This window comes from Salmo salar, chromosome 14, assembly GCF_965601325.2.
Source record: "Salmo salar chromosome 14, fSalSal1, whole genome shotgun sequence".
In the NCBI taxonomy this organism is placed as follows: domain Eukaryota; kingdom Metazoa; phylum Chordata; class Actinopteri; order Salmoniformes; family Salmonidae; genus Salmo; species Salmo salar.
In genome coordinates, this window is record NC_138304.1 from 86,608,630 (window position 1) to 86,752,808 (window position 144,179).

The window sequence follows — 144,179 nt, forward strand, 5'->3', positions numbered from 1 at the left end:
TGTCCCCAGTCCACCTGGCCGTGCTGCTGCTCCAGTTTCAACTGTTCGGTCTGCGGCTATGGAACCCTGACCTGTTCACCGGACGTGCTACCTGTCCCAGACCTGCTGTTTTCAACTCTCTAGAGACAGCAGGAGCGGTAGAGATACTCTCAATGATCGGCTATGAAAAGCCAACTGACATTTACTCTTGAGGTGCTGACTTTTTGCACCCTCGACAACTACTGTGATTATTATTATTTGACCATGCTGGTAATTTATGAACATTTGAACATCTAGGCCATGTGCTGTTATAATCTCCACCCGGCACAGCCAGAAGAGGACTGGCCACCCCTCATAGCCTGGTTCCTCTCTAGGTTTCTTCCTAGGTTTTGGCCTTTCTAGGGAGTTTTTCCTAGCCACCGTGCTTCTACACCTGCATTACTTGCTGTTTGGGGTTTTAGGCTGGGTTTCTGTACAGCACTTTGAGATATCAGCTGATGTAAGAAGGGCTGTATAAATACATTTGATTTGATTTGATTTGATTCCACAAACATGGTCGGTTCCCACAGAATCACACTGCTATTCCTAGTATGTGTTCTCACAGTAGACTCTGGCTCATTGAATGACTAACTGACTGAGCTTCAGGCAGATGCTAAGCTTCTAAGCAAGCTCCAGATGCTTCTAGCTCCTAAGCAACTTTGAATGATTTCGTTTTTGTTGTGTTATTTCTTACATTATTAGCCCAGAACGTTTTTTTTTTCTGTTATTACATACAGCCGGAAATAACTTTTGGATATCAGAGCGGCGGTAACTCACCAGCATTAGAACCAGAAATACCGAATTGGATCCTTTGTTCGCACCCCCAAGAGCAGTTGAACTCATTCCAGAGGCTGCTCCAAGATGCCGCCGGTGGAGAAGAGGTATTCAGAGTGGACTTCTAGTCCGACTCAGGAGGCAGGCACACCATCCTCCGCTTCTGAGTATATTATTCGCTAATGTTCAGTCTCTGGACAATAAAGTAGATGAGCTCAGGGCGAGAATCTCCTTCCAGAAAGACATCAGGGACTGTAACATACTCTGTTTCACGGAATCATGGCTCTCTCTGTATATACTGTCTACGTCCATACAGCCAGCTGAGTTCTCAGTACGTCCCGCAGACAGGAATAAAGAACTCTCCGGGAAGAAGAGAGGTGGTGTATGTTTCAGGACTAACCACTCATGGTGTGATTGTGATAATGTGCAGAAACTCAAGTCCTTTTGTTCAACCGACCTAGAATACCTCACAATCAAATGCTGACCGTATTACCTCCCAAGAGAATTCTATTTTTTAGACGACACAACCATAGTAGGCCTGATTATCAACAATGATGAGACAGCTTACAGGGAGGAGGTGAGGGTCCTGGCGGAGTGATGCCAGGAAAATAACCTCTCCCTCAATGTCAACAAAAACGAAGGAGCTGATCGTGGACTTCAGGAAAAAGCAGAGGGAGCACGCCCCTATCCACATTCACGGGACCGCAGTGGAGAAGGTGGAAAGCTTCAAGTTCCTCAGCATACACATCACTGATGATCTGAAATGTTCCACCCACACAGCCAGTGTGGTGAAAGCGCAATAGCACCTCTTCAACCTTTAGGAGGCTGATGAAATTTGGCTTGGCCCCTTGGCCCCTTAGACCCTCAGAAACTTTTACAGATGCACAATTGAGAGCGTCCTGTCGGGCTGTATCACCGCCTGGTACGGCAACTGCACCACCTGCAACCACTGGGCTCTCCAGAGGGTGGTGTGGTCTGCCCAACGCATCACCAGGGGCACGCTGCCTGCCCTCCAGGACACCTACAGCACCCGATGACACAGAAAGGCCAAGAATATCATCAAGGACATCAACCACTCAAGCCACGGCCTGTTCACCCCGCTATCATCCAGAAGACGAGGTCAGTACAGGTGCATCAAAGCTGGGACCGAGAGACTGAAAAACAGCTTCTATCTCTAGGCCATCAGACTGTTAAATAGCCATTACTAGCACATGGTTACTCAATCCTGTACCATATAGACTGCTGCCCTACATACTGTACATAGACATGGAATCACTGGTCACTTTAATAATGGATCACTAGTCACTTTTGTATTTGTATTTGTATTTGTATTTATTAGGGATCCCCATTAGCTGCTACCAAGGCAGCAACTACTCTTCCTGGGGTTGAAACATATTAAAGCACTTACAATACATATAAAACAAAAGATACAACAATATCACAGTGTATGCGTATGTGTGTGTCTGTGCCTTTGCGTGTGTCTCTTCACAGTCCCCATCTGATTCTACTGCTTGCATATGTTACTTGATGTGGAATAGAGTTCCATGTGGTCATGGCTCTATGTAGATCGGTGCGCCTCCTGTAGTCTGTTCTGGACTTGGGGACTGTGAATAGACCTCTGGTGGCATGTGTTGTGGGGTGTACATGGGTGTCCGAGCTGTGTGCAAGTATTTTAAACAGACAGCTTGGTACATTCAGCTTGTCAACACCTCTTACAAAAACAAGTAGTGATGAAGTCAATCTCTGAGCCATGAGAGATTGACATGCATGTCATTAATGTTAGCTCTCTGTGTACCTTTAAGGGCCAGCTGTGCTGCCCTGTTCTGAGCCAATTGCAATTTTCCTAGTCCCTCTTTGTGGCATCTGACCACACTACTGAACAGTAGTCTAGGTGCGACAAAACTAGGGCCTGTAGGACTTGCTTTTTTGACAGTGTTGTTAAGAAGGCAGAGTAGCGCTCTATTATGGACGAACTTCTCCCCATTTAGCTACTGTTGTATCAATATGTTTTGACCTCAACTTGCTCAATTTCCACATTATTCATTACGAGATGTAGTTGAGGTTTAGGGTTTAGTGAATGATTTGTCCCAAATACAATGCTTTAAGTTTTGGAAATATTTAGGACTAACTTAATTCCTTAGTACCCATTCCGAAAATAACTGCAGCCCAGTCAAAACTGTTCGCTGCTCTGGCACCCCAATGGTGGAACAAGCTCCCTCACGACGCCAGGACAGCGGAGTCAATCACCACCTTCCGTAGACACCTGAAACCACACCTCCTTAAGGAATACCTGGGATAGGATAAAGTAATCCTTCTAACCCCCCCCCCCCCCCAAAAAAAAAATATAGATGTACTATTGTAAAGTGGTTGTTCCACTGGATATCATAAGGTGAATGCACCAATTTGTAAGTCGCTCTGGATAAGAGCGTCTGCTAAATGACGTAAATGTAAATGTCTTATGTGTTGGAGTAATTTCAGTTGCTGTAGTAGCTGACATGTATAATCTTGAGTCATCTGCATACAGGGTTGGGGAGTAACGGACTACATGTAATATGTTACATGTAAGGGATTACAAAAAACTGTAATTCGTTATGTTACCAGCAAAAATATTGTAATCAGATTACAGATACTTTTGAAAAACTAGATGATTACTTTGAGGATTAATTTTAAATATAGAAATGATGTTGGCCAAAAATAACTTCGAGTGTGACCACAAGACAGAGACCACTATGATGACACAACAAATGTGTTTGATGGATTACGGGAAAAGAGCAGGAATAGGCTTTTCTAGGCTAGAGTCCAAGCTATGTCTTCCAATGGTGTGACTGCTGTTGGCATCCAAAGATGATCCAACTTGAATAAATGCTTGAATAAATGGAGGTAACAGCAAATCAAATGACATTTTCTTTGTCAAATGCGCCGAATACAACAGGTGTAGACCTTACAGTGAAATGCTTAATTACAAGCCCTTAACCAACAATGCAGTTTTAAGAAAATACAAAAGTAATAGTCTGGGTAGCCATTTGATTAGCTGTTCAGGAGTCTTATGGCTTGGGGGTAGAAGCTATTTAGGAGCCTCTTGGACCTAGACTTGGCGCTCCGGTATCGCTTTCCGTGCGGTAGCAGAGAGAACAGTCTATTACTAGGGTGGCTGGAGTCTTTGACAATTTTAGGGCCTTCCTCTGACACCGCCTGGTATAGAGGTCCTGGATGAGGCCGAGCAGTTGCCATAACAGGCAACCCGTCAGGATGCTCTCGATGGTGCAGCGTTAAAATCTTTTGAGGATCTGAGGACCTATGCCAAATCTTTTTAGTCTCCTGAAGGGGAATAGGTTTTGTCGTGCCCTCTTCACAACTGTCTTGTTGTGCTTGGACCATGTTAGTTTGTTGGGGATGTGGACGCCAAGGAACTTAAAGCTCTCAACCTGCTCCACTACAGCCCTGTCGATGAGAATGGGGGCATGCTCGGTCCTCCTTTTCCTGTAGTCCACAATCATCACCTTTGTCTTGATCATGTTGAGGGAAAGGTTGTCCTTGCACCACATGGTCAGGTCTCTGACCTCCTCCCTATAGGCTGTCTCATCGTTGTTGGTGATCAGGCCTACCACTGCTGTGTCATCAGCAAACTTAATGATGCTGTTGGAGTCGTGCCTGGCCGTGCAGTCATGAGTGAACAGGGTGTACAGGAGGGGACTGAGCATGCACCCCTGAGGAGCCCCAGTGTTGAGGATCAGCATGGCGGATGTGTTGTTACCTACCCTTACCACCTGGGGGCGGCCCGTCAGGAAGTCCAGACTCAGACAGGGAGAGGTTGAAAATGTCAGTGAAGACACTTGCCAGTTGGTCAGTGCATGCTCGGAGTACACGTCCTGGTAATCCGTCTGGTCCTGCGGCCATGTGAATGTTGCCCTGTTTAACCTCACTAGGGTAGGGGGCAGCATTCGGAATTTTGGATGAAAAGCGTGCCCAAAGTAAACTGCCTGCTACTCAGGTCCAGAAGCTAGGATATGCATGTAATTGGTACATTTGGATAGAAAACACTCTAAAGTTTCCAAAACTGTTAAAATAATGTCTGTGATTTTCCTCAGGCGAAAACCTGAGGAAAATCCATCCAGGAAATGCTATTATTTTGAAATGCCTGTTTTTCCATTGACAGCCTATCCACCATACAAAGACTTATGACGCAGTTCACGATCCCTATGGCTTCCACTACATGTGGCCAGTCTTTAGGCATTGTTTCAGGCTTTTACTCTGAAAAATGAGGGAGAAACACCACTTTCAATGAGAGGACAGTGGTAATTCCCAGACATGATTCCAGCGCGTTACCGGGAGCGCACTTTTCTTGTTTCTCCTTTTCTATTGACAAAGCTATTGTCCGGTTGAAATATGATTGATTATTTATGACAAAAACAACCTGAGGATTGATTATAAACATCGTTTGACATGTATCTACGAACTTTTATGGTAGTTTTTATTTTTCGTCTGTCTGTTGTGACTGCGCTTTGTTCCAATGGATTACTGAACAAAACGCACCAACAAAACTGAGGTTTTTGAATATAAAGAGGGATATTATCGAACACAACGAACATTTATTGTGTAACATGGAGTCTTGGGAGTGCTATCATATGAATACCTTCAAAGGTAAGTGATACATTTTATCGCTATTTCTGACTTTTGCTACTCCTCTTCTTGGCTGCTAACTGTTTGTAATGATTTGTCTGCTGGGCGCTGTTCTCAGATAATCGTATGGTTTGCTTTCGCCGTAAAGCCTTTTTGAAATCTGACACAGCGGTTGGATTAACAAGAAGTTTATCTTTAAGCTGGTGTATAACATTTGTATCTTTTATGTATGTTTATTATGAGAATTTCTGTTTTGTTGAATTTCACGCTTTGCAATTTCACCGGATGTTGTTTGAGACAGTGGATTACTGAACAAAACGCGCTAACAAAACTGAGGTTTTTGGATATAAAGAGGGACTTGATTGAACAAAACAAACATTTATTGGGTAACGGGAAGTTTTGTGAGTGTAACCATATGAAGATCATCAAAGGTAAGTGATTCATTTTATCGCTATTTCTGACTTTTGTTACTCGTCTACTTGGCTGGTTACTGTTTGTAATGATTTGTCTGCTGGGCGCTGTTCTCAGATAATCATGTGGTGTACTCCTCAATGCCATCGGAAGAATCCCGGAACATATTCCAGTCTGTGCTAGCAAAACAGTCCTGTAGTTTAGCATCTGCTTCGTCTGATCACGTTTTTATAGACCGAGTCACTGGAGCTTCCTGCTTTCATTTTCGCTTGTAAGCAGGAATCAGGAGGATAGAATTATGATCAGATTTGCCAAATGGAGGGCGAGGGAGAGCTTTGTATGTGTCTCTGTGTGTGGAGTAAAGGAGGTCTAGAATTATTTTCCCTCTGGTTGCACATTTAACATGTTGTCATGACGTGGCCCTCTTTCGGTATAGCGACTGCCTTCCCCCTCTCTCTCCCTCTTACACCCAGGCTCTGTTATCTCAGGTCATAAATTCCATGAGGAGACTATCTTCCCCCCCGGCCATGCGGTATAGAGAGAGAGGCTTCACAGTAGAACACAGGAACTTCTACCTCACAGAACTTGAGAACTGAACAATATCCATGTTTTGGAGAATGTGTAAAGAGTCAGTGGAGAATCCAGCTGCGACCGGTCCATTTTGTTTAATGTTTGTGACCTCATGAGAGACAATACAGCCACATTACCATAACTCTGTTTATACAAGAGTCTCCGTTATGAGATTTGCATCTAATTATTGTATACAATGAATGAGTAAAGATGAAACTATTTGTGAAATTGTGTAATGTGATTTTAAACTGTTTAATGAAAGAGAATCCAATTCCCTTTAAAGTTTAATTAAGCCCTTGGCCCGCCCCATGAGCACAGACATTGATCTGGCATCATGGGACAGCCTTTTCTGCTGTTCCAAATATAACCCCCACCTGGAGATGTCCACTTCAGACCATGCATACCTCGATTACCGAGAGGCCTAAGGTTTGAGTAGAGACCATGCATTCCTCGGTCATCTGAGGGAGCTAAGGTTGTAACATTTGTTGAATTCCTAACCAAACCACGTGGAGCACTGGCTACACTGATGGAAATGGTTAAAGTCTGAGACTATCGATACCGACAGAATAAGAGCAAATCTTCGAGACTAATTACTAGTCTGCAGCTAGAATTTATGTCGACCTGGAATGAGAAGACCGACAACCGCCGAAACATCTATTCTACAAGAACATTTCTGAATGGGACTCTGAAGTATCCATTCTAACCACAAAAGACTCCAGGGACGCAAAGAGAAGTTCAGAGGAACTTTTCAACAGAAAGACTGACGATTCCAACAGAGATCACGACGACACACTGAGCGTAAATATATATTTTGATTGCAATTATTGAGTGAGCGTTCATGTGCAAAGGATTAGTATTTCTATCAATATAATTATCAACTGTGTAGTGTCTTTTGTCTTTCGCACCCTTCTCAGTCCCTTTGTCTACCAAGCCACCATATCGGTTTAGCCCACTAGGGCACATCCCCTATCATTTCCTTGTAACCATATCTGCTGTTTGTTTGTTATGAATTTCTGTGATTATTTAGTTAGTTAGTAAAGAAATGATTAAGACAATTGATGTATGGATGATTCAATAGTGAAGGCTGGGTTCGTGCAGATAACCAACAATTTACGACGTTTGGAATGAGACTAACGTGAGGTAAAGAATAATTCATTAATTAGAAGACTAATTGATCAGATATTAAAATATCTGAAGAGTTATATTAGGAAAATGATAACTTTGTAATCTGAAGATTTTCCTTGGTGCCCCGACTTCCTAGTTACTTACATTTACATGATTAGTTTAATCACGTAATAATAATTACAGAGAATTGATTTGATAAAATAACAGTCTTTAATGATGCCAAAGACACGACAATGTTGATACAAATTAGGTAAAGCTGATTTAAGTTTCCCTGCATTAAAGTCCCCTGCCACTAGGAGCACCGCCTCTGGATGAGCGTTTTGCTGTTTTCTTATGGCGGTATACAGCTCATTGAGTGCAGTTTCAGTGCCAGCATTGGTCTGTGGTGGTATGTAGACAGCTACGAAAAATTCTGATGAAAACTCTCTAGGTAGATAGTGTGGTCTACAGGTTATCATGAGATACTCTACCTCAGGCGAGCAAAACCTTGAGACTTCCTTAGATATCGTGCACCAGCTGTTGTTTACATAAATACATAGGCCCCCGCCCCGTGTCTTACCAGAGGCTGCTGTTCTGTCCTGCCGATAGAGTGTATAACCCTCCAGCTGTATGTTCTTAATGTCGTCGTTCAACCACGACTCGGTGAAACATAAGATATTACAGTTTTTAATGTCCCGTTTTTCAGTTCGTCCCATTCATTTTCCAGCGATTGAACGTTAGCTAGCAGGACAGAAGGCATGGGCAGATTAGCCACTCGTCGCCTGATCCTCACAAGGCACCCTGATCTCTTTCCACGAAATCTGCGTTTCCTTTTCCAGCGAATAACGGGGATCTGGGCCTGATCGGGTGTCTGTATTATATCCCTCCCGTCCAACTCATTGAAGAAGAACTCTTCGTCCAGTTTGAGGTGAGCAATCGCAGTTCTGATGTCCAGAAGCTCTTTTCGGTCATAAGAGATGGTAGCAGCAACATTATATACAAAACAAGTTATGAACAACGTGAAAAAACAATCAAAATAGCATGGTTGGTTAAGAGCAATGGTGTAGTCTACGGCTATATTTAAAAAAAAAAATTAAACGGAACCAGGCAAGTCAATTAAGAACAAATTCTTATTTACAATGACTTCCTACCAGGGAACAGTGGGTTAACTGCCTTGTTTAAGGGTAGAATGACAGATTTTTACCTTGTTAATTTGGGGATTCAATCCAGCAACCTTTCGGTGACTGGCCAAACGCTCTAACCACTAAGCTACCTGCTGCCCCGATAGGGATATCACTTATTATTTGTATCTACATGGCGCCTTGATGTGACACTGCTGCTCTCTCATTTAGCTATTTGCGGCTTACTGAATGTGGTTGTTGTGGATGGCTGTTCAGAAATCTAAATGTGTATTTGAACCCAATAATGGTTGAATTCAAGAAGTTAAAGCTGCTTATCAATCATTGCTTTTGAAATCAGTGGACAGCCAGTGAAAAATGTGCTCTTGCAACAGCTACATAGTGCGGATCCAAGTCTATGGAATAAAAGTGAAGTTTTTATTGCTCAATGTAATTCATGTTGATAAAAAAACAAAATCGAATGGCCTAATGGACACATGCTCAAACTTGTACACTTTTGATAGACTTAAAGAGGAAATCTGTAGTTGCTACATCCATTTTTGGACTTATAAATAATATATATATATATATATATATATATATATATATATATATATATATATATATATATATATATCCATTGATTCTTGAAGAATATAACTTATAAATGCCTAACTAGCTTAGTTCAACTGTCACACTACAGGAGAACCCAAAATATAAGCTTGTTTTTCTCGAATGTTTGTAAACATTGTAAATGTAAACAAACACTGTATAGCCTCATAACATGGTTAAAACAATGATTTTCATATCATGGATTGTCAGTCCTTGCATCCATAGCTCTGTCTATTAATCTGAGACTGGTTACATTTCTCCAAGCCCATCCCTCAGCTTTTTACCAAAACAGAGGCGGGGCGTCGGTTTTGTTAATGTTTCTTCTGTGGATTTGCCCTTTAAACAGCTGCATATTATCAAGATATCAAAGTGTCACCAACAAAAAGGTCAAAAATAGGCCTGTAGTAAATGCAGCATACGGCATTAATTAATGCTCAGGTAAAACAATTTGGCTAATCTATACTTCCATATTTCCAAGTCCTATTCTTCAAGATCAAGGGGTAGAACATTTATTGGAATGACTGGAATTCTGATAGACTTTGGTTTTAATGTAAAGATATATTTTATTCGTATTATTATATGTAGTAGCGATGGGTTAGATTAGAAGAAGCCTACATAACCAACGCATGAAGTAAAATTTTACATCCATATGGCCAGCTATGTAAACTTTAATGTTGATTTATCATGCAATAGATGTTGTTCAATTGGTAACATACATTTTTGTCTTCTTCTAATGCCTCTTCAGGGGAAAGTAATCTAAAAGTAGCGGAATGTAATCAGATTACATTACTGAGTTTGGGTAATCCAAAAATTATGTTGCCGATTACATTTTTTGACAAGTAACTAGTAACTGTAACGGATTACATTAAGAAAGTAACCTACCCAACCCTGTCTGCATTCATAGACACACTTTACTCAAAGCCAGTGGCATGTCGTTAGTAAAGATAGAAAAAATTAAGGGGCCTAAACAGCTACCCTGGGGAATTCCTGATTCTACCTAGATTATGTTTGAGAGGCTTCCATTAAAGAACACCCTTTGTGTTCTGTTGGACAAGTAACTCTTTATCCACATTATAGCAGAGGGTGTAAAGCCATAACACATACGTTTTTCCAGCAGCAGACTATGATCGATAATAACTTTAATAATGTTCACATACTGCTTTACTCATTTCATATGTATTTACTGTATTCTAATCAACTGTATTTTAGTCAATGCCACTGTGACATTGCTCGTCCTAATATTGATATATTTCTTAATTCTATTATTTTAATTTTAGATTTGTGTGTATTATTGGGAATTTTTAGATATTACTACACTGTTGGAGTTAAGAACACAAGCATTTCGCTACACCCGCAATAACATATGCTAAATATGTGTATGTGACCAATAACATTTGATTTGATTTGATGCCGGAGAATCACGGGACAATAGACACAGATTTACACAGATTTTTTGCAATAAAGATCATGAGGAACCTGTAACCTTGTATTGGGGCACATTGTAGGATGTGCAGCAAACCCCATCACTGTAATGGGATTAGGGTTGCAAAATTCTGGGAACGTTCAATGAATTCCCTTGTTTTCCTGAAATCGCGGTTGGAGGGCTATAAAATCAGAAGGGAATAAGCAGGAAATTCCGAAACCTCCTAACCAGGATTTTGGGAAAACCAGGGAATGTATTGAACGTTTCTGGAATTTTCCAACCCTGAATGGGATATCTCATTCATGTAGTGTCATAACCACATTTTCCTCCTTTATCTTATTTTCACATGAATCACTCAATACAGTCAGTGCAGCTGTGTGACCATATCACTCCCTAACCTAATGTACTGTACCTTCCACATGGATAACCCCATAGAATTGGAAAGATTTTCACAACAACACTTTGGCGTTGCATAACTGTTTCAAAGAGTTGAATGACAAATACTCAAGTCTTGATAGGTCACATACCACTGACATATACACACATTTATCAACAGAAAAAAGCCCAGAAAGAAATCAGTGACTATGATGATTATATTACATTAAATTATTTTTTGTATATGTACTTTACAGCCAAATAATCGTTGAACCTTCTTTGAGTTAATAGTGAGTTTTATTAGGTATTTAAAAATGTAAACCATTAAAAATACTTGTTAATAAAATATACATATAAATGTCATGAAGAGTCAGTTTGGAAGTGGCATACATTGAGGAGACCACCGATTCTGTCAGAACCACAGAGCTACAGTATTATCATGGCATCCATGTTCAACTGATAAAGCGCTGAAGCAAATACCAAACGCTTACTGGGGTCCCACATTTGTGATGTGCATTCATGCTATGTTCAAAAGACATTCTAGTATGGAGCCTAAGTAAGTATGCTAGGCCTACATGGTGAAATCTTTCAAATAAAGCAGATATGTGTAGATCGCCTCATATCATCCAAAAATGTATTTAGGTAAAAATGTTGTTAGGTCATTTTAATCTATTGGGCATTAGTACTGGTAATTCACATTTCCATTTCCCCACAGTACACTTCCATTTTCCCGTCATCACAATACAAAGATAAACGTATTTCAAACCCAGCAGTTGTTTAATAAAGACTGCATGGTCTCACTCTCAAGACAAAACGCTCCTGATACCCATCCTCTTCCATCAAACACAGACATTCTCTCGAACAACAACATCAAACACTCAGCCCACAGAACCATCTTGGCATGGCAGCTTTGAGTGGGTGCCAACCGCTGCAATGCAAGGTGATGGAGTGCAGCACTGCAGCCTACTCTGGTTCTCTTCATCTCTCTCCCCCATCTCTCTGGTCCAGTTGAGGGGCCACACTGTCCAACTGTTCAGGGAGCATTCTCTTTTAGATGGACCTTCTCCGCCATCCGCCGGGCACTGTAGAAGGACACACTGATGCCCACCATGGCCATCGTCATGGCGATCTGGTTGATGAATCCTTTCTGCGGCTGTATCTGGACTTCACCTGAGACCTGTCTCTGCCAGGGGGAAGAAACGAGCGCACACATACACACACACAAGGTTTGGTCAATTTATATTGGCATCAGTTCACACAGCCCCCACTGTTTTCGAACTGTGAAACAATCCTGTTCTATTATTGCCTACTTTCTCACTATGAATATTTGAACAAGGAAATTAGGGATTTGAGTTAACCTGTTGTGGATAGGGGGCAGTATTTTCACGGCCGGGTGAAAATAACGTACATGATTTAATCTGGTTACTACTCTTGCCCAGAAACTAGAATATGCATATAATTAGTAGATTTGGATGGAAAACACTCCAAAGTTTCTAAAACTGTTTGAATGGTGTCTGTGAGTATAACAGAACTCATATGGCAGGCAAAAACCTGAGAAGATTCCAAGCAGGAAGTGGCCTGTCTGACAATTTGTAGTCCTTCTGTTGCATCTCTATCGAAATTACAGTATCTGAGCTGTTACGTGACACTTTCTAAAGCTCTCTAAAGCCTTCAGAAACCGGATTGAGGCGTCTCCTGTCTCTGGGCAGATAACAGCAGCACAGTTTGTCAGTGGACTGCCTGGTGACAGAGAGACTGGAGATGCGCGTTCACGAGACCTCGCCATTTTTTCTTTTCCTCTTTAAATGAATACAACATTGTCCGGTTGGAATATTATCGCTATTTTACGAGAAAAATAGCATAAAAATGTATTTTAAACAGCGTTTGACATGCTTCTAAGTACGGTAATGGAACATTTAGAATTTTTTTTGTCACGAAATGGGCTCGCGCGTTACTCTTTGGATAGTGACCTGAACGCATGAACAAAACTGAGGTATTTGGATATAACTATGGATTATTTGGAACAAAAACAACATTTGTTGTTGAAGTAGAAGTCCTGGGAGTACATTCTGACGAAGAACAGCAAAGGTAATACCATTTTTCTAATAGTAATTCTGAGTTTAGTGATCCCCGAAGTTGGCGGGTGTCTGAATAGCTAGCCTGTGATGGCTGAGCTATGTACTCAGAATATTGCAAAATATGCTTTCGCCGAAAAGCTATTTTAAAATCTGACATAGCGATTGCGTAAAGGAGTTCTGTATTTATAATTCTTAAAATAATTGTTATGTATTTTGTCAACGTTTATGATGAGTAATTTAGTAAATTCACCCGAAGTTTTGGGTGGGAATGCTAGTTCTGAACATCACATGCTAATGTAAAAATATGTTTTTTGATATAAATATGAACTTGATTGAACAAAACATGCATGTATTGTATAACAATGTCCTAGGAGTGTCATCTGATGAAGATCATCAAAGGTTAGTGCTGCATTTAGCTGTGGTTTGGGTTTTTGTGACATATATGCTTGCTTTGAAAATGGCTGTGTGATTATTTTTGGCTGGGTACTTTCCTGACATAATCTAATGTTTTGCTTTCGCTGTAAAGCCTTTTTGAAATTGGACAATGTGGTTGGATTAAGGAGAGTCTTATCTTTCAAATGGTGTAAAATAGTCATATGTTTGAGAAATTGAAGTTATAGCATTTTTAAGGTTTCTGTATTTCGCGCCACGCTCTACCATTGGATATTTGGAACGTCTGTCCTCGGGCACACAGTGCTCTTTCCACACACAGCAATGGCACTGATAATAAAGCCAGTAGGCAGGAAACAGTGTCCCATAGTTTGCACATCTCTCATATTTACAGCTCTCATAGGACAGGTCCACACCATGGTAACAGAGTTCTGTTTCCTGATAGGAATAAGTCTTTGGTGTTCTTTTATTCACATCCGTGAGGCAGGCATGCAAGATAATATGCTAACTTCAAAATGATCCTTTATTTAAGAAAGTACAATTCAGCAAAAGCTTCAAACAATATGAGCTGGTTCTTTCAGTGAGAAAAGCAGTCATAAGGGTTGTATTATATAATCACTTAAGGTCTGCATCTGTAGTTCACTATGAAATGTTAATGTCCACTTTTCACTGTGTTGTTATCCATCACAACTAGCCTACAGTACAATGGATCCCTATGCTAATATAGCAACTCATCAACTTTCCAAATCAACTCTAAAAACAAACAGTGTGTGCAGGAAATAAACTACAAACCAAGGTTTAAAATCATCCCTAGATAGACAAGGACACACACCTGGAGGAGACGGAAGTATCCAGGGGTCAGGCGTCCCAGTCTAATGAACATGTCTTCAACTGTGAGTTCTCAGACTAGTCCAGCATCTGCCAGCAGAGAAAACATAAAATATAAATATAATCACCAGAGTCCTCAATAGATACTGAGGCAAAAACATAGACAACACAATGAAAAATGTAGTTTTAAATACAAGACTCAATAAGCAAGCCCTCTTCCCAAAAGCACAAACACAAAGTCACCTGACTCAGCCTTGGAGGTATACAAGCTATTCAAAAATATGTTCCACTGTTAACATACAGACGAATAAGGACCAGAATGATATTCTGAGACATTTATCAAAGGACAGTACTGTCATGACGTTGGCCTCTTTGAGTACAGGGAGGACAGTTGACCCCCTCCCCCCCTTGCACCATCCCCCAACCTACCTCCCCCCACCCAGGCCCTGTGTGAAAGGGTTGTAAAATTCCAGAGGAGAATCTTACAACCACATGGCCCAGTTGAGACACAGAGGGGTCCCATAGAGAGACACAGGAAATTCTTCCAACTCACAGAATTGGGGAACCGAATGACATTTGTGTTCTGGAGAAGGTATGGAAGATTGGTGAAGAATCCAGCTACGAACTGGTCCGCTTGGTACAATTTTGTGATACTCAGAAGAGACAATATAGCCATATTACCATAAAACGGTTTATATAATAGCCTCAGCCTTGAGACTTGCATCCACATGGTTGTATAGAATGTATTAATAAGGATAAAGCTTTTGTAATACATTGAGATGCTATGTACTGATAATGTGATAGAATTGTATTTCTGTACCAAGTCTAACTCAGTCATCGGCACGCCCCCAGGGACACAGACAGGACCAGGCGTCATTTGACAAGCCTGTTCTACGTTCACTATAAAAAAAAACCTGACTTACTAGTCTAAGAGACCCGGCCTCCACTCCATTGCGAATTGGCCAATAGGTTTGACCATCCAAGTACTCTACTGAAAGTGAACTATACCACGTGGTTAACTTTTAGACTATCGATACCGACAGAATAAGAACAAGTCTTTGATATTAATTATTAGTCTGCAGCTAAGTAAATTATATAATTGAACGCGAAGACCAACGAAACACCCATTCTATGACGACATTAATGAAGGTCGCTTTGAAAGATCCATTCTAACCGAGAGAGAGAGAGAGAGAGAGCGAGAGAGAGAGAGAACTCTCCATCAGAACGACGCTCCAACAAGGATCCCGACGACACACTGAGCGTAAATATATATTGATTGCAATTGTTCTCAAATGAGTGAGCGTTCATGTGCAAAGGATTAGCATGTCAATTGTTAATATTAATGAACTGTGTACCTCCTCAGCTGAACATTTTATGACCCATTGTTAACAAGACACCAGCTATGCCTGTTTTAGCCCACTAGGGCACATTACTCTACCAATTCTTTGTGATGATAATTACTGTTTGTATACTTTATGTGAATTACTTAGTTTAGTAAATAAATGATTTTAAGACAATTGATGTATGGATGACTCTTAGTAAAGACTGGGTTCGTGCAGATACAACAATTTACGACGTTTGGAATGAGACTGGACGCGAGGTAAAATACACCATTTAAACCAGAAGATAATCGGCCTATACTATAATAGAATATAATATATAATGTTATAATATAGGAAAGTTATATTAGGAAAATTATAACTTTGTAATCTGAATATTTTCCTTGGTGCCCCGATCTCCTAGTTAATTACAATTAAACGATTAATCAGTTTAATCGCGTGATAATAATTACAGGGAGTTAATTGATAAACATGTCTTCAGTTTAATGGTACCCCAAAGACACGACAGTACATTCATACCTACACTGAACAAAAATATAAATGTATTTCACATGACTGGGCAGCAGCGCCAGCCATGGGTGGGCCTGGAAGGGTATAGGCCCATCCACTTGGGAGCCAGGCCCAGCCAGTCAGACTGAGTTTTTCCCCAGAAAAGAGATTCATCAGCCGTTCAGATGGCAGGTATCAGACCTTCTTGCAGGTGAAGAAGCCAGATGTGGAGGTCCTGGGCTGACGTGGCTACACGTGGTCTGATGTTGTGAGGCCGGTTGGACGTACCATCAAATTCTCTAAAACGACTTTAGAGGTGGCTTATGATAGAGAAATGTACATTAAATTCTCTGGCAACAGCTCTGGTGGACATTCCTGCATGTCAGCATGCCAATTGCACGCTCCTTCAAAACTTGAGACATCTGTGGCATTGTGTTGTGTGACAAAACTGCACATTTTAGAGTGACCTTTTATTGTCCCCAGCACAAGGTGCACCGGTGTAATGATCATGCTGTTTAATCAGCTTCTTGATATGCCTGTCAGGTGGATGGATTATTTTGCCAAAGGAGAAATGCTCACTAACAAGGATGTAAACAAATTTGTGCACAACATTTGAGAGAAATAAGCTTTTTGTATGTATGGAACATTTCTAGGATCTTTTATTTCAGCTCATGAAACACAGAACCAACACTTTACATGTTGTGTAAAACTTTTTGTTTAGTATACTTGCAGGCCAGGAGAAACAAAGAAAACCCTAATTGGGGGCTATTTGTTGTGGATTCTGTGGGATAAGTTGCTCCCATACAATGTTAAAGGTCCAATGCAAGTCTGGTTCATCCCTGGGAGCAATTTCCAAACGCCTGAAGGTACCACGTTCATCTGTACAAACAATAGCACGTAAGTATAAACACCATGGGACAACGCAGCCATCATACCGCTCAGGAAGAAGACGCGTTCTGTCTACTAGAGATGAACGTACTTCGGTGCGAAAAGTGCAAAACAATCCCAGAACAACAGCAAAGGACCTTGTGAAGATGCTGGAGGAAACAGGTACAAAAGTATCTATATCCACAGTACAAGTTCTATATCGACATAACCTGAAAGGCCGCTCAGCAAGGAAGAAGCCACTGCTCCAAAACCACCATAAAAAAGCCAGACTACGGTTTGCAACTGCACATGGGGACAAAGAACGTACATTTTGGAGAAATGTCCTCTGATCTGATGAAACAAAAATAGAACCGTTTGGCCATAATGACCATTGCTATGTTTGGAGGAAAAAGGGGGAGGCTTGCAAGCCGAAGAACACCATCCCAACCGTGAAGCATCATCATTTTGTGGGGGTGCTTTGCTGCAGGAGGGACTGGTGCACTTCACAAAATAGATGGCATCATGAGGATGGAAAATGATGTGGATATATTGAAGCAACATCTCAAGAAATCAGTCAGGAAGTTAAAGCTTGGTCGCAAATGAGTCTTCCAAATGGACAATGACCCCAAGCATACTTCCAAAGTTGTGGCAAAATGGCTTAAGGACAACAAAGTCAAGGTATTGGAGTGGCCATCACAAAGCCCTGACCTCAATCCTATAGAACATTTGTGGGCAGAACTGAAAAAGCGTGTGCGAGCAAGGAGGCCTACATACCTGACTCAATTACACCAGTTCTGTCAGGAGGAATGGGCCAAAATTCAACCAACTTATTGTGGGAAGCTTGTGGAAGGCTACCCGAAACATTTGACCCAAGTTAAACAATTGAAAGGCAATGCTACCAAATACTTATTGAGTGTATGTAAACTTCTGACCCACTTGGAATGTGATGAAAGCTGAAAGCTGAAATAAATCATTCTCTCTACTATTATTCTGACATTTCACATTCTTAAAATAAAGTGGTGATCCTAACTGACCTAAAACAGGTAATCTTTACTAGGATTTAATTGTCAGGAATTGTGAAAAATTGAGTTGAATTGTACTTGGCTAAGGTGTATGTAAACTTCTGACTTCAACTGTAGAGTGTACGACTCTCTTTATTTCTATAGACATGGGATCTTACCACCACATTATGCTAAAAGGGAACTAAAGTCCTTGGCATCAATACACAGCATAACCTTCTGTAGAATCCAGTTTTAGAATCTCATGTCCATGCAATTTGTTCTGCAACAAGGACTGCATGTTGACAATTAATTCAGGAGTTAACCAGCAGATCACAAAAAAATGCAGCCCAAAGTACACAATAGCTGCCAACGTAGCCTCTTTTATCTAATTTTCCACTGAATGGTGCCCTCAATCTTACATCACAGAGAAACCAATGAGTCCTACATTTGAAACTCAAATTCAACATTTGAGAAAGACATGGTCCATTGGAGCTTTTACAGGCCTAGATTCAAGCAAACTTCAAGTCATGATGACAGCAAAATAACAAAACCAGTGATAACCATGACATGAGACCAATACCACAATTGAGAAATAACTTCAGAAATTCCTTGAATTTTAGGAGAAATGTAAAATATAATCTCACAGGATGGAGTTGGAGAGCCTTGGGCAGAGAGAGAGAGAGCGAGAGAGAGAGAAATTATCCAGGACAGGATCCAAAGGAATCCCGGTAAATCCTCACCTTCACCAAGCCCTGCAGCAGCATCAGAATGCCCAGACACCATCCGAAACACTAGAAAAGTGAAAGCCTGTGATACTGAGGAAGCTCCTATGTGCCCATGGTCTTTGTAAACCCCAGTCCCATCCAATGGGCTCAATAGACTCAAGCTTAACACACAGACACAGTCTCGCAGACAGACAGACAGACAGACACACACACACACATGCATAGACACACTCTCTTGCCCTACTGCATAAAAGCCTCAGCCTGTCAGATATGGTTTTGTCATCCAGTCCAAAAATGGGAGGGAGAGGAGAGGGGAGTGTGCTTCTGTGCAGCATGGTCCACGCTTGAATAAACATGTGTGTTAACACGCTGCAGTGGTGTTATGTAACACTTCGGACTCCTCACCAAAACAGGACCCTATCCAAAAGCATCCACTGCAAGAAGCATTCAATGATCCCAGCAGGAAGTCATTATAATGACTTCTAATTATGAGAACATATCTGACATTTCTGGAAGACTTCTTGCATTGTATATGTTCAAATGATTGTCTGAAGGCTTGGTTCTGATGTTACATACTGACCACACCACTCCGTCACGTGTGAGAGCGTTGCAAAATAAATGTACACATACATGTTTATTCAATCATTGCACCCACACTGCTTGCGAGTGTCAACGAGCATGCGTAGCCAGGTGCTAAAATAGAATTTTGTCATATTTGTGATGCTCGATGCGTTGCAAGTCTGCCTTTCCTATCTCCTCATTGGTTTTTAGGAGCATCTGTAACAGCGTAGGTTCCGTCCCTCTCTTCGCCCCAACCCGGGCTCGAACCAGGGACCCTTGCACACATCAACAACTGACACCCACCGAAGCATCGTTACCCATCGCGCCACAAAAGCCGCGGCCCTTGCAACGCAAGGGGAAACCCTACTTCAAGTCTCAGAGCGAGTGACGTCACTGATTGAAACGCTATTAGCACGCACCACCGCTAACTAACTAGCCATTTCACATCGGTTACACATATACCCATGTGGTATCTCATCATTGGTTTTTAGGAGCATATGCCCACGTGAGTGATTGAAAGATGAAATGAGGTCCACACTCCAGTCCAGTTGGTTGTGGTAATGCACCTTAAAGTTGGTTGCCAACCGCCATATAAAGTCCGAAGAAGCCTGAAGGAGGAGAGATTAGAAATGAACTCGGTTTACTGTTTTATCTGTGGATTAATTTTCGGAGTAGAGGACCTTGTGCATTTCAGGTAAAATAACAACCCAATGTTTATATCCCAGGACAAATTAGCTAGCAACAACAAGCTAGCTGGCTAAATTGCCATAAATGTTTAATGCTTTTCGACCTGTCTCCAAATTAATATAATTGGTTCAGAGTTTGTTTTGATATTTCAACCCGCGTGTCCTGATTGTGTCTGGTGTGGGTGGACAAAATCAACTTGCGCGATGGCACACGCGGTTTGGTCAGCATGTAAGACTTTCCGTTTTTATGATGTCACTATAACATTTTTAAATACGCTTTCTCTTTTATAGCATGACCATTCCCATCAGTACAGACGTCAGTTTAGCTTTGATTTACATTTGGTTGATTTGTCAACTAACGTGAATTCAATGTGAAATCAACAAAACATTTTACCATGTCACTGGATTTAGGTAAAATATTGGGTGAAAAAAAGACGAAATTCCCTTATGTTGATGACTTTTTGCAAATCCAATCAGTTTTCCAAGTTGATTCATCATCATCACATAGATTTTTGGGGGGGGATTAAATTATATGGAAACAACATTGATTCAACAATTTTTGTCCCAGTGGGTTGTAATCGTCAGTTACAACCAATGATGTATATAAACCTTGGATCGCTGATGCAATTTAATTGCCATTGAGAGGCTTTGAAGTCACCGGTCGGGGCATACTGGCACTCCCCAGTAGTAGCAGTCCTCCATAGGAATGAATGAAATTCCATAGTATTTAAATTAAATGTTTCAAGGGCAAAATTACATGTATTTAAGTATTAATAAATGCATTTATATAGCTTCCAAAATATTTTTTTTACAACGGTGGGGGAGTGCGATGGCTTCAATACAGCGCCCCGTTTGACCTCTTTCTGTGTTTGCAAACATTGCTGCAAGTTGGTGGCAGAACAAGGGGGAGTTCTTATAGAACTCCAGCAAAAAAAGGCTCTATTTACATGTTGCTTATGAGTGCATTTCCCAATACTTTTGAATTATAATTGGATTTTAAGGCTTGTATATATGTCATGCTCAATATAACGTTTGTGTCATCATCGCAAATCAACTGCATTATATTAAAAAAACACTTCAACCAGTAAAATGGCTCTTTGGCTTTTGCTACAGCCTATATCAATGAGCGTTAGCATTCTAGCTAACAACTCCTACATCCAAAATAGTTATTTTGCAAAGATCACATCCAAATATAATCCTTGAGACTGTTCAAGCAAGAATCAAAACATTATTGTAAGCGTTTGACAATCCAAAAAGGTAATTTTGTTCAGAAGTAATAAAAACATAATTCTAGGCTTTGTTGAATGGGAGTATGACGGCGAAGGCTTTCTCACTGCCGCCAAAAGTCACGCTCATCTGTGCATGACGTCAGTGTGTCGTGTACTGGAAAGGGGTATTATAACCTTTCATTATGTGATTTTTATTTTATTTATCTTCATCCAACACATCCAGAACTAGTGGCCTGACCACAGCACAACCAAAGACATTTCCTTTATGGAAACAATATTTTCAAACCAAAGGAAAGCAGGAAAGCGCCATCTTCCCCATCTTGACACACTAGTTGCCTTGTTTAGTATGGGTCTTTGTCTATAGTCTGCAGAATACAAACATGTGTAGTCATGTTCAGTTTGGCCACAAAAGGCAGTCAATTCAGAGGGGGAGGGGAAGGTAGACTACAGGATGCTGATTGTGGCCTCCTAAATGACTTCATCCGTCAGTCTGCACACTCAGTAAATTGAAACATTATTGCCAAAAGCAGATGCTGGTAACATACTGGTCTCGATGTAAACTGCTAATCGCATCACAAAATAGTTTAGACCATCACGAAACATGTGAGCACCAAGTAGAATCTTCATCATAAAATGTATCTTTGACATCAAAAATGAAACACCTTGTGCACTGAAGGTCAAAATGAGGCAATGTCCTCACAAATGATTGTGAATTCTGTCGATTGCTACATCAATATTTAAATATTGATAAATTCCACACAAAAAAATAAATCAGTCCTAGGCACAATGACAAAATTCAGTTACAGCACAATTTTAATCATTTCAAATCTGTTTAATCCATCCATTAATATCTGTTCCTAGTAGATACTAGTAGTCTATTTTTGATTGTTCATGCTGGATTGATGAATTCCTGTCTGTATGTTCACTCTCAAGCTAACACACCAAATTGTACATGGAGACAGTAAATAGTGAACCAACACTGAGCAAAGCTATAAGAGGAGGTGGGGTATTTATTTGACTGAAACTGTGTTGAAATACTCTGGGTCCTCAGTGGCAGTGGGGAGTTTCCTCAGGGCTCCACCCTGGATGGGCACCCTCTCCAGGGCCAGCTCTGTATTGGCCAGGGGCCCTCCTGTCAGGTTGGCTGGAGTGCTCTCTACAGTCATCACCCGCCCACAGAATTTCTGAAACAACACACACACACACACACACACACACACACACACACACACACACACACACACACACACACACACACACACACACACACACACACACACACACACACACACACACACACACACACGTTTTAAGGCAGTGGGGAAATCAGAGCAACAGAACAAGCATGGAAACAGGGGGGCATGGTATATGGCCAATATAGCACGGCTAAGGACTGTTCTTAAGGCAAGATGCAATGCGGAGTGTCATTAGCCGTGGTATATTGGCAATATACCACAAACCCCCGAGGTGCCTTATTGCTATTATAAACCAATGTAATCAGAGCAGTAAAAATAAACGTTTTGTCATACCAGTGGCATACCCTTGATATACCATGGCTTTTAGCCAATCAGCATTCAGGGCTTGAAGCACCCAGTTTATAATTACAGTACAATATCTGCATCACAATGACTTACTGTAATTTGTAAGCCATGAATCTGTGTAGGATGGAATATAGCTTCCTTGTACTTTGGTTTAGGTCTGGATGAGTAAATAGTTCTCTCCTGATGCTCTTTTGTCTCCTGAAATAGAAATTGATAAAGTAATCAATCAAAGTCTTCTCTACAAATAGCACTTTCAAAGAAAGATTAATCGCTAGAGGCAGATATAGGATAACCTTTAAAATCTTGTAATTTGATGTCTTTGCCACAAAATGCTCCCAAGACTGGGCTGTAAGCTCCTGCTGTTTCCAGTTGGAACTTATCTGTGATATTAAGAAATAAACAGAATAACTTAGTCAGACCTTAATTATTTTAGAGCCCTTACACACATTGGGGCCATTTGACCCCAGCTGTTATAATGTCATGGGCGCACACACACACACACACACACACACACACACACACACACACACACACACACACACACACACACACACACACACACACACACACACACACACACACACCTCTGTATACATGCGTTTCTCCTCACTGACGTCCTCCTTGTCCCGTTGCTCCAGCATGCTGCTCTGCTGTGTGGTGACTCTCCTGGCTGTGTCCTCTGTCATCTTAGCAATGGTATCCAGGGCCTCTTCGTCAGGGGTGACTGGTCTCACTCCCTCCAGGCTCAACTCTTTGGAGATCTCATCCCACACCTCGCCAACCTATTGAGATAGCTTACCGTTAAAAAAAAACCCGTTTTTCTTCATGATTTGACATGGTTTTCTTTTCTTCTTCTTGTCTTTGTCAGTTTGACACTGTTCTGACTGATACGGATATCATGTCAAGCGTATTTGTGTGTGACTGACCTGTTATAAATGTACATTCTAGGATAGGCTAAGAGAGGACACAAATGTTCACCTTAAAGTCCAGATATCTGGTGACAATGCTTAGGGTGATATAATCTTCAGTTGACAATCCAGGCAGGGCTTCAAAACCTGGAATCAGAAGCATTATTTTACCCAAGGAAACAACTCACAAACACACATCACTGTAAATCAAACATTTGTGATAATTTCGACATTTCAGGGTGTTGGTATGGCAATTGCTCGGCATCGGACCGTAAGGTGCTACAGAGGGTAGTGCGTACGGACCAGTACATCACTGGTGCCAAGCTTCCTGCCATCCAGGACCTATATACTAGGCGGTGTCAGAGGAAAGCTCAAAACATTGTCAGAGACTCTAGTCACCCAAGTCATAGACTGTTTTCTCTGCTACCGCACGGCAAGTGGTACCGGAGTGCCAAGTCTAAGACCAAAAGGGTCCTTAACAGCTTCTACCCCCAAGCCATAAGACTGCTGAACAATTAATCAAATGTCCACCGGACTATTTACATTGACACCCCCCCCTCTCCATTTGTTTTGTACACTGCTGCTACTCACTGTTTATTATCTATGCACAGTTACTTCACCCCCACCTACATGTACAAATTACCTCGACTAACCTGTGCCCCCGCATACTGACTCGGTACCCCCTGTATACAGCCTCATTATTGTTATTTTATTGTGTTACTTTCTATTATTTTTTACTTTAGTTTATTTGGTAAATATTTTCTTAACTCTTCTTGAACTGCACTGTTGGTTAAGGGATTTTAAGTAAGCATTTCACGGTAAGGTCTACACATGTTGTATTCGGCAACCTGTGACAAATAAAGTTTCATTTGATTTAATCCGTCCCTTCAAAATAGTAGTCAATTGTCCTTTACCAAGTTTACAGAAGACAGAGTAGATCTTGGAGCGAAGGTTCTCAGACACATCCATCACTGCAGCACTAGGCCTGTTAGCAGGCAGTGATACCTGGGAATCCTCCTCCTCTTGGTAATAACACAGAATAGGCTTCTTGGGATCTAGCCATAAAATAGAAAAGAAAAGAAAAACCATTTCTAGCTTTAGTAGTAGGATGTTACTGTAACTCCATTATGAAACAGACAGAAACAGAGGCAACATTTACTGTACTAGTCAAAGAGTATTGACCTCACTGCATAGCATTTCACTGTCATTGTGTGATTGTTAACAGCAGTAATCCCACTTAATTTGAGTGATACCATGGACCCACCTGAGATCCTTCCATAGAGGTCTCTGCTCACCCCCAGCTCTGCCTCTTCCTGCCTCCAGAGCTGTAAGAGTAGCCCCGGGGTAGTCAGGCTCTTCTGCCCTCGCCAGGCCAGGATGTGAGACATCGTCTTGGGGTTATCACACAGCTCCAGCAGGGTTCCAAGGACCACGTTCTGCATGTTCCTAGGGCTCGACTGCAGGTAAGATGGGTTCAGAAATTCAACATGGTGCCACAGAAAAAGTACTGCTTGAGCTACACCTAAGGATGCCACACCAAATAGTGTACTTACATGAAGCAAGTCAAGCAGAAGGAAAATGCCTTCTTTTTCCAAAAATACATCTTCTGTGGTGTAGCATCCAACGATACAGGACCTACAGTAAAACAATAGCCCACAAATGAGAACATACAGTACAAGAGTCGCAGATGGAAGAAGTAAACCGATGTATTGGTAAGTGAACTGACCAGACACAATCCACGGTGGAGAGGATGAGTTTGTTGTGTCCCAGCCCACTGTAGAACTTCTCCGTGCTCATCTTGAGGAAATGCACCGTCATCTCAACTCCCTCCGATCCAAACAATTCCTGAGGCATATAATAGCGTGGAGTTATACCCATGTTAGTCTCCATTTAATTTCAATGAAAGCGAAAACATCATAGCGCATTGAGGCTTTTTAACTGCTGTTATGAGGGTGAGTAACATATCATTCTCCAATATCCTCTTTGAAGATGTTGTATTTGTATATATTAGGAATACCCATTTCCTGCTGCCAAGGCAGCAGCTATTCTTCCTGGGGTCCAAACACACTAAGGCACTTACATTACATTTAAACAAAAGATAAAACAGTATATCATATAACATTATTACACCACAACAGATCTATAATACCACCATACAACAATATTAAAATGTATGTGTGTGTAGAGTACGTGTGCTAGCGCTTGTGCATGTATGCGTGTGTCTGTACCTTTCTGTGTGTCTCTTCACAGTCCCCTCTGTAATCAAGGTTCTTGATCTTAGTTTTACCTTTCTGTGTGGATTGTTCTCGCAGAGTGCTGACAGAATCAGCTGAATGTCAGCCTTGATCTCCAAGGTAATAACATCCTCCTCCTCAGGACTCCCCTCCATCTGCATAATGATCACTGGGAAAGTTGTGCTCAATATTATGGAAAAACACAGATCCTTTGTGAGGCTTGCATTTGAAATCAAAATATCCATAATAGCTGTAATATTCCAAAAGGGGAGGTTCCGCCTGTCATTACCAAGCAGCTGGCTGATGGCTCCTTGATCAAAGAGGTCCTGGTTGATTGCTTCGTTGCCTAGGGACGCCATGGATCTCAGCAGCCTCACACAGTAACGCATCTGAGCCTTCTTACTGCCCCTCCCTCCAGTGCCATGGAAACTATGGCCCTGTCCAAAGTAGGCATCTGTTGGGCATAAACAATGATGTGATACAAACAATAGTTGCAGATCAAACCAAGTGACCAATTTCAAGTTACATTAAATTCATAGCCAAGTCATCATAAGTGGCCAAACAAATGTGTGAGGAACCAGTCTCTGAATTACTCCCACCATACAAGCCCAATATATGAAATTAAGAACATTGCTTTGGAGAAGTCCATCTGCAACTAACATTGTCTACACACCACTACTTCTGTTCAACTCCTGTCCAAGTTTGTGGTAAGTTCCCAGTGTGTCCCCTCTCCTCACCTCGCTCAGTGCACCACTCCAGCAGCAGCAGAAGGCAGGTGTTTCCCTGGCAGGTCATGTAGTCATCCAGCATCAGTGGAGCCACGGTGGCCAGAGTGGCCAGAGCCTGCAGCTGCAGCTCCTCCTGCTGGACAGTGTTCCAGTTGCGTGGCCCTGACTGGCCTTCTGGAGGAGCAGCAGTGGGCTTCACTAGGTGGAGCAGGGCCAGGACAACATGGCCCTCTTTGAACAGCTGGTAGACACAAACATCATGTATGAAGTTACAGTTTATAACGCGTCAGAAAGTATTAATAAATTGTATGTACTCTGGAATGTTTTTCAGACTATCAATGGCACACTAACGTTAAATAATGCAGCTAATCGATCGTTCACAATACGGAAGTAAAATACTCATTTACCTGGAGAGCAGATAAGTCTTTTGACATGACAACAACCAGATTTAGTAGCAACCTTTTCATCTCAAAATCTTCATTGTTATAGGATAGCTTGAGGTTGCGGACCAACGGGTTGTGACTCTTGACTTGGATACAAAGAAAAATAATATCAAAATAGTTCATGACCATTCAACTTCATTTGGAAGATAACATGTAACAGATTTACTTTATAATGCATAAATTATCACTACTTACAAACACATCATCATTTATATTTATATATATATATATATATATATATATATATATGAGGCAAAAAGAGGCTTACGTTCTGGAAACGTAACAAAAAGAACGAGCTGCTTGGCAAATAAACTCTCCTGTAAATGAGGACAACCACTGATGAGACAAACAAATATCAATAACATGTGATGCTTGAAGTGTGGTATGATTATTGACAATTGATGACATTCCTGTGATTTACTTCCTGCTTTGATTTAGTAATACAATTTGCTTACAATGAGTGGAGATTTGGGGTTTTCAGCTATGAGAGTTGTGATCACCAGTAGATCATTCCTGAGTTGGAGGTCATAATGTCGAAAGCCATTCAGCAGCTGGTGCAAAAATGCCTCTTTCAGAGCCCTATGTTTGATACAATAATAATCATTAGTACTTCATTTCCCTTCACATATTACACAGTTAATTTGTAATGGTTGTAAACACTTCTTCAATGTGAGAACTGTTTATTGCACTCACTCATGCAGAATGTGAATGAACTCTTAAAAAATGTAGGTAAAAGTCCCATACATAATACAGTCCATGTTGCTGAGTTGAGCTGTAACCTCCTCTTTGCAACCTCTCTCCAGCAAGTTCCATAGGATCTCCGAGGAGCGGAATAGGACTTGCCCTGATGGGTCTGGCTCATTCATATGGAAACAGATCTGCTGTGCCCCCTGTGCCTTTAATATTAGGCTACAGTTCACATCTGTGTACAAAACATACATGTGACTGTAGGAGGTGGAATAAATAGAGAATGACTCCTTGACATTGACAGAGGTAAACTGTAAGTTACTGCTATGATTGGTCCTTCTTTAAAGAGCTACATTATCTCAAGAGCTACTTTCTCTGATGAAGGATAAAGGGCTCTGATCCAAAGTAGTGCACAATAAAGGGAATTAGGGTCCCACACTACCAATGTTCTGACTTTCCCTAGGTCTGGGATTTCCGAGACTATGCCATTTGGGAAACATACAGAAACTAATTCATACAGAAACTAATTCACCAGTCCTTTATAGCAATTCATGTTTGAATTGTTATTTACCAGAGGAGCTGGAGAGCATCTGAAGAGTCTGTAGGACATGGAGCTTGACTGCAGGCTGGTTCTCCAGGAGGGCCATGGACAGGACCAGAGTCTCAGCCAGCCCACTCTTCTCCAACAGCTGCACCCTGTAACCTAGGCTTGTAGGGTGGAGTCCTACAGAAAATAGGATATTACAACAGAAGATAATAAGCATATTTCTGTGAAGTGGTACACCATTTCAGACAGGTGAATGTCTTACAACTAACACAACCTCAATATCATTTAAAATGGCTCACTCATTGAATGTTTAGAGAATCTGTGAGAGGGAACAGCTGGCTTTGAGACAGCTGCAGGCTTTGAAAGACTGTCCATACCATCCACACTGTGTTTTGATGTCACAGAGCTGTACACGGATATAATAGAGTGGCAGATTTGGTTCCTCACATCAGCGTTTGGCACCCTCATCAGGAACCCTGCAAACATAAAATAAATTGGTATCACATTTGGATGACCATAGATGCTTGTATGACCACAGCAGTACTGCATGCGTTACGTACCCATCTGAGAGAGTGATTCTTTGACAGTCTGTGCGTAGGTCACTTCATCAGAGGTCTTTTCCTTTAGAAAAGGAAGCCTAAGTAATACAAGTTACAGTCTGTAAGCTTGTATTTGGTTTGAATAAGCAAGAACAACCGATTGAACAAGCAACAACAACTTACCTACAAATCTTCAGTAAGTCACATAGCACTGAAGTATATTCAGGGTGATCTTTGGACTTCTCAGCACAGATATATAAAATCTTAAAAACATCAGCCAGCTCTTTCAAAAGCTTGAAAAATTAATTTTAAGGACAAATAAGCATGTGAAGAAGTAGCTTAACTATGGAAATAATGGTCTCTAAAAATACCCCATGGAGACATGCAATATCTCATAACTATAATTATTTCTGGGCAATAAAAACGCTGAACCCCAAAATAATTAGCTGGTAATTGGGATCGAGGGAATTCAATGTGTCTACATTTGGTACTCGGAGGACATGACACTGCCTAACAACGTAGGCTTATCTATTTCCAAAACATCATTAGGGGATATGAGTTAGAAGAGTTTACACCCTGGCACAATTAGTTCTGAACAAGAAAATAATCAATCAACCCACTGAAGTCAAGAAAAAGTCAGGTAAGAAGGATACAAAGCCTTTTTGACGTCTTTTCACTACTTTCTTCAAAGCAAAAATCTGTCTCTCTTTCAAAGTAGCCTGAAGCAGAGATAGAAATGTTTGATTAGCATTTGGCATTTCCATTGAATGAATAACGTAGTTTATGATTTTGTTACTAACCTAGTAATAGTTTAATGATTTTGTTGACAAATATTTATCACATACTGCTAAAGGATCCTCAAGAAAATGTATCACACGACTGAGTTCAATAGGTTTAGTGAGAATCTGAAAAAAAACACATGAATTCATTTGATAAATTCACATGAATCCAAATTCATAAGACAAAGTTACATTTCAAATAAAAGTTATGACAAAGTAGTTTAAAACTAGTCAAAGTAGAAAAATATAAATAACTTACCTCCTGTTTCTCTTGATCATTGTCTTTTGCTATATGTTTGATAACTGGGATCGCAGGTTTTCTTCGATGCACTTTGGCTTTCGATCCAGTTGAAGTTGTTAAATAACTTTTAGTCATTGCAGCCTCCGATGCAAGCATTGCAAACGCGTTTGTGCAAAAAAAGAGTTCCGCATGTACAACTGAAGGTTTTCAGTTAGTTGACATAACAAACATTACAAATACATGGAAGAAAATAACTATAGTCGATGCCTCTCACAAAAACACCTACTTCTGTGTTGGCCTCAGACCTACCTATGTGCGCCTGTATGCGTTACTATGGTTATCTCCCTACTACCACAAACAGAAAATACCACATCTCGAAACGCCTACTTTTCCCGTTCTGACACACCGGAAGTGGGTTTTTGGTGACAGCATTCGGAATTATTTCCTTGACAGAATAACGACAACAAAGGCAGATTGATAACAATTAATTCTTACAATCGTCTCAAACAAATTAATAAACCCTGAATCGGAAAGAGAGCACAGTCAGCAATGCTGACAGATGCAGGTTAGTGAGTATATATCCAAATTGCACGCATATGTTAGTTGTGGACAGCTGATTAATGATCAATTGGGCAGCAGGTTAGCTTCTTGTTGGCAATCTCTATTACTATAATCAAATATGTTTTATAACTAAACCTCATTGTTCTATCTGTGCTATAATGTTACTGTGTTTTCATATTAAAGCCGATAGTAGCCGCTAGATCTGCACTATCATCTAGGATTGATGTGCCCAGCCGGTAATACCAAAGATTTGTATAACTAAACCAAGATAGACCATAGCCTGTCGTTTCCAATGGGAACAAACTAGTCATAATGGGTAGAGCTAAGCACGAGCTAGCGAGATCCTATTGGCGCGTTTTGGCATCATCTGCATATTGCCATTAGGGAACGCCTCCTTTGTGAAGTGCGCTTGTGCAATAACTATTCGCCTTTGCACTTAAACAACGCGTTTTTTTTTTTATTTTGAAAAGGGTCAAGTCTACAAAACTTAGTCCACTCTGTCCATAACAGATTATATTGAGATCAAATGTTTAATCGATGAGAAAATGTGCAGAATGTCGGCTAAAATCCATCTCGTTCCATTTTCTTCCACTGCCAGGAGATCCTCTGCGCAGCACTGATATTTGAAACCTGAACCTCCTTCACCCTAACAGGGCACTCAAGGAAGTCTGGAGTATGATCCCTACCACAGTTGCAACGTTTTCGAATCACAGATTCTTCAATATTATACTTCTCTCTTCTGCAAACATTTGATACGTGACCGTATCCTTTACAATTTCCACACTGAAATGGTTTGGACACACATTCTCTCACCGCATACCTCACATATCCAAGTTTTATATATTCAGGTAGTCTTCTCAAACAACAATAACATCGACAGGCTTTTCTCCTTCCTTCTATTTACCATACGGATCAGGCGATGTGCATTGACCACTGCTGGGATTTTCTGACTAAGATACTCATCATCTACAGTACCAGTCAAAAGTTAGGACACACCTACTCATTCAAGGGGTTTTATTTATTTTTACTATATACTACATTGTAGAATAATAGTGAAGACATCAAAACTATGAAATAAGACATATGGAATCATGTAGTAACCAAAAAAGTTTCAAAGTAGCCACCCTTTGCCTTGATGACAGCTTTGCACACTCTTGGCATTCTCGCAACCAGCTTCATGAGGTAGTCGCCTGGAATGCATTTCAATTAACAGGTGTGCCTTGTTCAAAGTGAATTTGTGGAATTTCTTTCCTTCTTAATGCGTTTGAGCACAGAAGATAGCCCTATTTGGTAAAAGGCTGAGTCCATATAATGGCAAGAACAGCTCAAATAAGCAAAGCTTAATGACAGTCCATCATTACTGTAACAACCCGGTATTGTGTTCTGTGTTTGTGGGTGTGTTATGGTTCTCATGGCTACTAGCAGGGGTTAAATATGTCAGGACAGAGGGAAAGGTTGGGGGGGTATGATGGGTAATCCCGCGGGATTTGGAAATGATAAATAGGGATTACTGTCTCATCTTCTCTCTCTTTCTGTTCGGGGCCTTGATCTGTTCCTATGGGAGTAAACATTAATTAGACTTGGTATAGTTGTGTACATTCGGCATTTAGCGGCGTGGGCTGTGGCCTGAACAATAGCCCAGTTTAGGAATAAACCTGTGTTCTGACCTGCACACCTAGAGTCCGTCTCTTTTTCCTTTATGACCCAGCCGGGTCATTACATTGGCGTCAGAAGTGCTTTCGAACTACGGGACCAAGACTAGGCGAGTTAGCTGTTTAGCATAGGCTGGGTTAGCTTTAGCGTGACTCGCATCTACGGTCATGATGCTTGGGGCGAGGCGGAAAATTAAGGAAGAGTCGGACAATGTGTCCGTTGTGGGCTCGGGGGTACCCGGTCGGGAGGGTCGGGCGGCGACTGCCGTAGAAGAACTGGAGGGCCACATGGCGGGAGTTAAATTGTCAGTCAGCAAGATGGCAGAACTGGCGGGTTTTCCTTCACGCCGCTCGAGAGCAGACGTCACGGCGACGGGGATATCGACGTCACCAGGTGCGGAAATGGCGGGGCCTGCTTATGTAAACAGAGATGGCAGCGGCCTATTGCCATTAGCCACGGTAGCGGCTAAACTGCCAAAGTTCAATGGACAAGGTAAATGGGAAGTTTTTTTCACTCAATTCGAGTTGTTGGCTAGAGCCGGGAGGTGGTCTGATGAGACGAAAGCGTTACAGCTTGCCCTGAGCCTGACAGAGGAGGCGTCGGAATGCCTGTTAACGCTAGCCCCGGACGAGAGGGGCGACTACGGTGCGCTAGTGGAGGCATTGGGGGGTCGTTTCGGCAGCGACGCGCAGCCCAACATGCTGCGGATTGAACTGAGTAACAAAAAGAGACTTCAGGGGGAATCATTAAAGGCATTGGCAAGTGGTATTCTGAGCCTGACCAGGCAGGCTTATTGAACTATGCCGATTGGGGTGCAAGACGAGCTGGCACGGGACAGTTTTATTAGAGCGCTCTCTTCCACCGAACTGGGTAAGCATGTTCAGATGGCGGACCCACCATCTCTGCGGGCTGCAGTGGAGATAGCTAGGAAGAGGGAGCTGATCTGGGGTGAGGGAGTGAGAGTGGAAGTCGCCAGTCAACCAGAGGTGAGAGCAGTGGTGGCTGGGGTGCCAGGGGTCACGAAACCAGAGTGGGTCGACGAGTTGGGCGGGCTAGTCAAGACTGCTTCGCTTGTCATGGAGAGGGGCTCCAGGCAGCGTCGCAGTGTCAGCTCAACTCCTATTGTCTGCTGGGGTTGTGGCCAGCCTGGCCACATTCAGCGGGAGTGTGGCAGATTCCCCCGTCACCAGGGAAACGATGGCGGGTTCTCGCGCAGGGGGCAGCGCGGACCCACCCCCCCGCCCCCAAACCCACTGTAAGCAAAAGAGGTACCCAGCAGCGCAGACAAGAGGGTGGGGACCTGCTCCCCCAGGGTGTAGCTGCCGCCGTGTTTCCTAGTCCGGTAGTTGTGGTGGGACGTACCACCGTTGGGGACTTCTGCAATGTCATCGTCAAGGTAGAGGGGGTGGAATGTTTGGCCCTGGTCGACACGGGCTCTACAGTAACCCTGGTGAGACCAGACATACTACCTGTTGGGGTGCGGGTGGAGCCGACCCTTGTCCAGCTACGGACTGTCACGGGGGAGCTAGCCCCCATGTTAGGGAAGTGTCAGCTATCTGTGACTGTGGGGGGGAGAACTGTGGGGTGTCTGGCGTGGGTAGCAGCGGTGCAGGACCCCTGTATACTGGGAATGGACTTTTTGAAAAACTGTGGGGCTCAGTTGGACTTAGCGTCGGGCACTTTGAGGCTGTCGGGGGGGCCCACAGTGGGAATGTCGCCTTCGGGAGAGCCAGCAGGGGGCAGGGCTGTCCCTCCGTCTTCCTCCAAGCTTGCAGAAACTCCACCGGTCATCCCGGCTGCTCCCTTGGTCGTTGTGCCATTCCAGCAGCTGTCTCCGGCGGCGACGGCCTTCACTCCCCATCATGGTGCAAGCACAGGCAGCTCAGTAGCCCAAAACACACTGGCTCCTTCACCCCATCAGCCCGACGGGGGGAAGGAGGAAGCTATCGACGCCGTCGAGGCTGTGTGGCTGAAGAACTGTCAGGGTCTGGATGACAGACAACAGAGACAGTTAAAGCAGCTGCTGTTGGACTTTAAAGATAGCTTCGCTTGGGGGGAAGATGAGGTAGGACAAACGCACCTAGTTCAGCACGAAATAGACACTGGGGACGCCGACCCATTAAAATTCGGCCCCGTCGTATTCCCCTTGCCAGGAGGGAAGCAGCAGACACAGCTATTGTTGACATGTTGCGGGCTGATTTCATTGAGCCATCAGATAGCCCATGGTCCGCGCCGGTCGTCATGGTGCCTAAGAAAGGGGGTAAACTTAGGTTTTGTGTTGACTACAGGGGCCTAAATTCTGTCACCACTAAAGACTCTTATCCCCTACTGAGGATTGATGAGTCGCTAGACCACGTGAGAGGGTCCTCGTGGTTCTCCTCCCTTGATCTGCGCAGTGGCTACTGGCAGGTGCCCCTCTCGCCAGGGGCACGTGAAAAAACGGCCTTCTCCACAGATAGGGGCCATTGGCAGTTCAAGGTGCTGTGCTTCGGGCTCTGTAATGCTCCTGCCACCTTTGAGAGGCTCATGGACAGAGTGCTGGCGGGGGTTCCGAGAGACGAGTGTGTTGTGTACCTAGACGACATATTGGTGCACGGCACATCGTTTGAGGGGGCACTGGGGGCACTTAGGCGAGTGTTAGAGAGGATCTCGGGGGCGGGGCTAAAATTACATCCGGGAAAGTGCCATTTCATGCAAAGGGAGGTGGCGTTCCTGGGGCATCAGCTGGGTGGTGAGGGCATCAGCACGATGCCAGACAAAGTAGAGGCTGTGAGGGGGTGGCCAGTTCCAGGGGGAAAAAAAGAGGTTAAGAGCTTCCTGGGGCTGGCATCCTACTATCGTAGGTTTGTGAAGGGGTTTGCGGGGGTAGCGGCTCCGTTGAACCACCTTCTCAAGGAGGACACTGTTTTTCAGTGGACCAAAGAGCACCAGCGGGCGTTTGAGGCTCTCAAACGTGCCCTGATGGAGGCCCCTGTCCTGGCCTCACCAGACCCGAACCATCCGTTCATCCTGGACACCGACGCAAGCAATGAGGGTTTGGGGGCTGTGCTGGCTCAGCGTGGTCCTGATGGGGAACACGTAGTAGCTTATTACAGCAGGACTTTTGATAAGGCTGAAAAACGCTACTGCGTGACAAGGAGAGAGCTTTTGGCTGTCGTGGCAGCAGTACGCCATTTCAAGTACTACCTGGGGGGCCTGCCGTTTGTGGTCCGGACGGATCACTCCGCCCTGCAGTGGCTTCTCTCCTTCAAGGAGCCAGAGGGTCAGATTGCCCGCTGGCTGGAGGAGCTGCAACCCTACGACTTCCAGGTGGAGCACAGAGCCGGCCTTCGCCACAGCAATGCAGACGCCTTGTCCCGCCGCCCGTGTGCTGAGGATGGCTGTGGGTACTGCGCCAAACGGGTGGAGCGAGAGAGAGAACTGTGCAGGGAGGAGGGAGTCACCGCCACGGTGAGTCAGCTGAGTGTGAGAGTGCCGGGAGCTTGAGGCTGTGGACGTTGGGGAGTGGAGGTGTCGCCAGGAGGAGGACGCAGAGCTGCGTCCTGTGCTGCGGTGGGTGGAAGAGAGAAGACGACCGCCGTGGGGGGAAGTAGCCCCTCTATCACCAGTCACCAAGGGACTGTGGGCTAAATTCACAGTCCTTAGAGTGGCTGAGGGAGTGCTCCAGAGGGGGTGGAAAAAGCCAGCGACTGGAGAAATTACGTGGCAGGTAGTGGTGCCCAAAAGGCTGCAGGGGAGCGTGTTACAGCAGCTTCATGGGGGAGTTGGCGCAGGGCATTTTGGGGTCTCCAAAACGTTAAAGCGCATGCGTAAAGGCTTCTATTGGGCCAGGCACAGGAGGGATGTTGAGGACTTTTGTAGGCAGTGCGACGAGTGTGCTGCTAAAAAAGGACCTCCAGGTCAGTCACATGCCCTCCTACAACAATTCCCAGTAGGGGAGCCCATGGAGAGACTGGGGGTAGACATAGTGGGGCCGTTTCCAACCACAGACAGAGGTAACAGGTGGATTCTAACCGCTATGGACTACTTCACCAAGTGGCCGGAGGCTTACGCTCTCCCAGACCAGGAGGCAGAGACAGTAGATGATGCGTTGGTGGGGGGAATAATCAGTCGGTTTGGGGTGCCACAGTCTATTCACAGCGACCAGGGGAGAAACTTCGAGTCACGGGTGTTCTCAGAGTTGTGTAGACGGTTAGGCGCGGAGAAGACGCGCACTACTCCGCTTCACCCCCAGAGTGATGGGCTGGTGGAAAGATTTAACAGAACGTTAGCACAGCAGCTGGCCATCGTTACCTCAAAACACCAGAGAGATTGGGACACCCACTTACCGTTTATTCTTATGGCATGTAGGTCGGCTGTTCAAGAATCGACTGCGTGCTCCCCAGCGCTACTAATGTTAGGTCGTGAGTTGCGCACCCCAGCCGAACTGACGTTTGGCCACCTTCCTGATAATGACGACGGGGTTTTGCCTGGCCCGAACTATGTGTGTCGTCTGCAGAACCGGTTAGAAGCGGCTCACACCTTCGCAAGAGAGCAACTCGAGAACGCAGGGGTGCGCCAAAAGCGCCACTACGACTCGCGCGCTAGGGGGAGGCACTTTGGAGCGGGAGAATGTGTGTGGCTTCACAACCCCACGCACAAGAAGGGGCGGTGCCCAAAGCTGGACAGTGCATGGGTGGGGCCGTGTCTGGTGATAGAGAGAGTGGGGGAGGTGACGTACCGGGTGGAGGTCCCCCCACGGAGCAGGAAGGTGGTGGTCCACCGGGACCGATTGGCACCCTACAGAGGGAGGAAAACGGTAGGAAATGGGAGTGAGGTCTCTGATGTGAGCCCACGGGAACAGTCTAACGAGGAGACTCTAGCGCAACCTGAGCCTGGGATGGGGGCTGCTTCTTCGGAGGGCGCTGGAAATGACATTGGGGCAGATGAGTGTTCTGGGGGTTCACCGGTGAGAGCCACGGGGAGGCCCAAGAGACTGATGCGACCTCCGGGTCGTTTTAAGGATTTTGTTGTGTAACCCTAGGGGCTAGGGTTTAGAAAGGGGGGGGCTATGTAACGACCCGGTATTGTGTTCTGTGTTTGTGGGTGTGTTATGGTTCTCATGGCTACTAGCAGGGGTTAAATATGTCAGGACAGAGGGAAAGGTTGGGGGGGTATGATGGGTAATCCCGCGGGATTTGGAAATGATAAATAGGGATTACTGTCTCATCTTCTCTCTCTTTCTGTTCGGGGCCTTGATCTGTTCCTATGGGAGTAAACATTAATTAGACTTGGTATAGTTGTGTACATTCGGCATTTAGCGGCGTGGGCTGTGGCCTGAACAATAGCCCAGTTTAGGAATAAACCTGTGTTCTGACCTGCACACCTAGAGTCCGTCTCTTTTTCCTTTATGACCCAGCCGGGTCATTACATTACTTTAAGACATGAAGGTCAGTCAATGCGGAATATTTTAAGAACTTTGAAAGTTTCTTCATGTGCAGTCACAAAAACCATCAAGCACTATAATGAAACTGGCTCTCATGAGGACCGCCACATGAAAGAAAGACCTAGAGTTACCTCTGTTGCAGAGGATAAGTTCATTAGAGGTACCAGCCTCAGAAATTGCAGCCCAAAAAATGCTTCAGAGTTCAAGTAACAGACACATCTCAACATAAACTGTTCAGAAGAGACTGCGTGAATCAGGCCTTCGTGGTGAAATTGCTACTAAAGGACGCCAAAAAGAAGAAGAGAATTGCTTGGGCCAAGAAACACAACAAATGGACATTAGACCGGTGGAAATCTGTCCTTTGGTCTGATGAGTCCAAATGTGAGATTTTTGGTTCCAACTGCCATGTCTTTGTGAGACGGAGAGTAGGTGAACGGATGATCTCTGCATGTGTAGTTACCACCGTGAAGCATGGAGGAGGAGGTGTGATGGTGTGGGGGTGCTTTGCTGGTGACACTGTCCGTGATTTATTTAGAATTTAAGGTACACTTAAGGTAAACGCTTCTTCCGTTCTTCATCAACACAATTAACCAAAACAAGGCCGCTTCTAGTCACCTTGATTGAATCCACCTTTCACATTGCTTTCTTCACAGTCCTTGTTATTACAAATGGATTTCCCAAATTAATCTCCTTGTCCAAAAAACGCAGCCCAATAAGAAATGCATTATTGGACCGGTCCTCGTCTTCTACTACAAATTATTTTCCATTAATAATCACACACTTCACTTGCTGCACTTTCGGATTCAAGTCGCCATTTTCCCCACAGGCCACTCCTGGCTTCCCACTCCGCGTTGTGCCTCTTGCTTATTGGTCTGGCACCACAGCCAGTGGGTCACCCAACAGAAGGTCACCCAACAGAACTCTTCAGAGTTCGTTCTGTTGGGTGACCTAAACTGGGACATGCTTAACACCCCGGCCGTCCTACAATCTAAGCTAGAAGCCCTCAACCTCAAACAAATTATCAAGGAACCCACCAGGTACAACCCTAAATCCGTAAACATGGGCACCCTCATAGATATTATCCTGACTTGCCCTCCAAATACACCTCTGCTGTTTTCAATCAGGATCTCAGGATCACTGCCTCATTGCATGCATCCGTTATGGTTCCGCGGTCAAACGACCACCCCTCATCACTGTCAAACATTCCTTAAAACACTTCTGCGAGCAAGCCTTTCTAATCGACCTGGCCCGGCTATCCTGGAAGGATATTGACCTAATCCCGTCAGTAGAGGATTCCTGGTTGTTCTTTAAAAGTAATTTCCTCACCATCTTAAATAAGCATGCCCCATTCAAAAAATGTCGAACTAAGAACAGATATAGCACTTGGTTCACTCCAGACCTGACTGCCCATGACCAGCACAAAAACAACCTGTGGCGTACTGCACTAGCATCGAATAGTCCCCGCGATATGCAACTTTTCAGGGAAGTCAGGAACCAATACACACATTCAGTTAGGAAAGCAAAGGCTAGCTTTTTCAAACAGAAATTTGCATCCTGTAGCTCTAACTCCAAAAGGTTTGGGACACTGTAAAGTCCATGGAGAATAAGAGCACCTCCTCCCAGCTGCCCACTGCTCTGAGGCTAGGAAACACTGTCACCACCGATAAATCCACGATAATTGAGAATTTCAAGAAGCATTTCTCTACGGCTGGCCATGCTTTCCTCCTGGCTACCCCAACCCAGGCCAACAGCTCCGCACCCCCCGCAGCTACTTGCCCAAGCCTCCCCTGCTTCTCCTTCACCCAAATCCAGATAGCAGATATTCTGAAAGAGCTGCAAAACCTAGACCCGTACAAGTCAGCTGGGCTAGACAATCTGGACCCTCTCTTTCTAAAATTGGAAAGCTGCCACAGTCAAAGGGAGTGACACTCTAGACCCAAATATCTATATCCATCCTGCCCTGCCTTTCTAAAGTCTTCGATAGCCAAGTTAACAAACAGATCACTGACCATTTCGAATCCCACCGTACCTTTTCCGCTGTGCACTCCGGTATCCGAGCTGGTCACGGGTGCACCTCAGCCACGCTCAAGGTACTAAACGATATCATAACCGCCATCGATAAAAGACAGTACTGTGCAGCCGTCTTCATCAACCTGGCTAAGGCTTTCGACTCTGTCAATCGTCGTATTTCTTATTGGCAGACTCAACAGCCTTGGCTTCTCTAATGACTGCCTTGCCTGGTTCTCCAACTACTTCTCAGATAAGAGTTCAGTGTGTCAAATCGGAGGGCCTGTTGTCCGGACCTCTGGCAGTCTCTATGGGGGTACCACAGGCTTCAATTCTCGGGCTGACTCTTTTCTCTGTATATATCAATGATGTCGCTCTTGCTGCGGGTGATTCCTTGATCCACCTCTACGCAGACGACACCATTCTGCATACATCTGGCCCTTCTTTGGACACTGTTAACAAGCCTCCAGACGAGCTTCATTGCCATACAACACTCCTTCCGTGGCCTCCAACTGCTTTTAAATGCTGGTAAAACTAAGTGCATGCTCTTCAACCAATTGCTGCCCGCACCCTCCCTCCTGACTAGCATCACTACTCTGGACGGTTCTGACTTAGAATATGTGGACAACTACAAATACCTAGGTCTCTGGTTAGACTGTAAACTCTCCTTCCAGACTCATATTAAGCATCTCCAATACAAAATTAAATCTAGAATCGGCTTCCTACTTCGCAACAAAGCCTTCTTCACTAATGCTGCCAAACATACCTTCGTAAAACTGACTATTCTACCGATCCTCGACTTCGGCGATGTCATTTACAAAATAGTCTCCAACACTCTACTCAGCAAACTGGATGCAGTCTATCACAGTGCCATCTGTTTTGTCACCAAAGCCCCATATACCACCCACCACTGAGACCTGTATGCTCTCGTCGGCTGGCACTCGCTACATATTCGTCGCCAGACCCACTGGGTCCAGGTCATCTATAAGTCTTTGCTAGGTAAAGCTCCACCTTATCTCAGCTCACTGGTCACCATAACAACACCCACCCGTAGCACGTGCTCCAGCAGGTATATCTCACTGGTCATCTCCAAAGCCAACACCTTCTTTGGCCATCTTTCCTTCCAGTTCTCTGCTGCCAATGACTGGAACGAATTGCAAATTTTTTTAAGAAAATCACTGAAGTTGGAGACTTATATCTCCCTCATTAACTTTAAGCATCAGCTATCTGAGCAGCTTACTGATCGCTGCAGCTGAACACAGCCCATCTGTAAATAGCCCATCAAACTACCTACCTCATCCCCATATTGTTTTTATTTACTTTTTGTTGCTCTTTTGCACACCAGTATTTCTACTTGCACATCATCATCTGCACATCTATCACTCCAGTGTTAATTTGCTAAATTGTAATTACTTCGCTACTATGGCCTATTTATTGCCTTACTCCATTCGCAAACATTGTATATAGATTTTTCTATTGTGGTATGGTGTTGATATTATTTTGTAGCCACTCCTTCAGAGGGGGGAAGGGGATCGCACCTTGAGAGTGTTTAGGCAAGAGGCCTGCGGGCATACATCACCCGTCATATTTAATGTGGTTAAATGGTTAAACCATTGGGCTGTTTACATTTCAAATTAAGGAGATGTTTTTTTAGCAACAAAACCGACAATGTTCTCTCAGATTGTTGACAACATATAAAGTATATTTTGTATCCAATGTTTATTGAAAACATTCCTACATTTGCACAATGAGCACTTGTCTCTCAAATACATCGTTACAGTTGTTGGTTTGCTAGCTAGAGAATTTTTGCCATATTAGCATAGACGTCAAAACAAGACATGGTATCAAGAACAAGATAAAACTAGCTGAAACTAGCCACCTACGATTCCCCACATTGCAGCTCCTTGTCACTAGGTGGGTAGCCTAGTGGATAGAGAGTTGGGCCAGTAACCTGAAAGATTGGTGGAACAAATCTCTGAGTTGACTAGGTAAAATATGTCGTTCTGCCCCTGAACAACGCAGTTCCCCGGTAGGCCGTCATTGTAAATAAGAATTTGTTCATAACTGACTTGCCTAGTAAAATAAAAAATGTGAGAATGTTTACATGCACTGTAATAATTCGATATTATACTGATTATGTAAGTAGGGAGATTATGCAATAGTCATGTAAACACCTTACTCTGCTGATCTTAATCGAACTAAACATACACTTATTAAAACACCTGGTTTTCTGAGCAATCTTTCAAATTATTAGAACATGTAAACTGCTTAATCGGCGCTCCAGCAGTGTATTTGATCTTTGCGAGTGAAGTGATTTCGGAACAACTGAATGTATGCGTTCTGGTAGTTTTATATGTCCGAACTCGGAATCAAATATGCTTCCCAAAAATAACATGCTTGCTGTGGTATAACGTTTATTTTGATTGTCGATTGTCTGCATTTATTAAAGTAGACAGATTTCAGATGTGTCCATGTAAACAGGATTATTAGCGACGGCGTTTTTCCTAAAACGTGCAATGCCTGTAAACGTTTTAATCTAACTACCCACAATAATCGCATTATTGTGTGCATGTGTAAGTATTACTTCCGTCCCTCTCCTCGCCCCTGCCTGGGCTCGAACCAGGGACCCTCTGCACACATAGCCACCCTCGAAGCATGGGTACCCATCGCTCCACAAAAGCCGCAGCCCTTGCAGAGCAAGGAGAACAACTACTTCAAGGTCTCAGAGCGAGTGACGTCACCGATTGAAACGTTATTAGCGCGCACCCCACTAACTAGCTAGCCATTTCACATCAGTTACACATGTAACCATACCCATTGTTGCTGGCTATCTGGCCATCCAGAATCACAACAACACACATACATTGAAGTGTGTGCATTGTTTTCATGATATTGTCAGCTAACCCTTCTAATGGAAGTGTTAATGAATGTACCTGCAAAAAAGCAGAGAACCATTCACACAGACCCGATACCTGTATTTTGGTTACATGGTCCGTGAAAATGAAGCACTCATGACTATTGTTAGGGTTGAACTGGCTATTTGTTTGCATAACCTATATAATATACTGGGGAAGCTATGCTACAATATTAAGTATATGAACTACGGCTAAGTCAACTGCTGAAGATAAGAACTACAACAGGCGACAGGAAGTGCGTCACGAGGCTGGGACCAGCCTGCACGCCGACGATAGGAGGAGCAAGTCTAAACCACGCTCCTCCCCCCTCTGACAGGCCAGCATTGAGCGGGAACTATCTCTGTCAGAGTATATAAGAGAGAACAATAGGATGTGACGTTCTCTTCTCTGTCTGCCCTGCGAGGTGTCACAGAGAGACCGTATATATACGAACAACTCATTTACCATACACGTGTTTGCATTAATGAAAGTACAAATAAATCAGAAGTTACTATGTGCTGACTATTTTGTTCTGATACCAGAATCGAATTGACGCAACTTTAACACTATGTATTTTAATTGCCAATGTTTTTTTTTTTTACCTCCTACTCTTACGCTCTCCAAGTAATTGAGGCTTTTTTGGTCGGCTACCACACTTTGTAACACAACATGGGTTTGTTGTTTTGTTTTCTATCATGTTCCTCCATATTCTGTCAGATGTTACCACGTTTGAACATGTAATTCATGAAACGTGTAGCTTAATAAATGAGCCAAACTACCCTAAATTAAGACTGCCTCACTTAATTGAGACTTAAGGTCGACTGCAATGATTTCTCACTATCTGCACTGCGCACACTACAGGGGTGTAATCATTAGTCGAAAGAGTTTCTATTGTACAATGATCGTTTTTATTGGACAAATTCAGGTAGGTCCCTCCCCGTTTCGTTCTGTTTGCTTCCGTTTCAGAAACGTTTTTGCAACAAAATCGGCGTAATGAATACGTTCCACCAAACGCTGGATCATGACGTCATCAAAAAAGGACAGCGGGCTGTCTCACAATCGTAAACAAAAGGAAATTTTAATCTTGCAGTTTTTCTACTCGTGGAAAAGTCTCTCCGCACATAGACCTTTGCGTAAACAGCTAGCGACATTGTCATAATATTACAAGGCGAAAACATGGTGGATATACGCACAGGTGAATATGCCTCTTGAATCTATACAATGACCGATATTGGTTTTATTCTTTGTGTTCACATCTAACATGTTTTTTTTTAGCTGTACCGTCAGAGTCCTTAAATAAAAGCTCCTCCGATGATGAACCGTTGCTTACATTAATAAACAAGAAGCACCAGCCCAATGAGACCCAGGGTAAAAAAAAAGCCTGAATATCACTAGACAAGATTCAGGTGAGAGAACATGTGAAATGAAAACCTTTATAAACACCTATTAAATAAAGTAACCCTTACAAAAAAAGTTTGCAGTTTTCAAACTGCAGTAAAAGTGCATTAATTGCAGTTAACTGGTATTTTGGATGCAATACTTGTAGAATATACTGCAGTTATGCTGCATAATTACTGCAGTAAAAAAAAAAAAAAAAAAAATATATATATATATATATATATATATATATATATATATATAATATATATATATACATACATATATTGGATGCAGCATACTGCAGTTATACTGCATTCTAACTGCAATCTTTTTTCGTAAGGGAATTTACCTTATTTCGAGTAATATGTTGATATTTGCTGCTTGTGTGATTAGGGTTAGATGACACTTCAGATGATGAACCCTTGAGAAAGTTGGAGAGACTTCCCAAACCTAAAAAAGCCACTGTACAAGCAAAAGGGCAAGGGACTACTTATATCAAAAGAGGAACAGGTAATGGCATCCAGAAGACAAACAACAAGATCGCAGGTGAGAACCTCTCTCAAGCTCCTCTAAATGCATGTCCTGAATACTGTAAAATCCCCCACACACACACACACACACACACACACACACACACACACACACACACACACACACACACACACACACACACACACACACACACACAACTACTATTCTGAATGGAAGGAGGCATCAATTTGTTGTAATTATAGGTTCAACCCAGGATGAGGACTCCTATGACAGCTCAGACGATGAACCCTTGATAAAGATGGTTAAAAAGCTCCCTAAACAGACATCGTTGCCATTCAAAAAGAGACCCTTCAACACAACCAGAGAGGTGAACGATGTGAAGGGCAGAAATAACGTCCAGAACACTCATAACCTATGCACAGGTGAGACTAGTTCCTCAATTCTTGTATCAAGGCTATATTTCTAAGCTACAGGACAGTTTCGCTAGCACAGACTGGAATATGTTCTGGGATTCATCCGATGGTATTGAGGTATTGGTATTGGTATTGTTTACCACATCAGTCACCGGCTTCATTAATAAGTGCATCGATGACGTTGTCGCCACAGTGACCTTACGTACATATCCCAACCACAAGCCATGGATTACAGGCAACTTCTGTACTGAGCTAAAGGCTAGAGCTGCCGCTTTCAAGGAGACACTAATCTGGACACTTATAAGAAATCCCGCTACGCCCTCCAATGAACAATCAAACAGACAAAGCATCAATACAGGACTAAGCTTGAATCCTACTGCACTGGCTCTGATGCTTGTCGGATGTGGTAGGGCTTGCAAACTGTCATGAATTACAAAAGGCCAAGACCTGCCCAGTGACACAATCCTACCAGACGAGCTGCTGAGGAAGGACGGCTCATAATAATGGCCGGAACGGAGCAAATTGAATGGCATCAAACACATGTTTGATGTACCGTGCCTCTGGAAAGTATTCAGACCCTTTGACTTTTTCCACATTTTGTTACGTTACAGCCTTATTCTACTATTTAATAAATCGTTTTGTCATCAATCTACACACAATTCCCCATAATGACAAATAAAAAATGGAAATATTACATTTACATAAGTATTCAGACCCTTTACTCAGTACTTTGTTGAAGCACCTTTGGCAGCGATTATGGTCACGTGTGGCTCAGTTGGTAGAGCATGGTGTTTGCAATGCCAGGGTTGTGGGTTCGATTCCCACGGGTGACCAGTACGGAGAAAGAAATGTATGCATTCACTATTGTAAGTCGCTCTGGATAAGAGCATCTGCTAAATGACTAAAATGTAAATGTAAAAAATGATTACAGCATGGTGTCTTCTTGGGTATGACGCTACAAGCTTGGCACACCTGTATTTCGGAAGTTTCTCCCATTCTCTGCAGATCCTCTCAAGCTCTGTCAGGTTGGATTGGGAGGGTCGCGACACAGCTATTTTCAAGTCCGGGCACTGGCTGGGCCACTCAAGGACATTCAGCGCCTTGTCCCAAAGCCACTCCAGCATTGTCTTGGCTGTGTGCTTCGAGTCGTTGTCCTGTTAGGTGAACTTTCGCCCCAGTCTGAGGTCCTGAGCACTCTGGAGCAGGTTTTTTATCAAGAATCTCTCTGTACTTTGCTTCGTTCATCTTTGCCTTGATCCTGATTTGTCTCCCTGTCCCTGCCACTGAAAAACATCCCCACAACATGATGCTGCCACCAGCATGCTTCACTATAGGGATGGTGCCAGGTTTCCTCCAGATGTGACACTTGGCATTCAGGCCAAATAGTTAAATCTTGGTTTCATCAGACCAGAGAATCTTGTTTCTCATGGTCTGAGAATCTTTAGGTGCTTTTTGGCAAACTAGAAGCGGGCTGCCATGTGTGTTTTACTGAGGAGTGGCTTCCATCTGGCCACTCTCAACCATAAAAGCATGCTTGGGGAAGTGAGGCAGAGATGGTTGTCCTTCTGGAAGGTTCTCCCATCTCCACAGAGGAACTCTGGAGCTCTGTCAGAGTGACCATTGGGTTCATGGTCACCTCCTTGACCAAAGCCCTTCTCCCCCGATTGCTCAGTTTGGCCGGGCAGGCCAGCTCTAGGAAGAGTCTTGGTGGTTCCAAACTTCTTCCATTTAAGAATGATGGAGGCCACTGTGTTCTTGGACCTTCAATGCTGTAGACGGTTTTTGGTACCCTTCCCCAGATCTGTGCCTCGACACAGTCCTGTCTCTGAGCTCTACGGACAATTCCTTCGACCTCATGGCTTGGTTTTTGATCAGACATGCAGTCAACTGTGGGACCTTATATAGACAGGTGTGGGCCTTTCCAAATCATGTCCAATCAAGTTGCAAAAACATCTCAAGGATGATCAATGGAAACAGGATGCACCTGTGCTCAATGTCGAGTCTCATAGCAAAGGGTCTGAAAAATAAATGGAAATAAGGTGTGTATGTATGTATGTATGTATGTATGTATGTATGTATGTATGTATGTATGTATGTATGTATGTATGTATGTATATTTTAATACAATTGTAAACATTCTAAAACCTGTTCGCTTGGTATTGTGTGTAGATTGTTGAGGATTTTTTATTTAATCCATAACATAACAAAATGTGGAAAAAGTCAATGGGTCTGAATACTTTCCGAACCACTGTATTTGATACCATTCTGCTCCCTTGGTGTCCCTATCACTAAGAACCATGGACAATGCCTCTTCCCCCTGGCTGATCTTAAAAGATTTGTCATGGGCCCTCAAATCCTCAAAACGTTAAACAGCTGCACCATTGAGAGCATTTTGACTGGCCGCATCACCGCTTGGTGTGGCAACTGCTTGGCATCCGACCGCAAGGCGCTACAGATGGTAGTGGGTATGACCCAGTACATCACTGGGACCGAACTCCCTGCCTTCCAGGACTTCTATACCAGGGGGAGTCAGAGGAAGGCTCTAAAAATTGTCAGACTCCAGCCATCCAAGTCATAGACTGTTCTCTCTGCTACCGCATGGAAATGAGTATTGGAGTGCCAAGTCTTGGACCAACAGGCACCTGAACAGCTTCTACCCCATTACATAAGACTGTTAAAAGGTTAATCAAAATGGCCAACCGGAGTATTTACATTGACACCCTTTATTTATTTATCTTTTATTTAGCAAATAATTGTCTTACTTTTTTAAGTCTGCATTGTTGGGAATGGGCTCATAAGCATTTCACTGAAGTCTACACCTGTTGTATGCAACGCATTATACCAATAAAATTGGATTTGACTCATATACAGAAATGTACAAAATGGCTTTAGCGGGGAATAAACTTGCTTTTCCTGTTCATCTTATTGTCTATTTAATCAGACTCATCAGGTGACAGCTCCGATAATGTGCCACTGATCAAGATGGTAGACAAGCTGAAGACACAAACCCGAACAAAGACACTCCCTACAACAGCCAGAAAAACACCCAGTAAAGTTCTTAAAAAACACAACAGGAGTATAGGTGAGAACACACAGCATCTCTTGTCTCTATACTTTCACTATGGCATAATATATCTGACAGTTGTATCATTGATTCTAATCCAAGTCTTGTTTTCTGATTACATGGTCAGAATCCTCCGATGACAGCTCAGATGATGAACCATTGATTCATCTAACCAGGTCTCCATCTAAAGACACTGTGAGGACAATACTGAAGAGCTGTGTCGCTAAAGAATCCAACGGCAACAACTGTAGTCAAAGAAAAGGCAAAACCAGCAGAGGTAATTTATCCTACAGAGCACATTTTTACAAATATTGCTGAGTATGCTGACAGATAATTTTTTTGATGGGTCTGTAATGTTTTTCCTTTATCCTGTTTGAATTGTCAGAGGAAGAGGTGAATTCTGATGACGAGCCCTTAATTAGCCTAGTTAAAAAGCCTCTTAAAGCTGTAAAGAAGACCACGACACCAGCGAAGAAGAGTGTGCCAGGAAAGACAAACAAAGCAGTCAACAGACGGAGCACCAGCATTGTTCAAAGCACGAGTGAAGGTGAGAATACTTTTTCAGCACTTGTCGAAGCATGGATTTCAAAACAATCCCTAATACACCCTAGAATACATTAGGTTAGGTTGAGTCTTGTTATGCAACGGTTGATTTGTATTGCTTTATCAGGGTCTTTGGATGATCGATTAGATGATGAGCTGTTGATTAAGAAGATGGTGAGGAATCCATCAATAAAGACCCTGATGGTTATTCTGGAGAGGTGTGAAACTAAAGAAGCCTTGGAAGATTACTATAGAGCCAACGTGGGAAACGCTGGCGAAAGAAGTGCAGGTAAGAATTCCACTCATTGTATATTTCCCTTCCCATTTGGAATATCTTTGACATAGTCGAGAGCTGCACTGTTTGATTAATCACAGTGAAATCTGTCAGTGTCTACCTATTATGCAGTACTCATAAGTTGTTTGTGTATTTATTTGGAAGAGGGGAACTCTGATGATTAACTCTTGTTAAAGTTGGTCACGAATCCCCCTCATTCTTCACCAGAAGCTATGGCAGAGAAGAGAAATCGGTCACAAGACTGCTCTGACGATGAACCTTTGATAAAGATGGTTGGAAACCCAGAGTCATGATTATGGACTAGTATAGATACCGGAATAGTACTTCATTTTAGGATGACGGCATTCAGTAACAAACTTGTCGAAGATGGCACAATAGTTGCTGACACAACCACTTTTTTCTTGCTTGAGGTTACTGTGTTATGGTGAAAAGAAATGTGTGTTGTCTAACTATTAGGTGATTTGGGATAACTATTTTCATGTTTTAATTTGTGTTTTTATAACTTATTTATTTTTGTATCATGTTTACCACATGGATGCTCGTGGTAGCATGTTTTGTAGTATATTTATGTCCATGCAAAAGTTGACTCATTCAACAATGGGCCTGATTTATTTTTAATTGTTGCCAATTATGGGTCTCCAGCGTAATGAATTAGAGTACATTTTTGTGATTAATAGGGAGGAGTCATGTACTCCATTTCTTTTGACTGGAATGTACCATCAAATAGGGAGCAGTACTATTCATTTTCAAACACAAACTGTAGATGTGCTTGTTACAGTCCACGCATGTAATGGCTTACCATTCAATTGTGTGAGATTACATTATAAAAAATTATTCATTAATTGTTTTCACAATTTTAATTAAAGAACAGAAGTTTCCCATTTGTCTTAGTCATTAACAAAAAACACACCTTCACTTCTATGGGAGATATTAAATCGGCAAAGGATTCCAGCTTCTAAACTGAGACATCTGTAAAATGAGAGTTTTTTTGCAACTCTGCCTAGAAGGCCAGCATTCCGGGGGTCGCCTCTTCACTGTTGATGTTGAGACTGGTGTTTTGCAGGTACTATTTAATGAAGCTGCCAGTTGAGGACTTGTGAGGCGTCTGTTTCTCAAACTAGACAGTCTAATGTACTTGTCCTCTTGCTCAGTTGTGCACCGGGGCCTCCCACTCCTCTTTCTATTCTAGTTAGAGACAGTTTGTGCTGTTCTGTGAAGGGAGTAGTACACAGTGTTGAACGAGATCTTCAGTTTCTTGGCAATTTCTCGCATGGAATAGCCTTCATTTCTCAGAACAAGAATAGACTGATGAGTTTCAAAAGAAAATGCTTTGTTTCTGGCCATTATGAGCTTGTAATCGAACCCACAAATGCTTATGCTACAGATACTTAACTTGTCTAAAGAAGGTCAGTTTTATTCTTCTTTAATCAGAACAACAGTTTTCAGCTGTGCTAACATAATTGCAAAAGGGTTTTCTAACATTAACTCCTGAACAGCTAATCAAATGGCTAGCCAGACTATTTGCATTGCCCCCTTCCACGCTGCTTCTACTCTGTTATTATCTATGCATAGTCACTTTAATAACCCTACCTGCATGTACATAATTACCTCAACACCAGTGCCCACACACATTGATTCTGTACCGGTACCCCCTGTTTATATTCCCCGCTATTGTTATTTACTGCTGCTCTTTAATTATTTGTTATTCTTATCTCTTACTTTTTTTTTGGGGGGGGTGGTATTTTCTTAACTGCATTGTTGGTTAAGGGCTTGTAAGTAAGCATTTCACTGTAAGGTCTACACCTGTTGTATTCGGCGCATGTGACAAATACATTTGATTTGATTTAATGCCATAATATACAGTGCAATCGGAAGTATTCAGACCCCTTGACCTTTTTCCACATTTTGTTATCCTTATTCTAATATTTTTTTTTAAGTCCTTCAATCTACTCAGAATACCCCAAAATGCAAAGCGAAAAGTATGACAATTTTTGCAAAATTATAAAAAAGCAAAAACGGAAATGACCTATATACATACAGTTGAAGTCAGAAGTTTACATCCACTTAGGTTGGAGTCATTAAAACTCATTTTTCAACCACTCCACAAATTTCTTGTTAACTATAGTTTTGGCAAGTCGGTTAGGACATCTACTTTGTGCATGACACAAGTAATTTTTCCATCAATTGTTTACGGACAGATTAATTCACTGTATCACAAATCCAGTGGGTCAGAAGTTTACATACACTAAGTTGACTGTGCCTTTAAACAGCTTGGAAAATTCCATAAAATGATGTCATGGCTTTAGAAGCTTCTGATAGGCTAATTTACATAATTTGAGTCAATTGGAGGTGTACCTGTGGATTTATTTCAAGGCCTACCTTCAAACTCAGTGGCTCTTTGCTTGACATCATGGGGAAATCAAAAGAAATCAGCCAAGACCTCAGAAAAGAATTGTAGACCTCCACAACTCTGGTTCATCCTTGGGAGCAATTTCCAAATGCCTGAAGGTACCACGTTCATCTCTACAAACAATAGTACACAAGTATAAACACCATACCGCTCAGGAAGGAAACGCGTTCTGTCTCCTCTAGATGAACGTACTTTGGTGCGAAAAGTGCAAATCAATCCCAGAACAGCAAAGGACCTTGTGAAGATGCTGGAGGAAACAGGTACAAAAGTATCTATATGCACAGTAAAACGAGTCCTATATCGACATAACCTGAAAGGCCGTTCAGCAAGGAAGAAGCCACTGCTCCAAACACCGTGGGGACAAAGATCGTACGTTTTGGAGAAATGTCCTCTGGTCTGATGAAACAATAAAATAGAACTGTTTGGCCATAATGACCATCGTTATGTTTGGAGGAAAGAGGGGGAGGCTTGCAAGCCGAAGAACACCATCCCAACCGTGAAGTACGGGGGTGGCAGCATCATGTTGTGGGGGTACTTTGCTGCAGGAGGGACTGGTGCACTTCACAAAATAGATGGCATCATGAGGATGGAAAATGATGTGGATATATTGAAGCAACATCTCAAGACATCAGTCAGGAAGTTAAAGCTTGGTCGCAAATGGGTCTTCCAAATGGACAATGACCCCAAGCATACTTCCAAAATTGTGGTAAAATGGCTTAAGGACAACAAAGTCAAGGTATTGGAGTGGCAATCACAAAGCCCTGACCTCAATCCTATAGAAAATTGTGGGCAGAACTGAAAAAGCGTGTGCGAGCAAGGAGGAGGCCTACAAACCTGACTCAGTTACACCAGCTCTGTCAGGAGGAATGGGCTAAAATTCACCCAACTGCTTGTGGAAGGCTACCAGTAATGTTTGACCCAAGTTAAACAATTTAAAGGCAATGCTACCAAATACTAATTGAGTGTATGTAAACTTCTGACCCACTGGGAATGTGATGAAAGAAATAAAAGCTGAAATAAATCATTCTCTCTACTATTATTCTGACATTTCACATTCTTTAAATAAAGTGGTGATATTAAATGACCTAAGACTTTTTACCAGGATTAAATGTCAAGAATTGTGAAAAACTGAGTTTAAATGTATTTGGCTAAGGTGTTTGGAAACTTCCGACTTCAACTAAGTATTCAGATCCATTGCTATGAGACTCGACATTGAGCTCAGGTGCATGCTGTTTCCATTGATCATCCTTGATGTTTCTACAGCTCGGAGTCCACTTGTGGAATATCCAATTGATTAGACATGATTTGGAAAGGCACACACCTGTGTATATAAAGTCCCACAGTTGACAGTACATGTCAAAGGAAAAACCAAGCCATGAGGTCAAAGGAATTGTTCGTAGAGCTCAGAGACAGGATTGTGTTCTTGGACACAATCCTCAGAGACCGGATTGTGTCCCCAAGAACACAGTGGCCTCCATCATTCTTAAATGGAAGAAGTTTGGAACCACCAAGACTCTTCCTAGAGCTGGCCTGCCCGACCAAACTGAGCACTCGGGGGAGAAGGGCCTTGGTCAGGGAGGTGACCAAGAACCTGATGGTCACTCTGACAGAGCTCCAGCTCCTCTGTGGCGATGGGAGAACCTTCCAGAAGGACAACCATCTCTGCAGCACTCCACCAACCAGGCCTTTATGTTAGTGGCCAGACAGAAGCCACTCCTCAGTAAAAGGCACATGGCAGCCCACTTGGAGTTTGCCAAAAGGCTCCTAAAGGACTGGCAGACCATGAGAAACAAGATTTTGTTTTGGTTTAAATTTTTTTGCTGAATTTTGTTTAAATATTTTTAGGGGATACTTTTTCCTCCTTTTCCTCCCCAATTTCGTGATATCCAATTGGTAGTTACAGTCTTGTCCCATCGCTGCAACTCCCGTACGGGAGAGGCGAAGGTTGAGAGCCATGCGTCCTACGAAACATGACTTGTCCCGAAGCCACTCCTGCGTTATCTTGGCTGTGTGCTGTTTTTGCTTTGTCATTATGGGGTACTGTGTGTAGACTGATGAGGGGGGAAAAAAACGATTTGAATCTATTTTAGAATAGGGCTGTAACGTTAAAAAAAAGTCAAGGGGTCTGAATACTTTCTGAATGCACTGTATGCCACTTACGTAGCAGACATTTTTATCCAAAGTGACAACAGTCCACACATTTTGGTATGTGACCCCAGTGGGAATTGAACTCACAACTCTGGTGTTGCTAGTGCCATGCTCTTTATGAACTGAGCCACGTACTGGACCAATACAATCAATAAGTACAATACTGTAAAATACAATACACGATTACGATACAGGTGGAAGATGTATGATTGCCATCCCCATGAGCGTACCACCCTCTTTCAGGACATGGAAGACACATGCAATGATTTCAATCCAGACCTACACAGTGTACAAAACATTAGGAACACCTTCCTAATATTGAGTGGCACACCCTTTTTCCCTCAGAACAGCCTCCATTCGTCGGGGAATGGACTCTACAAGGTGTCAAGTGTTCCACAGGGATTCTGGCCCATGTTGACTCCAATGCTTCCCACAGTTTTGTAAAGTTGGCTGGATGTCCTTTGGGTGGTGGACCATTCTTGATACACACGGGAAACTGTTGAGTGTGAAAAACCCAGCAACATTGCAGTTATTGACACAAACTGGTGTGCCTGGCTGGCACCTACTACCATACCCCGTTCAAAGGCACTTAAATATTTTGTCTTGCCCATTCATTTGTGTATGTGAATGGCACACGTACACAATCCATTCAAACAGGCAAAGAGTAAATACAGGACTAAGATTGAATCCTACTACACCGGCTCTGACGCTTGTCGGATGTGGCAGGACTTGCAAACTATTACGGACTACAAAGGGAAGCCCAGCCGCTAGCTGCCCAGTGACACAAGCCTACCAGCTCAATAACCTCTGTTGCTTGCCTCGAAGCGTGCATACTGAAGCCTGTATGAGAGCACCAGCTGTTCTGGATGACTGTGATCACGCTCGCCATAGCCGATGTGAGAAAGACCTTTTAAACAGGTCAACATTCACAAGGCCAGACGGATTACCAGGACGTGTACTCCAAGCATGCGCTGACCAACTGGCAAGTGTCTTCACTGACATTTTCAACCTGTCCCAGGCGAAGTCTGTAATACTAACATGTTTCAAGCAGACCACCATAGTCCCTGTGGCCAAGAACACTAAGGTAACCTGCCTAAATGACTACCGACCCTTAGCACTCACGTCTGTAGCCATGAAGTACTTTAAAAGGCTGGTCATGGCTCACATCAACACCATCATCCCAGAAACCCTAGACCCACTCCAATTTGCATAACGCCCCAACAGATCCACAGATGATGCAATCTCTATTGCACTCAACACTGCCCTTTCCCACCTAGACAAAAGGAACACCTACATGAGAATGCTGTTCATTGACTACAGCTCAGTGTTCAACACCATAGTGCCCTCAAAGCTCATCACTAAGCTAAGGACCCTGGGTCTAAACACCTCCCTCTGCAACTGGATCCTGGACTTCCTGACGGGCCGCTCCCCCAGGTGGTAAGGGTAGGCAACAACACATCTGCCACGCTGATCCTCAACACGGGGGCCCCTCAGGGGTAAGTGCTTAGTCCCCTCCTGTACTCCCTGTTTACCCATGACTGCGCGGCCATGCACGACTCCAACACCATCAAGTTTGCCGAAGACACAACGGTGGTAGGCCTGATCACCGACAACGATGAGACAGCCAATAGGGAGGAGGTCAGAGACCTGGAAGTGTGGTGCCAGGACAACCACCTCTCCCTCAATGTGATCAAGACAAAGGAGATGATCGTGGACTACAGCAAAAGGAGGGCCGAGCCCCCCCCCCCCCCCCCCATTCTCATCGACAGGGCTATACTGGAGCAGGTTGAGAGCTTCAAGTTCCTTGGTGTCCACATCAATAAACTATCATGGTCCAAACACACCAAGACAGTCGTGAAAAGAGCACGACAACACCTTTTCCCCCTCAGGAGATTTGGCATGGGTCCTCAGATCCTTAAAGTTCATTGAGAGCATCCTGACTGGTTGCATCACCGCCTGGTATGGCAACTGCTCAGCCTCCGACTGCAAAGCGCAACAGAGGGTAGTGCGTACGGCTCAGTACATCCCTGGGGCCAAGCTTCTTTGCCATTCAGCACCTCTATACCAGGTGGTGTCAGAGGAAGGCCCTAAATATTGCCAAAGACTCCAGCCACCCTAGTCATAGATTGTTCTCTCTGCTACCACAGGGCAAGCGGTACCGGAGCGCCAAGTCTAGATCCAAAAGGCTTCTTAATAGCTTCTACCCCCAAGCCATAAGACTGCTGAACAGCTAATCAAATGGCTACCCGGACTATTTGCATTGACCCCCCCCCCCCCCCCCCCCCACCACTTTTTTTTCACGCTGCTGCTACTTGCTGTTTATGATCTATTATCCATGCATAATTACTTTACCCCTACCTACATGTACATATTACCTGGGTTACCTCGACTAACCTGTACCCCCGCACATCGACTCGGTATCGGTACCCCTATATATAACCTCGTTATTGTATTGTTGCTCATATTTTTTTACTTTAGTCTATTTAGTAAATATTTTTCTTAACTGCATTGTTGATTTAAAGGGCTTGTAAGTAAGCATTTCACGGTAAGCATTTCATACCTGTTGTATTCTGCACATGACAAAATAAAATTTGATGTCAAGGCTTAAAAATCCTTGTGACATCAATAAGGGATCTTACGTGAATCCAGATGAAAGCTAATTGGTGGAATGGTATCAAATACAGCAAACACATGACAAACACATGACTTCGTTCCATCCATTATTATGAGCCGTCCTCCCCTCAGCAGCCTCCACTGACCCTCATTGTATGTCAGGTGTGGATTCGCCATGCCAGAAGGGTTTTCCCCAGGTGAATGAACAATGAGGATATTTACTGCAATTTTTTGTGAGAACCCATGTCCAAATGCTCCAGACAGGCTTGATGCAAACTAGTGCCTGCTAAACATGGTTTCTTTCATTTATTTTCATTTGATTACATTGTGAAAGATGTCTTCAATGATCACACATGGGATAGAAATGTAATGTTCAGTCAATTTGAATGGGTTGTGCAAGTTTATTGCCTAATGTGAAATCAGTGTAATGTACTACAATTTACAGTACTGTAGCATACTATATTCAAAGGCAATTTTGAAACATGTATCTTACATTTTTGTTGCTATTGGAGTAACTGGTTGTTAAAATAACTAAATTGAGAATATCATTATTTTGTGTTTGTGATTAAACTCATATTTCACAGATCAATTGTTCTGTGGTGAAAGATGTCTTACAAACAAAATTAATGCTCAATGAAAGCTTTTGAATGTAAGACTGGCTGTGTTAAGTGTTACCAGTTTGGAGTTTTGTACTAAGAGTTTTGAAAATTCATCACAAACGTGTGAAAATAGGATCAAAGCGATATAAAAACCTGTAATGAAACATGTTCAAACAGTTTGTATGCTCCTCAACGTCGCTCCCCAGCAACTGTTCAATCCATACACTGTGTCGTGTCTCTGACTTCTTTGATGACGAGCTATTTTGTTTGATTGATTACGTGATTGATTTAAACCATGCAACATTTAACTCGTTAATAATCTGGAGCACCTCGGAAGAGTTAGTTTATATAGATCGGCTATCTCCCGAATCCACTCTTAAAGATCCCTAGATCTTTTATATCAATAGCAGTCAGTCATTAATTATTCTTTACCTAATATCAGTCTCATCTGAACGTCGTAAAATTCTTGGTTATCTGCACGAACCCAGCCTTTTCTATGAATCATCCATACACAAATTGGCTCAATTATTTATTGACTAACTAATTAAACAATTACAGAATATACAATACATTATACAGTAAATACCATCCAATGGACTAAACATTGGTTATAACACGATAGATTCAGAGTGGGGGGGGGGGGGGTGGAAGGAAGGAAGGAAGACAAAGGAATGGGTCTATCAGACATGGGAAGCTATTCTCGCATAAATACATATGCCACTAATGATCGCTCGTTCGGAGAAAGGTAATGCATTGTATTTACGTGAAGCTGGCTTCGATAGTTGAGCTGGTGGTGTGAGGCTCTGGTTTGCCCAGTCGAGGTCGCCATTGTCCTTTGTAGATTCTTCCGGGTTGTTTTAAGAGTGAGATGTGATTTTCTGCTTAGGTCAATGTTCTTACTAGATTTGCTACCTTTCCAGCTGCAGTCTGTTAGGCTGTAATCTTGGACTCACTTCTTCTTGAGTGATCAATAGTTCACACCATTTCACGTGTGGCACAAGCTCTCAGGTTTTCTGGCCTGTAGAGTTGAAATTAGAATTAACCCTTTTTAAAACAGGTGACTTTTCGTCACCGGGGCTTTTATTCAAGAGTGGAAAAGGGGTTGGTTCATTATTTCTATTTACTTGGGCGGGGCCACTGACTGGGCACACGTTACCATAAAACAAACACTTTTAATTTTAGAAGACTAAATCACATTGTTATCTTTTCAAAAGTATTCTTATACTTCGTCAAACATTTTATCCAACATTCAGATGCAAGCCTCATAACTGAGGAACCTGTATAAACAGAGTTAGGGTAACGTGCCTGTATTGTCTTTCATGAGGTCACAAACATGAAACAAAACAGACCGGGTCATAGTTGGCTTCTCCACCAACTGTTTCCACTTTCTCTAAATTAGGAACAATGTTTAATTAGGAGTATTTGGCGGGAGAGTTCCTTTGTTCTAATGTGACCCTCACAGTAGGGGGTTGTTCACATCTCTGCTAGCCAATTCATTGAAAGGGCTAGCGTCATGACAACTGATATACACAGTGCCAGTGTGGTACTTTATTTACATACCTCACAAACACAGGTTTGAGATGAGATGTACTGTATGATGGAAACATTTAGTTTAATAAAAAATAAAACACTATAGGATTCTATGAATAGGATATTGGTCATGCAAATAACATTTTAGGCTCAATAAGTGCTTTACAGGGTTAACCATATTGTTTACAGTTTTTACTTTGTCTTTCAGATACACATTTTTAGATTATCAACAATAATTTTCTGTACTCATTTCAAATGCTTGTCCTTCCTCATAGGACATATTACACATGAATAAATATCACTTTGGGTCATAATCCCAGTGACATCATAGATTGCTAGACTGTGTTTCCAACAATGTGGCCTCTGCTCTCCTGTGTTTCTGTAGTGTGACCTGCAGCTGCCAGTATCTGAGGTAGATCCACATCAGACTACCGTTCTTGCGCTTGTCCGTGTTCAGGTACTGTGCACAGTGGCGGTCATTTTTAAATATGTCCTTGAGGCCGGCCTCCATATCCAGCTGGGCGAGAGCCCGTTCTCTGCCAGCTCTGACCAGCAAGTCCTTCTCCATTTCCAGCCTCTTCTCCCGGGGCACCAGGATGCTGCAGAAAGCCCCCTGCCTCTCCACCAGACCCTCCTCCACCTCCCTCAGAGCGGCTATGGCTCCCCGGTGCCACTCGCTCTCACTCTCCCTCTCCAGAGCCGTGTGGAGGAGGGCCCCAGCTCCGCCAGCCTGCAGCAGCCGGCTCTTCTCCCTAGTCAGGGCCTCCCGCTCCTGGCTAAGCCTCCTGCGTTCCTCCATCAGCTGCTGGCTCTGGGAGGCTATGGCCTGGCGGTAGCCCTGCACGCGGTTCTTCTCCTTCTCCAGTTCCAGCTCCAGGTGGACCGTCTCCCGTCGGTTCTCTCTCAGCGTGTCCTTGTACTTCAGCTCCATGTTATCGCAGATGACCTGCATGCTCTTGTCATACTTTTCTTTCACCTCCAACACTTCCCTCTGTGACTCTCTGGACCATATCCACCCTGAAAGATGTTTGCATTTAGCTTGCTATCTACCTGTGCCTTACAAGTTGTGGATGCACAATGTTGCCACTTACTTAGACCTTATCTTACCAAATGAAAGTTTGTCATCAGACATGCCAATCTTGGATTTCAGGATGTGCATTGAGAGTTAATGCATATGGTAAGACATCAACAGTACAGTACATTTTCATTGGCCTAAAATTGATGTATGTAAACTGAGCACAGTGGCCCTCTGATTGCCCAGTAATGCAGTCAGTAAGATTGTTATTATGTCTAGTCATAACAGGCAACCTGCTCTGTGCTTCTGAAGTCTTGAGCAGGCAACTTGTGTAATGCAGTACTTACGGAAGGCAGCGAGGCCGATCATGGGCACCAGTAGGGCATAGTTCCACTTGTTCCCATCGCTGCCACCACCACCCCCTCTCTGCTCTGGCCTGATGTTCCATTCCTGGGGGTCATTCAGGTTGTTCATCTGGCCTGCAGAGGTAGCATAAATTGAATGAGTGACATCTCTGCATATTAATAATGTGCATGAACTGCTCACAATCTGGGGTAAACTGCACTGGTGAAAATAAAAAATATTGACGCAAAGGCATTTAAATATGGGGTATTACAAATGACCATATTCGTCATGATTCTGACGGGTGCGTTTCTACTGTTCCTATTTACTATCTACATGAACTACAAGTTGACAGAAATGGCTCGATGGTTGACTGTCAAACTGGAGTTTTTTTTATAAGCTTGAATCAGAGCTAGTACGTTAGCTAACTAGCTTTATTTACTGATCTTGGATCGATGCATTCTGAATTCAGTTCCGTTCAAACGAACTTAGTTAATAGGACCTGATACATAACCTGCAGAAAGTGTTAGCTACCAAAAGGAAAGCATGCCTTAAGTAATATTGCAGATACCTTCTGTTCAAGAATGATAAAGTCTCTTCAATCGAACTGCATTCGTCTCTCTTCCGGGTTAAACATAGCGTAATTTCCCAACTAGACTTTGCAGAGGGGAGTTACATTTGAGTTAATTTCAATCAATCAATATAATGATGTAAACCGAATTATGAGTTGTGAAATATCAAAACAGTAATATAGAAAGTTACTTGATGATTTAATAAATATAGAAATGAGGACTATTTATTTTCATTTTGAGATGGTATGCTCCGGCACGTGTCAGAGCAGTTTGGTGACGTTGATTTCCCCAGACGAAGCGAGCACCCATCATGGCCTTGGTGTGTACTACCTCCCGTGTTCTCACCAAAAACATCCTGTCAGCTAAGGCGGTAAGTATTTGGAGATAAACTGTTGCTATAGAATATCACTATGAACTACTTTATCTTTTGGACTCATGAATGTGTTCGTATTCGCAGAAAATTTAACTTTAACCCACCTTGTTTTGTAACATCAGCTGGTCAATGATGTCTCACCATTGACGGAGTTTCGTAGCTAGTTTCCTAAGTATAATTTGCTATGCAATTCTGGGCGCTAGTTTAATTTGTCACAGCTTCAATAGTTTTCATAAATATCCATGGCGATTCTGACGAATAGCTTAATAAATGTAATTTGTATTGCTCGTGTATGACGAGTGAATTAAACCTTGCAGTAGCCATTAACATCAGTGCGTTGAAGGTCAATCAAAACAAGTTAGCTAAGAAGCTGTTAACGATGTGGCTGACCAAGCAGTAGGCTAATGCCCAGTGTTGGCTGAATCTGTGATGAGTTTGTTTGTGTTGTCTGTCAGTCATTGATTTATGTTTGATGACAAATAATGTCTATCGGCTACCTTTCTTTTGAATGCGTGCTGTGTTTCAAGAGGGGATGTTTAAACTATGGCAAATTGGTAACTTTGCTAGCTAATGTTAGCTAGCTAGAGTTGGCCAGTTCTTAATTGTAATAGTGTGAAACTGCAGCCCGGAATTTGGGGCGTTCCCCCCCGAGCACCCCATTGGTTCCTGCATGAACGCCTTGGTTTCATGCATGTTAACATTAGAAGCCTACTCACTAAGTTTGTTTTACTCACTGCTTTAGCACACTCTGCCAACCCGGATGTCTAAGCCGTGTCTGAATCCTGGCTTAGGAAAACCACAAAACCCTGAAATCTCCATCGCTAACTATAACATTTTCCGCCAAGATAGAACTGCCAAAGGGGGCGGTGGTGCAATATACTGCAAAGCCTGCAGAGTTCTGTATTACTATTCAAGTCTGTACCCAAACAATTAAAGCTTCTACTTCTAAAAATTCACCTTTCCAGAAACAAGTCTCTCACTGTTGCCGCTTGCTATAGACCTCCCTCTGCCCCCAGCTGTGCCCTGGATACCATATGTGAATTGATTGCCCCCCTTCCATCTTCTGAGCTCGTGCTACTAGGTGACCTAAATTGGGACATGCTTAACACCCCGGCCATCCTACAATCTAAGCTTAATGCCCTCAATCTCACACAAATTATCAATGACCCTACCAGGTACAACCCCAAATCCGTAAACATGGGCACGCTCATAGATGTCATCCTAACGAACTCGCCCTCCAAATACACCTCTGCTGTTTTCAATCAAAATCTCAGCGATCACTGCCTCATTGCCTGTATCCGTAATGGGTCTGCGACCAAACGACCACCCCTCATCACTGTCAAACGCTCCCTAAAACACTTCTGCGAGCAGGCCTTTCTAATCGACCTGGCCGGGGTATCCTGGAAGGATATTGACCTCATCCCGTCAGTAGATGATGCCTGGCTATTCTTTAAAAGTGCCTTCCTCACCATCTTAAATAAGCATGCCCCACTCAAAAAAATTCAGAACTAGGAATAGATATAGTCCTTGTTTCACTCCAGACCGCCTTTGACCAGCACAAAAACATCCTGTGGCGTTCTGCATTAGCATTGACTAGCCCCCGTGATATGCAATTTTTCAGGGAAGTTAGGAACAAATGTACACAGGCAGTTTGAAAAATCTACCTTAGCTTTTCTAACAGAAATTTGCATCCTGTAGTACTAACTCAAAAAGGTTGTGGGACACTAAAGTCCATGGAGAATAAGAGCACCTCCTCCCAGCTGCCCACTGCTCTGAGGCTAGGAAACACTGTTACCACCGATAAATCCACTATAATTGAGAATTTCAATAAGCATTTCTCTACGGCTGGCCATGCTTTCCACCTGGCTACCCCTACCCCGGTCAACTGCCCGGCACCCTCCACAGCAACCCGCCAATGCCCCCACCATTTGTCCTTCACCCAAATCCAGATAGCTGATGTTCTGAAAGAGCTGTAAAATCTGGACCCATACAAATCAGCCGGGCTAGACAATCTGGACCCTCTAAAATGATCTGCCGAAATTGTTGCAACCCCTATTACTAGCCTGTTCAACCTCTCTTTCGTATCGTCTGAGATTCCCAAAGATTGGAAAGCTGCCCTGGTCAACCCCATCTTCAAAGGGGGTGACACTCTAGACCCAAACTGCTACAGACCTATATCTATCCTACCCTGTCTTTCTAAGGTCTTCGAAAGCCAAGTTAACAAACAGATTACCGACCATTTCGAATCCCACCGTACCTTCTCCGCTATGCAATCTGGTTTCAGAGCTGGTCATGGGTGCACCTCAGCCACGCTCAAGGTCCTAAACGACATCGTAACCGCCATCGATAAGAGACATTACTGTGCAGACCTATTCATTGACCTGGCCAAGGCTTTCGACTCTGTCAATCACCACATTCATATTGGCAGACTCAACAGCCTTGGTTTCTCAAATGATTGCCTCGCCTGGTTCACCAACTACTTCTCTGATAGAGTTCAGTGTGTCAAATCGGAGGGCCTGTTGTCCGGACCTCTGGCAGTCTCTATGGGTGTGCCACAGGGTTCAATTCTCGGGCCCACTCTCTTCTCTGTATACATCACTGATGTCGCTCTTGCTGCTGGTGATTCTCTGATCCACCTCTACGCAGACGACACCATTCTGTATACTTCTGGCCCGTCTTTGGACACTGTGTTAACTAACCTCCAGACGAGCTTCAATGCCATACAACTCTCCTTCCGTGGCCTCCAACTGCTCTTAAACGCAAGTAAAACTTAATGCATACTATTCAATCGATTACTGCTCGCCCGTCCAGCATCACTACTCTGGACGGCTCTGACTTAGAATACGTGGACAACTACAAATACCTGGGTGTCTGGTTAGACTGTAAACTCTCCTTCCAGACTCACATTAAGCATCTCCAATCCAAAATTAAATCTAGAATCGGCTTCCTATATCGCAACAAAGCCTCCTTCACTCATGCTGCCAAACATACCATCGTAAAACTGATCATCCTACCGATCCTCGACTTCAGTGATGTCATTTATAAAATAGCCTCCAACACTCTACTCAACAAACTGGATGCAGTCTGTCACAGTGCCATCCGTTTTGTCACCAAAGCCCCATACACTACCCACCATTGCGACATGTACGCTCTCGTTGGTTGGCCCTCGCTTCATACTCGTCGCCAAACCCACTGGCTACAGGTTATCTACAAGTCTCTGCTAGGTAAAGCCCCACCTTATCTCAGCTCACTGGTCACCATAGCAGCACCCACTCGTAGCACGCGCTCCAGCAGGTATATCTCACTGGTCACCCCCAAAGCCAATTCCTCCTTTGGTCGTCTTTCCTTCCAGTTCTCTGCTGCCAATGACTGGAGCGATCTGCAAAAATCTCTGAAGCTGGAGACTCATATCTCCCTCACTAGCTTTAAGCATCAGCTGTCAGAGCAGATCACTGCACCTGTACATAGCCCATCTGTAAACAGCCCATCTATCTATCTACCTACCTCATCCCCATACTGTATTTATTTATCTTGCTCCTTTGCACCCCAGTATCTCCACTTGCACATTCATCTTTTGCACATCTACCATTCCAGTGTTTAATTGCTATATTGTAATTACTGAGCCACCATGGCCTATTTATTGGCTTAAGTTACCTCATTTGTACTCACTGTATATAGACTTTTTGTTTTCTTTTGTTCTACTGTATTATTGACTGTATGTTTTGTTTATTCCATGTGTAACTCTGTGGTTGTATGTGTCGAATTGCTATGCTCTATCTTGGCCAGGTCGCAGTTGCAAATGAGAACTTGTTCTCAACTAGACAAACCTGGTTAAATAAAGGTGAAATAAAAAAAACCCCAAAAAACATCGTCATGCTTATGTGACGCCTTTGGCTGTGGGTCAAAAAGGAAATAATACTTATCTGAGGTTTTTCGCCCCCGCCAGGTGTGTACCGGAGTCCTCTTTGCTGGCTAACTAGACCCTCTCCATCGTTAACAGAACTGTGGGAAAACAGTTCCTGAAAGGCAGGGGCAAGGGACACTGTCTACCGGTTGCCCCCGCCTCCTTGTAGTACGGCGGTATGCTGGAGTGACACTGTGTGCTAGCTTGCTAGTTAGCTAGCACACGGTGTCGCTCCCACCTGCTGTGTACCGTAGAAAATTGTACCGTCAGGCGGGGGCCTACCGCTAGCTAATCCGGTACACGGGAGGCGGGGGCGACACTGTGCTAGCTAGCACACGGTGTCGCCTCCGACTGCTGTGTACCGGAGTCCTCCTTATGACTTGCTACATAAGCTAGCACACAGTGTCTTTCGGTCCCGCCTGCCAAACACCTTCCCTCGCCATCGTTAACAGAACTGCGGGATAACAGTACTCGACAGGCAGGGGCGAAAGACACTACCGGTAGCTGTAGCTAGCTTCCGTTTTCGTCCTGCCTTCTGTGGGGTTTATTGGCGGTTGGCATCCAACGTTATGGTGCATTACCGCCATCGACTGTACTGGCGCACCCCGGAGTCGTAGCTTAAAAATGTACCAATAAAAGTATAAAGATGGGTTCCTGCAGATGCTGAAATGCCCACATGCAGGAACGCCCTGATATGCGGGCTGCTGTTTGTGTGTTTTCAGGATGTATGCTGAAGTAATAAGCAGGGAAGTTATTTGTTTAGATTGGAGGACAGGGGAGAATATGTTCCTAGAGAGCATTTACCTAGTAATGATTTTAAATCAATCTTTGTCGCAAAATATGTAAATAAGTAACACTTTATACACCCACACATGTATCTCTCGTATCAGAAATATTGTTTGGGATGCTGCTAAGCACTTATGCATGTTGTGAATTATTATTTTTTTCACAGTTACATGGAACTCAAACCGTCTGTGCGCGTGCGCCATTGTACGTACATTTATTTTGTCCCCCCACACCAAACGCGATCACGACACGCAGGTTAAAATATCAAAGCAAACTCTGAACCAATTACATTAATTTGGGGACAGGTCAAAAAGCATTAAACATGTATGGCAATTTAGCTAGCTAGCTTGCACTTGCTAGCAAATTTGTCCTATTTAGCTAGCTTGCTGTAGCTAGCCAGTTTGTCCTGGGATATAAACATTGAATTATTTTACCTGAAATGCACAAGGTCCTGTACTCTGACAATTAATCCACACAAAATGGTCAACCGAATCGTTTCCAGTCCTCTCCTCCTTCCAGGCTTTTTCATCTTTTAACTTATATGGTGATTGGCATTTAAAATAACAACCTAATGTTTATATCCCAGGACAAATTAGCTAGCAACAGCAAGCTAGCTAAATAGGACAAACTAGCTAGCAAGTGCAAGCTAGCTAGCTAAATTGCCATAAATGTTTAATGCTTTTCGACCTCTCCCCAAATTAATGTATTTGGTTCAGTTTGTTTTGATATTTTAACCTGCGTGTCGTGATCGCGTTTGGTGTAGAAGGATAAAAGAAATGTATGCACGATGGCGCACGCGCGCAGCCGGTTTGGGTTCCATGTTAGGCTCCATGTTGCTGCAGCAGTCTCACCTTAATTAATTATGTAACCATCAGCTGGCTGTGTTGTCACTGCATTTTAAAAACATTCAGCAAACTACACTAACGTTAGAGGCCCATAGACAAGGCATAAATTGACTTGACATTTTGTGGATAAGTCCCGTTCTTGCAATTGAGTACTTTATCATAGGCTATGCATGGCTATTGATTAAAGGCCTATGTTCTATATTCTTTCTCCATTTAGCTTCTGGCAGTATCCCAGAGCTCCAGGAAGCTCCACTTCTCCATCTACGGGAAGAACAAGGCTAAAGTGTCAGATGGCGTAAGTCTGCATACTCCATGTTCATCTTTGACATGACTGTATGAATGGATTCAATATGTTTGCACAAAATATATTGTCTTTTAGATTTAATTTGTCTCGGTGCTTGTAGAAACAATTTGTATTATACAACTCTAGCTAGAGAAAATACTGAAATGTTAATGTTTTGTGCTTGTGTTTTTGCTGGTCCCTGCAGATCTCCACACAGTACCCCGTGGTAGACCATGAGTTTGATGCCGTGGTTGTGGGTGCCGGTGGGGCAGGACTACGTGCTGCTTTTGGCCTGTCTGAGGCTGGCTTCAACACAGCTTGTGTCACAAAGCTGTTCCCCACCAGGTCGCACACGGTGGCTGCACAGGTATATCAAGTTATATATGTTCTACAAGATTCAATGGGAAATGACCATGTAACAGCAGGAAATATCACACATTGTCCCCTTAAAACATCTTAGAGAGAGCCCCCGTTTTAAAAATGTTTGCCTAAAATGACATATCCAAAACTAACTGCCTGTAGTTCAGGCCCTGAAACAAGGATATGCATATTCTTGTTACCATTTGAAAGGAAACACTTTGAAGTTTGTGAATGTAGGAGAATATAACACAATAGATCTGGTGGAAGAAAATACAAAGAAAACCACTTATTTTTTTCCTACCACAATCTTTGAAATGCAACAGAAAGGTCCCACATCTAGCCATCACTCTGTAATTCTGTAATTCCGATGGTGTCCACAAGATGGCAGCAGTGTACAGTGAGGGGAAAAAGTATTTGATCCCCTGCTGATTATGTACGTTTGCCCACTGACAAAGAAATGATCAGTCTATAATTTTAATGGTAGGTCTATTTGAACAGTGAGAGACAGAATAACAACAAAAAAATCCAGAAAAACGCATGTCAAAAATGTTATAAAATGATTTGCATTTTAATGAGGGAAATAAGTATTTGACCCCTCTGCAAAACATGACTTAGTACTTGGTGGCAAAACCCTTGTTGGCAATCAGGGGTCAGATGTTTCTTGTAGTTGGCCAGCAGGTTTGCACACATCACAGGAGGGATTTTGTCCCACTCCTCTTTGCAGATCTTCTCCAAGTCATTAAGGTTTCGAGGCTGATGTTTGGCAACTCAAACCTTCAGCTCCCTCCACAGATTTTCTATGGGATTATGGTCTGGAGACTGGCTAGGCCACTCCAGGACCTTAATGTGCTTCTTCTTGAGCCACTCCTTTGTTGCCTTGGCCGTGTGTTTTGGGTCGTTGTCATGCTGGAATACCCATCCACGACCCATTTTCAATGCCCTGGCTGAGGGAAGGAGGGTCTCAGCCATGATTTGACGGTACATTGCCCCGTCCATCATCCCTTTGATGCGGTGAAGTTGTCCTGTCCCCTTAGCAGAAAAACACCCCTAAAGCATAATGTTTCCACCTCCATGTTTGACGGTGGGGATGATGTTCTTGGGGTCATAGGCAGCATTCCTCCTCCTCCAAACACGGCGAGTTGAGTTGATGCCAAAGAGCTCAATTTTGGTCTCATCTGACCTCAACACTTTCACCCAGTTGTCCTCTGAATCATTCAGATGTTCATTGGCAAACTTGTATATGTGCTTTCTTGAGCAGGGGGACCTTGCGGGCGCTGCAGGATTTCAGTCCTTCACGGCGTAGTGTGTTACCAATTGTTTTCTTGGTGACTATGGTCCCAGCTGCCTTGAGATCATTGACGAGATCCTCCCGTGTAGTTCTGGGCTGATTCCTCACTGTTCTCATGATCATTGCAACTTCACGAGGTGAGATCTTGCATGGAGCCCCAGGCCGAGGGATATTGAGAGTTCTTTTGTGTTTCTTCCATTTGCGAATAATCGCACCAGCTGTTGTCACCTTCTCACCAAGCTGCTTGGCGATGGTCTTGTAGCCCATTCCAGCCTTGTGTAGGTCTACAATCTTGTCCCTGACATCCTTGGAGAGTTCTTTGGTCTTGGCCATGGTGGAGAGTTTGGAATCTGATTGATTGATTGCTTCTGTGGACAGGTAACAAGCTGCGGTTAGGAGCACTCCCTTTAAGAGTGTGCTCCTAATCTCAGCTCGTTACCTGTATAAAAGACACCTGGGAGCCAGGAATCTTTCTGATTGAGAGGGGGTCAAATACTTATTTCCCTCATTAAAATGCAAATCAATTTATAACATTTTTGACATGCATTTTTCTGGATTTTTGTTGTTGTTATTCTGTCTCTCACTGTTCAAATAAACCGACCATTAAAATTATAGACATCATTTCTTTGTCAGTGGGCAAACGTACAAAATCAGCAGGGGATCAAATACCTTTTTCCCTCACTGTATGTGCAAAGCTTCAGACGGATTACTTGAAGTATGAGCAAACTACATGACATTTAGTGTGAAGTCACCCAGGTACATTTGGGCAATTCGTGAAGGAGATATTTACATTTTTCTGCAAGAATATTGTCAAATCTGTATACTTGGACTTTGATTTAGCTTTTCCAGTATTAGTAGCCGTATTTTAAGTTCAACGTTTTCATAACTTCATAACTCTCCATATTCTTATCATTTTTGTCCAAAAGCTACATTTTGCGACATACGGGGTTTCCCGATACTCCTGTAAAGCCCAGCTCATTGGCTATCTAGCTAGCTTTGTTTGACCCCGATTGGTGCTTATTTGACAAAGTTACAGTTGATCAAGTGAAGACCGCCCGCATCATCGGTGTGCCATGAAGGCGTCGCTCTCTGACCCAATTTGGTGTCCTATAGGATAAACTACACCCCTAATGATATAGTGAAGTCTAGTTATGTTCTATGATCTCTGAGGAATAAATACGAACGTGATTTGACTGGTTGAAACAACGTTTAGATTTTCAGATTATTTTCTTTGCAAATTGAACGAGTGGAAATACAAAATTGATCGTGCATGCTATATGGACCTTTTTAGGATATGAAAAAGTATTTTGATCTAACAAAACGACACTTCATGTTATCTCTGAGACCCTTTGGATGATAAATCAGAGCAAGATTTCAGAATGTAATAACACATTTCACCTTCAGAGGTGAATTTATAAAACCTATCGCGGTGAAAAATGGTTTTGTTGTTAGGAGCTTTCCTCAAACAATAGCATGGCATTTTTTCCGCAGTAATAGCTACTGTAAATTGGACAATGCAGTTATATTAACAAGAATTTAAGCTTTCAGCCGATATAAGACACTTATATGTACCGACATTTGTTGTTTCTCTAAAATGTGCGATCGAGACAAGGCGCTGCATGATTTACAACTGTCCCGTTGGCAGGACGCCTATCCCTAAGAAGTTTTTAAAGTCATGTGTTGCATAATAAGTCTCATCAACTCTGTTTGCATTATACACAGAAGGCAGCAATGCCATTTTTTAAATTCACAGTGAATTAACCATATCCCACTGCAGTGGCTTTATTAGCCAACATAATGTTTTACACTTGTATTAGGCCTACCTCCGTGCAATATCTACAAAAAAAGGCCATAGTTCAAGTCCTGAACAGTTGTTTTTGCATTTAGGGTGGGATCAACGCTGCCCTTGGAAACATGGAGGGAGATGATTGGAGGTGGCATTTCTACGACACAGTGAAGGGATCTGATTGGCTGGGAGACCAGGATGCCATCCACTACATGACAGAGCAGGCCCCACATGCCGTTGTGGAGGTGAAACACACACACAGCTTTTTAGATATGTCAAAGAAAACAAAATGGTAAAGCAGGATATTCACTAACTTAAATGAAACCATGCCTCTGATGGTTCTTTGTGAAAAACGAATGTTTGGAAAGGTAACCAGCCTCTTGAAAGGGGAGTTGGTAGAAGGGGTCAGTAGGGGAATGTGGCAAGCGTGGGGTAGCAGGTAGCCTAGTGGTTAAGAGCGTTGGGCCAGTAACCAAAAGTTTGCTGGTTTGAGTCCCTGAGCCAACTAGGTGGAAAAGTGTATGTGTCCTTGAGTAAGGTACTTTACCCTAATTGCTCCTTTAAGTCACTCTGGACAAGACCGTCTGCTAAATGACGCAAATGTAATGTAAAAATACATGCTAGTGGTGGTGTAAGCAAAAGTCTCATGCTTAAAGTTGCAATATGCAGAAATTGCTCCGCCGTTTCCTGGTTGCAAAAATTCAAATAGTTGGCCTTTCAGTTTGGGAAAAATCATTGTACCATCTAAACCGCTGGGAAATATCTTTTCAATAACCAAAAATATTGTATTTTCAGCTGTTCGAAGCTGGTGTAACCGATGTGAAATGGCTAGTTAGTTAGCGGTGGTGCGCGCTAATAGCGTTTCAATCAGTGACGTCACTCGCTCTGAGACTTGAAGTAGGGTTTCCCCTTGCGTTGCAAGGGCCGCGGCTTTTGTGGCGCGATGGGTAACGATGCTTCGTGGGTGTCAGTTGTTGATGTGTGCAAGGGTCCCTGGTTCGAGCCCAGGTTGGGGCGTAGAGAGGGACGGAACCTACACTGTTACATTGATGGTGTTGCTGCGGAAAAGGAGGTGGTCAAAAGGGGGGTGAGTGTAACCGATGTGAAATGGCTAGTTAGTTAGCGGTGGTGCGCGCTAATAGCATTTCAATCAGTGACGTCACTCGCTCTGAGACTTGAAGTAGGGTTTCCCCTTGCATTGCGAGGGCCGCGGATTTTGTGGCGCGATGGGTAATGATGCTTCGTGGGTGTCAGTTGTTGATGTGTGCAAGGGTCCCTGGTTCGAGCCCAGGTTGGGGCGAAGAGAGGGACGGAACCTACACTGTTACACTGGTATAGAGAACCGGATATAAAAGATGCAAAAACGAAAGGTAAGAATGGGAAGCATAGACTTAGAAATAGCATACATAGAACAGATCTACTGCTTCTTACGCTTGCTTTCAATTAGTGACAGATCTATAACTCACATTTCTATGTGAATTTGGTTGGGGTGCCCTACATATTGCAGCTTTAAAAGCGCTGCAGCAGAATTCAACGGCCCCTCCGACTTGGCATATTAATAAATTAATGCTGTGTCCTCTATCAGCCCTTCTGATGTACCAAAACGAGTGAAAGTGCCCTTTCAATGCCCTTAATCTTCTCTGCAATGTTGTGTAGGTGCCTTTACGTAGACTCAAACAGTTTGATTTAATACATTCTGTGTAATTAAATAATTGGCTAAAGTGCAAGCGTGTTAGTGTAATTATGTAGCCTATAATTATTTTGGGATTAAGTTGAACACCCCCCCCCCCCCCAATCAGAAAGGATTGGCACAACGTCAAAACAAGCGCTGATAAAATGAAAACATGAATGTATTATTTCTTGGCTAACTTACTATTTCTAGCTTCCTGTTGTGAAAATAACTGAAAGCTGGTGTGCCAGTGATTTAACAGGTCTTTATGTACCCAGCTAGAGAACTTTGGCATGCCCTTCAGCCGTACCGAGGATGGCAAGATCTACCAGAGGGCTTTTGGTGGCCAGAGTCTGAAGTTTGGCAAGGGAGGCCAGGCCCACCGGTGCTGCTGCGTAGCTGACAGAACCGGCCACTCCCTTCTGCACACACTCTATGGACGGGTATGTCACAATGTCTTGACTCAAAATTCCATAATCCACCACTTGCAGTCGTGCTAAATCTCCATACCCTTTCTCTGCTGTTCCTCTGAATCCTATTTTACTGACAAACTCTGCTTTTAGAATCTCATTCTGTCCTGTTTTTGCTGGATTCACTCATCTATCACTCTTCTATGCTTCTCACCTATTTAGTCTCTGAGGTATGACACCAGCTACTTTGTGGAGTACTTTGCCCTGGATCTGCTGATGGAGGAAGGAGAGTGTAAAGGAGTGATTGCTCTGTGTATGGAGGACGGATCCATCCACCGCTTCAGGTCCAAGAACACAGTCATTGCCACCGGGTATGTATCTGGCTCTGTAGTAGATGTTTCTGTAGTGAATACGTTTACAGTTAGAAGGCTTGTTCCAAGTAATCTGGGAGCTTTGTCTTACCACTTATACCAGTTGTAATGTTAACTTTTTAACATCCTCACCCTGAGCAGAAGGTGCCTCCTTGATGACGATGCAAAGTTCTCATATTTTGCCGAGTCTTACTCCTGCCACTCTGCTCAATCTGCAGTGGTTACGGCCGTACCTACTTCAGCTGCACGTCAGCACACACCAGCACAGGAGACGGTAATGCCATGGTGACCCGTGCAGGCCTGCCCTGCCAAGACCTGGAATTTGTCCAGTTCCACCCCACAGGTCAGTGTCAGATTGGCAATAGAGGCCTGTCTTCTAGGGAGTGAACTTAAGAACATTAAATAAACATTTATTTGAGAAGAGTTGATAAACATTCAGAATAGGCCTATCCATTAGAAGTGTATTCTTGAAAGTGTTTCTGTCCTTAGTCTGAAGGTAACTGCTAATTATCATGTGTGTTTCATGACATCGTTGGTGACAATGGCTAGTATCGTTGGTGACAATTAACCTCTCTGGGCTAGTCCCACCCTAGTCAACAGCCAGTGGAATCGCGTGGCGCGAAATACAAATACATCAAATGCTATAACTTCAATTTCTCAAACATATGACTATTTTACACCATTTTAAAGACAAGACTCTCGTTAATCTAACCACATTGTCCAATTTCAAAAAGGCTTTACAGCGAAAGCAAAACATTAGATTATGTCAGGAGAGTACCCTGCAAAAAATAATCACACAGCCATTTTCAAAGCAAGCATATATGTCACAAAAACCAAAACCACAGCTAAATGCAGCACTAACCTTTGATCTTCATCAGATGACACTCCTAGGATATTATGCTATACAATACATGCATGTTTTGTTCAATCAAGTTCATATATCAAAAACCAGCTTTTTACATTAGCATGTGATGTTCAGAACTAGCATACCCACCGCAAACTTCCGGTGAATTTACTAAATTACTCATGATAAACGTTGACAAAATGCATAACAATTATTTTAAGAATTATAGATACAGAACTCCTTTATGCAAACGCTATGTCAGATTTTAAAATAGCTTTTTGGCGAAAGCACATTTTGCAATATTCTGAGTACATAGCTCGGCCATCACAGGCTAGCTAATTTGACACCCACCAAGTTTGGGGCTCACTAAACTCAGAATTACTATTAGAAAAATTTGATTACCTTTGCTGTTCTTTGTCAGAATGCATTCCCAGGACTTCTACTTCAACAACAACATGTTGTTTTGGTTCCAAATAATCCATAGTTATATCCAAATACCTCCGTTTTGTTCGTGCGTTCAGGTCACTATCCGAAGGGTAACGCGTGAGCGCATTTCGTGACAAAAATCAAAATATTCCATTACCGTACTTAGAAGCATGTCAAACGCTGTTTAAGATCAATTTTTATGCTATTTTTCTCGTAAAATAGCGATAATATTCCAACCGGGTAACGTTGTATTCATTCAAAGGCTGAAAGAAAAAAATTGAAGTCTCATGAACGCGCATCTCAGTCTCACTGTCCCCAGGCTGACCACTTACAAACTCTGCTGCTGTACTTTGCCCAGAGACAGCAGACACCCCATTCCACTTCCTGGCGGCTTTAGAGAGCCAATGGAAGCCTTAGAAAGAGTCACGTTACAGCACAGATGCTGTATTTTCAATAGAGCTGCAACAGAAGGACAACAAATTGTCAGACAGGGCACTTCCTGTATGGAATCTTCTCAGGTTTTGGCCTGCCATATGAGTTCTGTTATACTCACAGACACCATTCAAACAGTTTTAGAAACTTTAGTGTTTTCTATCCAAATCTACTAATTATATGCATATTCTCATTTCTGGGCAAGAGTAGTAACCAGTTTAAATCGGGTACGTTTTTTTATCCGGCCGTGAAAATACTGCCCCCTAGCCCCAACAGGTTAAATCACATGGTCATAGAAGTCAGAGGGCTGGCAGACATGTCTGTTTACATACTGTGGATACATACTCATACTATAAATATAATGGGGAGTTAAGTGAAGTCCATCGGTGCCCTCAGTGCTGGTTTCATATAACATATGACGTAATGTAATCCCTCTAGGTATCTATGGAGCCGGCTGTCTGATCACAGAGGGGTGCCGTGGTGAGGGAGGAATCCTCATCAACAGTGAGGGCGAGCGCTTCATGGAACGATACGCCCCCAACGCCAAGGACCTGGCCTCCAGAGACGTCGTGTCCCGTTCCATTACCATCGAGATCCGAGAGGGCAGGTAAGATCACCAAGGCTCTGCCTTCCCTGAGCACCCATAGAAGTATTGTGCTGATGCTGGATAACTGATGTGACTGCATGTGTAACCGATGCGAAATGGCTAGTTAGTTAGGGGTGGTGCGCGCTAATAGCGTTTCAATCAGTGACATCACTCGCGCTGAGACCTGAACTGGTTGTTCCCCTTGCGTTGCAAAGGCTGCGGCTTTTGTGGCGCGATGGGTAACGATGCTTCGTGGGTGTCAGTTGTTGATCTGTGCAAGGGTCCCTGGTTCGAGCCCGGGTTGGGGCGAAGAGAGGGACGGAACCTACACTGTTACACATGCTCTATCAATGTCAGATCATTGATTTAATATGGGCATGCAAATTTTTAAAACAATGTGTCAAATAGATGGTCAATCTAGAATCCATCTATTCATGCTTCTGTAAACTAAAATCGACCTCAAGAATGTTAAATTTTAGTCATTTAACAGATGCTCTTATCCAGAGCGTCTTACAGGAGCAATTAGGGTTTAGTGCCTTACTCAAGGGCACATCGACAGATTTGTCACCTAGTCTGCTCAATGATTCGAACCAGCAACCTTTTGGTTACTGGTCCAACACTCTTACTCTTAACCGCTAGGCTACCTGCTGAATGACAGGAAATGGAATTCACATGGAATCTACCCACAAATTCCAATCGAGATGTTTCCACCTTGCTATGAGTTTCAGGTGTGAAAGACAACTGTCATGCTAACAGACTTTTATCTGTGTGTTCCTAGGGGATGTGGCCCAGAGAAGGACCATGCGTACCTGCAGCTGCACCATCTCCCTCCACAGCAGCTGGCCACCCGCCTGCCAGGCATCTCTGAGACCGCCATGATCTTCGCTGGCGTGGATGTCACCAAAGAGCCCATCCCTGTCCTGCCCACCGTCCACTACAACATGGGAGGAATCCCCACCAACTACAAGGGACAGGTAACTAGCAGCATCCGTTGACAAGAAATGTAATACATTTGCGTATTTTCTTATTAAAAGTCCTATGAAATAACCCTAATATATTTAAGCAAATCTAATGAGACAGATGTAGTGAGTCTTTAAACTGGACCTCTCTTAGGTTTAATGTAATCAAACGATCTTATCATATCATTTATGTATTGTCAGCTGTGATGTAATATGTCTGCTGTACCGCAGATCATTTTATGATTTACTGTCCTATTCTCCACAGGTCATCACCTACACGCCCGAGGAGGGTGACAAGGTGGTGCCAGGGCTGTTTGCCTGTGGTGAGGCTGCCTGTGCCAGTGTCCATGGTGCCAACCGGCTGGGAGCCAACTCCCTGCTGGATCTGGTGGTGTTTGGACGTGCCTGCGCCCACACAATCGCTGACATCTGCAATCCCGGTACCAATTTTCTTCTTTAACCCTTACCTGTATGTCAAGACAAAAGCACATGCATTAATGCATTGTCCCACAACTTCTTAATGTAATGGCCAGGCCAAGGCTCCCTTGGAAAAATAGTTAGACAATCCTGGCAATGTGGTGTTTCTGCAGGAGAGAAGCTCTCCCCCCTGAAGCCCAACGCAGGAGAGGAGTCTGTGGCCAACCTGGACAAGTTGAGGTTTGCTAACGGCAGCATGAGGACCTCCGAGATCAGACTGAACATGCAGAAGGTATGGATTAAAAACAATTTTTAGGGGGGAATGGAACTGATATGCAGCACATCCATATTAGGAATTTACCTTGGATGGTCATCAAATCTACTGGTAATGAGCGTTAAATACTTGTACAGTACCATCACTTCTTTGCTTAACCTTTGTTCCTCTCTCTGTCGTCAGACCATGCAGAACCACGCCGCTGTGTTCCGTACCGGCAAGGTCCTGAAGGAGGGATGTGACAAGATGGATGCCGTCTACCAGACCCTGGACGACATCAAGACCTTCGACAGAGGTCAGCATCTCATTCCCTCTGCTGATGTGATATGAATTGTCTTTCAATTGCCCCATCTCGCAAGGGCAGAAGGTCTTTTGTCCCATTGTTGGGCTGGATTGCAGCAGTGATTATGTTCTGAAGCAGTGTTAAAGTTCCCTCTTTCTTCTCCCCTTAGGTATTGTGTGGAACACTGACCTGGTGGAGACCCTGGAGCTGCAGAACCTCATGCTGAACGCTGTGCAGACCATCAACTCTGCCGAGCAGCGCCAGGAGAGCAGGGGAGCCCACTCCAGAGAGGACTTCAAGGTAAGAACTGAAGAGACAGAAACCACTCATATACTAGCCTGGCCTGCAATGACAATTTGTTGTCTGGCAAAGCGATATTGCTCGTATGCATACGGTTCCATTTTGCTTCATGGTAGGGGCCTCGATGTGGACATGTTTTTTTTGGAGCTGAAAGTAATGCATATGAACACACACTGCTTTTGTCATCACACAAACATCCACCATAAACTATAGGAGCTCTCTCCAGTAGTAGTTGGACCAGTCTGTAGACTGATGTTTCATTATGAAAGATTCCTATGTACCATTGCAGGACCGTATGGATGAGCTTGACTATGCCAAGCCTCTGGCGGGACAGGTGAGGAAGCCCATTGAAGAGCACTGGAGGAAACATACCATGTCCACTGTGGATCCTAAGACGGGAAAGGTAAGTACGCTCACAAAATCAAGTCCAATGCCTAATGATTGTGTTTAACTACAGATTTTCCTAACTTTATTTTTCTAAATATAAATGACAGGATTAATTGTAACATTCTTTAATTCTTAACAACACAATAATAGCAGAGTCTGTGTTTGCCAATGTTAATTTGCTATCACTAACCCATCTCTCCTTTTTGTGCTTCTGTTATAGGTAACTCTGAAATACAGACCGGTTATTGATAACTCGCTTGATGCAGAGGACTGTGCTGCTATCCCTCCCGCCATCCGTTCCTACTAAGCTCATAACTATCCAATGCGGCTCAACTCTTTTATTTATGATCAGAACTTATGCTTTTGCAGTTATCCTTTATGAAGTTTCAACAGGAGTGTCATATTGCTGCTAATAAATACTATAAGTGGACTATTTGATATGTTTGATAATAAACTTTACTGTAAATTGTGCAAACTTGAGTGTTTTGTGTGTATTTTAATCTTCTACCACATTTGCTATAGTTATTTTTGGCAAATACATACATATTTCATATTTAAATATTGAATGATTGTAGAAATCTGTCAAAAGTCAGTTTGAAAAAAAAAAATGACCCCAATTTTTAAGATATCTACACATTGCCAATACAATACAATTTCTTCACTCAGTGGCTATCCTATTTCTAATCTGTTTGTGAAGTTCTGTTTATCTTGTGTGCTTCCTGTTTTGTAGGATTTATCTTGAATAAAGATGCTCAAATAACTCAATCCCTCCCTCCCATCTGTAGTTTGTCAGATCTTCCAAATACCATGTCAATGTTCTATCTGAAATACAATAATCAAAGTCGCTGGAGGAAGCACCAGCACCCTGGAATTAGATGTTTTTGATTACAGAAAAAAACGATGGTTTAGAAACTCTGTTGTGTATTTGAAAATGAAGGCGTTGAGATTAACTTTTTTTGGAGGGGGGAATGGTATGCAACCGTCTATACACTGGTGTGGACCAGTTCATAAAATATTCTCCAAGGTGTCGATTTCCCCAACACAATTTAATGGCGAGAAGGTGGGAAACAACAGATAATATGCGTACTTTCTTTATGAAATACTATTTTCCACCACCATGCTACAGTGGCTACTGCTAGTCCTGGTCCACATTAGTGTTTTAAAACTACATGACCAGGGGTGGAAAAAACTGACTGCTGCAACATACATGGTCCTTGCTCTCTGGGTTCCTTGGGACATTACAACCCTGACATTACCCCCATTGAAGTTGAAATTTAAAAGGTTTAGGATAGAAAGCTATAGGCAACATCCGGGACTAGCATTAGCCACTGTAGCACAGATGGTTGTACAAATCTTTTGACTGTAGCATGTTGGTGGAAAATAGTGTTTCATAAAGAAAGTAGCTATGTATTTTTCCAGTTTTTCCCCGCCATTCGCTTTTGACGGTAAGATTAAACAACTCTATATCGCCATCTGTAGGCCTTTGGGCTTCGTTGGAAACATCCACAGACAGACAAAACCCCGGTACCACAAGAACAAAACAACGCAATATAAAATCCCAATCAAATGTATTAATACTTGTAAACAAAGTATATTTATTAATTCAGGGGATCATCTGAAAGTTATGTGCATGTTTCGTAGAGAAATTAGTAGGTTGATAAAATGGTGTCTCTGGAGAGTGCAAGAACAATATGTATGTCAGAATAAGTGCAGTATTATCATAAGGAGACGTATACTTGGAAAACGGAGGAGGAATGTAGCGATAAAGTGAAGCAGAGGAAGTTCGACATAAGGAGGAAGAGGATGAGCTTGAACCGGTTACAAATGGCGGGGAAAAGGGAGATTGATAAAGAAGAATGGTAGAAAGTGTAAACCGGGTGAGCTGTACACCGGTTCGAAGACAGGAGGAGAAATGTGAGTGAGGGCGAAGTATCGGAGGGGTTAGGTGTGGGGAAGTTCTCGGGAGCCCGAGGCTTGCACCGATGGTCAGGATAAAGATGAGTCTGACGTTGGGAGTGACATTTTTGGGAAAAGTGGATCCTTGCCTTTTGGCTGATCCAGTTGTGGTTTCAGGGTGGGTGAAAAGAGAGTTGGGTACTGTGGAATCGGTGAAGGTAACCAGAAGTGGTCTTGTGATAATTGTTTGTGTTTCTGCTGGTCAGAGGAAGCAGGCGCTCCGCGTTAAAGAATGGGGACAAGAGGTGTGAATTGTTTTGCTCTCAAGAAAAGGGCGCCATTGAAAGGAGTGATTACTGGGGTAGTGGTAAATGTGAAAGCTGACCAACTGAAGGGAATGATTCCCGGTGTTTGGGATGCTAGTCATTTGGTGCGACGCAGACAGTGGCGTGAGTGGTCAAACAGAAGAGTCGTTGTCTGTTCTTTTGAGTTTTGATGTTGAGTCTTTGCCCGCAGAAGAGGTGTTAGGATATATAGAGCATGAGTCAAATGAATGTGTAGCGTTGGGGAAAGCAGTGGTATGTGTTAATTGTAGGGGTAGCCATGGGGCTGAGGATCAGAAATCTCCGGTACGAGAGACGCGGGTTGAGGTTTCCAGGGTTAGACTAGTGCAGAAGTTGTCGTATGCTGAGGCAGTGAAGAAAGTAGATGAAGATGGGTCAAGGGCGAGGGATCTGTACCAGTACAGAGGGATAGACCAACAAGTGATATATGCTTCAGTAAGATTGAATTTGTAGCGTTTATTGCAGTGGTTATCAACGTAAGTCGCAGAAAATTGGAGTTGTGGTGGCAGCTGCAGAGAGGTATTTGGGTGTACGAGACTTGACGTCAGAAGAGTGTCCTTTCAGGCTGTTGGCTTGAGGGAGGACTAGATCGATTTAAATAGTGGAGTAGGTTGGTGAGTGTAGGGTTAGATAGTAGGGTATTTACAGTGGTGGAAAAAGTACCCAATTGTCATACTTGAGTAAAAGTAAAGATACCTTAATAGAAAATTACCCCAATAAAAGTGAAAGTCACCCAGTAAAATACTACTTGAGTAAAAGTCTAAAGGTATTTGGTTTTAAATATACTTAAGTATCATAAGTAAATGGAATTGATCAAATGTACACTCCAACACGCAGACATCATTTACAAACGAAGCATTTGTGTAGGCATTAGGGATGACCATGGATGTTCTCTTGATAAGTGAATTAGACCAGTTTGAATTGGACCATTTTGGGCCATTTTCCATTCAAAATGTAACGAGTACTTTTGGGTGTCAGGGAAAATGTATGGAGTAAAAAGTACATTATTTTCTTTAGGAATGTAGTGAAGTAAAAGTTGTCAAAAATATAAATAGTAAAGTACAGATTCCACAGAAAACTACATAAGTAGTACTTTAAAGTATTTTTTACCTTACACCACTGGTATTTGTTTATTTTATTTTATATTTTCAAGGAAAGTTTAAGGGAGTTATACTTCAATCTAGTAGGTGGCGGTAATGCATTATTTATTGGATGCCAACCGCTGTTAAACCTCATCGAAGAACAAACAGAGCAATGAGCGGAACTTCATGAAGCTCATTTCCGCCATCTGGTCCGTCCAGCAAAGCTTTCCCCAAGACAGATCAACAATGGCTGAACGAGGATACAGCTTCTCCCTCACTACTTTCAGGTAACTTAAAAGAACAATATATTTCTGCGTAGCAACACAAGTTGTACTCAATTAACACCTTACCATGAAGACATTTTCTACAATAGTTGTGATATTGCTCTTACTATATGGCCATTAAATGCACTTGAGGCAACACTACAAGAGATGCAGTGTCACGCCGATGTTGCTAATGCTCAGCTAATGTAAGCTAGTTAACTAGCTTCCTACCGTTAACTGTTGAGTTGAAGGCACTGACTAGTTATCGTAAACTAATTAATCTCTAAGATAGTTAACATGTCTAATGTAGGCTAATGTCAGAATATGTGTACTACAGTTGCTAACTATTTTTGGTGTTAACAAGTTAGATACAATCCCCATAACTACTGTGTAACGTTAACTGGCTAACCTTAGCTTGCTACATAGACACAACTATTCGGGTTTTGGCTACACAGCTAACTAGCTAGTGAGATATTTAGCTAGCTAGTTAAGTTAGCTAAATGGTTGTAACTAAGATTGAATTACATATATTCCCTTTTTCCAACAGCCCCTCTGGGAAACTGGTCCAAATTGAATATGCCCTGGCAGCTGTGGCCGCAGGTGCTCCCGCTGTGGGAATCAAAGGTAAGTAGCTAGCAAAAACAGCAGTTTGATGCAGGTTGTTTACATCCACCCTGTCTATTTATTCGTGTAACACTTTTAAAGCCACTTTGATACCAAGTGACTTTTTCGTAGCATGTTAGTGAAAATGCTCTCCGAACCAAAACGTGTCCTGTTTATTCAGTGTTTCATTCATCAGTACCCACCCAATTAATCAAATCAGGGTTGTACAAGTCATTACTCAACTTTCAATATCACCTTCTCAAGTAGCCTAATGAGAGCTGATTCCAAGCATTTGAATTTTCATGTATTTTTGTTCCCCTTCCAGCCTCAAATGGAGTTGTCTTGGCAACAGAAAAGAAACAGAAGTCCATCCTGTACGACGAGACCAGTGTTCACAAAGTGGAGCCCATAACCAAACACATCGGCATGGTGTACAGTGGCATGGGACCTGACTACAGGTAATGAGACCTCCTGCTTAATGGAATTGAACTTAAACACATAGCATGTACTATTTGTATGACACTCCCTAGGCACTCTAGTATACTGGCCACTTCATAGGCACATTGTTGTTTTTCAAAGAATAGGCCTATTTAAGAGATCATACATCTTACAGTGTACATGATCAAATAAGGTAAATAAACAAAGTGAACTAAATTTACAGTCCTTGACTGTAATGACTACATGTGCAGCTAGAGAGATGCTTTTTGTTGTGTTGGCAGGGTGCTGCTCCGAAGAGCCAGGAAGTTAGCCCAGCAGTACTTCCTGGTGTACCAGGAGCCCATCCCCACAGCTCAGCTTGTTCAGAGGGTGGCTTCTGTCATGCAGGAATACACACAATCAGGGTATGGAGTAGGCTAAAAGTCAACTGTTGTTTGTTTTCTGACTGTTAAGTACCCAATTATGATAACTACCATATTAGGTATTAGATCGTTAAAATACAAAAATGTTACATTACCTTGTAGTTTACCAATAAAATGGGCTGGTGGTGACGTAGACACACTTGGTGTTCATATTCCTAACGATATAAATGAACTGACCACAACCAATTTCAATAGAAAGTTAGCAAAAATAGACAAGATTCTATAACCATTTATGAAAAAATCACATTGATTAACTCTTTAGTCCTATCAGTTTACTTGTTTTTTAATTCATATGAGCAAATAATATTTATATTAATATACTTTATTTGGCACTCTAAGCCAGAAAATGTAAACGTACCTATTTATATAATGAATATGAGTTTGGGGGGCTGAAATAATTCAATTATAAAGCATTAAACCTCTAACTAAAAGCTTCACTGATACACTTAAACCCGAACTGGTTCTCCAGTAGATTACTAAGAAAGGCTCATCCTTTGTTCAATTTTTTTTGTTGCCTTTATACAGGTAACTTCTCATTTTTATTATTTGAAAATGAAACTTTGTTCAAGTCGCTGTTTTTAAACAAGCCATACAAAGGTAATTTCAATTTTATTCTCCAGAAAAGACAGAACAAATATTATTGTTAAACTGAAATATACTGAAAAGCTTCTTTATGGAATACATTTTATTTTTTATTATGAATAGGAATGGTGGAGTTATGTCATGTGCTGCTATGGAAAATATATGGGAATGTTTGCTCAATCCAAAGTTACAACCAACTGATTGAAGCATTATTGTGAAAATGGAGGTGGAAAGTAGAAGAGGGAGAAGGTAGGGAACTTGTTGGTCTGCCATATATCAAAGACTGAAATTGGCTGAAAAAGATAGTCATACAGTGGCTTGCGAAAGTATTCACCCCCTTGGCATTTTTACCATTTTGTTTCCTTACAACCTGGAATTAAAATAGATTTTTGGGGGGTTTGTATCATTTGATTTACAGAACATGCCTACCACTTTGAAGATATTTTTGATTGTGAAACAAACAAGAAATAAGACAAAAAAACTGAACTTGAGTGTGCATAACTATTCGTCCCTGCCAAAGTCAATACTTTTTAGAGCCAACTTTTGCAGCAATTAGAGCTGCAAGTCTCTTTGGGTATGTCTCTATAAGCTTGGCACATCTAGCCACTGGGATTTTTGCCCATTCTTCAAGTCAAAACTGCCCCAGCTCCTTCAAGTTGGATGGGTTCCGCTGGTGTACAGCCATCTTTAAGTCATACCACAGATAATCAATTGGATTGAGGTCTGGGCTTTGACTAGGCAATTCCAAGACATTTAAATGTTTTCCCTTAAACCACTCGAGTGTTGCTTTAGCAGTATGCTTAGGATCATTGTCCTGCTGGAAGGTGAATCTCTGTCCCAGTCTGAAATCGCTGGAAGACTGAAACATGTTTCCTTCAAGAATTTCCTTGTATTTAGCGCCATCCATCATTCCTTCAATTCTGACTAGTTTCCCAGTCCCTGCCGATGGGGAAAAACATCCCCACAGCATGAGGATGCTGCCACCACCATGCTTCACTGTGCGGATGGTGTTTTCAAGGTGATGAGAGGTGTTGGGTTTGTGCCAGACATAGCGTTTTCCTTGATGGCCAAAAAGCTCAATTTTAGTCTCATCTGACCAGAGTACCTTCTTCCATATGTTTGGGGAGTCTCCCACATGCCTTTTGGCAAACACCAAACATGTTTGCTTATTATTTTATTTAAGCAATGGCTTTTTTCTGGCCGCTCTTCCGTAAAGCCCAGCTCTGGAGTGTACGGCTTAAAGTGGTCCTATGGACAGATACTCCGATCTCTGCTGTGGAGCTTTGCGGCTCCTTCAGGGTTATCTTTGGTCTCTTTGTTGCCTCTCTGATTAATGCCCTCCTTGCCTGGTCTGTGAGTTTTGGTGGGCGGCCCTCTCTTGGCAGGTTTGTGGTGCCGTATTCTTTCACTTTTTAATAATGGATTTAATGGTGCTCTGTACGATGTTCAAAGTTTTGAATATTTTTTTATAACCCAACCCTGATCTGTACTTCTCCACAACTTTGTCCCTGACCTGTTTGGAGAGCTCCTTGGTCTTCATGGTGCCCCTTACTTAGTGGTGTTGCAGACTCTGGGGCCTTTCAGAACAGGTGTGTGTGTACAGTTAGTCGGAAGTTTACATACACTTAGGTTGGAGTCATTAAAAGTCGTTTTTCAACCACTCCACAAATTTCTTAACAAACTATAATTTTGGCAAGTCGGTTAGGACATCTACTTTGTGCATGACACAAGTAATTGTTCCAACAATTGTTTACAGACAGATTATTTCACTTATAATTCACTGTATCACAATTCCAGTGGGTCAGAAGTTTACATACACTCAGTTGACTGTGCCTTTAAACAGCTTGGAAAATTCCAGAAAATTATGTCATGGCTTTAGAAGCTTCTGATAGGCTAATTGACATCATTTGAGTCAATTGGAGGTGTACCTGTGGATGTATTTCAAGGCCCACCTTCAAACTCAGTGCCTCTATGCTTGACATCATGGGAAAATGAAAAGAAATCAGCCAAGACCTCACATTTTTTTTGTAGACCTCCACAAGTCTGGTTCATCCTTGGGAGCAATTTCCAAATGCCTAAAGGCACCACGTTCATCTGTACAAACAATAGTACGCAAGTATAAACACTGTTGGACCACTGCTCTAAAACCGCCATAAAAAAAGCCAGACTACGTTTTGCAACTGCACATGGGACAAAGATTGTACTTTTTGGAGAAATGTCCTCTGGTCTGATGAAACAAAAATAGAACTGTTTGGCCATAATCACCATCGTTATGTTTGGAGGAAAGAGGGGGATGCTTGCAAGCCGAAGAACACCATCCCAACCGTGAAGCACGTTTTGGGGGTGCTTTGCTGCAGGAGGGACTGGTGCACTTCACAAAATAGATGGCATCATGAGGCTGAAAAATGATGTGGATATATTGGAGCAACATCTCAAGACATCAGTCAGGAAGTTAAAGCTTGGTCGCAAATGGGTCTTCCAAATGGACAATGACCCCAAGCATACTTCCGAAGTTGTGGCAAAATGGCTTAAGGACAACAAAGTCAAGGTATTGGAGTGGCCATCACAAAGCCCTGACCTCAATCCTATAGAAAATATGTGGGCAGAACTGAAAAGGCGTGTGCGAGCAAGGAGGCCTACAAACCTGACTCAGTTACACCAGCTCTGTCAGGAGGAATGGGCAAAAATTCACCCAACTTATTGTGTGAAGCTTGTGGAAGGCTACCTGAAACATTTGACCCAAGTTAAACAATTTAAAGGCAATGCTACCAAATACTAATTGAGTGTATGTAAACTTCTGACACTGGGAATGTGATGAAAGAAATGTATGTGAACTTCCAACTTCAACTCTGTCTGTATACAGTACCATTCAGAAGTTTGGACACCTACTCATTCCAGGGTTTTTCTTAATTTTGTACTCTTTTCTACATTGTAGAATAATAGTGAAGACATCAACTATGAAATAACACGTATGAATTCATGTAGTAACCAAAAGTGTCAAATACATTTGAGGTTTTTCAAAGTAACCACCCTTTGCTTTGATGACAGCTTTGCACACTCTTGGAATTCTCTCAACCAGTTTAATGAGGAATGCTTTTCCATCAGCTATTCTAATCTGATATCATTCAATTAATGTAAAAAAAACAAATGAGGGCATTCGCGAGGGAGTCAATTTGTTTCATGTAGGCTTAAATGTTTTGTCTATTGCTGCAGGGGTGTCCGTCCTTTCGGAGTATCCTTGCTGATCGCTGGTTGGGATGAGGACAGACCATACCTTTTCCAGTCTGATCCATCTGTAAGGGCTCGTTATCACATTTTGCTATCTGAACATGTTTGCCTTCTGTATTTCTTGTGAGATTATGATGACATCATGGTTTGATTTCTCTACTCAGGGAGCATATTTCGCATGGAAAGCAACTGCTATGGGGAAGAACTATGTCAATGGTAAAACATTCCTTGAGAAAAGGTATTTCAATCTATTTCTCCCCCAGTCCAATTGGCACCATATTCACAACAGTTGAGGTTAAACTGCAGCTGTTTGTAACCCTTTATATAAATTTGAGGTAAATTTAATGTCTTGCTCAGATACAATGAGGACCTGGAACTGGAGGATGCCATTCACACAGCTATCTTGACTTTGAAGGTGAGTTACTCTCTTGAAAGCCTCTCCTGCTGGGCTTCTATGTGTTCCTGATGTCAGACACATGTTTATTAAGAGACCAGCCTCGTGGTGATCTTACATTTCAGTCATGAGCAGAATCCTGAATGCAATATTTTATTCACAGGAAAGCTTTGAGGGTCAGATGACCGAAGACAATATTGAAGTGGGGATCTGCAATGAAGCCGGCTTCAGGCGACTGTCACCCGCAGAAGTGAAAGACTACTTGGCGGCCATCGCTTAAAACAAATGTGACTCGTGTTAGTGTGATTTGATTGTTTATCTTTGGTTATTGCAAAAATAAATTGACTCTACTGTATTTTCAACATAACAGCATTTATTTGTTTGTATTCCAGTCCCTCCCTTCTGACAAGTTAAGTAACTTTCAATAAATTCCAGGAAGTAAAGAAGCTATCATGTCTTTTATTCTACATCTATAACTTGAGCTTCTCACAAAATTAAACATTTCACACAAAATACACTACATGGCCTTGTCAAATCTCATTATATGGGCATTAATATTTAAAACATAACAGAACATCATTAGACAAGAACAGCTCAAGGACAGAACTTAACTCAGCAAAAAAAAAAAAAAGAAATGTCCTCTCGTTGTCAACTGCGTTTTTTTCCCAGCAAACTTAACATGTATAAATATTTGTATGAACATAAGATTCAACAACTGAGACACAAACTAAACAATTTCCACAGAAATTGAATAATGTGTCCCTGAACAAAGGTAACAGTATCTGGTGTGGCCACCAGCTGCATTAAGTACTGCAGTGCATCTCCTCATGGACTGCACCAGATTTGCCCGTTCTTACTCCACTCTTAGACCAAAGCACCTGCACGTTCCCGGACATTTCTGGGGGTAATGGCCCTAGCCCTCACCCTCCCGATCCAACAGGTCTTAGACGTGTTCAATGGGATTGAGATCCGGGCTCTTTGCTGGCCATAGCAGAACACTGACATTCCTGTCATGCAGGAAATCACGCACAGAATGAGCAGTATGGTTGGTGGCATTGTCATGCTGGAGGGTCATGTCAGGATGAGCCTGCAGGAAGGGTACCACATGAGGGAGGAGGATGTCTTCCCTCTAATGCACAGCGTTGAGATTGCCTGCAATGACAAGCTCAGTCCAATGATGCTGTGACACACCGCCCCAGACCATGACGGACCCTCCACCTCCAAATCGATCCCGCTCCAGAGTACAGGCCTTGGTGTAACGCTCATTCCTTCGACGATAAACGCGAATCTGACCATCACCCCTGGTGAGACAAAACCGCGAATCTTCAGTGAAGAGCACTTTTTGCCAGTCGTGTCTGGTTCAGCACCGGTGTTGTCTGGTGAGAACCTGCCTTACAACAGACCTACAAGCCCTCAGTCCAGCCCCTCTCAGCCTATTGCAGACAGTCTGAGCACTGATGGAGGGATTGTGCGCTCCTGGTGTAACTCGAGCAGTTGTTGTTGCCATCTTGTACTTGTCCCGCAGGTGTGATGTTCAGATGTACCAATCCTGTACAGGTGTTGTTACATGTTGTCTGCCACTGTGAGGAGGATCAGCTGTCCGTCCTGTCTCCATGTAGCGCTGTCTTAGGTGTCTCACAGTACGGACATCGCAATTTATTGCCCTGGCCACAACTGCAGTCCTCATGCCTCCTTGCAGCATGCCTAACACGGAACCCAAACCGGCTGCGCGCATGCACTATCGTGCATACATTTATTTTATCCTCCTACACCAAACGCGATCACGACACGCAGGTTAAAATATCAAAACAAACTCTGAACCAATTATATTCATTTGGGGACAGGTCGAAAAGCATAAAATATTTATGGAAGGTTAGCTATTTAGCTTGCACTTACTAGCTAATTTGTCCTATTGAGCTAGCTTGCTGTTGCTAGTTAATTTGTCCTGGGATATAAACATTGAGTTATTTTACCTGAAATGCACAAGGTCCTCTACTCTGACAATTAATCCACACAAAACGGTCAATCGAATCGTTTCTAGTCATCTCTCCTCCTTCCAGGCTTTTTCATCTTTTAACTTATATGGTCATTGGCATCTAAACTTTCATAGTATTACCACGATGACCGGCAACACAGTTCGTCTTTCAATCACCCACGTGGGTATAACCAATTAGGAGATAGCACGTGGGTACCTGCTTCTATAAACCAATGAGGAGATGGGAGAGGCAGGACTTGCAGCGCGATCTGCGTCAGAAATAGAAAGGACTTCTATTTTCGCCCTTGGCAACGCAGACACTCGCGAGCAGTGTGGGTGCAATAATTGAGTAACAGATTTCTAAATTTATTTTGCAACGCTCGCGCATGCAACGCAAGCACTGTAGTCAGGGTATAACACGGAACCCAAACCGGCTGCGTGCGTGCCCCATCGTGCGCCATCGTGCATACATTTATTTTGTCCCCCCACACCAAACGCGATCACGACACACAGGTTAAAATATCAAAACAAAATCTGAACCAATTATATTAATTTGGGAACAGGTCGAAAAGCATTAAACATTTATGGCAATTTAGCTAGTTAGCTTGCACTTGCTAGCTAATTTGGCCTATTTAGCTAGCTTGCTATTGCTAGCTAATTTGTCCTGGGTTATAAACATTGAGTTGTTATTTTACCTGAAATGCACAAGGTCCTCTACTCTGGCAATTAATCCACACATAAAACGGTCAATCGAATTGTTTCTAGTCATCTCTCTTCCTTCCAGGCTTTTTCTTCTCTTGACTTTATATTGCGATTGGCAACTTTCATAAATTAGGTGCATTACCGCCACTGACTTCGTTCGTCTTTCAGTCACCCACGTGGTTATAACCAATGAGGAGATGGCACGTGTGTACCTGCTTCTATAAACCAATGAGGAGATGGGAGAGGCAGGACTTGCAGCGCAATCTGCGTTAGAAATAGAACTGATTTCTATTTTAGCCCTTGGCAACACAGACAATGGTTGGCGCGCACGAGCAGTGTGGGTGCAATAATTGAATAAAATAGATTTCTACATTTATTTTGCAACGCTCGCGCACGCAACACGAGCGGTGTAGTCAGCCTGTAAGGCACGTTCACACAGATGAGCAGGGACCCTGGGCATCTTTCTTTTGGTGTTTTTCAGAGTCAGTAGAAAGGCCTCTTTAGTGTCCTAAGTTTCCAGAACTATGACCTTAATTGCCTACCGTCTGTCAGCTGTAAGTGTCTTAACGACCGTTCCACAGGTGCATGTTCATTAATTGTTTATGGTTCATTGAACAAGCATGGGAAACAGTGTTTAAACCCTTTACAATGAAGATCTGTGAAGTTATTTGGATTTTTACGAATTATCTTTGAAAGACAGGGTCCTGAAAAAGGGACATTTCTTTTTTTGCTGAGTTTACATACATTATGGAATTGGTCACCCCTTTGCTGCTATAACATCCACTCTCTGGGATTGCTTTCCACTAGATGTTGGAACATTGCTGCGGGGACTTGCTTCCATTAGTGAGGTTGGGCACTCATGTTGGGCGATTAGGCCTAGCTCGCAGTCTGCGTTCCAATTCATCCCGACGACATCCCCCCCCGGCCAACGCTGCTGCCTTTAGATGCATTTCCTCTCTCTCTGTATCTGTCTCTCGTGCCTTTCTTTTTTCTAGTGTGACTTTCTGTCCCTGGACATTAGGTTGGACAATGTTTTCATACGACCTCAATATTCTAAAAGTGTTACTGAGTTAGGTCAGGGCTCTGCAGGCCAGTCAAGTTCTTCCACACCGATCTCGACAAACCATTTCTGTATGGACCTCACTTTGCACCCTAAACTGTTGCCACAAAGTTGGAAGCACAGAATCATCATCACTCCAGAAAACACATTTCCAGAGTGGTGCCGAGCTTTACACCACTCCAGCGGACACTTGGCATTGTGCATGGTGATCTTTGGCTTGTGTGGGGCTGCTGGCCATGGAAAACAATTTTGTGAAGGTCACGACGAACAGTTATTGTGCTGACGTTGCTTCCAGAGGCAGTTTGGAACTCGGTAGTGAGTATTACAATCGAGGACAGACAATTTTTATGCCTTTTCGGCTCTCGGTGGTCCCGTTCCATGAGCTTGTGTGGCCTACCACTTCACGGCTGAGCTGTTGTTGCTCCTAAACGTTTCCACTTCACAATAACAGCACGTAGTTGACCAGAGCAGAAATTTCACCTACTGACTTGTTGGAAAGGTGGCATCCTAAAATGGTGCCACGTTGAAAGTCACTGAGCTCTTCAGAACAGGCCATTCTACTGCCAAGGTTTGTCTGTTGATTGCATGGCTGTGAGCTAAATTTTATACACCTGTAAGCAACTAAATGGCTGAATCCACTAATTTGAAGGGATGTCCACATATTTTTGACCATGTAGTGCATATTAATTGCTTGAAATGACATTAGGATACATTGTAAAACTGTCCTCTCCGAACACAGTTTTTGTTGCTTCATTAAAATGGATTGTTTAAGACCCTGATCAGTCTGGAAGGCTTCTTTAGTGTAAACATGAAAATAACAGGAGAAAGGTAGGACAGTATTTAGGTCATAAATAAAGCTTTGTTCCTGCTGATTCTGATGTAGTAGAATAACGTGATAATCCTACAGAGAATGATGAATCTTATATAGCGACCACAGTTTACGCACATTGCCATTTGGCCTTTTGATAAATCTAAAATGTCTATTTCACAATGCTAAAGGCAAAGGTGGCTTCATCTGGTTTTCTAATTCTGGATTTCTATATCTGTGTGATAATGAAAGCCAAGGGACTTGATGACAGTGCCTACCCAAACAACAGGTTAATCTCCATGACTGGACTTCTGTTTCCACATAGGGATCTGAGAGGAATGGAAATTCATAAGAGTGAAGGGTTATAGATTCACATTTCACAATCACTAGGCAATTTGATGACCTAGCAACAACTCACCATTCTTTCATTTGATGTAAAGACCTTATACACATCGTCCAAAGGTGTTTTGAGTCTTGATGTGTTCACATAGTTTCCAAACATTTTCCTAACTGAAAAAGCAAGATTTTTAAATGTAATTCATGCACCCATTGTGTGTATTTTGATTCATTTTGATCATGCATGCATTGCTGACATTTATTAGTAGCAGCTTGTGTAAACGCATTCATCCCCTGATGGAGTTATGCTGACATACTTTGATGAAACGTGTTCTGTATGCATATCTTCCCCGCAATTATAACAGACTGATGCTACAAAACAATTGTATTTAAAAACCTCAGACAACGAGCAGTCGATTTTGCGTCAGTCTAAATATTTTGTTGTTACATTAAGTGTCCGGCAGAGGACGAGAGTCATCTGTAAATTCGCCCGACTTTGACGTCGTCACATCGTTCATGCTACACATGTTTTTGTCGGTAGGGGGGGACATCACATTGCAAAACGTGAACTTGTCCCTTCTCCATTTCCAGAATTTGTTTAAATTGGCTTCTTGGCGTTCATAGCCATGGTTATCAACAGTACCGCGGAAGTGGAACGTAAATCACAGAAAGAACATGTTATTGTGGCAGCTGCAGTGAAGTACTTGGGTGTACGAGATTTTACTGCAAGATGTAGATGTTTTGAACAACAGTGTCTTAGCCCCATCTTGCCCGGCAGTCTGGGAGGACGAGTAGTGGTGATAAATCTTTTTTAGAAATTGTCATTTGTATGGTAAAAATGAATAACCGTTTATTGTGACGTGTAGCAATATTGATGTTACTCATATTGATATTACACAGGAAACGGAAACCAATTGTTACTTACAGTCTTCATGTACTTGATGTGCTGGTTAACAACATGCATAGCAAAGTTTACTTAAATATATATTTTTCTGTCGTGATTACAACACAAAGCATATTAAAACATGGTGGCAGCGGCACTCAAAACGATCCTGGATCTCATTTATGTAAAGGAAGAATACATTCCAGGCAGCAGTTTGGAAAAGTGCCACGTTTACAAGCTAGTCATCTTGCCGAACATCAACGCTAGCTGGCTATCATGAGTGACTGCTAAAAGCTAACTGGCTATTGGACACAAGCATATTTGTGAGTAGCTAACATTCCATTTTACAACTAAATCTCCATGGAAAATGCACTGAAATCTCTGGGAAAAATAGACTTTGATGATTGGAATTTAGCACTTACCTGGAAAAGATGGAAAGAGGAATTCAATTTGTACACGGCTCTTACAATGGGAGAAAAACCTGATGACTACAAAGTGAAGCTAGTGTATTATCTCATTGGAGAAAAAGGCAGCGATGTGTGAGACACTGTGTGGGCAGTACAAAAGACAATCTCTTTGTTGAGGAAGTAATTGCAGCAATGGATGCATTTTGTGATCCCAAGAAAAATGTAACAATTGAGAGATTTTTTTTTAATGCCCAGTCAGGGCCAAGATGAACGTAGTGGCCACCTGCAACTTTGGAGTAATCACAGACTCTTATCAGGGACAGGATTGTGTCACACTTAAGAGAGAGCTTACTCAGAGACTGATCTCAGTTTGGAGAAATGCATACAGATTGGAACAGCTGCAGAACTGTCCAGACAGAGAGCTAAAGTCATAAATGTGCAGGGCCCTGTAGCATTGCATGCAGTAACACAGACAGAGGGAGACGAGACCCAGAGGGACATAGCATTATACCATGCAGATACTGTGGACAGACACATGAGAGAAAAAATAAAACATGCCTTGCATATGGACAAAAATGTAAATCCTGTGGGAAAAAAACAATCACTGCTCGACAGTTTGCAAAAGTGCAGGGACCAGCAATGGAAAATGTGTCAGCTTACTCAGAGCGGTGAGGATGATCTCTGCATCACACTAGGGCCAAAGTCAGAGAGCATCAAAATAATAAAGGAGAAAACCACAGACCCCAATGCAGCTCTCTTTGCAACCATGCTGGTCAACAAAACGTCAGTCACATTTCAGCTAGATTGTGGTGCTAGTTGTAATGTTATCCCTGCAAACCTCCCAAAAGACAGCCACCTAGAGTCCTGCAGTCAGGTATTGGTGATGTATAACATGAGTACTCTGACGCCACTGGGAAAGTGCACACTTAAAGTGATCAATCCACGCAATAAGAACCTACAGAGTTGAGTTCATCGTTGTCAACAACAAAGTGCACAGGCCCATTCTAGGCAGTAAGGCCATCCAGGCAATGAAGGTGATTACTGTGCAGCATCACAACATCCTGGCCATCGAGAAAACAACAGGATCCTGGACTAAAGAGCAAATAAAGTACGCTGATGTATTCCAGGGAGACTGATGCTTACCCGGCAAACTAAAGCTGGAAGTGGATGAGCAAGTGGAGCCTGTCCAGCTGCCAAAGAGAAGAGTGCCAGTAGCACTATATAAACCACTCAAAGAGGAGCTTGCGGAGAAAAGAAGGATGATAAAAGCAGTTGAAAAAAGCACAGATTGGATTAGCAGCCTGATCGTAGTGCAGAAACCATCTGGAAAACTAAGAGTGTGTATTGATCCAAAACCTCTCAAGGCGCTCAAGAGGAGCCATTACCCACTTCCCACTATTGAGGACGTGCTGCCAGACCTGAACAGAGCACGTGTGTTCTCTGTTTGTGATGTAAAAATGGATTTTAGCATGTGGAACTGGACGAATTATCGAGCCACGTTCTCTGCTCCGATGGGATGCTAAAGGTGGCTGCACATACCGATGGGAATCAGTCAAACCCAGAGATCTTTCAGAGGAAGTTGAAGCAGGCAATGGAAGGTCTTCCAGGAGTCAAAATCATTGCATATGGCATCCTGATAGTGGGAAAAGGAGACAACAATGAAGCGGCAACTCTGGACCATGACAAGAACCTTAATGCTCCTGGACAGATGAAGGAAGCTCTATATCAAGCTGAACCCGGAGAAGCTGCAGCTCAGGCTGAAGGAAGCGCCCTACATTGGCCACCTGCTAACATCAGAGGGGTTGAAAGTGGACCCAGGAAAAGTGACAGCCATCAGACAGATGCATAGGCCTACAGATGTGCAGGTGGTGCAGCGCTTCCTGGGCATGGTAAACTACCTAGCCAAGTTCTGCAGCCTACGCCACGGAGCTCTGCGAGCCACTACGACAGCTAACACAAAAGGACTCACTATGGAAGTGGTCAGAGAGACATAATCTGGCTTTCAAGAAAATCAGGGATACTATTACACAGACCCCTGTCAAAATGTGGGTTAGGAGCAGCCTTGATGCAGGGTGACAAATTTTCACAGTTTCAGTATTATCGCGGTATTGTTAAAATGTGCTGGACATGTTCAAAAAGTACTGATAAACACACTGAAATAATTTCACCAAGTTTTATATTGAAAAACAACAAATAAAATTAGCAGCACTCTGCACTTTTTGTGTGCATAAACATTAAAATAATAACATTAACATTAAAGATGACACCATGTGGCCATGAGAGGTGAAGGTTTCCCTAGTGAAGGTTTAAATGAACACAACCTCAAGTAAGCAAATCAAATGTGCATATAAAAGAAACACAAGTAAAGCAATATGCAATTAAGAACAATACAACCATATGTAAACAAATCCAATGTGCAGGTGTTGACATTAAAATAACAACACAAAATAGGTAAACAAATCAAATGAACAGCACTGATTGTATGTCCGTTCTCTCCTTCATAAAGAAATAAGGTGCTGCAGGCCTAACATCCTGTATGTATGCATCTTTGTTGACTTGAGATTGAAATGTGAAAATGTCAGCATATTTACTTTGCCCGGTTTAAGTAGTGATCTGCGAGGGGAGACAGTGTGCCCGCTGGCACTGAACACTCTGATGGCACGCTGGTTGCTGGGATGCACAAAAGCTTCCTGGCAAGATGAGGCAGCTCTGATGCATGGCCCCTCCACCACACCAGTGGATCCTGTTCTGCTGGAATGGGTGGGGCCCCTCCACCACACCAGTGGATCCTCTTCTGCTGGAATGGGTGGGGTCCCTCCACCACACCAGTGTATCCTCTTCTGCTGTAATGGGTGGCAGAGACAGGTAGACCTTGATCTCTTCTTTCACTCTGTGTTCTGGGGTGGTCGGAATCTGACCCTCTTCACCTCTCTGCTGCCTTGTTGAGGTAATCTTTCTCAGCAACCCAGCCAGGCCTTTCCCCTCCGATGCCGCTGTGGGGGTGGTGGAGGTGCTGCTGGTGCTTTGTGGTTCATCCCTGACTTGTGCAGCTGCCAGCTTCAAGGCTTCCTGGACACAGCTGTCAGTGTCAACTTTTGCAGCCACAGGCTCATCTAAAAAGCTCCTTTTGAAGCGGGGGTCAATGAAACAAGCCATGTGCATGACTCTCTTTGCCTTCTCTGTGTATCTGTTGTTTAGGTTTTCTCTCATTACCCTTTTATCTCCTTGGTCAGGGATGGCCCCGTATTCTTTTCCACCAGTACATCACAGGTGATGTGGTCCAGGACAGGCTTGATGTCTGTCCTCGTGTCTCTGAGGCAAGTGCATCTGTAAACTTGCTCAGAGGTTCAAGGAGCTGGCACGGTTGCTCCATGACACTTATGTCGGCACCCTTGGGCATCAGATGCCATGTTCCTCTTTCTCCAGCCAGTGTCGCACAGACTTGCTGCTGTTGGCTGAGGATACGCTCAAGCATCTTGTGTGAAGATCCCCATCGGGTCACCACATCATGGATCAGAGCCTTCTATGGCATGTTGAGGGCAGCTTTCTTTTCTCTCAGTGCTCTCCTTCTCTTCCAGCTCCGTGAGAAGCCTTGGACCAGATGACAGCAGGCCTTGACTGCTGTGTCAACTCTGAATTTTCAGAGCCTTTGAGATGGCCAAGTTCAAATTATGGCCAAAGCACCCAAGCCACAGATCTGGTAACTCTTCAAAAGCCTTGATCATGTTTGTTGCGTTGTCTGTGGTTATGCAGACGAAGTCTTTCTTGTTGATCCCCCACTCTTCCAGCATATTCTCAAAAAACTCTGATGTTGTGAGCCGAGTGATCTTCTGGGAAGAACTGTTTCCAGGCAGTTTGATTCCAGTTGCCAGTCTGGGGTGAGGTAATGGATAGTGAAGCTGATGTAGGGTTCACCACCCCCTGCTTTCACTGGTCCAGAGGTCAGTAGTTGCAGCAAACCATGTGCCTTGAGCCAAACTTTTTTCTACATCAGCTTTAACCTGGTTGTACAGGTTTGGGATTTCAGTCTTGTAAAATAATGTTGGTGATGGCACTTTGTAGTGAGGCACGGCAACCTTCATCAGCCTCAGAAAGTCTGGCCTCTCAACAATTTGAAATGGCATCATGTCCTTTGCAATGTATTATGAAAGGGCTGCAATGAGGTCTTGAGCATTTTTTGATGTGGGTGCATAAGCAGCCTGCCTTTTAAATGCTTGCTCGAGTGTCTGTGTCACAACTGTAGATGAGGAGGGACCAGTAGCATCACTGGGTTTGCCTGCTGCATGCCCACTCTGTAAACAAGGGAACAGCAAATGTATTATTATTATTATTGGTGTTACATTATAATTATTATTATTCACACACACACACACACACACACACACACACACACACACACACACACACACACACACACACACGGTCTCTCTTCTGTGTTGCATTTGAGTATATGCAATGACCCCATGCACAATTTACATAAATACAAATGAGTCTTAAGAACACTGATAGTAATTGCAATGAGCCCAACAATTTATATAAATACAGGAGTCTTGTATAGGACTCTATAGTGTTTCTCCTGTTGGAACACTTTTACAACCAAGTCGACGACTGCTGGATTTTAAATGAACGAAATATGTTGGTTGGGTGACTAAACTAGATAGCGTGTTATCGTGTGCAATGGGCGAATAGAGTCTGCAGACACAACGCATACAGCAGCAGGACAACGTGTAGTCATAAAAGAGTAGGTAACACTGAAAGCTTCAGTTTACATTATTGACAAGCTTTTAGCAAGTGAGACAGACAAACCATGACATTTTCCCCCATTCCGATGTCCCCACATCATGCATTGAGCTAAAAGTTAACTTACCTTGCATTTGCTATAAAGTTGTGGGTGGTGGTCACGAAGATGACTCAAGAGATTTGAAGTGTTGCCCCCTTTGGTCCTCTTAGAAGGCAAAAAAAATCGCCCGAGCGCTGTTGCTGCCTTCCCCCATGTTTTCACACAAAACAAAACCCACATTGCATGCTGCGCCTGCGCTAGACTGTTGCTAACTTTGGTTGATGCTGGACAGTATTTACCGTGAGTTTTTCAATCCGTGGTAATCAAACACGGTTTTAATGATAATAAACATTTGAAACGGTAATACTAACTGTCGGGAATATTACCGTGGTTTATCGTGAAACCGGTAACCGTTTCATCCCTACTCCAAAACTATGAGGTCAGTCTCCGACACGTTCCTGGAAAACGTGTGGTGCTGGCCGACACCCTGAGCAGGGTGTACCTCACAGAACAAGAAAACAGAGGCCCTATGGAGGTCCAAGTGGAATGATACATGATACACTACCCGCCTGTGTCAAGCGAGAGACTAAAGGCCATCCAGAGAGCCACTGAGCTATACCGGGAGCTCCAGACACTGAAAAATGTGATCCTGCAGTGGTGGCCTGAAGTGAAAGAACATGTACCCTTGGAAGTAGCCATGTATTTTCACAATAGAGATGAGCTGAGTGTGCAAAATGGAGTTATCTTCAGAGGTGAGCGAATCATTGTGCCTGCTGTCCTCGGGTCAGAGATAATGCAAAGAATCCATTCCTCACACATAGGAATCGAGGGATGTCTGAGAAGAGTTTGCGAGTGTGTCTACTGGCCAGGCATGAATGCACAGCTGAGAACATACATGGAACAATGAAGCACCTGCACTGCATGTGGTGTGAAGCAGCAGATAGAGACGCTGAGGCCACACGAAGCACCAAAGCGTCTCAGGGAAAAAAATAGGGATTGACCTGTTTCAGTTCAACGACAGAGACTACATAGTCACAGTTGATTAAATTTCAAACTTCTGGGAAGTGGAGAACACACCATTTGGAGAACACACAGTCGAAAACATTCATTTGAAAACTGAAGACACACTTTGCACGCTATGGGATACCTGACATCCTGTACTCAGACAATGGTCCCCAGTACTCTTCAGACGAGTTCCGAAGTTTCAGCAAGGCTTTAAACGCAAAACATTGTCTCCAGGATACCCGCAAAGTAATGGGAAAGTAGAATCGGCAGTGAAAACAGCCAAAAGACTAATGGCAAAAGCAGAGAGCAGGTCCTGACCCATACCTGGCCATGCTGGATTACAGAAATACCCTTCACAAGGAACATACAGCAGCCCTGCAATGGTGCTCATGGGAAGATGTACAAAGACACTACTGCTAATGAGTGAAAATCTGCTGAGACCGGTGATGACAAACAGGAGAAGTTCAACGAAAGACAGTAGAGACAGGCAAAGTACTATGATACCTCCGATAAGGATCTCACAGAGCTGCAACGAGGTCGATGAATACAGCTGCACAGTATTGCCTTTTATCAGGGCATTATGTTTTAGTATCATAGTCTATTAATTATAGACCTATAGTTTATTATGTGTAGGTCTATGAGAGTCGCATGTTGAATGCAAGAGTCATGGATTTACGTAGGCCTACAAGACTATTTGGTCTGTAATGCGAAATCACATGTTAGATGGTTTGTTGTGTGTGTGATTGATTACAGTAGGGTATAGGGTAGGCTATGATAATTTAATAATGATTTGAGTGCACATTTTGGCCCACCTTCATTTTTGCTGGCCCTGTCATCAACGGATGTCTGCCTACACCACTGACACATACAGACACAAGTAAGTCAGCCTGTCTGTCAGTCCATTGTAGCTTAAACAATGTTGAAACCGCAAAAATACTCTTAAAGGCCATGTTGTAATCCTTCATGTTCTAATGTAGCCTATAGGTTGCCTCAGGGGTCTTATTCCCCTTTAATCAAATCATTATGATGCAAAACCAGGATGTCCTGGGAAATGGAGGTTGAGTAAATAATGCAATATGTTAATGATGATTGTCAATGTAGGTCTGCATGTTCACCCCATACAGAGATCTTTAATCACAGTACAGATAATGAAATGCAGACTGAGTGAGAGAGAGAGAGACAATAGAGAAAGCCCTTTGAAATGAAATTGAATTGAATTGAGAGCGAGAGAGGGGGGAGGTTGAGAAAGAGAGATCAAAAAAGCAAGACGGAGTGAAGGAGAGAGAGAGAGAGAGAGACCTCTCTGCATTATTTCGTTGTTGGGGGTCTGGAGGGGAGTGGAGAAAACAGCTGCAGGCAAAAGGAGCCCCACATGACTGTGATGAGCATGGTACCAAGTCCAGCAAGTCCGAAGCCTGCCAGAGTCTTACAGGAAAATTGTATTCATCCCAGGCTTATAGTTGGAGCAGGGACGCGATTCTGTCAACAAAGCACTATTGATTTCTATGCCCAGAAAAGTGTTCATTTCATAAACAATAACTAAGACGAAAAATATATAAAAATCTATTTTTCCAGACCAAAACAAATGATGATAATGAGACGCCATGAAAAAAACAATTACTGTAACAAATGAGTTTTAATTTTAGTTGAAGAAAATGTGACGAGACGAGAATTCCAAGTGAGACTAATGGACATTTAATTTGACACGAAGCTCCTTTTCATCTGTTTTGTCCAATCATAAGCAAGCATGCTTTGCAGAATATGTAATGCAATCCTCTAATTGGAAGAATTAATGTCTTTCAGTTGTGCAGTCTGATTGAGCTGATCTGCCTGGCTCTCCCACACACCTCCTGGGCAGTCACTTCAGTCACTCTTCAGTCTTTTAAACGGATGCGCAGCCAGCAAGACATTTAAATTGTAACTAACCTTACCTAGAAACAATGTTTACTCTCTCTAACTTCATGTAGGCTATTTTTGCTTTGATCAAATGCGAGTCCAGTAGTTTTTTTCTGATTGGAAATATTAATGCTATTTGCTGAATATTAGGAGTACAGTATTAATTCTGGAATTGTTGCAAAGTTCAGATTGTCCCCTTTTCAAGGGAAGCCCTGTCATAGGCGCAGGAAGTATGGGTGCTGAGGGTGCTGCAGCACCCACTGAAAAATATACTGCTCAAAAAAATAAAGAGAACACTTAAACAACACATCCTAGATCTGAATGAAAGAAATAATCTTATTAAATACTTTTTTCTTTACATAGTTGAATGTGCTGACAACAAAATCACACAAAAATAATCAATGGAAATCCAATTTATCAACCCATGGAGGTCTGGATTTGGAGTCACACTCAAAATTAAAGTGGAAAACCACACTACAGGCTGATCCAACTTTGATGTAATGTCCTTAAAACAAGTCAAAATGAGGCTCAGTAGTGTGTGTGGCTTCCACGTGCCTGTATGACCTCCCTACAACGCCTGGGCATGCTCCTGATGAGGTGGCGGATGGTCTCCTGAGGGATCTCCTCCCAGACCTGGACTAAAGCATCCGCCAACTCCTGGACAGTCTGTGGTGCAACGTGGCGTTGGTGGATGGAGCGAGACATGATGTCCCAGATGTGCTCAATTGGATTCAGGTCTGGGGAACGGGCGGGCCAGTCCATAGCATCAATGCCTTCCTCTTGCAGGAACTGCTGACACACTCCAGCCACATGAGGTCAGGCATTGTCTTGCATTAGGAGGAACCCAGGGCCAACCGCACCAGCATATGGTCTCACAAGGGGTCTGAGGATCTCATCTCGGTACCTAATGGCAGTCAGGCTACCTCTGGCGAGCACATGAAGGGCTGTGCGGCCCCCCAAAGAAATGCCACCCCACACCATGACTGACCCACCGCCAAACCGGTCATGCTGGAGGATGTTGCAGGCAGCAGAACGTTCTCCACGGCATCTCCAGACTCTGTCACGTCTGTCATGTGCTCAGTGTGAACCTGCTTTCATCTGTGAAGAGCACAGGGCGCCAGTGGCGAATTTGCCTATCTTGGTGTTCTCTGGCAAATGCCAAATGTCCTGCACGGTGTTGGGCTGTAAGCACAACCCCCACCTGTGGACGTCGGGCCCTCATACCACCCTCATGGAGTCTGTTTCTGACCGTTTGAGCAGACACATGCACATTTGTGGCCTTTTTGCATTTTGCAGGGCTCTGGCAGTGCTTCTCCTGCTCCTCCTTGCACAAAGGCGGAGGTAGCGGTCCTGCTGCTGGGTTGTTGCCCTCCTACGGCCTCCTCCACGTCTCCTGATGTACTGGCCTGTCTCCTGGTAGCGCCTCCATGCTCTGGACACTACGCTGACAGACACAGCAAACCTTCTTGCCACAGCTCGCATTGATGTGCCATCCTGGATGAGCTGCACTACCTGAGCCACTTGTGTGGGTTGTAGACTCCGTCTCATGCTACCACTAGAGTGAAAGCACCGCCAGCATTCAAAAGTGACCAAAACATCAGCCAGGAAGCATAGGAACTGAGAAGTGGTCTGTGGTCCCCACCTGCAGAACCACTCCTTTATTGGGGGTGTCTTGCTAATTGCCTATAATTTCCACCTGTTGTCTATTCCATTTGCACAACAGCATGTGAAATTTATTGTCAATCAGTGTTGCTTCCTAAGTGGACAGTTTGATTTCACAGAAGTGTGATTGACTTGGAGTTACATTGTGTTGTTTAAGTGTTCCCTTTATTTTTTTGAGCAGTGTATTTGTAAAAATTCTCTCACCAATGTAGGGCGCTGGGCCTTTACTAATCCTGTATTAGCGGAACTATATAGCCGTCTGTAGCGTGGGCATTAGTATGACAAATTTTCACCCCTTTTACATTTTTCTTCCGTTTTCACCTTCCTTTTCCGCCCCCGTGTTTGAATAGTAGCCTCACACTCCAGTATTGTAGATGGCGGTCTATGCACCTCTTAGTTGGGTGCGATCCGCTAAAACAATTTAAAGAAGTCCAGGGGCAAAATTAGGTGTTTTAGGGTAGTGGAACGGTCACAAGAATTGGTTGCATTTCCATGACAATATTTAACAACTTCCCACTGAAGCCACGGAAATAAGATTCATCCAAAAAACAATAACACATGGCTCTAGAGGTAGCCTTCTCTGAACTCTGTTACAAGTCTGTGGATGTCATCATTCCAATATATGTGAGCGAGAGACAATTTTTACTTTGCAGCTTGGCGATACAGTGTGAACTCACTACCATGTAGGCCTACATTCTCAGGTTCTCCCCGAGCATCAGATCATTCTCTCTCTCTCATACATAGACATTTTACATTTTAGTTATTTAGCAGATGCTCTTATCCAGAGCAACTTACAGTAGTGAATGCATACATTTCATTTCATGCATTTTTTTTTGTACTGGCCCCCCGTGGGAATCGAACCCACAACCCTTGCGTTGCACACACCATGCTGGCGTTGCAAACACCATGCACTACCAACTGAGCCACAGGGAAGACATCATTATCTCCCTCCTGTTCCCAGAGAGTACCCTATAAACTAAATCCCTCCTTATTTGCAGAATAAGCATCTCTGCCCTGCTATCATAAACTGAGTATGACTCAACAGCATCCATTCTTCAGATGCTTCCTTCTTCTGCTGCCCTGGGTGCAAAGTATGCCGAGCTCGTTGTTAGGGCCGACATAGACTTGTTTTGTTTTGTTCTCAGCTCACTCAAAAAGCCGGTAGGTACTTTGCTCAGTAAGCATTAAAAAGTGGCCTCCTCACTCTTCCTGCTCCAAGCAAAAGCTGCTATTGTTAGTCTCATAGATTTTTCTTTTGGCTCTCACTGCTTGCAGCGTACCGTGTTTTCACTCTTATATAAGGATTTTTCTTTGTGTTTGCCTTTATCATTGTGGGTAAAGATTGTATTTCCCATAGTTTTATCAAATTTTTCCCACCTCAAGTTTGACATACTGTAGGTGTTTGTTTATCACAGTTTGTAAGCCTTGTAGAATCAGCTCTTTCCATCAGGGGTGGTTAAAACAACATACCCAGGTGGGGTCCTTGCTCTGTAGAATACGTATCAGCCTAGATGGCTTTCAGAATTCCTGTGGGTTCTTAACCAAAGGCAACCTCCTCAAGGGTAATAAATACCATTGTTTCACCTGAATGATTTACTTTGTCTTTTTTGTGGGGTGTGAAGGAGGGGACTGGAGAGGACAGGAGAGCAGGGAGACAGTTTCTACCTTTTTCATCCCCCTCCTCCTGTCTTTTTCTCCTCCTCTCGAATAGCTGCAGATCGTTAATCAATAATTTTACTCCAGATGCCACAGTCAGAACATGCTGTTCAGAGAACCACGGACAGAATAAGAACAGGCTGTTCAGAGAACCACAGACAGAATAAGAACAGGCTGTTCAGAGAACCACAGACAGAATAAGAACAGGCTGTTCAGAGAACCACGGACAGAATAAGAACAGGCTGTTCAGAGAACCACGGACAGAATAAGAACATGCTGTTCAGAGAACCACGGACAGAATAAGAACAGGCTGTTCAGAGAACCACGGACAGAGTCAGAACAGGCTGTTCAGAGAACCACGGACAGAGTCAGAACAGGCTGTTCAGAGAACCACGGACAGAATAAGAACATGCTGTTCAGAGAACCACAGACAGAATAAGAACATGCTGTTCAGAGAACCACAGACAGAATAAGAACATGCTGTTCAGAGAACCACGGACAGAATAAGAACATGCTGTTCAGAGAACCACGGACAGAATAAGAACATGCTGTTCAGAGAACCACGGACAGAATAAGAACATGCTGTTCAGAGAACCACGGACAGAATAAGAACAGGCTGTTCAGAGAACCACGGACAGAGTCAGAACAGGCTGTTCAGAGAACCACGGACAGAATAAGAACAGGCTGTTCAGAGAACCACGGACAGAATAAGAACAGGCTGTTCAGAGAACCACGGACAGAATAATAACAGGCTGTTCAGAGAACCACAGACAGAGTCAGAACATGCTGTTCAGAGAACCACGGACTGAGTCAGAACATGCTGTTCAGAGAACCACGGACAGAATAATAACAGGCTGTTCAGAGAACCACGGACAGAGTCAGAACAGGCTGTTCAGAGAACCACGGACAGAATAAGAACAGGCTGTTCAGAGAACCACGGACAGAGTCAGAACAGGCTGTTCAGAGAACCACGGACAGAGTCAGAACAGGCTGTTCAGAGAACCACGGACAGAGTCAGAACAGGCTGTTCAGAGAACCACGGACAGAATAAGAACATGCTGTTCAGAGAACCACAGACAGAATAAGAACAGGCTGTTCAGAGAACCACAGACAGAATAAGAACAGGCTGTTCAGAGAACCACAGACAGAATAAGAACATGCTGTTCAGAGAACCACGGACAGAGTCAGAACAGGCTGTTCAGAGAACCACGGACAGAATAAGAACATGCTGTTCAGAGAACCACAGATAGGCACTGGATAACAATGGAGCTTCCACTCAGTGTAAATGATCTTGCTCTCTCTCTCTCTCTCTCCTCTCTCTCTCTCTCTCTCTCTCTCTCTCTCTCTCTCTCTCTCTCTCTCTCTCTCCTGAATGATCCTACTTCATACTACCACTACTAATCCTCTTCAGCACGTCTTCCTATTCTCTGCCACACTGGTTGTATGATATTGAGATTCATCTACAAGCCGGTGATGCCCAAGCCAGTAAACTTGAAGTGGTTGGCATATTCAGGACACCACTCAAGTCTTGATCACTGCAGCAGTGGCGATACATAGACTTTGGCGCATTGTCTCAAGTGGTTTAGCCTGGGCCGAACGCCACCACTCTGCCAGCTCCTTCAGGACTGTGTGTGGGTGCAGGACCAGCTCTCTAATCAGCTCTCTCTTCTTTGGGTTCCCAGAGAAATATGAGTGAGAGGGAGAAGACAGGTCGTCGTCTTTGGATGTTCCTGTGCTGCGGTGCAGTGTGCTGTGTGTCAGGGTCACCTAGGTTGCCTCCCTCAGTAGAGCTGCTTTTATCCCCTGTGTGCGTGTGCGCGTGTTCTTGTGTGCGATTGTGTGTGATTTTGTCCCCGCTCTGTGGCCATCTATCCCCCCGGCAGTCACTCCACTAATTGGTTGCTCCTCTGAAGTGCCAGTGCTGTTATCTTTCAATATCACAGAACGGTTCATTAGAGAGAGGTAACATCTCGGCAAGGATGAACTTTCCCCATATTTCTTAGATTAGATTAAAACGTATGGCTGGACTGGTTCTGGCATGGTTTTATATTAGGGTGTTGGTATAGTATACAGAATAGTGTTATAGTCAAAACATTACATAGAAGTAGTAATATGGTTACTTATAGGGTTTTTCTATAGGCCTATTAGTGTCTGATATAGTGTATGGTTAGTAAAGTGTTCAGGGCAGCGTTTCCCAAACTCGGTCCTCGGGACCCCAAGGGGTGCATGTTTTGGTTTTTGCCCTAACACTACACAGCTGATTCAAATTATCAAAATTTGATGATTAGTTGATTACTTGAACCGAAAAGAGCACCCCTTGGGGTCCCGAGGACCAAGTTTGGGAAAGGCTGGTGTAGTATATGGTATTGTGTTAGTGTTGTCTTATATTAGGGTCTGGTGAAGTGTAGGCCGGTTCGCTCACAGACATAAATTATGTTGAGTCATTTTGTACTTACAGCATTCACAATGTTTTCTTGTTGGATCAGAGATGAGTTCTTAGGCTCTATTGCTTTGTGTGTAGAAAATAAAACCATGGGGAGACGAGCCATTTATTGTTGGACTAGGATTTAGGATTTTATTAGGATCCCCATTAGCTGTTGTGAAAGCAGCAGCTACTCTTCCTGGGGTCCACACAAAACATAAAACATGACATAATACAGAACAAAAAGACAATAACAGCTCAAAGACAGAGCTACATACATTTAAAATAAATATATAAATACAAAAGGTTCTGTACTGACAAAACACTGAGAAGACAGAGATACCTATACACTCTTAGGGAAAAAAGGTGCTATCTAGAACCTTAAAGGGTTCTTCGGCTGTCCCCATAGGAGAACCCTTTTGGTTCCAGGTAATACCCCTTTGGGTTCAATGTAGAACCTTTTCCACAGCTTGTTTCATTTGAACAGACACCCACCCGCTGGTATCATCTGAAGTTTCAGAGTTCAACTTCCTCATCCATTGATGTTGCTCTTTAAGCCGACGAGGGCAGCCGCGGTGGCACAGATAAACATTTGTGTCTGTTTAATGAATACATATTGTAAATAAACATACAAAACAGGTGGACGGTGGATTATGAGTGCCTGGCTGCTTTGGGTTGCTTAAGCTGCTTAAACGAAGAGCTCTCTCTAGAAATTCTTGCATGGTAGGGTATAATATGTATCACAAGTAAATACTAACCCTCTCGTTTTGCCTCTTGGTACTTTTCCTCACTGCTACTGCAATGTGAAGCTTTTCATTTTTCGACCTCTGTGGAAGAGAACCAATGCTTCCCATCGCATTTCACACATTATTTTGATTTCCCAAGTATGAAAACAACTTGGTGAAGTTTTCTATAAAGCTGGATGCTGTTTTTGATGTTTTGTTGCTCAGATGTTTGTTTACATGTCACATATGAGAAGCACTTATTTCACAGAAGATGTCATTTCTCTTAGAGAGATATTTAGTGAGGTCACAGACTAGGTTTGAATGCATGCACTCTTGCCTCCCCACCTTTCAGACTTAAACTTTTAGCAGCATCTTTCTTTAGAGGGTAAATTGAATGAAATCACAGCCAAGTAAATGAGCCATAGATCTGAACTCTGCTTGGTACAGCAAAAAAGTGTGTACTAGTCAATTAAACTCCAATTACTCTAGCCAAATAGATTTTGGTTCAATTGACTGCACATTATGTGACCAACGTGCTGATCATTTGAGCATGGTTTGCCCTTTTCCCACTCAAAGTTACCAAAAATAAAAGGGAGACAAGTTGGTATAGCACTGCAATAGCCCGTTCCATTAGATCTAGGTCCCTGTAGTCCTTTGTGTAGACCAAAAGGGGGCATAAGTGGTCCACTCAAAAGGGTATTTAACAGTACAAGTGTTTGCATGTAATGTATGTAGGGGTTCTAGTTTAAACATAGCCATGCACTGCAAGTGGTTCAGGTCATAGCCCGGAGGGCTGTAGAAGAGAAGGAGGAACCCACACCTACAGTGAGGAGAGGTCCCTCTTTCATTCATCAGGTTTCAATGGTTGGTTCAGGCAAAAAATACAATTAAAGCCAGACAGACTCTAGAGTTCTGCTATCGACTTTTTCCCTCAGTTGTTTTACATTGGACGCTGATGGAGCTGCTGCTTGAGTATGTGCTATCCATCGCCATATATTTTTCTACCATTAAAGATCTGCCTAAACATACACTACTGCTTGAGTATGTTCTATCCATGCTTCCATGTGCTTTACTGTAGGCCAAAAGCTAAATATGCATGATAGACTAGCCTCTATCAAGAGCTAATGGGTTCTGATTGGTAATGAACAGACATGCTTGGTGAGAGAGAGAGAGTAGACCCAACCCCCACTATTACACCTGCCCAAGCCCCATCCTGCGACCTAAGAGGTATGTATCAGATGTTCAACATGCTCTGCTCACACCTACTGATGGTGCTGGCCTACACCACACAAAAACAACACTAGACACTATGAAACACAAAGCTTTTACTATCTCATCCTGGAATATACAAGGTTTGAGGTCATCTGCCTTTGGCCTAAAGAGCAGGAACCCAGACTTTATCAAAGAAACATGGTTAAAAAGGAGATGGGCCCACTGGGTGCCCTCTAGGTTACAGAGAGCTGGTAGGTCCATCCACCAAACTACCAGGTGTGAAACAGGGAAGAGACTCTGGGGGTATGCTAATCAATGGTAGGCTTCGAGGGCACTCCTATGGTAGGTACACCTATACCTCATCTCTTGGCAATAGTACTGTAGACTACCTTTTCACTGACCTCAACCCAGTCTCAGTCTCTCAGTCCCAGTCTCTTAGAGCGTTCACAGTCAGTCCACTGACACCTCTATCAGATGATAGCAAAATCCCACTCCACTTGAACAGAGCTAGGCTCAATCATGAGGCATCAAAGCCAAAGTAACTGAATAATATTAACAAATGCTATAGTTGGAGCGAAAGTAGTGTGGAAATCAACCAAAAAACAATTAGGCAACAAAAAATTCAATCCCTTCTAGACAATTTCCTGGACAAAATGTTTCACTGTAACAGTGAAGGTGTAAACTTGGTAGTAGAAAACCTAAACAGTATATATGACCGCTCAGCTTTCCTATCAAATTTCAAGCAGACAACATAAGAAAATTAACAACAATGACAAATAATTTGATAAAGAATGCAAAAAAATAGAAACTGAGAAACCTATCCAACCAAAAACATAGAGACCCAGAAAACCTGAACCTACGCTTTCACCATGGTGAATCACAAAACATTTACAGAAATACCCTACGGAAAAAGAAGGAACAGCACGTCAGAAATCAGCCCAATGTAATTGAAGAATCCATAGAATCTAACAACTTCTGGGAAAATTGGAAGACAAACAACAACACGAAGAGTTATCTATCCAATATGGAGATGTATGGATAAACTACTTCTCCAATCTTTTTGGCTCTATGACAAAGAACAAACAGCAAAAACATATACATGATCAAATACAAATATTAGAATCAACTATTAAAGACTACCAGAACCCACTGGATTCTCAAATTACATTGAATGAACTACAGGACAAAATATAAACCCTCCAACCCAAAAAGGCCTGTGGGGTTGATGGTATCCTAAATTATAAAATATACAGACCACAAATTCCAATTGGCTATACTTAAACTCTTTAACATCATCCTCAGCTCTGGCGTATTCCCCAATATTTAGAACCAAGGACTGATCACCCCAATCCACAAAAGTGGAGACAAATTTGACCTCAATAACTACCGTGGGATATGTGTCAACAGCAACCTTGGGAAAATCCTCTGCATTATCATTAACAGCAGACTCGTACATTTCCTCAGCGAAAACAATGTACTGAGCAAAAGTCAAATTGGCTTTTTAACAAATTACCGTACGACTGACCACGTATTCACCCTGCACACACTAATTAAAAAAAAACAAAAAACAAAGGCAATGTCTTCTCATGCTTTGTTGATTTCAAAAAAGCTTTTGACTCAATATGGCATTAGGGTCTGCTATTGAAATAGATAGAAATTGGTGTTGGGGAAAAAACATACGACATTATAAAATCCATGTACACAAACAACAAGTGTGCAGGTAAAATTGACAAAAAACACACACACATTTCTTTCCTTAGAGCCGGGGGGTGAGACAGGAATGCAGCTTAAGCCCCACCCTCTTCAACATATATATCAACGAATTGGCGAGGGCACTAGAACAGTCTGCAGCACCCGGCCTCACCCTATTAGAATCTGAAGTCAAATGTCTACTGTTTGTTGATCTGGTGCTTCTGTCACCAACCAAGGAGGGCCTACAGCAGCACCTAGATCTTCTGCACAGATTCTGTCAGACCTGGGCCCTGACAGTAAGTCTCAGTAAGACAAAAATAATGGCGTTCCAAAAAGGTCCAGTTGCCAGGACCACAAATACAAACTCCATCTAGACACCGTTGCCCTTAAGCACACAAAAAACGATACATACCTCAGTCTAAACATCAGTGCCACAAGTAACTTCCACAAAGCTGTGAACGATTCGAGAAACAAGGCAAGAAGGGTCATCTATGCCATCAAATGGAACGTAAAATTTGACGTACCAATTAGGATCTGGCAAAAAATACTTATAGAACCAATTGCCCTTAATGGTTTTGAGATCTGGGGTTCGCTCACCTACCCAAAATGTCCTCTGTGTACTACGTAAAACACCAAATAATGCATGCATAACAGAATTAAGCTGTTACCTGCTAATTATCAAAATCCAGAAAAGAGCTGTTAAATTCTCCAACCATCTAAAAGGAAGCGATTCCCAAACCTTCCATACCAAAACCATCATCTACAGAGAAATGAACCTGGAGAAGAGCCCCCTAAGCACGCTGGTCCTGGGGCTCTGTTCACAAACACAAACAGACCCCACAGAGCCCCAGGACAGCAACACAATTAGACCCAACCAAATCATCAAATCAAATTTTATTGGTCACATACACGTGATTAGTAGATGTTATTGCGGGTGTAGCGAAATGCTTGTACTTCTAGCTCCGACAGTGCAGTAATATCTAACAAATTACACAACATATACCCAATACGCATAAATCTAAGTAGGAATGAATTAAGACTATATACATATGGACGAACGATGTCAGAGCAGAACGGACTAAGATACAGTAGAATAGTATAGAAAACAGTATATACATAAGAGATGAGTAATGCAAGATATGTAAACATTATTAAGTGAATGAGAATAGTATTGAATACAGCATATACATATGAGACGAGTAATGCCAGATACGTAAACATTATTAAAGTGACTAGTGTTCCATTGCTTAAAGTGGCCAGTGATTTCTAGTCTATGCCTATAGGCTGCAGCCTCTAATGTGCTAGTGATGGCTGTTTAACCTCTCTAGGGGGTGTGGGACGCTACCGTCCCACCTGCCAACATCCAGTGAAATTGCAGAGCGCCAAATTCAAAAACAGAAATACTCATTATAAAAATGTATAAAACATACAAGTGTTATACATCGGTTTAAAGATGAACTTCTTGTTAATCCAACCACAGATTTCAAAAAGGCTTTACGGCGAAAGCATACCATGCGATTATCTGAGAACAGCGCCCAGCAGACAAATCATTACAAACCGTTACCAGCCAAGTAGAGGAGTTACACAAGTCAGAAATAGTGATAGAATTAATCACTTACCTTTGATGAACTTCATATGTTTGCACTCACAAGACTCCCATTTACTCAATAAATGTTCGTTTTGTTTGATAAAGTCCCTCTTTATATCCAAAAACCTCAGTTTTGTTTGCGCGTTTTGTTCAGTAACCAACAGGCTCAAAGGCAGTCACAACAGACAGACGAAAAATCCGAAAAGTATCAGTAAAGTTCTTAGAAACATGTCAAACGATGTTCATAATCAATCCTCAGGTTGTTTTAAGTCATAATAATCAATAACATTTCAACCGGACAATAGCTTCATCAATATAAAAGCAAAACAAGAAAGGTGTGCTCTCGGTCGTGCGCATGAAAAACCTCAGGGACACGGCAGGGTCCACTCATTCAAAGTGGTCTTACTCCCTCATTTTTCAGAATACAAGCCTGAAACAATTTCTAAAGATTATTGACATCTAGTGGTAGCCATAGGAAGTACAATTTGAGTCCTAAGTCAATAAACACTGTAATGACATTCAATAGAAAACTACAACAAACAAAAAAATCCCACTTCCTGGATGGATTTTTCTCAGGTTTTCGCCTGCCATATCAGTTCTGTTATACTCACAGACATTATTTTAACAGTTTTGGAAACTTTAGAGTGTTTTTCCAAATCTAGAGTGTCTATCCAAATCGACCAATTACAGTGGGGGGAAAAAAGTATTTGATCCCCTGCTGATTCTGTACGTTTGCCCACTGACAAAGAAAGGATCAGTCTATAATTTTAATGGAAGGTTTATTTGAACAGTGAGAGACAGAATAACAACAAAAATATCCAGAAAAACGCATGTCAAAAATGTTATAAATTATAAATGGATTTGCATTTTAATGAGGGAAATAAGTATTTGACCCCTCTGCAAAACATGACTTAGTACTTGGTGGCAAAACCCTTTGTGGGGGTTTTAGGTGACAAGACAACTTGCTTTAGCCTCCTGAGGTTGAAGAGGCTCTGTTGCGCCTTCTTCACCACACTGTCTGTGTGGGTGGTCCATTTCAGTTTGTCAGTGATGTGTACGCCAAGGAACTTGAAGCTTTCCACCTTCTCCACTGTGGTCCCGTCGATGTAGATAGGGGGGTGCACCCTCTGCTGTTTCCTGTCCATGATCATCTCCTTTGTTTTGTTGATGTTGAGTGAGAGATGGTTTTCCACACACCACACTCCCAGAGCCCTCACCTCCTCTCTGTAGGCTGTCTCGTCATCGTTGGTAATCAAGCCTACTACTGTTGTGTCATCTGCAAACTTGATGATTGAATTGGAGGCGTGCTTGGACACGCAGTCATGGGTGAACAGGGAGTACAGGAGCACGCACTCTTGTGGGACCCCAGTGTTGAGGATCAGCAGAGTGGAGGTGATGTTTCCTACCTTCACCACCTGGGGCGACCCGTCAGGAAGTCCAGGACCCAGTTGCACAGGGCAGGGTTCAGACCCAGAGCCTTGAGCTTAATGATGAGCTTGGAGGGTACTATGGTGTTGAATGCTGAGCTATAGTCAATAAACAGCATTCTTACATAGGTATTCCTCTTGTCCAGATGGGATAGGGCAGTGTGCAGAGTGATGGCATTTGCATTGTCTGTGGATCTATTGGGGCGGTAAGCAAATTGAAGTGGGTCTAGGGTGGCAGGTAAGGTACAGGTGATATAATTCTTGACAAGAGTTCTCAAGCACTTCATGATGACAGAGGGGAGTGCTACGGGGTGATAGTCATTAAGTTCAGTTACCGTTGCCTTCTTGGGTACAGGAACAATGGTGGCCATCTTGAAGCATGTGGGGACAGCAGGCTGGGATAGGGAGAGATTGAATATGCCCGTAAACAAACCAGGATGCGTTTAGGGATGCTGTCTTCACCTGTCTTCTCTTCAGAGCCAGGTCTGCCTTCGACGAGCTTTCTCAATAGCAAGTCTATGCTCACTGAGTCTCAGTGCCGCCAAAGGCAGACCTGGCTCTCAAAAGAAGACAGGCTATGTGCACACTGCCCACAAAATGAGGTGGAAACTGAGCTGCACTTCCTAACCTCCTGCCAAATGTATGACTATGTTAGAGACACATTTCCCTCCGATTACACAGACAGACCCACAAAACATTTGAAAACAAATCCAATTTTGATCAACTCCCATATCTATTGGGTGAAATACCACAGTGCGCAATCACAGCAGCAAGATTTGTGACCTGTTGCCAGAAGAAAAGGGCAACCAGTGAAGAACAAACACCATTGTAAATACAACCTATATTCATGTTTATGTTTATTTATTTTCCCTTTTGTAATTTAACTATTTGCACATCATTACAACACTGTATATAGACATATGACATTTGAAATGTCTTTATTCTCTTGGAACGTTTGTGAGTGTAATGTTTAGTGTTCATTTTTGTTGTCACGTCCTGACCAGCAGGTGGAGTAGGTGTATAAGTTTTGGTCAAGGCGTGGCAGAGTGGCCCGACTGCCCGGAACTGCCAGAGTGGCCCGACTGCCCGGAACTGCCAGAGTGGCCCGACTGCCCGGAACTGCCAGAGTGGCCCGACTGCCCGGAACTGCCAGAGTGGCCCAACTGCCCGGAACTGCCAGAGTGGCCCGACTGCCCGGAACTGCCAGAGTGGCCCGACTGCCCGGAACTGCCAGAGTGGCCCAACTGCCCGGAACTGCCAGAGTGGCACGACTGCCCGGAACTGCCAGAGTGGCCCGACTGCCCGGAACTGCCAGAGTGGCCCAACTGCCCGGAACTGCCAGAGTGGCCCGACTGCCTGGAACTGCCAGAGTGGCCCGGAACTGCCAGAGTGGCCCGACTGCCCGGAACTGCCAGAGTGGCCCGACTGCCCGGAACTGCCAGAGTGGCCCGACTGCCCGGAACTGCCGGACTGCCCCGAGCTGCCGCACTGCCCCGAGCTGCCAGACTGGCCAGACTGCCCCGAGCTGCCAGAGTGGCCCGACTGCCTGGAACGGCCAGAACCGGAGCCACCTCCAGATATAGGTGGGTTGGGGAGGGGGGGTGTAGCACAGTGCCGTCGTTGACGGCAGCCACCCTCCCTTCCCTCCCTTTAGTAGGGTGATTTTTTTTCGGGTTGTTTTGGGTGTTCTGTGTTTTTTTCTTTCTTTTGAAGGTACATTCGGGCTCTGCACCTTTAGGGGGGGGGGGGGTAATGTCACGTCCTGACCAGCAGGTGGAGTAGGTGTATAAGTTTTGGTCAGGGTGTGGCAGAAGAAGTTGTGTTTTCTATGTTCTGTCTAGGTTGGGTGTTTCTATATAGAGGTAATTGGGGTGGACTTCCAATTGAAGGCAGCTGTGTGGTGTTGCCTTTGATTGGAAGTCCTATATTAGTTGGGTGTGTTTGTCTGTGTGTTTGTGGGGAATTGTTTGTGAGCACTGCGTCATTGAGCCTGCTACACTGTTGTGAGTCGTGAGTACTGTTTATTGTTTTGTTTTTTTGTTCTGTGGATGCTTTACATTTTTTCATTAAAAGAATGAGTATCCATATACCCGCTGCATTTTGGTCTTCCCTGCAACACCACGACATAATTCGTGACATTTGTATTGTTTATTTAACTTTTGTTTGTCTATTTCACTTGCTTTGGAAATGTAAACATATGTTTCCCATGCTAATAAAGCCCTTAAATTGAAATTGAAATTGAATTGAATTGAGAGAGAGAGAAGAGAAGAGAGACGGGAAGAGAGAGAGGAGAGAGCAGAGAGAGAGAGAGAAACAAGCTGATAAATGACTATTTAACATACTGATTATCCATTCACCCAACATCCGTGCCAAGCTGACGGAGGTCAGAGGCAGTCCCTCTCAACCCATTAGGCAGCCAGCTGTTGGTGTTTATCTTCACCCCTGAGACTGGAAGTTTACCACGATAGCCCTACTGAGGGGACAGAGTGACAGAGAGCTAGCGAGCCAGCGAGCTAGGTGCAGGGGAGAGAGGGGTTGTCTACTCAGTGTCAGTTGGATTGTTTAAAAATCATTTTGTATTCTCAGCTGGATTAGGCAATATCTAAGCTAGCTATACTCTGACCACTGATTAAGCGGTGCACATTTTTTCAGGGGCGATTGTTGTTATTGTAATTGGCCTTCTCTATGGAGTCGGAGCACCATGCTGACCAAGTGGCCAATCGATCAGGTTTTTAAAATAAGCATCTGCTCTGTTTTGAAATGGAAACTCTGTTAATTACTACTCTGATCAGCAGAAGCTGGTGGCAGGTGGGCAGGTGAGGAAGGTGAGGGTGGTGACTCTCAGAGCAGAGTTAGAGGACCCGGGCCTGGGTGTTAACCCCCCCCTTCTCTCACTCTCTCTCTCTCTCTCTCTCTCTCTCGCTCCCAGAGCTACAATGCCCTGCCCTGGAGAGGAGCTCATTTAAGGAAGGTGGTTCAGAACTATGCTTGCATGACAATTAACGTTGTTTGAGACCTGAAGACTTGTGTTAGCTCCCCAAGCTATTCATAGGCTTCAGCTCAGTAGATCTGGGTTTGAACTCTGGGAATTCACACTACCTACCCGGCATCCCCTGTGGGAGACGTAGCCTAACACATCACAATTTAAGATGGATGACATGGGAGCCCCTGTTCTTTATTCAAATGTCACTGGTGTTATTTTTGCTTTCTCTTTGGACTACAGAAGGCCAAGAAAGTAAAGATGAGGTCCAGATCTGAGTGTGCAGCATTCAGCTGTTTTGAGGGTCACTAAAAAGCTGGAGAGGTCAGGGACGATTCACCCGAGACCCAGATTAATAGTTGGCATGGAAGACTTGATTTGGCTGTAAAGCCCTGCACACATCTGAAGTCTGTGTAAAATAGATTGATGTCTGTAATGCTGAGCGAGGAGGATTCTGAGGAGAGGCTGGTTGGCAGAAGAGGAAATAGACAAAACTCAAATTTCTCTGTGTCCTTGAACGGCTTCTGTAGCGTCTGTTGGGCTGCGTGCGTCTGAATGTGCCTGCACAGTGTATATATACATGTATATGTGTTTATCTGTATATGGAAGAGTATTGCCATTGGCTAAACAACCCAGACCACCTTCCCTATAGTCATAGGTTATTGAGAGGAATTCATAACTAGTGCCACTAACAGTCTAAGCAGGGAATGTCTTACAACAGCAGCATTATGAACAGATACTGTTCCACTGCTGTCTTACTGTGTTAGCCCTGCTGTCTCTCAGTATTCACATTGTTTTCCTGTGTGGATGGAGCTGTGCAAGACAGCCTGGTTGACACACAGACCCAGGGGAGCAGCACTCAGTGCTCTCTTGAACCCTGAAGACCTTGTAGAAGTGTGTGTGTGTGTGTGTGTGTCTGTGTGTGCGCGTCACGATTCTCTAAAGCAGAACCCAGAAGCAGACCAGGACAAGGTGAGTTGAACGAAGGTGAGTATTTACAGACTCAAATGTGAAAGCAGAGTAATCCAGGAGACGGAGCGGGCTGCGGAGGTGAGTTGGTGAGAGTGAATAGGCAGATCAAATGATGTCACAGAAGCCACCGACGACCAGTCAGGGGTGGGGTGAATGTTCCGGGAGAATGACTGTAGACAGAGTAAACAGAGGTGAGTACACGGCAAGCAAGAAGTACAGAACAATAAAACTAACTCTAGTAAACTTGAGGCTGATATGCTGACACAACATACTGTTCATTGCTAACGATCCGGCAGGGAATGGATGTCAGGTCAGAGCTTATGAAGTGGAGAGGTGATGATCAGGACCAGGTGTGCAGATAGCTGATGAGATGCAGGTGCGGGTAATCGAGAGATCTCCCGCTTAGCTTCGTCGCCCGGAAACCAGACAGGGTGCGTTCAGGAACCTCAGGAAACAGACTCCAAGACAGAAAACAGGCAACTCAGGCAGCTAACAGACTCAGGAAGCGGGATTCATGACAGTACCCCCCCCCCCCCCCCCCGACGAACGTCACCGGGCGGACTACCTGGAGTGCCAGGATGGAGGCAGTAGAAGTCACGAAGGAGGTCAGCATCAAGGATCTGACGCCGAGGAATCCAACTCCTCAGGACCATACCCCTCCCAGTCCATGAGATACTGGAAACCCCGACGTCTGTAATCCATGATGCGGCGCACCGTGTAGACAGGACCACCTCCGATCATCCGAGGAGGAGGAGGCGGAGGGGGCAGCAGAGGACTGAGGAGCACAGGCTTGAGGCAGGAGACATGAAAGGTGGGGTGGACTCTGAGCGTTCTAGGCAACTTGAGTCGAACCACAACAGGATTAATCACTCTCTCCACCACAAACTGACCAATGAACTTCGGTGACAGTTTCTTTGACTCAGTCCGCAGAGGAAGATCCCGTGTAGCCAACCAGACCTTATCTCCGATGGCATAAGCGGAGGCTGGAATTCGGCGATGATTTGCCTGGAACTGATACCGGTCAGAAACTCTAAGGAGGGCCTTTCTGGCCCGATGCCAGGTCCGGTGGCAACGACGAATGTGGGCCTGGACAGAGGGTACCGAGAGATCCTTCTCCTGAGAAGGAAACAAGGGAGGTTGGTAACTGTACAGACACTGGAAGGGAGACATCCCAGTGTCAGATGTAGGGAGAGTATTGTGGGCATACTCGACCCATGGCAACTGAGAGACCCAAGAGGCGGGGTTGGAGAATACAAGGCAGCGCAGCGTGGATTCCATCTTCTGGTTGGCTCTCTCCGCCTGACCATTAGATTGGGGTGAAATCCAGATGTGAGACTGACAGTAGCTCCAATGGCCAAACAGAAGGATTTCCAGACAGCAGAGGTAAACTGAGGACCACGGTCAGAAACTATGTCACTGGGCAACCCGTGGACCCTGAAAACTTCCCTAACCAGGATCTCGGACGCCTCAGAGGCAGAGGGAAGCTGGGCACAAAGTGGGCGAACTTGCTGAATCTGTCCACAATAGTCAGAATGACCGTGTTCCCATCAGAAGAGGGCAACCCAGTGACAAAGTCCAGGGCCAGATGCGACCATGGTCGCCGGGGAATAGGTAGGGGGTGAAGTCCAGAGCTGGGCCGATTGGCACTCTTATTCTGTGCACAGACTGGACAGGCAGCAACAAACCTCCGGGTATCTTCTCCCATGGCAGGCCTGCGTAGTAACGCCATCGTCCGAGCCACGCCAGGGTGACAAGCCATCTTGCTGGCGTGGGACCATTGGAGGACAGCAGAACGGACAGACTCAGTCACAAACAACCGACTGGGTGGACCGTTACCGGGACCGGGCTGCGTCCGAAGGACCGCCAGAACCTCCTCAATCCTCCACGTAACTGCTCCCACGATGAAGTTCTGGGGAAGAATCGTCTCGGTCTTGACCCCACTCTCCTCCGTCTTGGAGAACATCTGGGACAAGGCGTCCGCCTTGCCGTTCTTAGACCCAGGTCGGAACGTCAGGGAAAAATTAAAGCGTCCAAAAAACAAAGCCCACCTGGCCTGACGAGAGTTGAGACGTCTAGCCGATTGCACATAAGCAAGATTCTTGTGGTCAGTCCAGACAATAAATGGTTGCTCCGCCCCCTCCAACCAGTGGCACCACTCCTCCAAGGCCAGTTTCACCGCGAGAAGCTCCCGGTTACCCACATCGTAGTTCCTCTCCGCAGACGAAAGACGTCGAGAGTAGAAGGCGCAGGGATGGAGTTTACCATCAGTGGAGCTTCGCTGGGACAGGATGGCGCCAACCACCACATCAGACGCATCCACTTCAACGACAAACTGACGGGCAGCGTCAGGTTGAGAGAGAATCGAGGCATTGGTGAATCGACTCTTCAAATCCAGAAATGCTTGGTCTGCCTCAGGATTCCAACAGAAGGTCCTGGTGCTAGAAGTCAGGGCAGTTAATGGACCGGCCACACGGCTGTAATCGCGGATAAATCTACGATAGAAATTCGCAAACCCCAGAAACCTCTGGAGCTGCAATCTCGTACCGGGCTGGGCCCAATCCAGAACTGCCCTAACCTTCTCTTGGTCCATCTTAATCTCTCCCCTGGAGATGATGTACCCGAGGAAGGATGTAGTGTGGGCGTGAAAAATCACACTTCTCGGCCTTCACAAACAGGCGGTTCTCCAACAATCGCTGCAGAACCTGCTTGACATGCTAGACGTGGCTGGAAAGCTCCTTAGAGAAGATAAGAATGTCATCCAGGTACACGAACACAAAAAGACCGATCATATCTCTCAGGACGTCATTAACCATACTTTGGAACACTGCTGGAGCATTGGTCAGTCCAAACGGCATCACCAGATACTAAAAATGACACATCGGTGTATTGAAACCAGTCAACCACTCATCCCCCTCTCTGATCCGGACCAGATGATACGCATTGCGTAGATCCAGCTTCGTGAACACAGTAGCACCCTGTAAGGAGTCGAAAGCAGAGCTCATCAAGGGCAGGGGATACTTGTTCTTGACCGTAATATCATTCAAACCCCGATAATCAATACAAGGTCGAAGAGAGCCATTCTTCTTACTCACAAAATAATCCTGCCCCCAGGGGTGATGACGAGGGACGAATGAGACCAGCAGCTAGCCTCTTGACGGGCTCGTCCCGTATGCGGGACGGACATCCAGCGAAAAAATCCTATCGCCATTAGCATAACGAAATTTAATATATATATTTTTTCAAATATAGGACTATGTTATATCGTTTTATAGATACACCTCTCCTGAATCGAACCACGTTGTCCGATTTCAAAAAGGCTTTACAGCAAAAGCAAAACATTACATTATGTTAGAGGAGTATATCGTAAAAGTAGCCACATAGCCATTTTCCGACCAACCACATGCATCACAAATAACCAAAAAAACAGCTAAATGCAGCACTAACCTTTTACAAACTTCATCAGATGACACTCCTAGGACATCATGTTACACAATACATGCATTCTTTTGTTCGATAAAGTTCATATTTATAAATAAAAACAGCATTTTACATCGGCGCGTAACGTTGACTTACTATTTTCCCTCAAATGCATCCGGTGAAACAGCGCTACAATTTACTAAATTACTATTCGAAAACATTTTTAAAATGTAATATTGTCATTCTAAGATTTATAGATGAATATCTCTTGAAAGCACCTGTAATGCCAGATTTAAAAATAACTTTACTGGGTAATCACACTTTGCGATAAAAGGGGATGTGATACTCAGAAAATAGACTAGCAATACAGGTCAGCGCCATCTTGGAACAATCGCATATCAAATCTAGTCTTGTATACTATTGTCAATAATCCCTTACCTTTGATTATCTTCATCAGAAAGCACTTCCAGGAATCCCAGGTCTACAACAAATGTATTTTCGTTCAAAAAAGTTAATCCTTTATGTTCCAATAGCTTGTTCTTGTTAGCGCATTCTGAAGGCTGCACCAAAAGTTCCGTCGTGCGCGGGACACCTCTTTCAAAAAAATGATTTTTTTTTTAAATTTAGGTTCGTTCAAACATGTCAAACATTGTATAACATAAATCTTTAGGGCCTTTTTCAACCAGAGCTCCAATAAGATTCAAGGGGGATGATTGCATTGTCTTTCAAAACGTTTCAAAAGGGGAGGATAGCCAGGGGCGCCGGCCTCATAATGGTGATGGCCCTCCTCATGTGACCACTTTCCACAGCGTCTCATTCATTCAGTTTTCACAGTAGAAGGCTCAAATCACTTTGTAAAGACTGGGGACATCTAGTGGAAGCAATAGGAAGTGCTCACTGAACCATTGCTCACTGTGTGAATTACAGGCAAAGTGGTGAAGTTGAGTCCGCAATTCAGAATTCCACATCCTGTTACGATCTGTCTCGGGGTTTTGACTGCCATATGAGTTCTGTTATACTCACAGACACCATTCAAACTGTTTTAGAAACTTTAGGGTGTTTTCTATCCACAAGTATTAATTATATGCATATCCTAGCTTCTGAGTTTGAGTAGGAGGCCGTTTAAAATGGGCACGAATCTTTTTCAAAAATCGCTGTAGCGCCCCCTATCCTAGGCGAACGACAAGAGGCTAGAGACTCCTTTATGTAGGTCTCCAAAGCTTCACGTTCAGATTGAGAGATACTGTATAACCGTCCCTTGGGATAGGCAGCTCCAGGGAACAGGTTAATGGCACAATCATATGGTCGGTGGGGAGGAAGTGACAGAGCCTTCTGCTTACTGAACACTTCACCCAAATCGTGATATGTTTCAGGAACCAGGGACAGATCTGGGGGGGTAGAATCAATGACCTGGCTGGGAACAGAATGGGAACAGGCAGTCTTAAGGCAGTTAGCATGACATTCAGTGCTCCAACTAGTTACCTTGCCAGTCACCCAATTGAACGTGGGATTGTGTTCTCTCAGCCAGGGGTATGCAAAAACCAGAGGAACATGGGAAGAAGGCAAAATGAGGGGTATAACCTCTGAATGATTCCCTGACAACAACATCTTAACCGGTTCAGTCCTCATAGTGATACGTGCCAGACTACTGCCGTTCAGAGTGGTAGCTTCAATGGCTTCCGGTAATTGCTCCTTGGAAAGCCCCAGCTGTTCCACCAAGTCGGCATCCATAAAGCTGCCATCGGCACCTGAATCGATAAAAGCGTTAATCGCTAAACTCTGATTCTTGTTCATGAGTGTTGCAGGAAAACGGGGTCTGACAGGACTATTGAGAGGTTGAAACTGACTCGCTAAAAGTCCTCCCAAACTTAGCGAGCCGGGCAGTTTAATAATGGGCGCTAGGGACAAGCGGAGATGTAATGTCCCGACCTACCACAGTAGAGGCAGCTGTTGGTCTCACGTCTACGTTGGCGTTCCTCCTTGGTTAACCCGTGCCGCCCCACTTGCATGGTTTCAGGATCTGGAGGCAGGACCCCTCCACTAATCCCGTGTGGTGAATAATGAGCGACTCATTCTGGTGCACTTCCTGACCCGAATGGTAACCGAGTAGCTGATTGATTGGACGTGCCCCATTGCTTCTCCCTCCTCTCTCGGACTCTGTTATCCACCCGAATAGACAATGCTACCAGACTGTCCAGGTCACTAGGCTCAGGATAGGAGATCAGCTCATCCTTGAGTTGCTCCGACAACCCCTGATAAAAAAAACGCTTGTAGTGACACCTCATTCCACCCACTCTCCACAGCCAATGTCCTGAATTCGATAACAAAGTCTGCCACACTGCGAGCTCCTTGGCGAAGAGAGAACAAATGCTTAACTGCGTCCTTACCTCAGACAGGATGGTCAAAAAGCTTCCTCATCTCTGCTGTGAACTCCTGGTATGACGCCATGCAGGTGTCCTGTCGTTCCCATACGGCTGAAGCCCACTCCAGAGCTCTTCCACGCAGCAGTTCAATAACAAAAGCTATCCTAGCCTTGTCTGTGGTGTAAGAGTGGGGCTGCAGAGCAAACACTAATCCACACTGCATAACAAACGAACGGCATCTTCCCAAATTCCCTTCATACTTATCTGGCGTCGGAACCTTGGGCTCACGGAAGGAAACAGCTCTAGAAGCGACAGGTGAGAGGGGTGAAGCAGGTGGTGGATGATCCGCCGGCAAACTGAGCTGGGCCTGGATACTCGTCAGACTAGCAGAAAAGTTCAGAACCGAAAACACTATCTCCTGTAGCGCCATGCTGTGTTATCCCAACATCTTCTCCTGATGGGTAATGGCATGGCGAACGGAGTCCAGGTCCGCTGGGTTCATTCTTGGCCGGATCGTTCTGTCACGATTCTCTAAAGCAGAACCCAGAAGCACACCAGGACAAGGTGAGTTGAACGAAGGTATTTATTTACAGACTCAAATGTGAAAGCAGAACAATCCAGGAGACGGAGCGGGCAGCAGAGGTGAGTTGGTGAGAGTGAATAGGCAGATCAAATGATGTCACAGAAGCCACCAACGACCAGGCAGGGGTGGGGTGAATGTTCCGGGAGAATGACTGTAGACAGAGTAAACGGAGGTGAGTACACGGCAAGCAAGAAGTACAGAACAACAAAACTAACTCTAGTAAACTAACTCTAGTAAAACGCTGACACAACATACCGTTCATTGCTAACAATCCGGCAGCGAATGGATGTCAGGTCAGAGCTTATGAAGTGTAGAGGTGATGATCAGGACCAGGTGTGCAGATAGCTGATGAGATGCAGGTGCGGGTAATCGAGAGATCTCCCCCCTAGCTTCGTCGCCCGGCAACCAGACAGGGTGCGTTCAGGAAACAGACTCCAAGACAGAAAACAGGCAACTCAGGCAGAAAACAGACTCAGGAAGCGGGATTCATGACAGCGCGTGCATGTGCGTGTGAGAAAGACAGGTGACCTGCTTTTCCTCTTTCACCTGGCCACATTGGCCCGATCCTCCCCTGATTTTGTCTGTCCGTAAGGGAGAGCTATACTCTAGTTTTGCTTTCAGATATTGAAATCTCTCTTCACAAGTAGAAGCCGGGCAATGTAATCTATATTGTCACGTAATCTGAATCTACCTTTTACTGTAGTCTAACATCACTTCGTATGAACTTTTGCCCTTTATATCTCTTCATAGTGTCTTTGGAGAATGTGTTTGGGGGAATGACAAAGCCTTAACCTATTTCAAACTATTTTAATTATTCTCACTGCCTCAATGGATTCTTGACACTGTAGTGTAGGGGGAGAGGATCGGGAGAGAGGTGCTAACTGTCTTGAGTCACTTGTGTTTGTCTCGCTGCTGGACCTGATCCAGACTTAGGTGTTTCTTACCCAGTTACACACTGGGAATGCTACAAAACCTTTTTAAAACTCCCTGAATTCCTGACACTTTGTAGTATAGGGAGAGATGTGTTAAGTCTGGGTCACCTGTGTTCTTCTCTCTGCTGGACCTAATCCAGATTTATGCTGAGTCCCAATTCTCCACCCTAGAGTGCACACTTCCCGTCATGGATTTAACAATGGTATAAATTCTCTTCAGCCAATGCTTGCACCACAGTGTTCACTCTGGGAGAAAGTGGAGAATCTGAACTCAGCCTTAGGTGTTTGTCTCTCTCCTGGTCCTGATCCAGACTCCGGTGTTTCTCTTTCTGCTGGTCTTATTCCAGATGTAGGTGTTTGGTGTTTATTTGTACCCTGCAGGAGGCCTGTGTATGAATTAATGATTCAGAGGATGTCTGGTGTCTTTTACTAGTGTTACCTTCTCTCGCCTCATTAACCATGTATACAGACCTGTCCAAGGACTCTGACTCCGTTTCAGTTCTCTCTCTCTCTCTCTCTCTCTCTCTCTGTCTCCCTCAGGAGATCGGCAAGCCACTGACTGTGGGAAGTTGTTCCTGTTTTCTGCTTCAGCAGCAGTCTCTTCCAGCGGTGTAAACAGGTCATGGCAGTCTAGCTGGGGGGAAAATGAGCAGGAACTCAAGCGGGTTAAATTTGATCTGAAAGAGGTTAAAAATGAATAAAAATACAAATTTAAGCTCAATGGAATAAAATAGAATAAAATAGAGAAAAAATATAATATAATACTCATCGGAAAGCGATAGTGGTGTTTTTCTCAGGTCAGCTGGATACAGTATGTGTGTTTCTGTGTGTGTGTGTGTGTGTGTGTGTGTGTGTGTGTGTGTGTGTGTGTGTGTGTGTGTGTGTGTGTGTGTGTGTGTGTGTGTCTAACATGCATATACAGTGCCTAGTGGAAGTCTATACACCCCTTGTACAGTCTTCACATTTTGCTGCCTTTTTTTCCATACAGATCTACACAACCTACTCCACATTTTCAAACTGAAAGAAAATGATAGAATATTTTCCAAATGAAGAAAAATAAATAAAAACAAAGATACCTTGATTGCATATGTCTTCACACCCCATATTTATTACCTGGTGGAAGCACCTTTTGCAGGCATTACAGCTGTGAATCATTTTGAATAATATTCTACCAACTTTGCCCAACTCTTAGGGCAACATATATCAATTGTTTATATCAAAATTGCTCACGCTTAGTACATTTGGTTGGGAATCATTGATGGACAGCAATATTCAAACTTTGTCTCTGATTTTCAAGCAAATTTACGTCGGGACTGAGACTGAACCACTCAGGAACACTCAACCCCTATTGGAAAGCCATTCTGGTGTGTCTTTGACCTAAAAATGTGTGTAGATGTAACGCGGAAAAATAAAACTCTATCCCAGGGTTAGGTATTCAGAAGACAGGGTTTATTTTCACTGTCATCTGGGCTTTGCTCCTGTCATATTTCTTTTGATCCTGACATACTCCCCAACGTGATGCTGCCACCACAATACTTGAAAATACAGAGGATCTACAACATTGTATTTACTCCACATTACTGGCCTGTAAGTGAAAATGAAAAGAAGGAAGCCTGTGTTCAGAAATTCACTTCAAATCATCCATTCTGTTTGCAACAAGGATGTTAAGTAATACTGCAAGACAACACAGCAAATCATTTCACTTTTTGTGTCAAATCTAATACAACACAGAGTGTATTTTAAAGTATTGTGGTGGCAGCATCATGTTATGGGTATGCTTGTCGCCGGCAGGGAATGAGGAGTTTATCAGGATCAGAATAAATATAATAGGAGCAAAACCCAGCAAAAAAGTTAGAAGAAAAATCCACCATAGTCTTCTGAAAACCTAACCCTGGGATAGAGTTTTATTTTTCAGCTAGACAGTCACACACATTTTTATGCCAAAAACACTCCAAAATAGCTTTCCAAGAGGTATGTGCTCCTGAATGGTCCAGTCTCAGCCCTGACTTAAATCTGAGAGGTTTGAATATTACTGTTCATGAATGATTCTAAACCAAATTTACTGAGCTTGAGCAATTTTGACAAAAACAATGGATATATGTTGCCCTAAGACAGGGGTGTCAAACTAATTTTGCCTCCTTCTTCCGGGGGCTACACAGAATGTGTAATATCCATTGTTTTTGGAGTTTTCTATGGTCCCTGACTGTCTAGTGATTGTTTGCAAGCTGGACAGTCATGAAACTGTATGAATGTAGGAACTGTATAATTTGAACTGTATAATTTCTACACTGTTTCGATTTGGTTTTTGTCATTTTAAAGTATAGTGAGTTTGTTTTATTGTTTGTTTTTACTCAAACCACCCGCTGGCCGGATTGGAACCCCTCAGTGCGGCCCGTATGTTTGACACCCCTGCCCTAAGAGTTGTGCAAGGTTGGTAGAATCTAATTCAAAATGATTCACAGCTATAGTGGCTGTCAAAGGTGCTTCCACCAAGTATTAACTATGAGGTGTGAAAACGTACACAATCAATATGTCTTCCATTTTTGTAATAATTTTCACGTTTTTCTAGAATGTTTCTTTCACTTCGAAAATGTGAACGATGTGTTGATCTGTAGGAAGAAATTCAAATGTAATCCTGTTTTAGATTACATTTTAAGGCAGCTAAATGTGAAGACTGTGGAAAGGGTGTGTAGACTTTCACTAGCTACTTCAAGGGGTGAATCAGGCCACAATAAAGGAAAGCCAAGTCTTATATATGAATACGTGTGTGTACGGTATATGTATTTTATTTTATTTATTTCACCTTTATTTAACCAGGTAGGCAAGTTGAGAACAAGTTCTCATTTACAATTGCGACCTGGCCAAGATAATGCAAAGCAATTTGACAACATACAACAACACAGAGTTACACATGGAGTAAAAACAAACATACAGTCAATAATACAGTAGAAAAATAAGTCTATATACAATGTGAGCAAATGAGGTGAGATAAGGGAGGTAAAGGCAAAAAGGCCATGATGGCAAAGTAAATACAATATAGCAAGTAAAACACTGGAATGGTAGATTTGTAGTAGAAGAAAGTGCAAAGTAGAAATAGAAATAATGGGGTGCAAAGGAGAAGAAAAAATAAAATAAAAAATACAGTAGGGGAAGAGGGAGTTGTTTGGGCTAAATTATAGATGGGCTATGTACAGGTGCAGTGATCTGTGAGCTGCTCTGACAGCTGGTGCTTAAAGCTAGTGAGGGAGATAAGTGTTTCCAGTTTCAGAGATTTTTGTAGTTCGTTCCAGTCATTGGCAGCGGAGAACTGGAAGGAGAGACGGCCAAAGGAGGAATTGGCTTTGGGGGTGACCAGAGACATATACCTGCTGGAGCGTGTGCTATAGGTGGGTGCTGCTATGGTGACCAGTGAGCGGAGATAAGGGGGGACTTTACCTAGCAGGGTCTTGTAGATGACCTGGAGCCAGTGGGTTTGGCGACGAGTATGAAGCGAGGGCCAGCCAACGAGAGAGTACAGGTCGCAGTGGTGGGTAGTATATGGGGCTTTGGTGACAAAACGGATGGCACTGTGTTAGACTGCATCCAGTTTGTTGAGTAGGGTATTGGAGGCTATTTTGTAAATGACATCGCCGAAGTCGAGGATCGGTAGGATGGTCAGTTTTATGAGGGTATGTTTAGCAGCATGAGTGAAGGACGCTTTGTTGCGAAATAGGAAGCCAATTCTAGATTTAACTTTGGATTGGAGATGTTTGATGTGAGTCTGGAAGGAGAGTTTACAGTCTAACTAGACACCTAGGTATTTGTAGTTGTCCACATATTCTAAGTCAGAACTGTCCAGAGTAGTGATGCTGGACAGGTGGGCAGGTGCAGGCAGCAATCAAGTGAATAAGTGAAATATTGTATGAATATTGTATGTGTGTGTGTTGTGAAAATGTGCCCAGCGCCCACTGATTGATAATCACATCAAATCAAATTTTATTTGTCACATACACATGGTTAGTAGATGTTAATACGAGTGTAGCGAAATGCTTGTGCTTCAAGTTCCAACAATGCAGTAATATCCAACGAGTAATCTAACCTAACAATTTCACAACAATTACCTTATTCACACAAGTGTAAAGGAATGAATAAGAATATGTACATAAAAAAATATATGAATGAGTGATGGTATAGAACTGTTGCGTAATCGTACTGAAGGTAGCTAAGGAGTCAAGCACAGGAGAGCAGAGATGTCAATGTATCATCTTTAATAGGCAAGTCCCAAAATGGTACAGGTACAAGGTCCATAAACACCCAAGACAATGAAACACACAGTTACTCACGGAAGGAGGAAAACAACGCTCCTAATATACTTAACACACGGTACACGTGAAATAAACTGAGGAAAAAACCTCCACGCGCAACATGAAAATAACCCCACACTGTCACATCTTGACCAGTATAAGGGGTTATTTGTTATTGTAGTTTGGTCAGGATGTGGCAGGGGTGTGTTTGTTTTGTGTTGTCAGGGTTTTGGGGTTGTGTTCTATGTTTTTGTATTTCTATGTTCTATTTTCTAGTTTTTCTATTTCTATGTCTAGTTTATTGTTTTGACCTTCAATTGGAGGCAGCTGTTCCTCGTTGCCTCTAATTGAAGGTCCTATTTAGTAGGGGTGTTTTGTGGGTAGTTGTTTCGTGTATAGCTGTATGCCTTAGAGGACTGTTTGTTGTCGTTGTTTTTGTATTCGTGTGTTTTGTTTTCCTTCTTTCTGCCAAATAAAAAGAAGATGAGTATACACGTTCCCGCTGCATTTTGGTCTAATCAATACGACACCCGTGACACACATAAACCTAAGCGGGGAAACAGGGGTAAATATACACACAGAAATTAAAGCAAATGAAAACCAGGTGTGAATGAACCAAAGACAAAACCAACAGAAAAGGAAAAATGGATCGGTGATGGCTAGTAGGCCGGCGACGCCGACGCCTAGCAACGCCCGAACAAGGAGAGGAATCACCTTCAAGATGCAGTAGATGGTATAGAGTACAGAGTACAGTATATACATATGAGATGAGTAATGTAGGGTATGTAAACATATAAAAGTGCCATTGTTTAAAGTGGCTAGTGATACATTACATCAAGATGGCAAGATGCAGTAGATGGTATAGAGTACAGTATATACATATGAGATGAGTAATGTAGGTATGTAAACATTATATGAAGTGGCATTGTTTAAAGTGGCTAGTGATACATTTATTACATACATTTTTCCTGTGGCTGGAGTTGAGTCAGTATGTTGGCAGCAGCCACTCAATTTTAGTGATGGCTGTTTAACAGTCTGATGGCCTTGAGATAGAAGCTGTTTTTCAGTCTCTCAGTCCCTGCTTTGATGCACCAGTACTGACCTCGCCTTCTGGATGATAGTGGGGTGAACAGGCAGTGGCTCGGGTGGTTGTTGTCCTTGATGATCTTTTGGCCTTCCTGTGACATCGGGTGGTGTAGGTGTCCTGGATGGCAGGTAGTTTGCCCCTGGTGATGCGTTGCGCAGACCTCACTACCCTCTGGAGAGCCTTACGGTTATGGGTGGAGTAGTTGCCGTACCAGGCGGTGATACAGCCCGACAGGATGCTCTCGATTGTGCATCTGTAAAGGTTTGTGAGGGTTTTTGGTGACAAGCCGAATTTCTTCAGCCTCCTGAGGTTGAAGAGGTGCTGCTATGCCTTCTTCACCACACTGTCTGTGTGGTTAGACCATTTCAGTTTGTCCGTGATGTGTACGCCGAGGAACTTAAAACTTTCTACCCTCTCCACTACTGTCCCGTCCATGTGGATAGGGGGGTGCTCCATCAGCTGTTTCTTGAAGTCCACGATCATCTCCTTTGTTTTGTTGACGTTGAGTGTGAGGTTATTTTCCTGACACCACACGCCGAGGGCCCTCACCTCCTCCCTGTAGGCCGTCTTGTCATTGCTGGTAATCAAGCCTACCACTGTAGTGTTGTCTGCAAAGTTGATGATTGAGTTGGAGGCGTGCATGGCCACGCAGTCGTGGGTGAACAGGGAGTTCAGGAGAGGGCTGAGAATGCACCGTTGTGGGGCCCCAGTGTTGAGGATCAGCGGGGTGGAGATGTTGTTACCTACCCTCACCACCTGGGGGCGGCCAGGCAGGAAGTCCAGGACCCAGTTGCACAGGGGTCGAGACCCAGGGTCTCGAGCTTGATGACGAGTTTGGAGGGTACTATAGGTGTTAAATGCTGAGCTGTAGTCGATGAACAGCATTCTCACATAGGTATTCCTCTTGTCCAGATGGGTTAGGGCAGTGTGCAGTGTGATTGCGATTGCGTCGTTTGTGGACCTATTGGGGCGGTAAGCAAATTGGAGTGGGTCTAGGGTGTCAGGTAGGGTGGAGGTGATATGGTCCTTGACTAGTCTCTCAAAGCACTTCATGATGACGGAAGTGAATGCTACGGGGTGGTAGTCATTTAGCTCAGTTACCTTAGCTTTCTTGGGAACAGGAACAATGGTGGCCCCCTTGAAGCATGTGGGGACAGCAGACTGGGAAAAGGATTGATTGAATATGTCCGTAAACACTCCAGCCAGCTGGTCTGCGCATGCTCTGAGGACGCAGCTGGGGATGCCGTCTGGGCCTGCAGCCTTGCGAGGGTTGACACGTTTAAATGTTTTGTTCACGTAGGCTGCAGTGAAGGAGAGCCCGCAGGTTTTGGTAGCGGGCCGTGTCAGTGGCACTGTGTTGTCCTCAAAGCGAGCAAAGAAGTTGTTTAGTCTGTCTGGGAGCAAGACATGCTGGTCTGCAACAGGGCTGGTTTTCTTTTTATAGTCCATGATTGACTATAGACCCTGCCACATATTCATCAATTTTGTTGTTCGCCGCAATGCGGAATATATCCCAGTCCACGTGATTGAAGCAATCTTGAAGCATGGAATTCGATTGTTCAGACCAGCGTTGAACAGACCTGAGCACGGGAGCTTCCTGTTTTAGTTTCTGTCTATAGGCTGGAAGCAACAAAATTGAGTCGTGGTCAGCTTTTCCGAAAGGAGGGCGGGGGAGGGGCTTATATGCGTCGCGGAAGTTAGAATAACAATGGTCTAGGGTTTTGCCAGCCTCGGTTGCGCAATCGATATGCTGATAGAATTTAGGGAGCCTTGTTTTCAGATTAGCCTTGTTAAAATCCCCAGCTACAATAAATGCAGCCTCAGGATATATGGTTTCCAGTTTACATAGAGTCAAATGAAGTTCGTTCAGGGCCATCGATGTGTCTGCTTGGGGGGGATATATGCGGCTGTGATTACAATCGAAGAGAATTCTCTAGGTAGATAATGTGGTCGGCATTTGATTGTGAGGAATTCTAAGTCAGGTGAACAGAAGGACTTGAGTTCCTTCTGTTCACTTGAGACTTGAGTATGTTGTTATGATCACACCCCGTCTCGTTAATCATAAGGCATACACCCCCGCCCATTTTCTTACCAGAAAGATGCTTGTTTCTGTCGGCGCGATGCGTGAAGAAACCAGCTGGCTTTACCAACTCCGATAGCGTGTCTCGAGTGAGCCATGTTTCTGTGAAACAAAGAACGTTACAGTCTCTGATGTCTCTCTGGAAGGCTACCCTTGCACGGATGATTTCGTCTACCTTGTTGTCAAGAGACTGGACATTGGCGAGTAGTATGCTCGGGAGCGGTGCGCGATGTGCCCGTCTATGGAGCCTGACCAGAAGACCGCTCCTTCTGCCCCTTCTGCGGCGCCGTTGTTTTGGGTCGCCGGCTGGGATCCGATCCATTGTCCTGGGTGGTGGGCAAAACAGAGGATCCGCTTCGGGAAAGTCGTATTCCTGGTCGTAATGTTGGTGAGTTGACGTTGCTCTTATATCCAATAGTTCCTCCCGACTGTATGTAATAAAACCTAAGATTACCTGGGGTAACAATGTAAGAAATAACACATAAAAAAACAAAATACTGCATAGTTTCCTAGGAACACGAAGCGAGGCATCCATCTCTGTTGGCGCCGGAAGTACATGGCAGCTGTCCAAAGCCCACTTAGCCCTACAGCCACATCTAACTCTGTTAGAGGGCAGCAAGTTGACTGATTAGCACCAATCCATATTTTGGACTCAACTCGCTCAACTGTTGCATCTGGAACTGTGATCATGCGTTATTCATTTATTGCTCAACCAATCACCCACTTTCTTGCTAAGTGAACTGTATCATCCTCATAATAATGAATATGGTGGGCTTTTTAATGTGTTATTGTTGGTTTCATAATTGTACTGTGGTAGGGTGGTAGCAATCTAATGGCTTGAGCTTGTGCAGTGGAAGAAATAACATTGTGCAAGGGATCTTGTCTATCCAGTAGCCACACCCCTCCAGCCCACCCCTGGTCATCCCTCATATTGTGAAACATCCATCCCCAGCCAAGGAGCTTTATTGGGAGGGAGGGTGTGGTAGAGGAATTACACCACATCTTCCCTCCCAAAGAGCACAGGATACTGTGTTAAGGTTTCAGCTATAACAGCTGACGAAAGTAGAGACCAGACAAAACTAGCCAGTTTTGTAGACCGTTCAGATCAAGCAAACTTCATTCTAAAACAGCATAAAACCATATCTTCTCATCTTGGCTGTTAAATATGTACCAGGCTTTTGGCTACTCAGCGGTTAACTACATGCTAGTGTAACTGATCTGAACCTCAGTCTCACACTCATGAAAACCAACTTCACCAGAGGAAATTCCCTATTGGACCCAGGGTGAAACAGATTTTAAGTTGCACACAGGGTTACCTCAAAACGACAGTGTGAGTCCAACTCACCTTCATTACACTAGTAGAGTTAGTTGATTCACAGAAATGCAACATCTTTTGATGTTTTCAGTCAGTTTTGACCATTGCACTATAAAAAACTTAGAAAGAGTATTCTTTACCAGGCCTATTAGAAACGTGTTAAATGGTTCCATACCAGTCAAATACCAAGGATGTGTTCGCCATAATGCGGGTAATGTTTGTTTTGATCAACGTCAAATTTTTGGGTTGGATTTCAAACACTGTCTGCCCTCATGCAGATAGTAAATGGCTTCAAACCCCTATTGAAAGGTGTTAAAAGTGAAAATCTGTTGTGTCCTCTATAGTTTTTTCTCTGTTCCTCTAATCCTGGTCAAGTTCTCAGAGTAGTTAACCAGAACAGATGTTGTGTCTGTGTTTGTTTGTTTGTGTGTGTGTGCTACTACTACTATCTCCTCATATAGCTGGCACATTGCTATTGTAGCAGATGTGTAACCAATGCCAGCCATGATTTACCATATACAGATGTAGGATCTTAATTTTATCATTCTTTTGTTGCTGACAATTTTCATGCACAGCAGGAAATGCAAACTTGTAGTGCATTGAAGGTTTACATATCCACTTTAAATGTCAGACTTGATTTGCCCTAATGAAAAATGTATCAACCCCCTCAAAAAATGTCCATTAATTATAATCCACATAATAATTCACATTTCCTGTTGCTGCAGGATTATTTTAAGATTCAAATTAAGATCCTACATCTGCAGTAGCAATGCATGGGTAAAATCATTGGGGAAGCCAAGCCAGGGAATAAAAGCCATATTACAACCTTTGTGTTGGGATAATTGCGTTGTTTGCTCAAAAGTTTGGACACACCTACTCATTCAAGGGTTTTTCTTAATTTTTACTATTTTCTACATTGTAGAATAGTAGTGAAGACATCAAAACTATGAAATAACACACATGGAATCATGTAGTAACCAAAAAAGTGTTAAACAAATCAAAATCTATTTCATGTTTGAGATTCTTCAAAGTAGCCACCATTTGCCTTGATGACAGTTTTGCACACTCTTGGCATTCTCTCAACTAGCTTCATGAGGAATGCTTTTCCAACAATCATGAAGGAGTTCCCACATATGCTGAGCACTTGTTGGCTGCTTTTCCTTCACTCTGCAGTCCAACTCATCCCAAATCATCTCAATTGGGTTGAGGTTGGGTGATTGTGGAGGCCAGGTCATCACTCTCCTTTTTGGTCAAATAGCCCTTACACAGCCTGAAGGTGTGTTTGGGGTCATTGTCTTATTGAAAAACAAATTATATTCTCACTAAGCGCAAACCAGATGGGATGGTGTATCGCTGCAGAATGCTGTGGTAGTCATGCTGGTTGTGTGCCTTGAATTCTAAATAAATCACAGACAGTTTCACCAGCAATGCACCCCCACACCATCACTCCTCCTCCTCCATGCTTCACGATGGGAACCACACATGCAGAGATCATCCATTCACCTATTCTGCGTCTCACAGAGACACGGCGGTTGGAACCAAAAATATCAAATTTGGACTCATCAGACCAAAGTACAGATTTCCACCGGTCTAATGTCCATTGCTTCTGTTTTTTGCCCAAGCAAGTCTCTTCTTCTTACTGGTGTCCATTAGTAGTGGTTTCTTTGCAGCAATTAGACCATGAAGGCCTGATTCACAAAGTCTCCTCTGAACAGTTGATGTTGAGATGTGTCTCTTACTTGAACTCTGTAAAGCATTTATTTGGGCTGCAATCTGAGGTGCAGTTATCTCTAATGAACTTATCCTCTGCAGCAGAGGTAACTCTGGGTCTTCCTTTCCTGTGGTGGTCCTCATGAGACCCAGTTTCATCATAGTGCTTGATGGTTTTTGCGACTGCACTTGAAGAAACTTTCAAAGTTCTTGAAATGTTCTGTATTGACTGACCTGTATTGACTGACCTGGAGTGTATTACAAATACAGTATTTATATATATTTTTTTATTGGTAAATTTTGGGGGAAAGCGTGGCTACCATTGGCATCCATGAATACACACCACTGTTAAAATCTGTGGTCTACAAAGCCTTGGCTACAGGTTAAACAATTTATGCATACAGCTCTTTTCTCCCTATCATTACCCTGGGATGGGGATAAATAACAGTGCTTCACTTAAAAAGGGGACAATCTGAGCTTCACGACATTTGCAGAATTAATACTGTACTCTTAATATTCAACAAATAGCATTAATATTTCCAATCAGAAAAAACTACTGGACTCACATTTGATCAAAGCAAAAATAGCCTACATGAAGTTAGAGAGAGTAAACATTATTGTTTCTAGTTGAGGTTAGTTACAATTTAAATGTCTTGGCTTGTTGGCTGGGCATCCGTTTAAAAGACTGAAGAGTGACTGAAGAGTGACTGAAGTGACTGCCCAGGTGTGTGGGAGAGCCAGGCAGATCAGCTCAATCAGACTGCACAACTGAAAGAAATGAATTTGTCCAATTAGAGGATTGCATTACATATTCTGCAAAAGCATGCTTGCTTATGATTGGACAAAACATGAAAAGGAGCTTCATGTCAAATTAAATGTCCATTAGACTCATTTAGAATTCTTGTTTCGTCACAAATTAAAACTCATTTGTTACAATAATAGTTTTTTTCATGGCGTCTCGTTATCATCATTAGTTTTCATCTGGAAAAATAGGTTGTTAACTAATATTTTTCGTCTTAGTTATTGTTTATGAAATTAGCACTTCTCTGGAAATAGAAATCAATGGTGCTTTGTTGACAGAATCGCGTCGCTGCTCCAACTATAAGCCTGGGATTAATCCGATTTTCCTGTAAAACTCTGGCTGTATTGACTTGGTACCATGCTCATCCCAGTCATGTTTTGCCTGCAGCTGTTTTCTCCACTCCCCCCCAGACCCCCAACAATGAAATAATGCAGAGGTCTCAGTTTCTCTCTCTCTCTCTCTCTCTCTCTCTCTCTCTCTCTCTCTCACTCACTCACTCACTCACTCACTCACTCACTCACTCACTCACTCACTCACTCACTCACTCACTCACTCACTCACTCACTCACTCACTCACTCACTCACTCACTCCCTCCCTCACTCTTTCAATTCAATTCAAAATATTTTATTGGCATGGGAAACATATGTTTACATTGCCAAAGCAAGTGAAATAGATAATAAACAAAAGTGAAATAAACAATCAGAAATGAACAGTAAACATTACACTCACAAAAGTTTCACAGGCATAGAGACATTTCAAATATCATATAATGGAGCATGTTGAGCATTTGATACATACCCGTTAGGTCTCAAATGGGGCTTGAGTGGGTGTATTAGTGGGGGTTGGGCCTGTTGCTCTGCTCACGGCCTGGGCATATGTGCATATGTCATGTTGTTCTAATGTGGCCTATAGGTTGCCCACAGGGGACACAACCCCTTTAATTAAATCATTATAATGCAAAACCAGGATGTCCTAAGAAATGGAGGTTGAGTAAATAATGCAATATGTTAATGATGATTGCCAATGTAGGTATGCATGTTCACCCCATACAGAGATCTTTAATCACACTACAGATTAACTGTCTCTCTCTCTCTTTCTCAACCCCCCCTCCCCCCCAGCTCTCTCTCTCTCTTAATCCCCCCTTTCTAGCTTTCTCTCTCAACCCACCCTCTCTCGCTCGGTCTGCATTTCATTCTCTGTAGTGTGATTAAAGGTTATAAAATGGCAAAATCTTCACTTACACACCATGGCAAAATGTGTAGAATTGCAGTGAAATTAACTTAAAAAAATATATTTTCGCTTCTCTGTCACGAGGGGGACCGCTAAAATGTTTGCCTTTCAAGGTCTATACAATTCATAGGCTATGACACTAGAACATAATGCCCTGATATAAGAGTAAAAATCACAATAGGCAGCCATAGCCTATATAGTCTAGAACATTGGTCAACAACCTTTTCTTAGTCGAGATCACTTTAAAATGCAAGCCGAGAGGCAATTCTCTGCTGTGTGCTGGAGGTCAAGTGCACCTACAATGTATTGTTTTATATCAATTAAATGATCCGTAGCCTCTAGGGCCTAACTATAGTGCATGGGTGGAGAAGCACAGGGCAAACATATTTTTCCAATGAAATGAAATTCCCCCAAATTATAGGCTATTTACATTTACTGGAAATAAATATTGTTTCATGCATTTGTCTCTTTTCATATATAATAAGAGAGGTCTGATTTTCTCCATGTAGGCCTATCCTTTATTATAAATAACGTAGAGCCCCTTATATTTCAAAACTCAAGTCTCAAGCTAGGCTATAAGATAACACTGGTCAGAGGTCAGTTGTTGTAGCCTATTAGCTTACCTACGAGGCACTTTGGAGCATAAATTGAAATAACAGTTTTTTATTTCACTGGACTGATTGTCATGTCTCAGCGGAGGGACGGAGAGAGTGCAAGTCGAAGTGGAGAAGCGCGTTTCGTGATTTCTAGAAGTGATTTCTAAATAAAGTATTTCAGTGCTTAACAACTTTAGAATTGTCTCTGAATGTACTAAAACTGTCTTTAAGGCCCTGGATTAGACCAATATAACCAGTTATTGATATAGAGGTGGACTGGAGGCAAATGCTCCAATATCATCTTCTAAACAGTTCTCTTGAAAAAAATCAACAATGAGCTTTGTTTGGCCATTTGACTTGTTTTTGCTATCCAAATTGGCTGGTGAGTCTTTGCTAGCTAGCTAATGGTGAGTAGCCTACACAGTGTAGCATAGCCTACAAAGCAATAGCTACTGTTTACGGCACATGATATCAGTGCGGAGTGACGTGCCAGAACCCACCCATTATTTTGAAATTGATAAGGTGATTGTTATTTCTTTACAATTAGTTTTTCAAGTTTTTTTCCCGGTAAATAGTCAAGCATAATTCAAATTCATTACATAGGCCTAAATGAAATTGATTTTTGAACAGCACTAGATTTTATGTAACATGTACTTGAGTGTCCAGAAAGGCATCTGCCAAATATATTTTATTATTATTGTTATTGATTGTTAGTACACAATGAGTATACAAAACATAAGGAACACCTGCTCTTTCCATGACATGGACTGACCAGGTGAATCCAGATGAAAACTATGATCCCTTATTGATGTCATTTGTTAAATCCACTTCAATCAGTGCATATGAAAGGAAGGACAGGTTAACAAAAGATTTTTAAGCCATGAGACAATTAAGACATGGATTATGTATGTTTCTTGTTTCTTTCCAGTTCTCTGCTGCCAATGACTGGAACGAACTACAAAAATCTCTGAAACTGGAAACACTTATCTCCCTCACTAGCTTTAAGCACCAGCTGTCAGAGCAGCTCACAGATCACTGCACCTGTACATAGCCCATCTATAATTTAGCCCAAACAACTACCTCTTCCCCTACTGTATTTATTTATTTTATTTATTTTATTTTGCTCCTTTGCACCCCATTATCTCCATTTCTACTTTGCACTTTCTTCCACTACAAATCTACCATTCCAGTGTTTTACTTGCTATATTGTATTTACTTTGCCACCATGGACTTTTTTTGCCTTTACCTCCCGTATCTCACCTCATTTGCTCACATTGTACATAGACTTATTTTTCTACTGTATTATTGACTGTATATTTGTTTTACTCCATGTGTAACTCTGTGTTGTTGTATGTTGTCGAACTGCTTTGCTTTATCTTGGCCAGGTCGCAATTGTAAATGAGAACTTGTTCTCAACTTGCCTACCTGGTTAAATAAAGATTAAATAAATTAAATTAAATTAAAAATGTTTGCCATTCAGAGTGTGAATGGGCAAAACAAAATATTTAAGTGCCTTTGAATGGGGTATGGTAGTAGGTGCCAGACGCACCGGTTTGTGTCAAGAACTGCAGCGCTTCAGGGTTTTTCACACTCAACAGTTTCCCTTGTGTATCAAAAGTGGTCCACCATCCAAAGGAGTTCCAGCCAACTTGACACTGTGGGAAGCATTTGAGTCAACATGGGCCAGCATCCCTGTGGAACACTTTCGACGCCTTGTGGAGTCCATGTCCCGATTAATTGAGGCTGTTCTGAGGGCAAAAAGGTGGGGCCGGGGGTGAAACTCAATATTAGGAAGGTGTTCCTAATGTTTGGTATACTCAGCATTCGGAATGTATTCAGACCCCTTCCCTTTTTCTAAACTTTGTTACTTTAAAGCCTTATTCTAAAATGTATTCAATATTTTTTTTTACTCATCAATACCCCATAATGACACTGCGAAAACAGGTTTTTAGAAATGTTAACACATTTATAAAAATTTCAAAAAAGAAATACATTATCTACGTTAGTATTCAGACCCTCTGCTATGAGACTTGGAATTGAGCTTAGGTGCATCTTGTTTCCATTGATCATCCATGATTGGAGTCCACCTGTGGTAAATTCAATTGGTTGGACATGATTTGGAAAGGCACACACTTTTCCATAACCAAGCCTTGAGGTTGAATGAATTGCCCGTAGAGCTCCAAGACAGGATTGTGTCTAAGCACAGATCTGGGAAAGGGTACCAAAACATTTCTGCAGCATTGAAGGTCCCCAAGAACACAGTGGCCTCCATTATTCTTAAATGGAAGAAGTTTGGAACCACCTAGACTCTTCTTAGAGCTGGCCTCAAGGATGATCAATGGAAACAGGATGCACCTGAGCTCAATTTTGAGTCTCATAGCAATGGGTCTGAATACTTATGTCAATAAGGTGTTTCTGTTTTTAATTTTTACTAAATGTTTTAACAAAAATTCTAAAATCCTTTTTTCACTTTGTAATTATGGGGTATTGTGTGTAGATTGATGAGGAGAATGTTTTATGTAATCCATTTTTGTCACGACTCCTATCGAAGGTGGCTCCCCCTCCTGCTCGGGTGGCGCTCGGCGGTCGTCGTCACCGGCCTACTAGCTGCCACTGATTCCCTTTTTGTTTCCCCCCCCTTTTTGTTATTAGGTGCACCTGTTCCTAGTTGGGCTGATTAGCGGGCTTTATTAGCCAGCAGGCCTGCCTGCTCTTTGTGTGGGATTGTTTCTCTAATTGCTTTGCTTGGTGACACTCTGATTTTGTATTTTGCAGTAGTGTGTGTGTTTGCGCCAACAGTGTTTTGTCCCCTGTATTTGGGGCACCTTGTTTTGTTGTGCGCTTTGATCGCTGTTTTGGGAAGGCTTGTGTTTTAGCCGTTGTGCTTATTAAAGCCACTACCCTGTATCGCTGCTTCCTGCATTTGATTCCTCCAGTACGACACCCAAGCCTTACAGAATCCCGCACCCCTATGGAGTCAGCAGGAGCAGCTGACAACCCCCTTCCTTCGATGGAGGAACGTGTGCTCCATCACACCTCAGTCCTCCATCGGATTGGATCCGCGATGGACCAAATGATGGAGAGGATGGACCGATGGGAGAGGAGTGGTCTCTTCTCTCACCCTCCGGCTCCTCCGACTCCGCCACCTTCTCATCCCACTGCGTCCGGCTCCGGCGCGCTTCGTCTTGAGCCCCCAAGGGAGTATGATGGAGCGGCAGCTGGGTGCCAGGGATTTCTGCTCCAGCTCGAGCTGTACCTGGCGACCGTGAGACCTGCTCCCTCGGGGGAGGAGAGTGTGAGTGTCCTCGTTTCCTGCCTGACGGGCCGAGCTCTGGAGTGGGCCAAAGCCGTCTGGAATGGTCCGGACTCGGCGAGGGACCACTATCCGGAGTTCACCCTCCGCTTTCGGGCCGTGTTCGACCACCCTCCGGAGGGAAGAGCGGCGGGTGAGCGGCTGTTCCACCTCAGGCAGGAGACTAGGAGCGCGCAGGACTTCACGCTGGAGTTCAGGACCTTGGCCGCTGGGGCGGGGTGGAACGACAGGGCCCTAATAGACGATTACAGGTGTAGTCTCCGGGCGGACGTTCGCAGGGAGCTAGCGTGTCGGAACACCGCTCTCTCTTTCGATGAGTTGGTCGACATGTTGATTCGACTGGACAATCTGCTGGCTGCCCGCGGGCGTTCGGAAAGTGTCCTGTCTGTCTCACCTCCGTGCACTCCCGCCCCTACCCCTGTGGAGTTAGGGGAGCCGTACCGAGGGGTACCGGAGGAGGTGGCTCCTCCTGCACCAGCTGTGGTCGGAGAGGACACACGGCCGACTGGTGCTGGGGGAGTCAATCTGGGAGTCGAGAGGGCAGGCAGAACACTTCTCGGTCACCCCAGGTGAGTCAGCACCAAACTCACCCAAAACCCCCTGTTGGTCACATGTTCTTATTAATTTTGTTTTCAGATTTTTCTCCCTCTTCCCAGCATAAGGCGCTAGTCGATTCAGGCGCAGCTGGGAATTTTATGGATCGCGGACTCGCCATCAAGCTGGGCATTCCTCTAGTGCCGATAGATTCCCCATTCCCCGTGCACTCCCTAGATAGCCGGCCATTAGGGCCAGGGTTGGTCAGGGAGGCCACGGTTCCACTGGACATGGTAACGCAGGGGAATCATAAGGAACGGATAAGTTTCTTTCTTATCGATTCACCTGCGTTTCCAGTGGTGCTGGGGATTCCCTGGCTGGCTGATCACAATCCCCGGATTTCGTGGAAACAGGGGGTTCTCCAGGGGTGGTCTGAGGAGTGTTCAGGGAGGTGTATAGGAGTTTCCATAGGTGCCACGTCGGTGGAGAGTCCAGACCAGGTTTCCACCGTGCGCATTCCCCCTGAATACGCCGATTTGGCGATCGCTTTCTGTAAAAAGAGGGCGACTAAATTACCACCTCATCGACAGGGGAATTGTGCGATAGATCTCCAGGTAAACGCTGCGCTTCCCAAGAGTCACGTGTACCCATTGTCACAGGAGGAGACGTTGGCTATGGAGACATATGTCACGGAATCTCTGGGACAGAGGTACATTCGGCCCTCCATTTCACCCACCTCTTCGAGTTTCTTTTTTTGTGAAGAAAAAGGAGGGAGGTCTGCGTCCGTGCATTGATTACAGAGGTCTAAATTCTATCACGGTGGGGTTTAGTTACCCGCTACCTCTCATCGTTACGGCGGTGGAATCATTTCACGGAGCCAGATTCTTCACAAATCTGGACCTCAGGAGCGCGTATAACCTGGTGCGTATTAAGGATGGAGACGAGTGGAAGACAGCATTTAGTACCACATTGGGCCATTATGAGTACCTCGTCATGCCGTATGGGTTAAAGAATGCTCCAGCCGTCTTTCAATCCTTTGTAGACGAGATTCTCAGGGACCTGCACGGGCAGGGCGTGGTTGTATATATCGATGATATTCAGATATATTCCGCTACCCGCGCCGCGCATGTGTCTCTGGTGCACAAGGTGCTTGGGAGATTGCTGGAGCATGACCTATACGTCAAGGCTGAGAAGTGTGTGTTCTCCAAACGAGCCGTCTCCTTCTTGGGTTATCGCATTTCCACCACGGGGGTGTGGATGGAGTGTGACCGCGTTAAGGCCATGCGTAATTGGCCGACTCCTACCACGGTGAAAGAGGTGCAGCGGTTCTTAGGTTTGCCAATTACTACCGGAGGTTTATTCGGGGTTTTGGCCAGGTAGCGGCTCCCATTACCTCACTGCTGAAGGGGGGGCCGGTGCGTTTGCAGTGGTCGCCTGAGGCGGACAGCACCTTCAACAGGTTGAAGGTGCTGTTCACCGAGGCACCCGTGTTGGCACACCAAGACCCCTCTCTAGCATTCATAGTGGAGGTGGACGCATCCGAGGCTGGGGTGGGTGCCATGCTATCACAGCACTCGGGTCTGCCGCTGAAACTCCGCCCCTGCGCTTTCTTTTCGAAGAAGCTCAGTTCGGCGGAGCGCAACTATGATGTGGGGGACAGGGAGTTGTTAGTGGTGGTAAAAGCCTTGAGGGTGTGGAGACACTGGCTTGAGGGGGCTAAGCACCCCTTTCTCATCTGGACCGATCACCGGAATCTGGAATATATCCAGGCAGCTAGGAGACTGAATCCGCATCAGGCAAGGTGGGCCATGTTCTTCACCTGGTTTAGGTTCACCATTTCCTATAGACCAGGCTCCCTTAACACGAGGGCCGACGCGCTGTCACATCTCTATGACACGGAGGATCGGCCCATCGATCCTACTCCCATCATTCCGGCTTCTAGGTTGGTGGCACCGGTGGTATGGGAGTTGGACTCGGATATCGAGCGGGCGTTAAGGGAGGAGCCCATGCCGTCACAGTGTCCCGCGGGCCGCATGTACGTGCCGCTTGGTGTCCGTGATCAATTGATTCGGTGGGCCCACACTCTACCCTCTTCGGGTCATCCTGGTATAGCGAGGACAGTGTGAGGTCTCAGGGGGAAGTACTGGTGGCCCACCTTGGCTAAGGACGTGAGGTTCTACGTCTCTGCCTGTTCGGTGTGCGCTCAGAGTAAGGCTCCTAGGCATCTCCCGAGAGGGAAGTTACAGCCCCTCCCAGTTCCACAACGGCCATGGTCTCACCTGTCAGTGGACTTCCTGACCGATCTCCCTCCGTCTCAGGGGAACACTGCGGTTCTGGTCGTTGTGGATCGGTTTTCAAAGTCCTGCCGTCTCCTCCCGTTGCCCGGTCTCCCTACGGCCCTGCAGACTTGGGAGGCCTTATTTACCCACGTCTTGCCGGAGGACATTGTCTCTGATCGAGGTCCCCAGTTCACGTCCAGGGTATGGAAGGCGTTTATGGAGCGTCTGGGGGTCTCGGTTAGCTTGACCTCTGGTTATCACCCCGAGAGTAATGGGCAGGTAGAGAGGGTGAACCAGGAGGTGGGCAGGTTTCTGCCGTCGTATTGCCAGTATCGGGCATGGGAGTGGGCGAAGTACATTCGATGGGCTGAGTTGGCCCAGAACTCACTTCGTCACTCCTCCACTAACCTGTCACCTTTTCAGTGTGTGTTGGGTTACCAGCCGGTCCTGGCACCATGGCACCAGAGCCAGACCGAGGCTCCTGCGGTGGAGGACTGGGTGCACCGCTCCAAAGAGACCTGGAGAGCCGTCCAGGAATCTCTGAAGCAAGCCAGTGGACGGCAGAAGAGGTATGCTGACCGCCACCACAGTGAGGCCCCCGTGATCGTACCGGGGGACAGGGTCTGGCTCTCGACCCGGAACCTGCCCCTCCGCCTGCCCTGTCGGAAGCTGGGGCCACAGTGTGTGGGGCCCTTCAAAGTCCTGAGGAGGATAAACGAGGTGTGTTATAGGTTACAACTCCCTTCCTATTACCGTATTAACCCCTCGTTTCATGTGTCTCTCCTCAGGCCGATGGTAGCTGGTCCCCTGCAGGAAAGTGAGGTGCCGGAGGTCCCTCCGCCCCCTCTGGACATCGGGGGCCCCCTGGCGTACAGCATAAGGGCCTCGAGACGCCGGGTGAGGGTCCTGCAGTACCTCGTGGACTGGGAGGGGTACGGACCGGAGGAGAGGTGCTGGGTACTGGTGGAGGACGTCTTGGACCCGTCCCTGTTGAGGGATTTCCATCGCCTCCACCCGGAGCACCCTGCGCCTCGCCCTCCGGGTCGCCCTCGAGGCCGGTGTCGGCGCGCTGCGGGAGCCGCGAGTCGGGGGGGGGGCTACTGTCATGACTCCTACCGAAGGTGGCTCCCCCTCCTGCTCGGGTGGCGCTCGGCGGTCGTCGTCACCGGCCTACTAGCTGCCACTGATTCCCTTTTTGTTTTCCCCCCTTTTCGTTATTAGGTGCACCTGTTCCTAGTTGGGCTGATTAGCGGGCTTTATTAGCCAGTAGGCCCGCCTGCTCTTTGTGCGGGATTGTTTCTCTGTTTGCTCTGCTTGGTGACACTCTGATTTTGTATTTTGCAGTAGTGTGTGTGTTTGCGCCAATAGTGTTTTGTCCCCTGTGTTTGGGGCACCTTGTTTTGTTGTGC

General features: G+C 43.8%; 5 protein-coding genes and 1 long non-coding RNA gene across 11 annotated transcripts; 3 read left to right on the forward strand and 3 right to left on the reverse strand.

Annotated features, from left to right (window-relative positions):
• Window positions 1-10,971: 10,971 nt before the first annotated feature.
• On the reverse strand, window positions 10,972-18,991 carry LOC106570396 (uncharacterized). The gene is made up of 3 exons (XR_001320658.3): window positions 18,759-18,991; window positions 14,326-14,411; window positions 10,972-12,208 (listed from the first exon to the last, which is right to left on the reverse strand). It is a non-coding gene; the product is annotated as an uncharacterized LOC106570396 (long non-coding RNA).
• Window positions 18,992-22,009: 3,018 nt separating this feature from the next.
• On the reverse strand, window positions 22,010-30,267 carry cfap69 (cilia and flagella associated protein 69). Of its 4 annotated transcripts, none has more exons than XM_014142637.3 (23): window positions 29,885-30,267; window positions 29,692-29,751; window positions 29,500-29,565; window positions 29,030-29,139; window positions 28,868-28,944; window positions 28,685-28,783; window positions 28,332-28,484; window positions 27,818-27,995; window positions 27,529-27,652; window positions 27,342-27,390; window positions 27,038-27,159; window positions 26,640-26,871; window positions 26,192-26,356; window positions 25,956-26,071; window positions 25,395-25,513; window positions 25,222-25,303; window positions 24,933-25,125; window positions 24,583-24,723; window positions 23,739-23,815; window positions 23,345-23,542; window positions 23,054-23,140; window positions 22,854-22,958; window positions 22,010-22,403 (listed from the first exon to the last, which is right to left on the reverse strand). In XM_014142637.3, the coding sequence occupies exons 1-23, from the start codon at window positions 30,020-30,022 to the stop codon at window positions 22,230-22,232; spliced, it is 2,865 nt and encodes a 954-aa protein (XP_013998112.3). In that variant the 5' UTR covers window positions 30,023-30,267; the 3' UTR covers window positions 22,010-22,229. The 4 variants fall into 4 exon arrangements, with proteins under 4 accessions (XP_013998112.3, XP_013998110.3, XP_045550798.2 ...); XM_014142635.3 differs by having other exon boundaries at window positions 28,607-28,783; XM_045694842.2 differs by having other exon boundaries at window positions 28,607-28,783; window positions 29,647-29,751.
• Window positions 30,268-30,286: 19 nt separating this feature from the next.
• Window positions 30,287-49,474, forward strand: LOC106570379 (retrovirus-related Pol polyprotein from transposon 412). The gene is given in 11 exon segments (XM_082961235.1): window positions 30,287-30,431; window positions 31,026-34,188; window positions 34,191-35,545; window positions 35,547-43,812; window positions 44,180-44,332; window positions 44,521-44,700; window positions 47,633-47,773; window positions 47,883-48,032; window positions 48,141-48,302; window positions 48,426-48,587; window positions 48,801-49,474. Coding segments are annotated over 3 exon segments (3,480 nt in total). The 5' UTR covers window positions 30,287-30,431; window positions 31,026-33,614; the 3' UTR covers window positions 37,098-43,812; window positions 44,180-44,332; window positions 44,521-44,700; window positions 47,633-47,773; window positions 47,883-48,032; window positions 48,141-48,302; window positions 48,426-48,587; window positions 48,801-49,474.
• A 7,405-nt stretch (window positions 49,475-56,879) lies between these two features.
• Window positions 56,880-60,027, reverse strand: ccdc127b (coiled-coil domain containing 127b). Its single transcript, XM_014142644.3, has 3 exons — window positions 59,822-60,027; window positions 59,256-59,387; window positions 56,880-58,910 (listed from the first exon to the last, which is right to left on the reverse strand). The coding sequence occupies exons 2-3, from the start codon at window positions 59,380-59,382 to the stop codon at window positions 58,219-58,221; spliced, it is 819 nt and encodes a 272-aa protein (XP_013998119.1). The 5' UTR covers window positions 59,383-59,387; window positions 59,822-60,027; the 3' UTR covers window positions 56,880-58,218.
• Window positions 60,028-60,055: 28 nt separating this feature from the next.
• On the forward strand, window positions 60,056-77,280 carry LOC106570380 (succinate dehydrogenase [ubiquinone] flavoprotein subunit, mitochondrial). The gene is made up of 15 exons (XM_014142643.3): window positions 60,056-60,192; window positions 65,948-66,025; window positions 66,219-66,380; window positions 69,549-69,692; window positions 71,395-71,559; window positions 71,749-71,897; window positions 72,116-72,240; window positions 74,038-74,206; window positions 74,964-75,159; window positions 75,410-75,584; window positions 75,735-75,853; window positions 76,019-76,130; window positions 76,288-76,418; window positions 76,708-76,821; window positions 77,026-77,280. The coding sequence occupies exons 1-15, from the start codon at window positions 60,133-60,135 to the stop codon at window positions 77,110-77,112; spliced, it is 1,986 nt and encodes a 661-aa protein (XP_013998118.1). The 5' UTR covers window positions 60,056-60,132; the 3' UTR covers window positions 77,113-77,280.
• Window positions 77,281-78,600: 1,320 nt separating this feature from the next.
• LOC106570382 (proteasome subunit alpha type-2) lies at window positions 78,601-86,503 on the forward strand. Of its 3 annotated transcripts, none has more exons than XM_014142647.3 (9): window positions 78,601-78,719; window positions 80,230-80,414; window positions 80,938-81,014; window positions 81,319-81,451; window positions 81,713-81,835; window positions 85,649-85,730; window positions 85,828-85,901; window positions 86,021-86,078; window positions 86,221-86,503. In XM_014142647.3, the coding sequence occupies exons 2-9, from the start codon at window positions 80,314-80,316 to the stop codon at window positions 86,335-86,337; spliced, it is 765 nt and encodes a 254-aa protein (XP_013998122.1). In that variant the 5' UTR covers window positions 78,601-78,719; window positions 80,230-80,313; the 3' UTR covers window positions 86,338-86,503. The 3 variants fall into 3 exon arrangements, with proteins under 3 accessions (XP_013998122.1, XP_013998121.1, XP_013998123.1); XM_014142646.3 differs by having other exon boundaries at window positions 78,622-78,719; window positions 80,199-80,414; XM_014142648.3 differs by having other exon boundaries at window positions 78,644-78,719; window positions 80,233-80,414.
• The last annotated feature ends 57,676 nt before the right edge of the window (window positions 86,504-144,179 follow it).

What these genes read in the sequence shown, in the direction of transcription:
- cfap69 (XM_014142635.3), bottom strand. Translation starts at nt 30,022, where the DNA reads ATGCTTGCATCGGAGGCTGCAATGACTAAAAGTTATTTAACAACTTCA. An exon ending in AAAGACGTCAAAAAGGCTTT is followed by an intron (nt 29,140 to 29,499) that starts GTATCCTTCTTA and finishes TAATTTTTCAAG; the next exon opens with CTTTTGAAAGAGCTGGCTGA. An exon ending in AGAAACGCATGTATACAGAG is followed by an intron (nt 23,141 to 23,344) that starts GTGTGTGTGTGT and finishes TTAATATCACAG; the next exon opens with ATAAGTTCCAACTGGAAACA.
- ccdc127b (XM_014142644.3), bottom strand. Translation starts at nt 59,382, where the DNA reads ATGAACAACCTGAATGACCCCCAGGAATGGAACATCAGGCCAGAGCAG. An exon ending in GATCGGCCTCGCTGCCTTCC is followed by an intron (nt 58,911 to 59,255) that starts GTAAGTACTGCA and finishes AACATCTTTCAG; the next exon opens with GGTGGATATGGTCCAGAGAG.
- LOC106570380 (XM_014142643.3), top strand. Translation starts at nt 60,133, where the DNA reads ATGGCCTTGGTGTGTACTACCTCCCGTGTTCTCACCAAAAACATCCTG. An exon ending in CGCACACGGTGGCTGCACAG is followed by an intron (nt 66,381 to 69,548) that starts GTATATCAAGTT and finishes TTTTGCATTTAG; the next exon opens with GGTGGGATCAACGCTGCCCT. An exon ending in AACACAGTCATTGCCACCGG is followed by an intron (nt 71,898 to 72,115) that starts GTATGTATCTGG and finishes CTCAATCTGCAG; the next exon opens with TGGTTACGGCCGTACCTACT.
- LOC106570382 (XM_014142647.3), top strand. Translation starts at nt 80,314, where the DNA reads ATGAAGCTCATTTCCGCCATCTGGTCCGTCCAGCAAAGCTTTCCCCAA. An exon ending in TCCCGCTGTGGGAATCAAAG is followed by an intron (nt 81,015 to 81,318) that starts GTAAGTAGCTAG and finishes TTCCCCTTCCAG; the next exon opens with CCTCAAATGGAGTTGTCTTG. An exon ending in GGCATGGGACCTGACTACAG is followed by an intron (nt 81,452 to 81,712) that starts GTAATGAGACCT and finishes TTGTGTTGGCAG; the next exon opens with GGTGCTGCTCCGAAGAGCCA.